This window comes from Vanacampus margaritifer, chromosome 16 (genome assembly GCF_051991255.1).
Source record: "Vanacampus margaritifer isolate UIUO_Vmar chromosome 16, RoL_Vmar_1.0, whole genome shotgun sequence".
Classification (NCBI taxonomy): Eukaryota; Metazoa; Chordata; class Actinopteri; order Syngnathiformes; family Syngnathidae; genus Vanacampus; species Vanacampus margaritifer.
In genome coordinates this window covers 12,653,514-12,797,692 of record NC_135447.1, presented here as the reverse complement: position 1 = coordinate 12,797,692, position 144,179 = coordinate 12,653,514, and the positions used below count along the sequence as shown (strand labels likewise).

The window sequence follows — 144,179 nt, the reverse complement described above, 5'->3', positions numbered from 1 at the left end:
CCTCTTTGGTGGAGATTTTCATGCATGCCAGATCCACCACACCAGCATCTATTGAAACTCAAACACAATCTGCTTCTTCCTCTGGTCGTTGAATCGGTGGAGGCTGGTGTCTGTGGATCTCACTCTGCTTCGTCTTTCTTCCTTTCCTCAGTCTCTCCTTTGGTCTCTTGAGGTCTCCCTAATTGCACATGCATGTGCATGCACATACTCACCCACATACAAAATAAAAATTAATAAAAAAAATAAATAAACGAGAGCAATGATGATGTCATGTCAAATCGGTAAAATTACTGAATGAACAATACTGAGCACTCCAGGACAGCAAAAAATAAATAAATAAATAAATAAATAAAAATAAAATAAAAATAAAATTAAGAAATGTCATTGACGATAAAGATTATTCTTATTCCGAAATAATATAAAATCAGTGAATCACTACTATGAGGGGGGAAATTATGATTAATAATCACTTCAACTCAGAGGACTGGTTGGAGTCTGGTACTTGGAAAGTAACGACTGTTGATTTGACCTCTCATCCCTCATCTTTTGATAGCGGGCCAGAGGAGCTGAAATCGTGTTGGTAAATCAATGGTGGCCTTGCATATAAAGAGGAAAATAATCCCTGACTGTTTGAAGAAGAGCTGACAGAAAGCGCTGACACAACTCCGGTATTGACCGTAACCCCAAAAATTCTTTATGCTTCCATTTCTTGAAGATGCTTAAACAACTACTATTTTTTTATTCACCCATCACATATCTACTTCTAATATAAAATCAAAAACTTCCAAACCATCATTTCTGTTATGATGCATTGCCACTAAAATTGTCCGTATTTTTCTTAAAATCAAACATCCACAAGCATGTACTGGAAGCAGCGGCAGTGCTACAAAACAAAGAAAATTATCTTGTTTAGGAATCAGTTAATTCAATTTCATGCACCAAATATTTGAATTTCAGTTGTAAATGTGGGTCACTGCTTCTGAGAGATGTTTATTTAGAAAGACTTATCTTTAACCTCAAATTTCACATGACAGTAGAGATCTTGTCAGGATATCTAATGATCTGACAGATCTGAGGATGTAGCATTTCCTCGCCATATCATAGTGCTGGAGGAGATCACAGCTATTTTGTTCCGGTTACATCATAACATGAAATATGCTTTAGGGAAGAGAACGGAGAGAAAAAAAATATGCATAAAAAAATATGCATAAAAAGACGAATCCCATCTCTGGTATTTTCTTATCGCGTCATATAGTCGGCGGGTGTAGTGAACCTTTTAGAGACGAGGCGCTGATAGCGCCGGTGAGCTTGTGGAGAAACTTCCTGTGGTTATGTTCTTCCCCTGCAGCGAGCGGCGTCCTCCACCCAAACCATCAGATATCAGCAACCGCAGGGGGATAGAGAGGGGGCCAAACAGCGGACGCTTGGCGGAGTAAGCCGAGCGTGTCCGTGCCCGCGGTGGAAACGCGGAACCGGTGGAATGGTGGAATAAAGAAATGAGACACTTGGCAAATAATGCCTACAGGAAGTAAAGCTGCAATTGAATTATTTCCCACCCCAATCCCAAATTCATCCAAGCATGTCTTTATGAACTTTGAAGGGGCTCTTTGACAGCTTTGAGGATTGGGTACCTTATCCCTGAGGCTGAAGAGGGACTTTGAGGAGTGGACTGTGTCACCAGCGAATCGCTCCAAACTTCATTTAGGAGTGACAAATAAAGACCTTCAAACAACCATGCTTGGTCTCAAAAAAGTTTGCTGGTCTTCTTTTTGTTTTTTTTAAGTAAGGTAGGTATGAAATGTATCCGTGATAAATGAGGGTTCACTGTGCCCCTAAAAAGCTTCATTTCCAGAAGTCATTATTCATTCGAAGGACCCGTTACACTCTCAATACATATACACAGCCCAGCAGCAAAATCCTTTTGCTACTACGTTAATGCTTACTCATTCGTGCTTTTGTTTATCAAAACCCACCTATCCTTTGTTCGCCCTGCCCCCTCCCGTGTTGTACGGTTTTGAGAGAAGAAAATAACACAAAAATGGAAAACAAAACAAAAGAGGCTTTTAACAGGATTAGAACGAGCAGGATTAGAGCAAAATGTTCTGTGTGTTAGTGGCTAAGGAGACATACGGAGAAAGCGATAAGGGGCGGCGGGGGGGGTATACCTGCTCCAAGTAGAAGGGGCTTGAACGGAGGTCCCTTGATATGGAAATGTGCTTCAGCGGGGATGAATGTTTGATGGCTGCCAAGGCCCAACATGCTGCAAGCAGCAACAAAGCATGAAATATACATTACAACCGCAGGCATTGTGATGGCAGCCAGAAGTGTGAGGTACACAAACATGTTCGAGCACTTTTTTTTAAAACTTAAATGGGTGGTGCCATCGCGTCGAGTCTCACTGAGGAATTTTTGCAATGATACCTTGTGTCTGTTTAGCTGTTTGTCACCAAGTGTTCTTTTTTTTTTGTACACTTGTGTCGTCATTCCTCAAGAACGAGTTCTGGTTCAAATCAGGATCTTGCAAAGACTGTTTGGATTCTGGACTCTTTTTCACAAATACTTCCACCACCTCCTGCTGATCCAGAAACAAGTCATAGGGTTAGAAGTCTGAGAAGGAAAGCCTCATACTGGCCCACAACGTTGGCTGTGAGGCAAAAGCGCCTTTCACACTGTCTGGTTCTAGGAAATCAGGACATGAAGTTGACTTGGCAATGTTCTGGCTTTCTGGAAGACCGCTCTTTTCATCCCCTCTCCCTCATTTGTTAGTCTGTTCTTCTTGAATTTAGATATTCTAGTGATCCCAAGTTGTCTCTAGAGTCTGATGACTGTCAAGATCAAGTAAGTCCCCCCAACTGTATAAAACGTTCAAGGCGTTTTAGATACCCCAAGTTGATTTAGAGTCCAAAGTCTGCCAGATTTCAAGTGAGTCTACGCAACTGTATAAAACATCCTACTCTTCTTGAAGACCATCTTTCCATTAAGTTTCATGGTTTTGTGATTCCGTTCCTACAGAACTTGGGTCTTCTAGCTATCCCAAGTTGCCTCCTGGAGTCTGAAGTCTGCAACGTTTCAAGTGGTTTTCAATAAGTCCCCACAACCGTGTCCTGTAATCTACCATTCCCAAAGGCCGTTTGTCCGATCCATTCTCCCATGTGTGTGAGTCTGTCCCTCTCAAACTTGTGTCTTTTAGTTATTACAAAGTTATTTCCTGGACAAGTCTTCCAGGTTTTCAGTATGACCACTGACAACAGTGTATGTTCTCATCATTCTGCCATTTTTTACAGCCGTTGTTCAGGTTTGTGAGCCTGTTTGTCCAGAATCTGGTTGATCGCTGTTCAAGAATGTTTTGTGTACTAGGGTTCCAGTAAGCGTTTTTTTTGTGAGAATGCATCGCTGGTTGTTTGTGGTTCATCGTAACCCTTTGGACTCAAAGACTTTGTCATATTTCTTGTAATCTGATCTGCATTTGTTAAGAATGGTATGTGATCTCCAAGAGTGATTCCATTTGTCATTTGTGTTCTTCCGGTTTTCGTCCGATCATCTGTTCGTCATCCTTGTCCTTAGTGCTTGTTTTTTTTTTTTTTATGATTTATGTTCTGTGCTAAGTCTTAACAAAAGGTGTGAGTTTGCTATCGTTTCCTTGTAAAAGCGCTGAGCGTGACAGTTAATCATCCCTTCTTGTCATTTGATTTACAGCCTGAAAGTCTTTCCAAAATGCCACCACAGCCTCTTATCATCATATCAATCACGGCGCTCTAATCGGCTCTCCCATCTTAATTGCATTTTTCCGTCCCCTACTATCCGACTATTCCTCGTTCGCCGGCACAAAACAATCTGCCGTCTCCTGCCGAGGCGGCTTCCTTGCCGACTACTTGCAAACTTCACGCTCTCGCTGTGACACAGCATGTCGTTTTGAGCTCGCTGCATGGCGGAAATATTGCAGCCGCAGGAAGGCACCTAAGTGTTTCCGTCTTCAAAGTCTGGGCTGCGTTATTGCTTCGCACACTTTTCAATGTCATGCTGTTTTATAGTCATACTTGAGATTACAATTATGGAATTACGCATTTTAATTTTCATTACAAAACATGTCAACTAAAAAACAAACAAGCATTTGACCTGTTTATTTCACTGCTTCTATGCCGAGTGTATTAAAATAAATACATTAAATTACAACTAAAGACAAATTCTAAATAATAATTTGCCCATTAGAACTTTAATTTAGCGTGAACTTTTTTAGTTAAAAAACAATGAGGTTGTGCATTTTTTCTCCCGCTTCCAGATCATAAACAGCAGTTTCTTTGAATAACAGTATAAAACTGAATGTACTATTCATTAATTGAAGTTTGTGAGTTTATTATACTTTCTAGCTTATTAATATTAGGCTTTTTAACTGCCCCCCTTGGCTACTTATTTCTTCTGCAGTGTGTCTCATTGATTTATTATTTTTTTAACTCACTTTTTCCTCAAAAAGAACCAACTGAACTGAACCGGGCTTGAAAAAAATCCGCTATCCAATTCCCCCAACATCCATGCTGCCTCTTGCACTTTGAATCAAGCTCATTAGCCGCGAGTGAAGAAGTGGACCGAGGCGGCGCAGGCGGCTCGCTCTCAACTTTTTCCCTCGTTCGATTCACGTCGGAAGTAAAAGTGGAAGTTGGAAGTTTGGTAGTCGTTTGGTTAGCAAAACAAGCTCATTAAGCTGCATGGAAACACACGCTGCTAATGAGGAGCCTGCTTTGAATATAGAAAGCAGCTCGGAGAGTTATCAAAACACTCCGAAATTTGCTCTCTTAAAGCCACGCCCCCTACATATCGACAACCAATCCCAGCATGGCCCCAAATTTTTGTTTTATTTTCAAAGTCAATTGGCCAGACGTCCGGATTTAGTCCTACTTTTCAGCGACGTGTCACAACTGGTCTGTATTGGCCAAGAGAAGCTTCAGTTAAAAATCTCATATATCATTGGTTCAATTAATGTAAACAAATCTCCATGTGTGGCTATCTGACTATAAGCCTACGTCATTTCCTCGCCGCCTTCTTTGACAGCAGCAAAAAGGCAGCGCTAGCAAAAATGCCAAAATCTTTTAATATTGAATGGACGAAAGAGCACAATTTCCTGGTTAAAAGCAGTCAAGACTGGTTTCACGGTTTCTGCACGCTTTGCTGGTGTGATGTCGACGTGAGCAGTCGGGGCAACACAGTCAGAACATGACGCAGAAACGGAGAAGCTTAAAGCAAAAGGCGAGCAGCAGGTGCGTCATCATTGAAGACATTTTTTCCTTGTTGTTTGTTTTTCTAAATAAGTTATGTTGTGTGGCACACTGCAGTTTTACAGAAGAAGTTTTACAGAATCACTGCTTAGTGTTTTAACCCATTAAGGCTCAAAGCACATGGCAAAACATGCCTCTAAAACCTATGGTCACCCCCAAAAACCTGAAGTTATCCTGGAAATTCAACAATATTAAAAATAACTGAGCTCAGCTCCTGAAACAGATAGAAACGTAATTCCAAAAACATTTCAGAGCTTACACCGGTGGCGTTCACACAAACACAAGTTTATTATTATAAACCATCCTTTTCTTCTTCTTTTTTTAATCAACAAACAAATGTCTAACTCCATATATATTTACCTTCAACACTGGAGTGCAGTTGTAATAACCTCGAGGATCCATTCGTCCATTCCATTACAAGGCCGTCGAAATTTTCAACATCCTCATTGTCTACAAACATATTTCTTAACAGTATGTCACTGTCGTTACACTGATTCGAATTCCTCCCGTGCCGTTGTCATCGCATAATTTATTTCAGAACTCCCGCAAATCTGCATCAACCATAAATGCTTGAATAAAATTCCAGGACATGCTATGAGGCCCACGTCACGCCCCCGTGCATATTCTGATGAATTGATTTGGCTAAGAGACCAAGAATTGGTCAAAACCAAACCAAATGACTTATCCGCTCTCGCGGCTTTAAAGGGAGAAGAGTGCTGGAGCGCTCCCGGCTTTAATGGGTTAAAACATGTTACTATAAACTAAATAAATTGTCAAAAATAAGTTTGACTTTTTATTGATATTTTTTTTTTACCATTTAGTGCACAAACGTAATCTATAAACCATGCAAAACTTTATTGTTGATGAAAATACACCGCAAGTCTGATATACAGTGTTGCCTCTTTTTCTGCTGGGTTCCAAAAAATACTTGCAATAAATGAAATCAGCAAAGTAGTTATCTATATGTTTTTACATTTATTATAAATGTTTTAAGGCTCTAATACCCCTCACCACACAGTTTATACACTTTTCTCATCGAGGCATTTACATTTTCTCACATTTCTCTCGTTTAAACATTCTCAATGTTCAAACCTTTATAAATGTTATAAACACAAAACAGTCACATTACTGTATAAAAAAATGCATGCAAAATTGCACTAAAAAAAGGAAGCAGCGAAACAGCAAGACCGTGAAAAGTGAACTGCGTTATAGCTTGGGAACACTTATTATATGTCCTCTTTTTGACCTTACTGAAGTGGCGACCCTAGCTAGGTTACACTACTAACGTTAGCTACCAACATTTGTGGTCACAGATCGGCTTACATTTAGCATAAATGTGACAGCGACTGCCATGTCAGTCCGAAGACCTTGTATTCGCCTTTTTTCTTCATGAAACCTGTTCACAAAAACACAATCTTTCCCAGTTCATTACAGTCATGATAAAGATATTGCCACAAATGTCATCTGCTCTACAAAAATGGTTAGAAAACAATTGCCCCAACACAAACTTTGCCAGTTTCTGTAAGCTAATCATACTTAGCTACTATATGCTCCTGGATTGTAGCAGCTGCCATGCTAGTTAGAAAACCTTGAACACTACATTGTGCTCTATGCAACCTTGTACAAGACAATTCTTGGTATTTCCTAGAGTCTATTATTCTCACAGTCAGTGTGAAAGTATTGCCACAAGCTTAGCCAGTTAAGAAAATCAAGCTGCCAGTTTGTATCGGCCTTTTTTCTTGTAAATCATCGTAACAGTGATTAGCAAGTGAGCCGGCTTTCGAGCGACAGTGCTGCCGTCCTCTGTCTCGATCATAACATCCTTCTTGTTTTTGCCTGCTTTTGTCTGAAATGTTCCTTTTTGTTTCTGGACTGTACAAGGTTGGTTTCCGAAAAGCTAAACAAATTTACAACACTAACTAAAGGGAGAAAGGTCGATTGAAGTTTGGGATTTTTTGAAAGTAAAAAAAAAAATTTAATCCTCAGGCCCGTCTTCTGTTCTCCATTCTTTTGTCTGTGGTAGGCAGAAAACCAATTAACCCAGCGGCACCACTATGTAGCTGTGACTGGCGTGACAAAAATCCTGCCGTGCCAAACATTGTAGCGCCTCTTATTTCAGCAGTGACAAGGGCATGGAGTCAGTGAGGGGTTAGGATAGAAGCCATTTGTTTTTTTGTTGGCTATGTGACAATTTGACTGTCAAAACATAGCCTTGCTCTCCTAAGAAATGAGGTATGTAAAGCAATATACTAATGTGTAAAGAAAAAAATAAATACATGGACTGGGTTTAAATTAGTCTGTTTTTTCCTAAGCCAGACATTCGCACCCACTTTTTCATGGAAAATCCTCCCAAAAAAATTTAGGGGGAGGGGGACTGATGGGCAGCCCAAAAATGTCAATATAAGCAAAGAATGAAATAATTCTGTTTATCTCTTTGAAGAAGCGTTGTAATCATTCATCATTGTTCATATCTTTCCCATTTGCTGCTCTTCACTCACTCATCCCCACTTGCAATTTTCCGCCGTCTTTAAGAGCCTTTAAGAGCTCCCCCGTTTTTCCTCCGGCCATCTTCTAGTGGGGGTGGAAGGTGTGGAAAAGTGGGCGATATCGATTTGGTGCATTTGAAATGTCAAGTGAAAGTGGAGTTTCAAACAATATAAAAGAGAACTATTATAAATAAATCAGATGAAAACAGCAAGGATCTAAACAGATTGGACAGAACATAAACAACATGGAGACGCACAACATTGTGGAGTGACTACATGTCCATGTCTACTAGAACATCATCTTCATGAGAGACAGGATTGCAACACTCTTTCAACATTCTTTTCCGAAGTCTTGTTTTACCTTGGGCAATTTTTGTGGGATTTTACGATACTCTTATTTTAGCCTGTGCAATTTTTTTTGAGATTTGTCATTTATTTCATCATGCGTACCTTTGGAGAGAATTACAGTAGTCTTATTGTAACCTTTAGTATTTTTGGTAGATTTTATGGCAGTTTTATTTTAACCTGTGCAATTTTGTGGGATTTTTGTTTGTCTCATTTTAAAATGCACAATTTTGGGGGATTTTATGACAGTCTTATTTAAACCGGCACAACTTTTGGCAGCATTGATAGTAGTCTTACTGTAACCTATGCAACTTCTGTGGGATTTTTGTTAGTCTCATTTTAAAATGCACAATTTTGGGGGATTTTCATTAGTTGTCTCATTTTGGCCTATGCAATTTTAGGGGGATTTATGATTTACTAATTTTAACATGCACAACTTTTGAAGGATTTTTTTGGACTCTTACTTTAAAATGCGTACATTTTGGGGACTTTTACCTGTGCAACTCCTGGGTGATTTATGTAAGTCTTATTTTATAATGCGCAATTTGGGGGAATTTTTTATTAGTCCTAATTTTTGCCTGGGTAATTTCGTGTGATTTCTGGTAGTCACATTTTAACTTGTGAAACTTTTTCATCTCGTTTTAGTTTAAAAAAACGTTTTAATTTATGGTAGCCTTGTTTACATTTTGGGTGATTTTTAATCTGACTTTCCAGTGATATCTCTACATAAATTCCAAGAAAGAAGTGTGATGACGACCCATCTTTGTAACAAATGATCACACTACATTTGCTGATAAAACACACAAAACGCCTTTAAGGGAGGGAGTGAAACCGTTTGGACTTTCACTTTCTGACGCAAACAATCGATCGAGGCGAGACGGCTTCGAACAACAATAATAGCGACCATATTTCCCCACATTTGACATTCACTAGTGATCAATAGAGTCATATTATGGACTTCAATACACTGAAATGTCATGTCTATTGGGGTAATAAAACAGATTCTACACCTCAACCTTTTTGTTTACTGCCTTTCATTAAATTTTGAGTTGTATTTAAGGGCCCGTCTTAGCTTTGCGGACAACTTAATTGATGCTAGCGGGAGTATGCGGTTTCGAGAGCCCTTATCACACTGGCGACGTCAGCATATGCATGACAGAGGATTTCATTATTTAAGGGTGGAATCACTGGAGTATTGGAACACTTTGGTTGGAAAACGAGGAATGGACAAAGGATTTGGATGAAGTCTTAAAAAGTAAAGACATCTCTGTATATCATAGGTCCATTGCTACAGTGAAAATGTGTCCCCTAGTGACTTTGGTTATACGAGGATAACATCAATCTTATCATAAGCTAAATTAATTTTAAGATGTGGGTAGTCTCTACACTTTCATTGATCCAAGAGACTGCATGCCACGGTAGATGGTGTTTTGGTTAGCAACAGGGTTGAAATGGGCTCATCTCCAGAAAAAAATAAAATAAAAAATTGCTGTATTTAGTGTATTTTAGCATCCTGAAGATGATTCCAGCATTAATTTCACTGTGCTTATGCTCATTTTGAAGATTTTGACAGTTTCACCTGAAGTTTACAATCAGGGGCTGAAAACGCATTTAGAGCAATAAAAAGTTCATTTTGGCTCTCACACCTAAACTAAACGTTGTAGACTCAAAATTTTTGCTGTATTTAGTGTATTTTAGAAAGAAAGAAAGAAAGAAAGAAAATAAATGGGCTCATCTTAGCAATCTTTAGTGTGCGTGAGTGCACCAGAAAGTCTATTGGAGGGAGGCGTCTATTCATCTAGAACACAAACAAAAACGAAAGAGCACAAATCAATCCGGCAATTCTTCACCTTCGTGATTTATTTATGTCTTCTTTTTAAAAAAAACTGTTCCGAATTTGGATTGTTTTTTGTTATCTACCGAAAATGTATACCTAAATTATTAAATTGAAGGGAAAAATTTGTGTCCAATTTAATGTAATTTGTAATATCATTTGTTTTGTTACTGTTTTGGGATCAAACGTTTGTTTGTTTTTCCGTTTTTTTCTGCCATCTTACATTGGTGATGATTGCTCAAATGTGGTGCTTAAAAGTTAACCCACTTACCACACCGGTTTATAACTATTAACTAATATAAATAGCTATAACTCATTTAAATGTTACTTAAAATTTTCCCGACATCTTTAATACAGGTTTATGATGGCAAAACTTTACTCTAGGAACAGGTTTAATTCTATTTCTACTAATTCTTATGGGGAACCAACACAAATCAGAGGTCTGATTTTTTTCAGGCATTGGTAGCAAATGTAATTAAGTTGAAGCCATTAAAAGAGTCCAAAGAGGAGTAATTAGAGGTTAACTTGTCGCAAGAGCGGGTCATTAGCCCTCAGCTGAGTACAACTAAGAAAAGTACACCATTGCACCTTGAAGTAGTTTGTCACTGAGATGCTAGACTTAAAAGCTACGCTTGATACTTGACCTTTACAGCTTGTACCTCCACCTTTCAGCCCCGGTCCGATGGGATACATTAGCGCAGACTGCAGCCTGGCGGTTTGAAAAAAAGAAGGAGAAAAGCGCCAATCTCCCGTCTTAACGAAGGCTCGCTTCTGATGTCTGGCAGGGCCGTGGCTAATGATGACGCTTTAGTTAGGTGAAGGGAAAAAAAAGAGAGCCAGGCTAAAAGGATCCTGGTGGGGTCGGTGTGAGCTGAGCTTAATAAGACTCGCCTTTTTTTGATGTCGGGCCGGCCACGGCTAACGATGAGCACGGTGAAGGACGGAGGGGAAAAACGGTTTTAGAAAAATAATGGTGAGTTGTGTGGCTGTGTCTCGTCATGTGCCGCTATCCAGTTGGCGTTTCTGAGTACAAACTGGCTAGACAGTTCACCTTAGTTCTCAAAGATCGTCGCTTTTTCCTCCTATTTTTAAAGTCTCTTAGAAAGGAGAAGCAACTAAAAGCTGTAAAACGCACCCAATCTAAGTTGATGGATTTCCCCGCTGTGCCTGAGTGCAGGGAGAATCATTACGGCAAAATTGAAACGCAATAGTGTCAGATTAGAGCGTAAATGGCCTTGTTGGATTTTTTTTTTCTGTCAGACAAATCTGCAGCGCAATCAAGGTTTGTAGTGTCAGTCCTGTGCAAAAACGATTGTCTGATGAATTGGGCTCCCAGAAACGAAATGCAAGTAGAACATCTTCGAGATCAGGAGAAAAGAGTCATAATCTCTTTCCAGGTTTAGACAAGAATATGGTTCCTTCAGCCTTAACTTTTTTGGGCCTTCTGTCTTTGTAGTTTGGTATGAACTAAAGTCGCAAGTGCAAAAGTTGCCTCGGACAGAAACTCAAAAAGTCGCGGTCTTGGCAAAGACTTTAGACCAAGGACACTTTGGTTCAGACCTTTGAACCAATGGTTAGACAGGTGATCTTTTCTTTTCACCTTTGAAATAGAAGAAGGACTGAAATTGGAACTAAATTGAGAACTGAGAACCGCAACTAAAAGTATGATCAGTTTTGAGGCTTAACCACGATTGTGGAGCTACCCCTGTTTGGAACTTCGGTCTTTCTAGATTTGTAAGAACTTAAAGTAGCAGGTGAAAAAGTTGCCTCAGACAAAAATGCTCAGACCAAAATTTGATTCTACCAAAAGAGGTCAGTTTTTGTCGCGATATCATTTGCGATCATTTCAATCATTTTCGATCAATTCCTTACCTTGTTTAGACCTTGTGTCTTTCTAGTTGCATTTACTTAAGTAGCAGGTGCTGACGTGTCCTCTGTTTGGTCCAATTAAAAAAATAATGTCTTGACTGAGATGAGAATATAGGACTTCTAGGAAGAATCTTGTCCACTTAAAAACTCATCTCTTTTTGGACTTGCTCATAATCATTGACAGTTCAGTACCTTGTTCGTACCTTGTACATGACCTCGTTCGGCCTTTCTGTCTTTCTAATTTTATACGAACTAAGTTGCCCCAGATCTAGAACTGCAAACAAACTTTGGTCCTATCAAAAGGGAAACTACAAATGTCTTGTTTTTTTAAGTTTTTTTTTTTTTCTGGAGAGCTCAGCATTGTTCATTCGGTAATTTTAACGATTTGACATGTCATCATCAATGCTCTATTTTTTTTTTTTTGTATGTCGGGTGAGAATGTGTAGGTGCGTGTGTGCGTGCGTGCGAGCTTGTGTGTATTCATTAGTTCACCGAAAACCTATTAAAAAATCCCATACCGTTCACCTAAACCGAACACTTCCAGCCAGAGTCGTGAGGCCGTCAGGAGACCCGAGGAAGGACCAAAGAAAGGAAAGGAAAGTGAAATCCAGCACCGACCAGACACCACCCACCAGGCCACCAACCAGAGTCCTTCACCAATGTTTTTTTTAGGTTGATGAGACTTTGGTTCAGACCCTCGGGCCATTAGGCCAAAAGGAGACTGTCACCCATCAACGCTATTACAAAACCCGGCCATGAAAGACAAGATAACAAAAGCTAGTTACATAAACTTTGGTCCAGTTAAGAGAAACGCTTGAGATGAGAAGTTCTACATGAAACCAGACCAAACTAATGACCACGCATGGGCCAGGCTATAGTGGTCGGTCTTCTCCAGATCTGTAGGGGGCACTAATGTACATTACAAAGTGGATGCTAACTACCAAGAATTCAAGCGGGATAGTGGTTGACACCCCTGCTAAAAGTCTTTATAATTGCCCATATTAATAGTTTAAACCGTAAATATACCACACATAATGTTCCCTAAACTACTTCTGTAAATGTATCTTCTGTTTGGACTGGCAGGGCACAAATGGTTTAGCGCGCACCACATGCTAACGTGTCGCCTTTTGTGCTCCTCGTCTTGATCTGTTTTACAGGCGCCACCGGGTACAAGGTGCCGATTATGTGTGCGTGCGTGCCATTTGTATGCACCGCCAGCAAGCAGCAAATGAGTCAAAATGACTGCTGCGCGCTCCCGCTGTGCACATCCTGTAATTACTCCTCTAGAAAGTGGCCCCATTATGAATGGCGGCCTGGCATTTCTCAAATGATAGACTCACTGAAATGTCAACTTTTGTTTTTGTTTTTACCTCGCAGACACTAGATGTCATTTCTCTTTAATTGGAGTTAATTTTGGAGCTGTCTAATCCGTTTCCGCGCATTATCGTCCACGACAAACTGAAATGTCAACGGAAAACATTAGTGTTGTGATTTAATGTATGAATGAGGGAAAAGGCCCACCTGTAAAAGAAACAATGAGTAACATTAAAGTCGTGATGTTATGAGACTTGAGTTACATTTCCTGGAATAAAGTTGTGTATTTTTGTCTGGTCAGTCCTGACGGAGCCTTGTTGTTACATAAACCGTCGAAGACAAGCAGAGCAGTCCAGTTGCGATCGATTCAATGCCCTGAGAAAGAAATGAACTGGATCAATGAGAATATCCACAAGCGTGTATCTTTCAGATAAACAGCCGTGTATTTCCAAGGTCAGTTTTTGTTGTTATTTTCGAAAACATTTTTTTCTTTTAAATATACAGTGATATAAAACTTTTTTCTTGCAATTCAGACTTTAGTCTTTAAAATAAGCAAATTCTTGACACATTATGAATTTAATCTTGAAATACATATACTGTATACATATATATATATATATATATATATATATATATATATATATATATATATATTATATATGTTTAATGAGGACGGCTTCAAAAAAAAAATTTATCCACTGCACATGCTCATCCTCCTCTTTTCCTAATCAGTTGATTTCTTCCATAATTTAAAATGAAAAAAAAATGACCTCAATAGTTTGACAACAAATATTTTGAATGTCATACACAAACATTTATGCTTTACTTTAATGCATGTAGTTATGTTTATTGCTCAAACACAACCTGTGCTACCTTTAATGTAACCATCCGCTGTCATCTTAAGGATCATCTGTCGTCAAAATCAATAGTGTGATTAATATGTGTTAATACAAGATTAATGCCATACTTTTTGTGATTAATTAATTAACGCTTTAACTTTCACAGCACTAATTGTTTTTTTTAATCTAAAAAGCATGTAAGTTATCAAAAAAATTGCTTATTTTAAAACTAGATGAAACTATGCAGTTTTTTGAAACATATGACTTTTGACCTCAAAAGCATTTTTTTCTTGAAAATTTACAATTTTATTTTAAGCAGTATTTAGTTTTAAACTCGAAAATGCATGACTTTATTCCTGTAAAATAGTCCTCAAAAGTATAATACTTTATTCTTGTAACTTTATTGTAATGGCATGATGATATTTACTTTATGTCTTCAGTCCTGTAGAGTATTTATTTTATTTTATTTTCGGTGTGACACATTCTTCCTAACCAATTCCTAACAATTTCCAAAGTGACTGAGGTGATTTTTCTCAACACCATCATGCAGCAACCATAAAAGAGGGCTGGACAAAGTGCTGGCAGGAGAGATTTTAAGCGGCGAGTAAAGGGATATTATTATACTTTAATAGCTTTTTCCTCGGGGGAGTGAAACGTCCATGTAATGTTCGGCAAATGAAAGGAGCAAAAGAGCGATAACGTTAGTCCATTGTAGCATTGTGCGTTCGCGTCATTTGGCATCGCCCGCGCCCAAGCACGTCTTGTTCAATTAGTACTCGATTAGTTTGTTGGGCCATAAAGGGAAGGGTTATAGAAAAATGCGGTCTGTAAAGCAATTGGACTGAATTACAATCCTTATCGTGTCCTTGATGGGGATTTTCAATTTACGATTCTTGCTGCGTTGCTCAAGGGCAACATGATAGGAATCCCATCACCCTCTCTCTTTGGAATCGGTCCGTCGTTGACATAAGGTCACGTCTTAAAGGAGACATTAATTTTTTTTTTTTCGACAATTTAAAATGTTTCAAAATGTGTGTGACATAAGGTATTTCGATGAAAGGTATGTCTCTTAATATTAAGATTTTAATCTTGAAAACATTTTTTTTTGAAAAATTATGACTCTAAGCCACAAATGACTTTTGTTTTCTCAAAAAGATTCCCCTTCATTCTGTCATTATTACAACTTTAATCATGAAAATATTTTAAAAAAATCTTAAAAGAAATACAACTTCATTCTCATGCATTATTACTTATATATGCTTTGCTTATATATTCTTACTTATACTTTAATTGTAAAAGTGTTTAAATTAAGAATTTACTTTTTTGACTTTTTAAGACTTTGATCGCCAAATAATATAACATTATTTTCTAAAAAATTCACCACATTTATTCTTAATAATATATACGAGGTACACGTTATAAAAATATTACTTTTTTGTAAGGTTTAATGCATTAATCTAGATTCATTAATTCCGCGCAAATTAGTGCGTTAAAAAAATAACGCAATTGATCGCGAGTGGCAAGTCAATGTCCGCCTGAACAGAGCAAACTGTAAAGTAAAGTAAAGTAAGTATAAGTAAAGTAAAAACTTATAGTAATTAAAACATTTTTTTCTAAAGGCTGTTTGATGTGATGGAGTCATGATAATTTTGGCAGTACAAGCCTGATAATCTAAATCAATAAAGGTCCACCACCCGTCTGCCTCAGAAAAGCAAGAGAGGGGTTTTATTAGCTACACTGTAAAAAAAATTGCTGTAAAAATACAGGGAATTTTCAACAGTTGTGCACTGTTTTTCATTAATACAGTTGAATACTGTAAATTCCGACGTCATGGAGGAACAAATATTTACAGCAAGCTTCCTTAAAATAATACGGTACAGAGCCGTTTCTTTACTTCTTTTTTTTTTACAGTAAGGCACTGCAATTGTACGGTATAGTATTTATTTTCTTTTTCATTCCAAATTGAATGATATTAAAGAAAGGCCTTTCACATCAGTATTTCATTTAAGATTGTGGACACCATAACAAGAAAAGGAATCTTTAATCCGGACTTTTAAACTGAACCACCAAATTGGACGGAGCACTTGACAAGGGAGCCCTCCGTCATTCTCTCAACATCACAGCCAGTGCCGTCCTGCCCTCGTGGCTCGTTAAGAAGGTAAATATTATCTTGCAAAAGTCAATATAACGCTCTAATGTGGTTTTGTGTTGGATTAACATTTTTATTGACTGTTTTTTGTATAATATGCAAAAATCCAGCACTTGAGTACTGGATTCGGAGACCCTTGGTGTGCAGCAGGGTTCACCAATTCCGGTCCTTGAGGTCCGGAGTCCTGCAGGTTTTAGATGTTTCTGCCTACCAACACACCTGATACTAAAGATCAAGATCGCTATTAGGCATGCGGATGAGCTGATTAAATGAATCAGGTGTGCTAGTGGGCGGAAACCCTGGTGTACAGCATTGTGCGGTTGTCGTTCATCACGCTGCTCTGACTGATAGGGTTCCATCTTAACTTATTCACTGCCATTGACGGGTATAAACGTCAAAAATTCATTTGAACTATTTCTATTCGTTTAACATTTGTTCCCCACTTTTGTTAACAAGAGTTTGAAAACCTATAATTTTTTATTGTACATTTAGAACAGATATGAAATTTGTAATCAATCGCGAGTTAACTACTGAAGTCATGCGATTAATTACGATTAAAAACTTTAATCGCCTGACGCCCCAAATATTTTACATTTTTTTCTTCTTTTTTTTTTATTGATTCACTGCCGTTGACGGCTATACACGTCAAAAATTCATTTGAACTATTTCTATTAGTTTTACATTTTTTTCCACTTTTGTTTACAAGAGTATGAAAAACTTGAATTTTTTTATTGTACATTTAGAACAGATATAAAATGTGTGATTAATCGTGGGTTTACTAGTGAAGTCATGCGATTAATTACAATTTAAAAAATGTCATTGCCTCTTGCCCCTAATTTTTTACCTTTTTTTTTTTTATGAATTTATGGCAGTGAATGAGTTAAATGCAAATTATATTTACTTACTGCACCTAATCATTCTTTTTCTATGATTTCATTTTAGATGCCTGATCCTAAGAGAAGAAACAAGACCAGCCTGGGGAAGATGGTGTCAGAGAAGACAGGGAAGGCGGCAACAGTGAATCCACATTGGCCACGCTCATTAAAATTCTACCGTGGGTCCACGTTCATTTTTCGGACTCCCCGCTGCTGACAGAAATGCGAACGAGCGTGAAACCAGCCCACCAATCTGGAGCACGCGTACACACAGCAAAATGTGCATATACCAGTTAGCTTACCCACCTGTGTTACGGCCCACAACGTTTTGTGGCCGTTTGTTTGGTTATGTGCCCCGTCTCATGTCCACCCTTTTGCTCAAGTGTTCCATTTTCTCCACCTCACCCGGCGACCACTCCATGTGCGGTACCTGCTCAACTAACGTGCCCCGGCAAGTGACATCCTGGCTCGTGGAAGCAGCCAATCATGAAGGAGCCTTTATTTAATTGGCAATGGTTTTGAGATGTTGCGCATGCATATTCGGCATAATTATTTATTTATTTATTTTTTAATGCCAATGTATGCATTTCTGTTGATTTGTTGTTGTGTTTGAAGTAAAAGGTTTGGCTATAAAAAATTTTTTTTGAAACATGGGTAGCTCACTGTTGTGCTTTTCTAAAAGTAGCTTGGAGTGGAAAAAAGCTTGGAGACCGCTAGGATACAGTATAATACTGTAAGATTTACTTTTTATAATAAATTACTGTGCTGTACACAGTACTTTATTATATAACAGTATGATACTGGCGATTCTAGATGCCAGTAGTTTACCGTAAATTAACGGTCATTTTGTTAGTGTGTAAAAAACAACAACTGTAAAATGCAAACAAAGTGTTGACAGAATAATACTGTAATTTTCATTTTGGAACAGCACAGTACTGTATTATTTTTACGGTAATCAACTGTTTTAGATCACAGTAGTACTCGATGTAAACAAGCTTGTTTGTCTGAGCAACTGGCTCAAGGACACATAGTGTTAAAAAAATGTAGACAAAATTAAAGTTTAGATCATGCTTTAAAATAATGAATGGCCTATTGGTTTGTTGATGTGCTTAAACGTTTTGTTGAATTTCATTTATGAAGCACGCTTCAACAATAAAAATGTGGATTTCAAATCTTCTTTTCTTGGTGTATTCAATTGATTAGTCATGCACTACAATTTTGTGATGTCCTAAAATTCAAATTCTCTATTTGGGGACCTTTAGCAGATATGAGATGAAATAGATTCATTAATTAAAAATACTGTTATTAATTAATAATATTCGCCTCACAGCACTACTTTTTTGTCATAATATTCAAGCTTTAATCTCGAAATGATGCCCATTGGTTTCTAAAAAGATATTTAAAAAAAAAAAATTCAAAATAAGTACATTTATTCTCAAAATATTGACAATTGCAAAAAAACTTTTTTTCTTGGACGTCTTTTTTTGTGAGTTCAGCAAATACAAAAAAAAATCATGAAAATAAGTGAATAAGAATAATTTTTTCCTTAAAAACAGACAACTCTGTTCTCGTAATATAACTATTTTAATCTTGACAGCATACGACTTTTCATCCTGAGTTAGCCTAATCCATTGGAAGCTAGCTAAATCGTTTGAGTGGAGGCCAAATATCAAAGCAGGTAACTGAAATAAACTCAGTAAAATACATTTCCTCACCAAAAAAGTGGCTTTGTGATTCATTTACTCCCACCACGCATGTCGGCACCTTGGCGGCATGCTGCTAAGAGTTTCAGGTCGTCAGTGTGAAAGCCTCCCGGAGGTTATGCGTCATCTCCAGGCTCCGACAAAACAACCTTGGGCGAGTTGCAAAACGAAGCAGCCTTTTATTTGCAGCTTCGCGGCTTGCTCCCTCGCCACCTGCTTTCAGTTTATTTATTAATCTTAGTACTAGTGAAAAGCAAACTGTACGTCGTCCTTGAGCGAAGAAAAATGGTCACCTGGACTTTCTACCAGAGGAAGAGGGAGCTCCCCCGGTACAACTAAATAATATCTGTGAAAAAGCAGTTTCAATTCAGTGTGTTATCACATTTTTTTTTTTTTTACAGCGCCCTCGAGCATTATTGGTGGCCTCGGTGAAGATAAGCTCATTACTTTTCGGGACTCATCTTCAGCAAGGGTGCCAATAACTCTGGAGGGCAAGAAATCGCATTTATATCTTTGTCTTGCCTCGTCTTATCTCGCACGTTTGCAAAAATTCATAACTGTCTTTCCGGTAAGAAATGATCTTTCAAACGGGGCAAAGAGCACAAATTCGATCATCTCGCGGTGATTGAGCTCAGCAGAGCAGCTCCGTTTTGATTGGAATGCATGCATAGACATCGTTTTCAGATTTTTTTTCTTACATATTTCAGTTTTTTAGAGGCCATAATGAGACTACAGATTATAATGAATACAGAACAGGCAGCAATTGAGAGTTAACTGACTGCATAGATTTTGTGATGAAGCTCATCTGAAATTATTCACTGTGGTGTACCACAAGGTTCTGATCTAGATTCTATACTATTTCCTTAATCTGCCTTTAATTTTATGTTACTACCCTCAAACCAAATTGTAAATTGTAGTTTGACTTAAAGATAATTTTAAGATTTTCATGTCATGTGACCACGAAACGTCACCCCGGGTCCATTGTGAATCTTTTTCTGCTGTTTGACATATTGCAAATAATTCAAAGATGTCTGTTGCTCAAGAAAACTTAACGAAGCTATGAAATCTTCTTAAATTACGAAAATGCTCTGTTGGTAAATGTGTTTTTGTGTGAACATTTATAGCCATTGGTTGCATGGTCAACAACTTAGTTGATTCTTATGCTAATTCCACTTCAAATTCACATATTATTTTTTCATGCTGCATAATTTTGAAAACCAACCTTGGCAGAAGATTGTTTTCTGTTTTGATGCAATTGCATTTTAAAGAGCGGCATTTTGTAGTGCTGACTGAATTTTACTCGGTCTTTATGGCCTTGATCCAATTATCTTTGAGAGCATCTGGGGAAATTCCGAGCATCACGGTTGGTTGAAGAACGCCAAGGTTGGGAGTTTCAGACTTAAGACCAGAAAATTTAGCGATAAAAATGACCTGTTGTTTTTCATACACAGCTAGAAGAGAATGAAGCAAAATTTCCAGCACATCCCCCTGGATTTCCCTGGCTTTGCGCAAATGCCTGCTCTAAGAGTTCATTGTTTTCATTAGTGGTAGTAGTAACAGGCCTTCTGCTGTGTGATTTGACAACAACAAATCCTGTTTTGAGAAACCTGAGAACCTCAAATCGCAGAACTGTAATCTCAAATGACCTCAACTGAAGAATCCTACCTGAGATTCAAGCGCACAACTTCAGAACTGTAAAGCATAAGTGCTAACCATTACGTCACTATGCTGCCCACAACAGTGTCATCCGAGAAAAAAAAAATCTTTGTGGATGTATTTGGTTATTTTTTCCTTCAAACCTTCCTTAATATATGCCGGGCAATGTCAGAAGACCTCTCGGGAAAGTCAGCAAAGCCTATTTAGACTTGAAATTATGAAGTCCTGTGAGGCTCCGTGTGAGCCTTCTGGAATTACTGATATGTTTGGAGAAGCATTTTTCAGATGGGGCGATCTCATACACACACAAATATGCACACACACACACACACACACATACGCGTGGACAGATTTACACACACAAATATGCACACACATACACGGACATATTTTCCAAACCACTCTGGAACTGAGCGAAGCCACAACTGCCGCCGGCTGCCGCAGGTACACACCAACAAGCGCATACATAAAGCATAAGATTTCATTTCTGCTGCTCGTCCGCTTGAAGTGCATTATTAAACACCTGGGGAAATGGAAATGCGAACAGGAAATTAGGCGTCGCGCGGCAGGTCAGAGCCGCACTTTATGATCAGTCCCCGCGTCCTCCCACCTCTTAAATCCCGGCGATAATATCGCTTGATTTATTATGCGAGATGCCCGAGTCAGACGTTTGACTTCGGCGGTACAAACTGATTACGCCGCTACTCGGGGAATGCAAATAACGCCGGATGGCTCGTTAGCATTCGTCTCGCTAACGGTCCTGCTGCGACATGTGACGAATGGCAGACAGTTTCCAGTGGATTGGTGTCAAAAACGTGCTTGACAAGTCTCGGGGCTCCGTGAATAAATACATGTAAACGTCGACTAATCCTGATTTTCAATGTCTCTGCGGATTAGACGATGGGCTTTCGTGCTCAAGGATGCAGACGGGCCGAGAAATTGTTAGCATATAGCTGTAGCTTGTAGCTTCATCGAGGCTTCCAGAAAGTCGTATTTTTAAACCGATGCACATTTTAAAATGAAAAGTTCTGATTAAACATGATGTCAAATTGACTTTTTAATAGCTTGTATACAAATCGTTGTCTTGGTTATGCTGCCGTTCATTCAGCATGAAATCAAACAACCAAGTCTTTTTTTTTTTTTATCAACTGCCTATTCCTGAAGATGTTTTTGTACATAAATCCTCCATTATTTTTGCCAAATTGTGATGTAACAATATGCACAATCAATCCCAAATCCACACTGAATTTGTCCAATCATGACTTGGCAGCAAGGTTAGGACAAGAAGACCCAAAGCTATGTCCCGCTTCAAATGGGATCGGATGCAAGTTACCTGCCACCATAATATGGTGGGCAGCCAGGTGGTGTAGAGGATGGATGGATGGACGCATGGATGGATGGACAGATGGAAAAATTGACAAATGGACAGATGAATAATGATGGATGGATGGATGGATGATGGATGGACTGACGCATGGCGGGATGGACAGATGAATGATGATGGATGGATGGACAGACAGATGTACAGATGCATGGATGGATGTACAGATGGATGAAAGATTCATGGATGTTTGATGGACAGACATGGATGGATGGACAGATGCATGGATGGATGTACAGATCGATAGATAGATGAAAGATTCATGGATGGTTTGATGGGACAGACATGGATGGATGGACGGATGGACAGATGCATGCATGGACAGATAGACAGATGAATGATGATGATGGATGACAAATGCATGGATGTACAGATGAATAGATAGATGACAGATTCATGGACGGTTTGATGGATAGACACATGGATGGATGATGGAATGATGGATGGATGAACAGATGCATAGATAGATGAAAGATTCATGAATGGTTTGATGGACAGACATGGATGGATGGACGGATGGGCAAATGTATGCATGGACAGATGGACAGATGAATGATGATGGATGGAAGGATGGACAGATGCATGGATGTATGTACAGATGGATAGATGGATGACAGATTCATGATGGTTTGATGGACAGACACATGGATGGACAGATGGACAAATGGACAGATGAATGATGATGGATGGAAGGATGGACAGATGCGTGGATGGATGTACAGATGAATAGACAGACGACATATTCATGGATGGTTTGATGGATAGACACATGGATGGACAGATGGACAAATGGACAGATGAATGATGATGGATGGAAGGATGAACAGATGTGTGAATGGATGTACAGATGAATAGATAGACGACAGATTCATGGATGGTTTGATGGATAGACACATGGATGGATGATGGAATGATGGCTGGATGAACAAACACATAAATGGATGGATGAACAGATGCATAGATAGATGAAAGATTCATGGATGGTTTGATGGACAGACATGGATGGATGGACGGATGAACAGATGCATGCATGGACAGATGGACAGATGAATGATGATGGATGGAAGGATGGACAGATGTGTGGATGGATGTACAGATGAATAGACAGATGACAGATTCATGGATGGTTTGATGGATAGACACATGGATGGACAAATGGACAGATGAATGATGATGGATGGATGGATGAATAGATAGACGACAGATTCATGGATGGTTTGATGGATAGACACATGGATGGACAGATGGAGAAATGGACAGATGAATGATGATGGATGGAAGGATGGACAGATGTGTGGATGGATGTACAGACGGATAGATGGATGACAGATTCATGATGGTTTGATGGACAGACACATGGATGGACAAATGGACAGATGAATGATGATGGATCGAAGGATGGACAGATGCATAGATAATAATAATAATAATGCATCAGATTTATATAACACTTTTCTAGACACTCAAAGACGGATACATTACATTGGATACATAATTCACGCACTCACAGATTCACACTGTGGTGGCGGTAAACTACTTTAGTAGCCACAGATGCCCTTTGGGCAGGCTGACGGAAGCGTGCGCGCCCTACAGCCCCTCCGATCACCACCAAACATTCACACCTTCCCTACGCCAGTGTGAATACCACTGGAGGCAATGTGTCTTGTTGTAAATGGCAGGATTCTTACCATTTGCGTGTTCATGCCGTTGATTAATAAACATACATGAGATCAGTGGATTCAGGCATTTCTTCACATTTATTCACAACATTGCCGGACAGGAGAAATAGTCGCCAACCCGCGCCATCTCGTATCTCTCAACTGTAAAGTTCCTTTTTCCCGCCTGTGGCTAATATTCCTTTGTCCTTCAAAACGTCACCTCCCAAAGTCACATGACTGCACCCCCATTGGTCACTATGATGTCTCAATACATTTGGAATTTAAAGTGACAGAGAATTGTCTCAATACATTTGGTCAACCATGCTCCCCCCTCTCTGACCCACGATGGAAAAACACAGTTGTCAGCCTCTCAGAACAAAGGGTCTAATTAACACACATTCACCTCCCCCCATCTCATCTGTCCTGTAGGAGACTCACCCTTTAAACATTTGAATTATCACATCAAAACTATACTGAGTAAATCAAAGCAATTTTGTCCAATTCGAAATAGTCATAACTAAATCCAAACAGATAGAATTAAATAGAAAGAAATATTCCGTTTCAGTCTCTACACCTGAGCCATAGCCGCCACAGATGGATGCACAGATGAATGATGATGGATGGATGGATGACAGCTGAATGACAATTAGCAAAGAATGACAATCTGATGGTAACAGTTTGGCCTTTACTTCCAGCTTTAATGTCAATGTCAGTCTACTTAAGGTCATGAAGTGTTTAGTGTAAACAAAAAAGTCCCTTCCAAAGTTTTTCTGCTGAGCATCTCCTCAAAGGAGCACGCAAAAAAAGACGTTTCAAGCACAATGGCTCCCCGAGGTAACCTTCAGATGCACAACGAGCCGTGGAGAGTGCGGCACAAAAACACAACTTGTGTTGCAGCCACGATAGGCCAGTGCAGAAATTCCGCCGTTTCCCCGCTTGCAGCCAGCCACGCGCGTTGACAATTAGAAGAACCTCCCACATCGGAGGACGCAATTAGTGGGAATCCCAGAGATTGAAATCTGCACAAATGTTAATCTCCTTCGGTGAAAATGTCAAAATATAAATGTCAGGAGTGATTATGTTTTGTGCTTTAATTAGCAAATAGGCTGGTGAGTGCGAGATTCAATTAAAACAGATATTACAAGAAACGACAACAAAAGCAGCACGAGGGGAGGTTAATTACAGAATTCAATCAACGGCGTTGCCACTTAGCAAACTGCAGCATTAACAGTGAGTGCTACAAATTCTGTTGATTCTACTCCTGACAGCATGACGGTCAAGGAAAAAATGTTAACCTTTTAGTAGACTAGAGCAGTGGTCCCCAACCACCGGGCCGCGGACCTGTACCGGGCCGTGGGCACCTTTGGACCGGGCCGCGTCGGGCCGCACAGTTGAAAGAATAAAAAAAAAACTTACTGTACTTCCGGTTAATTGATTAGCCGAGGCTTAAAAATATTTTATTTTGAAAAGTGACCAGATTCTCTTTGTTTACGACGGACTCTTGACACATGTCAAGATGCTAATTATCTCAGTCGCGTTTTGTTACCCTTGTTATGGTAGTGGACTTGCGTTTGTTGTCGTAGCCTTTTTATTAATCAGCCGACGAACAGCCAAGCAAACCCCCCCAGCCCCAACCCACTGGGTTGCCTGTCCGCCAAAGTTGTGGACATGTATGAACCGGTCCGTGGTGAAAAAAAGGTTGGGGACCACTGGACTAGACAAGCACTTAAAGAAAAAAATAATAATTTCAGAAACTTGCACACAAGGAGCCAACTCAAATACAAGTTCAGACGTGCTTGCCTTGGTCATAAAAAGTGGAAAAATAGAAAGCCTATTTTGTCAAAGCACAGATTTCTGTTTTCAAATTGAGAGAGTAAAAGTAAAAAAAAGAAGTAATTGTACTTTGTTACTTCCCATCACTGGCATTATGTGATTTATTCCATGTCATATTCTCATTTTCTTTAGTGCCGGTCCTCATTAGAGTGGAGCTGGAGTTTATCCCCAGCAGGTTTTTGTACGCCTTGGACTGTCCAGCTATATCGCTCTCGCTCATTAAGGTTGCTGGTGAGCTGAAGTCCATCGCCGCTGACTTTGGGCCAGAAGAAACCGGGTCCATCATGGACTGGTCGCCAGTCAACAGTTGGGCCCATAAAGACAAACAAATAATTCAACTTATGACTCTAATAACTAGTATATAACATAAAAATAGTGTATACGTTGTTGGGTAACAACACCATTTTAATGAATGAGGAAAATGAGAGTGACATTAGAAATCAGGGGCAGAATTTCCTCCCAATCACACCCATCCAGGTCTCACTGTGATTGCCCACGTGAGCGTTGAAGTCCCCCAGCAGTCAGCACCCGTCCCCCCACCCGAAGGCGGAGAGAGGCTACCCTATCGTTCACCGGGGTAAACCCCGATGTACAGGCGCCTAGCCGGGGGGCAATAAGTATGCCCACACCTGCTCTGCGTCTCCACCGTGGGCAACTCCAGAGTGGAAGAGAGTCCAATCCTTTTCGAGAGGATTGGTACCAGAACCCAAGCTGTGTGTGGAGGCGAGTTCGACTATATCTAGTCGGAACTTCTCAGCCTCGCACACCAGCTCGAGCTGCCCCTACAAGATAGTATAAGAGTAGGAACCATTTTGGAAAGATTAGACCTTCTTCCGCATTTGGCAAAAAAAGAGCTCCTTGGCCATGTCTCAATCTTTCTGGCATTCATAAAACAGTTCAACTGAGAAAATGCACCCTTCTGGTACTCTGCTAGTATAATACTATGAACATGAAAGATAAAAGGTCTGGTAGAAGTTCACTAGAACCTTAATAGGTGTCATGACCCGGATCAGGGTCACTACGGTTTTGGGTAGCTTGTCCACACAATTTTGTTTCAATCGGTAAAACCTCGGTTGAGGTCTGATTTATTTTCAAACATTTCAGTGGACGCTACTGAGTAAGATTTTAGAGGCTTGTGCAAAAATCAGCGACTTTCCAGGTAGGGCTGCTCGATTATGAAGACAATATTAATCACAATTATTTTGGTAATAATTGAAATCATGATTATTTTTGGGAATAAAACAAGAAAATGTTTAAAGATAATAAATATTAAAATAATTATTTGAAACACTATATAATTATGCAAGTTCCTTTTGAATGATTTTTAAAAAAATAATAATTAGTTATTTAAAAAAAAAAGGTGCAAATGCATACATTTAAACAACTCAAACAACTCAAATTAGTATTAATAATCATTTTTTTATGATTATGCTAATTTTGTATTTTTGAAGTGTAATAATTGAAATTGTGATTGTATTTCAATTAATTGCACAGCCCTGTTTCCAGGCATGTTGAGCTTCATAAAAAGGCAAATTTTAAAGCGAAAAAGAAAATAGTCACTTTTAAGTTAAAAAACAAAAAAACAAACTCTTGTATTCTTCTTGGGTGAAAAGCAAAGCAAGATTTCAGTGAGTAGCCTATAATTGGTTGAGTGTCCTTCAACCGGCTGATTATCCATTTGCATGTATTCCTAAATGTTGTTATTGTGAGAAGAATGAATATGACATGCCTTGCAAACAACTCCTGTAATCCATAAATTTGACATTGCGAGTTGGTGAAAGTCCTCATTACTCGCCGACTTCTTTCAATGCGTCCGTGTAATGATCACACGCGCGCACGGCGGTCTTTAATTAAGGCGCTCCTGTCGTCTGTGGAAACTCAAGGTTATTTTGACGTGCTCCAAACACTTTGTCAGAAAAATCAATAGTGTTTTATGCGCTTACATTTTTTTAAAAGCTCATTAAAACGACTTGGACTGCTGCTGTTTTCTCGCCATGAGCGCGTGATTGTGTTGCTTGTTAGTTTTTTGTTTGAAAGTGGGGGCTAATAGGCAATCTATTCGGTCTCGCGCCACCCTCGGCTGACCAAACGGCAGCGATAACAAGACTCTGGGGTGGGTGGAGAGGACTGGACGGACACAAAGACAGACGCGGACGTTTTGGGCCAGATAGTGAAAACACAATTGTTTGTTTGACAAGATGTTCAAAATTCTACAAATCAAACTATGGCTTGTAATGGGAAGTTGGATTCATCTTTCCGCGGGAAGACGATGGAGAGTGGATGATCAGTCACTGCGCCAACTCCGTTCAGCCATTGGATCCCGCTTCTGACACCAAATTTGCACCACAAATAGTTGTTTTTCTCCTATGAGGTCACTCAGAAAAGATCTCATTGGAGTTGGTGTAAACTCCGCATCAAGTTGGACCCCACTGTTAGCATGTAATTAAATGTAGCAATCCTTGTTACTTTTATACAAATACAAAAAATAAATAACCTCTAGAAAAGGATTTATTGATCTGTTTTGTTTTGTTTGTTTGATTCTGAAGAAAGGAAGATGCTTGAGTTCAGTCGTTAAACTAGTCCAAAATTCTTCAGTTAACAAGAAAGAGCTGTGTTTGGCCAAGGGAGCCTGCCTGGGTCAAAAGTGGAAAGTACAATTTTATTTATAAGCCAATGGATCCCGCTTCTACACAAAATTCAACGTTGCAATTCCTCTTACATTTGTTCTTCAAGGACTTTAACATTTATTCGATTGCGATGAGCAAAGTTCGGCATAAAAGCATCTCCGGTATAGACGCGAAGAAGCGCTGGGCAACTACAGGAGGCAGAGTGGCGTACAATATGGATGCAAAAAGTATACACAAACATGGGATTGGTAAGTATCCGTTTTGGAGATTGGTCACGGCAGTGCACCAAAGGGTCGCTATGAAAGAGGCTGCTTTCAATCTTTTATGCCGCAACGTTTGCGCTGTCGATCTACTGAAAAGGCCCAACTTTGAAATGTGGTATTTACTTTTTCTGCATAATTTAAAACCATAACCCTGGTTTCAGACCTTACCACCGGCTTTGAAACACTAAACCAGGTTTAAAACCCTAATTCGGTTTTAAAGGTTTAAATTATGCTTCAAATTATAATTTAAACCCAAACTCGGGTTTAAAAATCTACGTTGAAACCATAACCGTGTAGCTAGCGTGCTAGCTAACTGTATAGCTCGCTATTGTTGACATTTAACTGTTTCAATTTATATTTTAACTGTTTTGAATTTAGTTATACATGTGTAGAAATAGATATTACTATGTTAACTCAATCACCAGATGTATAAGGATGTGATAATGATTTCTTTGAACTCTGTCCTAGGGAGTGGGCTAAAAGGTTTCTGTCGACTCATCTGAAGAGGATGCTTAAAATACTATCAGCGTTTCTGGTCATCAGGTCATCCTGTCGTAAAATCTAATAGGGTTCAGAGGGCAAGAGCCTGTCCACATCAAAACAACTCCAAAGTCGGGAAGTAACTAAGATATGGACTGTACCTGTTTTATGTCACAACTCTGCTAAGGATTCAAAGGAGGGCGGGGGCAGGTCCCAATGTAAGACCTTTTGTATAAAGATGCTAAAGATTCACAATCCAACACACACTTGGAGCTTTTCACCAACTTTAGAGCGAGCTTGATTCTGTGTCTTTTAAAAGCTTTTAAAATAAAAACTTGCAAGGAACTTCTTCATCAATCTCATTTATGATTTATTTGAACATGCAATAGATTACAAAATTCATGTAATCTATCACTATCTAGCTAGGTAGCTTGCTAACTATTGAGATTAGATTCTAGTATAGCTCGCTAGCTAGCTTGCTAACGGACGGACGGACAGACAGACAGACAGATAGATAGAACAGACAGACAGAATTGTTGTACCTAGCAAATAACCTGTTACCGATAGCACAAAAAAGTAATAGAGCTCCCACTACCACCACCACATTAGAACAAGTGATCCTGTTAGCATCAAAAGGCTAATTAATGCTATCATACCAATAGTTATTCAATTCATTCACTTAGTGTGGCTACGGTACAAGGAGCTACACCACGCCGCTTGTTTAATGCAATGCTGCCAAGTTTGTACGCCCAGAGGAATCATAACTCCAGGTGGAGGTCAGTGGATTTATTCCTGGGTGTGATTGTTTTTCCACACACACTAATACACACACTACACACACGCACACACATCCTTGCTTTACGATGCCAAATTTCTGTCTGCCTTTAAAGTGGATAAGAAATATAGGAAGCAATGCCTCCCCTGGAGCTCAACTTCTCATCTCTTTTGACTTTGTGCTGAGGCATTAACTTTTCTTCTTCTTCTTCTGAGACAATTCCTCAGGCTCTTAGACAATGCAAACATCAGTCTGAGCTGATTAATTATGCCCGGCGGGGGAGAAAGGGCTAGTAATAATACTACTACTACTAAAAAAAAGCATAGAGCTTGATGATATAGATCCCCTTGACCCAACTCTCATGTGGTACCTGCTGGTCTTTACAAGAGTGGAGGAAACGTATAAATATTTCACATCCAATAGAAAAGTGTCCACAGATGAGCTTGCATCTTTTATTCATCAAAGCTGTAAGATATAACGTGCATCCTGTGGTCTGTATGTTGCCTGCGGGGCTAAATGTATAATATGTTCCATGCAAGTACATGCTCACAAAGATGAGTCATTAGTAGGTACAAGTTGACAGCGGGCCCTTAATGTAAGTCTTTCATTTTGGTTTTACTCAATCAAATCAAATCCAGAACTGGTTGCTACTTACGATTCCCCCAAACGATCAGAAAACTTTCACTCCATGCTCTGCCCTCATTTGATGACATTGGCGGGAAAAAAACAAAATGGCCGACTTCCTGTTCTGTTTCATTCAAGGCTCATTGAGACTTTTCGATTGTTCAGTTATGAGAGATATGTCAATCAGCCAAACTATTGTCTGGGACAGATTTTTTAAAATCTTTTTTTCCTTTTTTTTTTAGAGAAAAGCAGACTCATTCAGGGCTCATTTTTTGGGTAAATTCCTGAGCAGGATTTCGTCACGTACGAACCCTGGAATTTTTTACTTATTGTTAAATTTCAGGCATGGATCATTGAGACTTCTTTACCATGTCCAAAGGTAAAACGATTGTTGGGGAATAACTTTTTTATATTTTCCAGGGGGCCCTACTGACTTTTGGGACGCCAGGTTCGAGACTCCCTAAATGAATATAATTTTACGAGGATATACACACATTCAAAAATGTGTGCGTTTATGGGCATGTTGAGAAAGGCAAAATCTTTCAGGACTCATTTAGGCAAACTTCTAAGTAGGCATTCATCAAGTATGAGTTCAGGAATTTGGACAAAATGGCTGACTTTCTGTTCGTGTTTCTTGGCCGTGCGTCATGAGTTCCAATGTACAAGCTCTGGAATTCACCCAGAATGTCTACTTCAAATCAAAATGGCTGACTTACTGTTCAATTTCAGACGTGGATCCTTGAGAGTTTTTGTTGCGTCTCGTTGTGGCACCCATGTTCACCCTATATCCTGTCAAATGGGAAAACTGGCGTCTTGAGGCAAATTTGTTTCCACCTTTGTGGTATGTGATACTAAATGACCTCCGGTGTGGTGTTTGGGACCCTTAAATGACATACATTTCCACCACGCTAGAGTCTGGTAACAGTATGTGCCCCCAAAGGTGATTCTTTCACCAGTAGAATAGACCGGCGTCGTATCCCCCCAAAACGGAATCCACTGACTTGCTGCCGGCTGTGACGTTACTTATTCGTAGGTGCTGAAAGTTGACAGGGTTAAGGGTTATTTGTGGAGATGACAGAAGGCAGAATTGGATATTGATCCGGCAAGGGGGGGCGGTGAAGGACGAGGGTAAAATATAAAATGAAAACTCGATTTCTCTCCTGAAACGCTGGCTGAGAGTAGAGCAGGTCAACAGATGGACCAAGATAAGCAGCAGCAGAAGAAGAACAGTGAGAAGGCGTAAAGGCCACAGACTATGTGAACACAGACAACAGATTGAATGTCCCTCTGTACCTAACGTCTCAAAAACAACGTATCTCCAAGAAAATGAAATAGGGTCTTCTCACTCAAGATTACAGCAGACTGATTGGCTCTTTGACTGTTTGTCAGTCAATCTTTAAAATGTGTTCGTGAGAAAGCTGTTCAGAAATTAGCCGTATTGTGACATCACAGTGGCGCTAATTTAAATAATACCGTCTTCACGGAGTGATCCGGACTCTGTATTGGTCCGTTGTGGTGAAGAAAGGTTGTCCGGGCTCTCCGTTAAAAATAGGGTGAGAAGCTCGGTCATCCGGGAGGAACTCAGGGTCGAGCCTCTACTCCTTCACGTTGAGAGGAGCCAGTTGAGGTGGCTCGGGCATCTGGCTCGGATGCCTCCTGGACGCCTCCCTGGAGAGGTGTTCCGGGCATGTCCCACCGGCGGGAGGCCTCTGGGACGACCCAGGACACGCTGGAGAGACTATGTCTCTCAGCTGGCCTGGGAACGCCTTGGGATCCCGTCGGAAGAGCTGGTTGAAGTGGCTGGGGAGAGGGAAGTCTGGGCTTCCCTGCTAAAGCTGCTGCCCCTGCGACCCGACTCCGGATAAGCGGTAGATGATGGATGGATGGAGATCTAAATAAATCAGCTTTTTGGGGACTTAATCATGTAGGAATTCACAAAAAAATTGCAAGTGTATGTTGCTATGTAAAAAATTTATGTATTTTAGCTTTCACTAACACAACCTGCTAAAACTCACTCAGTAGCACCAATTTAAAAGATTCAAGAGAAAAATTTTGCCCCTGATTTCTATGTCACTCTCATTTTCCTCATTCATTAAAATTTGTTGTTACCCAACAACATATACACTATTTTTATTTTATATACTACTTATTAGAGTCATAAGTTGTATTATGTATGTCTCTCGGCTGGCCTTGGAGTGCCCGAATGAGCTAGGTGAAGTGGCTGGGGAGAGGGATGTGTTTCCCTCTTAAAGCTGCTGCCCCCGCGACCCGACCCGGATAAGCGGTAGTAAATGGATGGATTGATTACACATAGTTTCCCAGAAATAAAGTAGCAGTTGTTTCTTTATAATTATAGTAGCATATAGTAGCATATATGCTAATTTCCTTTAGCCCATCTATAATGATTTTCATTAAGCTTTAGCATTAAGATAGTAGACTTGTACAATAACTTTCAACTGGAAGTGACAAACAGCTTGTGGCAAACCCGATACTGTAATCTCAAATTTCTTATTAGCTTGAGAGCGATAACAGCTACTAAGAAGTACTAAGAATATGTCTTAAGTTTAAATATGTTTAACGCATGTGGAATGGGTACAACTAAAAATTATATGGTCCGCTTCTATATACCGGAGATCATAGGTGAGTCTGATCCCCTGTGATAAACGGACATTCACTATACTGCGATCATGACAGGCTCCATGACATCAGTTCATCCTCTGCTCTGCCCGTTTAGTTTTTCTTTAAAAGATGTGAAAATGCTCCAGTGTGGTGGCTCGCGTTTCAGGGCGGCCTGCCCTTTTAGTACTGTTCATCTGCTGCTGCTTCTCCAAATCTCCTGTTTACGGTGAGACTTCCACAAGCCTCTGAGAATAATAATAAGAAGAAAGCACATCCTTGTCTCCTAAAAATTGCAAATCCCTCGGTCAAGTGTTGTTTGTGGGGCTTGTGGGCAGTGGCGTACGTCTACAAAGACACATTGAGTGCATTTCTTTAAAGTTATGCTTGTTATAAAGCGCTGATTGTTTCTGGTCAGAAACAGTTTTATTTCTTGAGTCTATCCTTTGGGATAAAATGTACACTGACCTGATGGTAACTGTTTTTAAATGTCAAGGTTACAAAAGATAATAACACTTCACTGAAAAGTCATTGTACCCATTTTTTTTTTAAAGCATGTTATACCAATCTCTGGAACAGAGCTAGAGGAAAAGGCGCCATGGCAATAGTTTGGACCGCTCCCTGGGCCAACAAGGTAAGCCGTATATTCCCAGGTTTTCAAAATGAAAGGCTAAGGGTAAACAAAGAAGAAAGCTTTGAGGGCTTTAGATTCTACACTGTGAAACGAATCGTTAGACCCCAAAGGACCCAACTCCATGTGTTCCCAGGCCAAAATGGGATAGGTATGTTCCTAAAAGTGAACTACCAGGGGTGTTACCGTACCGCCACAAAAGGTACAATCCACACTAAAATACCCAAACGCCACAGAAACGATTTGTACCATTTGTAGGCCTAGAAAACTACAAAGTATGTTCCCAAACGGTACAAGTCAAGAATTTTTGAGTTTACCAATCCACTGGTAACTATTGTACCTGCACATGAATACTACTTGATGCTGATTGAGTTCATGTTAAAAAAAAACACACACGGTGTTGATATTTTGTTGACTAGCGTAAAGAAATCGAGGCGTTCATGAAAATAACACATGAGAATACTCTGTTAGATTATCCTCGAGTCAAAGATGCTAACTAGCTACTAGCTAGCCCTTGGTGCTGATATCTCGTTGACGAATGTAAAGAAGGCTAAAATTGAGGCGTTTATGAAAATAACGCATTAGAATACTCTGTTAGGTTATCCTCGAGTCAAAGAAGCTAGCTGTTGTTGATATCTTGTTGACAAGCATAAAGAAGGCGAAAATGGAGGTGTTCATGAAAATAACACGAGAATGCTCTGTTAGGTTATCCTCAGGTTTGGGAAGTAACGGAATACCGCTATTATGTAATTAGATTACAATTATTATTTTTTGACTGTATTCTGTTACAGTTACAGGAAAAAACATGTAATAAGATTACAGCTACATTTATTAAAAATGGGGATCATTTCGAGGGATTACAATTTCTACGATGAGAGAGAGTGCAACAAAGAGCGAGGGCGAGAGAGACAAAGAGACAGAGTGAGAGAGAAGCCCGTGCGAGAGGGACCGTTGCTACTGGAGCTAGTGTACATGTTGGAAAGGTGGGGACGAACTGACTAGTCGTGTCCTCCACACGCGGGCAGTTTAAACAAGCTTCACGGTCTGGAGGAGGAAATGGCGACCGGTATTCACGGTTCGGAATTCACTCAGTTTGCTGAAGGAGCGAAAGTTTGAGCTGATAGCCCTGCGGGATGCTACGCGCTGCTGCTTTTTGCTAGCCGGCTAGCCTATAACCATAATGTGAGTTACACCTTCCAAACAAATCTTCCTCCCACCAAATCACTATTTAAACATTATACACAATATATACACGTCTAAACTTGTGACTGGGATAAAAGTTAATTTTGATGACTCTATCTATCTATCTATCTATCTATCTATCTATCTATCTATCTATCTATCTATCTATCTATCTATCTATCTATCTATCTATCTATCTATCTATCTATCTATCTATCTGTCTGTCTGTCTGTCTGCCTGTCTACCTAAATTGTGAGGTGTAATCCAAAGTGATCAAGTTACATTACTTTAATATTATGGTACTTGGATTACATTACTAGCTAAATATTTTAACAGATAACTTGTAACTGTAATGGAATACATTTTAAAAGTAACCCTCCCAACCCTGGTTATTCACGAGTCAAAGAAGCTAGTTATCTAGCGAACTAGATAGCTAGCAAGATATTGATATCTTGTTGACAGGCATCAATGAAGCTAAAATAACGCATATCCTGTTAGGTTATCCTCGAGTCAAAGAAGTTCAAATGCGATACATAACACGCCTGCGGCCTCATTCCTACGACCAAATCACAGCCGTGACATACATGACTCCGTCACATCATGTGATATTGAATAATTAGCTCATTCCGAGCTGACATATTAGCTCGTCTGTTCATACCACAAACTGGAAGATTTCATCCATCGCCCATTCAGAGACAAGTACAGCTTCAAATGCGTATTCAAACCTAAAATGTCAGCTGCAAATTGAACTAGAAAGTCAACGCGAGTTGTTTTGTGTGATCCGCCCACCCTCTCGGCAGCCTTCGGGCCAAACAAGTACAAACTCCGGCTTTAACCTTTTTCTGAAAACACGACGTGTATGTGTGGATTCCCCCCATCCCTCGCCATCTCCTGCAGCGTCGTCAAGCGGAGGGTGAGAAGGAGGTTAACGTTATCCAAACAAAGAGAGGCTGTTGAATATGTAAGGCGTTTCGGCGCAAGCCTGTCAAGCGACTCTCATTAGCCGCAACGGCAACCGACACGCTCCGCGCGCAACCGCACTGCCCAGCAGGGGGCTGCCGCAACGTTACAGCTCAGGAAAAAAAGAAGGCAAAAGAGGGAAACTTTTTTTTTTAAGGGGGGGTGGTTGGTGTGGGCGGAAGTGCGACATGCTTTTTAGTCATCGTCCTTGTCTGTCAGCATTTTTTTTTTTTGCAGCAGCAGGCGTGGGTTCAATGAGTCTTTCGGCAGAGGGAAAAATGACATAAATATCACAGCTTCTCACTCAAAGAGGCTCACCAAGTAGAGGAAAGTTTTTTGTTTTTAGTTCATCTTTTTTTTTTTTTTACTTTCAGCAGCTTCCTTAGACTGTCACCACGGAGGCGGTGAGTGTTTGAGGAGTTTTTTGGGAGGCAAACCTTGCCTTGGGTGTATGAATTAGATATATTTTTTTGCAATTGCAAGTCCTCTTTCCCATGTATTTTCTTTTAACAAACACAAGCAATAAATTAAAGGTGGGCTCTTAAGTTTTCACTCAGAAATAAACACTTAATAAACACCGGATGTATACACATGAAATTCTTCTCAATCAACTCTGGACCTCTTTTAAAGTGTGGTGGTGATTTTGTCATCAACCACTCCCAGCCTGTATTTTGCCATTGTGTTGTATATTGCCATTGGGTTGTATTTTGCCATAAGAGGGACGTTTCTGGCCAGAAAGTCTATGTTCACCCCGCAGCCAATTACAGAGCGCAATGTTGACAAGAAGAATGGGGGTTGAGTCATGTGTTGACCCATGGGAGGAGTCCATTTTGAATTGTTTGTTTACAAACAAAAACGGTCAAAATTTAAGACCACACCTTTAATCTTTATTACAGTAAGTAATGTCAGATTTGTTATACAGGTAGTCCTCAATTTACAAACACAATGGGTTCCGAGAAGTTGTTTGTAAGTGGAATTTCTTTGTAAGTCGAATCACATTAAATTTAAAGTTACATTTGATGAAATTCTTAAAAAAAAAGAAACAAATTATATGCAGTATATACTGTTTATATAAATCAGAAATTAAAAAATACATTTTATTCACAGGACGGTGAGGTAGATAAATTGAGTAGATGGCGCGGTGCTGCTCGGTGGCATTGTGGTAGAGAGGGGAACTACAGTTCAGTACTGTACCATAAGGTATGATGTGGCGCGCACTTAAAAATATTAGCTTGCGAGCGAAATACGGCATTTATGGACATCAGTCAGCCTTTGTTTGTATCTGCGAAACGTTCGGAAGTTGAATATTCGTAACTATGGACCTACCTGTACATGTTACGAATGTTTTGGTCTTATAGGTTTACGCTAAAACAAATTTTCCTTGGCAGAAATGAATGAAAAAGACAACACTTGGTTGTTTCCCAGTGTTCTTTTACTACAGTGTTTGCCAACATTTATCAAATTAAGGTGCATAATTTACATGAGAAAAAAAACAAGATGCAGCAATATGGCTGCGTAGCTCCTTTTTTCTGCATAAAGCACATCAACCCACTTCAACACCGTTTCCTACAAATTTTGTGTAAGGCTACGTTCACACTGCAGGCAAATGCAACCCAGATCTGATTTTTTTGCCCAAATGCGTATCTGACTTTTTTATGTCAGTCTGAACGGCTCAATTCCGATTTTTTCATATCCGACCTGGGTCACTTTCATATGTGCTACTAGATCGGACCGAATTTTTGCCAGGTCGCATATATCCGACCTCGACCTAATTAAAAGTCCAATATGCGCTCCGCGGCGGGCGAGGACAATTAAAGCTTGATTTATGCTTGACGCCCTGACACGCTGGACCATACGTTTTGTTTTTCGTCTTAAAGTTTTATTTATTTATTCATTAATTCCTTCATTCACAAATGAAGCGTTGTGAGTGACGTATCTTCTTATGCGCATGCGGGTCACTTTGGGGACGCATAACGTTGACACAGCAGAGAGACTGGGGTCACAAGACCTGCAGTGTGAATGTAGCCTAAATGAAACACCTCAACTCATTTCAACATAGTTCCTTGCCACCAAGATGCCACAAAATAATATTGCTTAAGAATTACTGTATTCCATTCATTAACACGGTGATATGCGATATTGTGAGTTCTCCTGTGACTATTATCTAAACAGGACTGCTGAGCGAAGAGTAAAAAAAAAACAACAACAAAAAGCTAGCGCTACCTGCTAACTGACACGTCTGTGCCTCTGCGACGTCGGCCAGCGAAATAAATAAATAATCAAATTTTGGCAAACAACAAGTACAGCTGGCAGCATCTCCTCCGTGTTTGTGTTGGCTGTCAGCTTCCTATAGCCACCGCGCTGTAATAAGAAAACTAAATATGTTTAAAATAAATAAATAAAACTAGAAAAAAAAAATCAACAGTCATTTATGCAGCTGTCACTTCCTATCTGGGCGAGTGCAGGTTTCTGCAGGAATGGTAGGGGTGTGTTGGGGGTGGGTGGGGGGTGTACGTCGGCACGTACGCCATTGCCGCCGACGTCTTTTGCAATGAGCCCGATGACAGGAGACTCGCAATGTCGCTCCAATCTTATCCGTGCAAACAGATGCTCTTCAGCCACGGGGTGGGGGAGGGAGTGGGCGGGGTGGGGGTGGCTTTATTTGGAGGCAGCCGGGGAAAGGAAATCAGAGGGCCACAAGATTTATCTTAAATAAATAGCTTGGATGTTTTAGCGCAACGCTATGAATGATAATTGTTAATACATGCGCTGCTGTCCGGATTTGTTGCAGTAGTGTTACAATTGACTTTCTATTCGCACTCTATTAAAAGGAAAACAAAATTAGCGATAATTTTCCTAAAAAGAAGGCAAACCATCAATAGTGATCTGCCTTGAAAAGAAAACTGTTGTTGTTTTTTTGTTGTTTTTTTGAAAGGATGACAAACTATTGATTGCTCTTTACTAAAAAGAAAACAAACTCTCAATGCTGAACGTTCTTCCAAAGAAAAACTATCAATGTTGCATTTGACTAAAAGGAAGACAACAACTTTCTCTTCTTTCTATTATCACTCTATTAAAAATAAATTAAAATTATTATTGACTTTCCTAAAAAAGAAGACAATTAATGTAACTCTTTCCTAAAAAGAAGACCCATTCTTAACTTTATATTCTTTCTATAATCACTCTATTAAAAGGAAAACAAAATTAGGATTGCCTTTCTAAAAAAAAATATTGTAACACTTTTCCAAAAAGAAGACAAATTATGAATGTTTATCTTTGCTAAAAAGAAAATAAGCAATTCATGTGGATTTTCCTATAATGAAGACAAACAATTAATGAAGCACTGCACTAAAAAGAAGACAAACGGTCGCAATTTTTTTCTTTAGTTTTTTTCCTTTAAATTTTGTTGTATACATTAATTTATTTGTGAATCTTTTATTTGTTGGAGAATGCACTGCTAACAGCTTGAAGTTTCATTGTTTATTTACAAGTTTGTAAATTTGTTTCGTAGCTTCTCTTTCATGTCAAATGTCATCATATGAAATCAGATGTGAAAAATGTGCGGCTGGTATACGGCGCCGTAACGTGATAACGCCGAGCGATGTGGACCTTTTCATGCCCCCGCGGATGCGTAAGAAAGCTGACAACACAAAGTGCTCGCATGCCTCTCTCTCTTTTTCGAGAGCGCGTCTCCACGGAAAAGCAGACAGAAGGAATGCGTGATACGTTTTGGCAGTCAGCATGCAGGTACGAATCTGAAAAAAAAAAAAAAAACTGGAATGTTTCCTTCTTGGCATGTTGTTTTTTTGTTTTTTTTTATCAAAAGAAGGGAATCCCGAATGATTTCATGCTGTTTGTTCAACACTAGAAGTAGAAGTATAGAAATAAGGTCATCTATAGGAGGATTTGATATTATTGGATTATGTTGACAAATGCTTAGCATGTGTGCAACTTTTGTGGGATTTACAGCCATTTTTTTTATTACGTGAGTTTTACGTAATTAGATTTCGTACCTACACAAGTGTCAATGTTTGTACCAATTTTGGTGTTTTTGGAATGAATTCTTCGCAACTGTAGGTTTTTACAAGTGTTTTATTTTTAACCAGCACAGCTTTTGGAGGATTTACGGTTGCGTTATTTTAACCAGCAATATTTTATTTTATGGTATTTTCATTTTAGCTTGAAAATACAATTTTTATACACACTATGGAGACAATATAAGGAACATTTATATGAAAATTCTGAATTTATCTGAATTTATAGCGCCTATGATTCTGATGTTCCACATGTCTAACTAGCCCCATGCCTCAACGAAGCGCTCAGTTATTTTTACCTTAGTTTGTAGCGTCTTCTCACGAAGATTTTAGTGTCATATTTGTGTCTAAAGATGATAAAGTATGCTTTTGGTGAGTAATGAGCTATTCTGGCCCATAAATTGAGAGCGAGCCTTTGTGCTTCTTCTTGACTGTGAGTGGAGACGACACCATTGAATTGCTAAGCCACATTCGCTTATGCTAATTTCACAGTCTGGGGATTTGGGCGAGCTTGTTCTATTAGCTCGGGGCAACGTCGGACATGTCGAAGATCTATTGGCCGCCAGCTGCCAGATATTCAATTCTTTTAACCTGCGTCAACCCGCCGAGGATATTAGAGGTGAACTGTGTGCTGGGGCGCTACGCTAATGCTAGGTGCGCTTCCCTGGGGCTGTGGTTCCCGGTGAAATCATTTCATTTTATTTAATTGGTCTGAAATTCATATTTATTTACTACAAATGATATATCTATGTCAATTACATATATTGACAAGCAGAACAATTAAATACTCTTCCGCCAAATGGAATGGAACCCGTTTAGCTAGCAACCTGTTGCCATTCAAACAACAGTGCAAGAGCTTTGTGTTCAAATAAACTAGCGTAAATGAAGCCGTGAGAAAATTGGGATTTTCTAAAGCATCTTACCAGTTGCTCTCAAGAACCCTCTAGTATGCTTCTTGAACCTACTGATCCCGTTATACTCTACTGATACTCCAATGACCATCTAAAACCTAGTAGTCACCTCCTGCAGCTTTCTAGAACCCTCTAATGAGCTTTAATACCAACAAGTCACTAGCTAAAAGACCCTATCTAGCTTCTAGAACACAAGGACCATATTTCTACAACTGTCTCCAGTGAGCTTCTTGAACCAACTAGTAAGATTCTCCAATGCCCAAGTGAGCTTTTAGAACTCACTGGTAACCTTCCACTGCCTCTAGAATCATCTAGGGAGCTTTTAGAACCAAGAGGCCACCTCATAAAACCTTGCATTGAGCTTCGAAAACCAAATAGTTATCCTCCATGGCCAGGAAGCTTCTAGAACCCTCTGGTAACCTTCAATGGCCTCTAGAATCATGTAGGGTGCTTTTAGAACCTAGCAGCCACCTAATAAAACCTTGCATTGAGCTTCGAAAACCAAATAGTTATCCTCCATGGCCTCTTGGAACCTCCAAGTGAGCTTCTAGAACCCTCTGGTAACCTTCACTGGCCTCTAGAATCATGTAGGGTGCTTTTAGAACCTAGCAGCCACATAATAAAACCTTGCATTGAGCTTCGAGAACCAAATTGTTACCCTCCATGGCCTTTTAGAACTTATAAGTGAGCTTCTAGAACCCTCTGGTAACCTTCAATAGCCTCTAGAATCATGTAGGATGCTTTTAGAACCTAGCAGCCATCTAATAAAACCTTGCATTGAGCTTCGAGACCCAAATAAAATCCTCCATGGCCTTTTAGAACCTCCAAGTGAGCTTCTAGAACCCTCTGGTAAGCTAGAACCCACGAGTCCTCTTATAAAAGACTGAGTAGCATCAAGAACCAAGTAGTACCTTCTACAAGCGTCTATAACCACCAGAAAAAGCTCCTAGAACCTACTAGTCACCTGTTACAAGCCCCTAGAACCCTTCAGTCACTTTCTATTGCCTTCTAGAACGTCCCAGTGAGCTTCTAGCACCTAGTAGTGACACTTTCTAGACTCATGCATTGACCTTCTAAAACTAAGTAGTCCCCTTCCACTGCCTTCTAGAACTTGGGAGCTAGACCCTACTCGTCACTCCTACAACGCATTAAAAATCCTGGTGCGCTTCTAGAATCCACTAGTTATCTACAATGACCTTCTAGAACACTAGTAAGCTTCTACAACCTAGGATTAATCTTTTACAAGGGTCTGAAATGTGAGCTTCTATAACCCACAAGTCACCTTCTGGAACCCCGAATGAGCTTTCAGAACCTACATACCAACTCGACATCTTACTAAAGCCCCCTATAGACTTTTTTAGAACAAAACTAGTCACTCCAGTCCTTCTAGAACCCACTTTTTTTTTTAAATACTATTTTGTTTCATTTTTGGAAAATGTTTGTAGTTTGGTTTAGTAAAATTGCTGAGAAAGAAAATTATGCTGAAATTGTTGTGAAAATAATGTCACAATTCTTTTATGACGAGAATAAAGTCATAAATTGGAAAGAACGTTTACATTTTAGCACAACAGTCTGCCTGCTGTCTACAGTAAGAATGGCCTATTAATAACAAACAATAATTAATTTCAGCCAATTAATAACGTGAATAGTCATTTTCCAGAAAAGGCACAATGTCCACATATGAGCTTTTCTCTCATCTTTTCAAAGTACTGCAGTATTGAGCAGCGCGCACACGCCCACACATCACGACTGTCCGATCAATATATCGGATTGCGTGGGGGGCTCCGGGCTAATCGCCCTCGGTTGAGTCGACACGTACAAATCCATCGGACATTTTGACTCAGAGTCCATTCGCGGAGTCGTTATTTCTCCTCACGTGTCTGAGAAAGACAAGCGCTGATTTGTTTTTTGATTTGCTGTGAGACGATTAGTTATGTGAACTTTCTTTACTATTTACTGATAAAATTCCCCAAAAGCTGTGTTAAAATAAAACATATTATATAATTATATAATATATTAATAATAAAAGCTTGTCATGCTCATGCAATTGACTTTCATTCACCTTCAATTTGTGATTCCAGTCAGAGAGGCAAAATCTTTTTGAACAAACTTTTGTTTTTCTTCTCGCGTTATCTTTTTGCGCAACTCTCCGAGGACGCGAGTGAAACTCAGTTCAGAGTTTGCTTTCCAGGGATTTCTTTCTGCTATTTTTTTTTTGGTCTCTCTATTCAGAGGTGTCGGGGGAAGTACAAAGCGGCGGAAAATATGCCGGCGGAATTTAATTTGGATCAAGCAAAGCCGGGAGCTTCCGCAATGGATGTCCGATTTCCCCGTGGTGCGACGGCGGCGTCATGCAAGCGGAATATGGAATGAAATCCCTCATCACCAATTGTTAGCGGGTTAGCTCGGTGGGAGCTCAGGTGGAGGATGACAAGAAATCATCTCACTGGTGTGATTTATTATTAAATGGAATGGAAATGTAGACATTTGGTTAGGCCTAAAAAGTAAAACAAATTGGGCCGCACAGATCAAAGAGATAATGTTTTGGTGAAGCAGCATGCGGCTCGTCAAGCAAAGTTACTCTCGGTCCCATGTTAACAATTGTGGGTGTAATATTATAAAAATGAAAACAATTGAAATACGACAACTTTATTAGGATGAAATGACTTTTTTTGTACACAATTTTGGCAAAATATAGGCATTTTCCCCCTCAATACGTTGTCAATTTTCTCATAAAATTATATTTTTTCCAAGAATATGAAATGTTTCCATTGTAATATTTAGATATTGGTTCCCATAAAACCACATCTTTTTCTTGTAACGATTCAAAATATTTCTTTCTTTTTTTTACCTTAATATTATGTAATTATTCAAATAATCCGTTTTTTTCCCCATCTAAATACTAACAACTTTTTATCATATAATAATTACTCTCTTAATAATGTTGGAAAATGATGACAACTAGTAACATACAATTGCAAATAAATTTTTGTCTTGTGAAATTTTAACTTGTAGATTTTTCTCAAAATATTGCAAATAATTTGGAAAAAATTAGCTTTCTTCTTACAGTATTGCACTTTTATTCTCATAAAATTATCTACAGTATTTTTCTTATAACATTTAACTTAATTTGTTAGTAAAAGTTTGACTTACATCAAATTTTTTCATTCATTACTTCATTCTCATAAAATTACCAATTTGTATTGTAATTTTAAGTAAAATTGTATTATTTATTTATCTTGTTTATTTTCATTAAATTTGAGCTGTTTCTGAAAACTTAAAACTTCATGGACTTTAGTCTCAGAACATATTTTTTGTTATTGTAATATTACAACTTTATTTATTGTCAAGTTACCCATCTTTTTAATGGTCCTATTTTGACTTTATCTCATGAAATTACAAAATAAAATTCTTAATTAATTTTTTTACATATTTTTCCTTGTGCTATAATACATTTGTATATTAACCATTTTATTGTAAAATTATATACAATAAAATCTCATCATATTATAACAACCTTTTTCTTCATAAAATTCGGACCTCACGAGCCAAAGTAGGCACAGAGGAGTTGACTGATCATCTCAGGATAAGCGTCCATACAACTGCACATGCCAGAGTGCCATCTTTAACACACACACACGCTGTCAGTCAACTGCTTGGACGTAGTGCATAAATCTGGCCGTTCCATCTGTGTGACGTGTGCAGAAAAAGTATGTTGCTCTGTGTAGTTAGCGCTAATGATTCATGACGTAAAGAAGCAGATGTTGAAATGATCTACGCACACACTCTGATTTCACAGTCACACACGTCAGGCGTGTCTCAAAGGCAATTACTGTAAAGCCATTTTTGCCTTTATACATATACAGGTGCTTTTCATGTTTTATAACAGCAATTCACCAAACTTTGCCATCATGACTAAAACTTGAACATGATCGGACAATATCGCGAGAAGTTGGTCTCAATTGACCCGCTTGGAACCAAAATGGCTGACTTCCTGTAAAAGAAAAAAAAAATAAAAATAGTGACAGAGAAAAAAGGGTGCTAAAATATTCCTAAAAACATGATTTGCACCATATTTGAAAAAAAAAAGTCATACAAAAAGAGCCATGAGCTGACTTCAAAAACGGCTTTGCGCTAACGTGTCGCGGTTAAAAGTGTTCCCGTGGCGCTGCTTTGAACACAGCGAGGCGTGTTGAAGGATTTGAGTGCATACGTGAAAAGCGGGTTCCGGTGATCTCCCGTCAGGCCGTGACAACGCCGTGGAGAAGCTGCATGCCGCTAATTACTCGGACCGCCACTCGGGGAATCCTTTGGAATTCAAGACCGCTTTCACGCTCCTGCTTTGTTGTGGGTATGTTTTCCAGATTGGTGAAGCAGCATGTGGCTCATGTTGTCATAAGCTGCTCCAAGTGATAGGGAACAATTGTTTATGTTTGTTGTGTGTATGCTGTAATTGCAATTGTATCTTTATGTAAACAACTTTATTTTTTTATTAATTGCTGTCAACAATTGTATGTTTGTGTCTACACTTGGATGCTTGAATAAATAACTTAATATTTTTTGTAAACAACTGTATCTGAGTAAACAATTGTACGTTGGCTTTTCGCCTTCATTTTTCTTTTCCTTGTACATGCGTGAGTACTTTTGACATGAAAGCAGAAACAAGCCGCCTACAAAGCAATCTCTTTATTGGAGACAATATAAAATGTCCTCTCAACACGTCTCCTCGGCGAAATGAGAGTTCAAAGGCGGCGGTCGAAGAAAACACTGAGGAGCGTCCGTTAGAAACCGAGAGTTTTTTCAGAGAGAGTTCTCCAAACATTTGGACCGGCGCTTTAAAAGACAGCAAACTTCTTCGGAGGGTCTTCGGGGAACCAGCCGCCCCGCTCCGGGACCACCTGGGAACAGATGGCGCTGTTAATTCCGGGGATTTTGTCCCGTATGCACTCGCTAGAAAATTTGAACCTCGTGTTACTTTTCACAAGTTTGCTTATAAGGGGTCATGATTTTTGGGTTTCTCAAAGGAGTGACACCGGCGCCTTCTTTCTTGGCGTCAGGATAAGTACTTCTGTTTTAGGTTAGTCCAAATGGACTCAGTTTAGTTTTTTATGTACGTGTGTGGATCACATAATTGCTGTTACTGCCTGTTACCCCCCCCCGATCAAAACAGGGACATTTATTTGAGGTAGGCGTTTATTGTAGGTTAAGTGGATGACACACCCAATAACTAATGCAGACATGATGGCTAAGTAGGTGCAAATTATTTGAGGAACTAAGGTACACATTTGTTGCCATTTTTGTTAAACTGAGGGACAAAATGAGGCATTTATTTGAGGGAGGTGTTTATTTGTTATAAGGTGACAATGCACCCAGGGACAAAAAGTGGATGGATTTTATTTGAGAGAGGCATTTAATTATTTTAGGTAACAGGATGACACACCTGGTTACAAATATGAGACTAGGGGACAGTTGTTTTTACTTTATTTTACTATTATTTGAGTAAGGCCTTTATTTTTGTTACTTTTTAAAATCTTGCGTGCTCTTACCTTCTTCCTGGTCTCAAGCTCTCACGGCGAGATTGGATTCTTGATGTCGTCATCACCTGTCGGACCGAGCGGCCCCCTGGCCGTGCCTTTTCCACGACTGTTCGTCAAACAGCTCGTTATTCGGCTTTTGTTTTTTTCATCTGTGCAAAGACCAGGTAAGATCAGCTCACCGCTTTAACAATTTAAGGCTCGCACGCACACACGCACCCACATACAAAATAAAAAAATGTTTTTAAAAATAAATAAATAAATAAAAAGGGAGAGCAATGATGATGACATGCCAAATCGGTAAAATTACCGAATAAACAATACTGAGCTCTCCAGAAAAAAAAAAATAAAAAATAATAATTTAAGGCATAGCAAACCCCTGTTTATCGCAGGGGATACGTTCCAGACCCAGTTCTGTTTGTTTGTTTATAATTACCATAACATCTACGCTAATTTCCATTAGCCTGTCTATAAGGATTCACATTATAGGTTAGCATTAAGCTACGGGACTTTCATTAGGCCAAATAATTCTCTTTTGTTTATGTGTTAGTTTTATAGTAAACTTGATCTCTGAGTGAAGAAGTGGGTCTGGAACGTACTGTAAATGGGAGTTTACTGTAATTCTGAACACACCATGCGGGGGTGGCGTCAATCGGTGCCGCGGTTGAAGCGCTCCAGCACGGTGGCATTGGTCCTCTCGAAGCGCCACTGCTGACTAAGCGAAGATGCGTCGCACGCGTTCATGAAGACGCGCCGTTCGCCGGGACTGCTGTCCACGCAGCTGTTGCTCACCGGGTGGTACAAGCTCTTATCCTGAGGGTTCATTTTAAAGAAATAAATCACGAGTAATGAGTAAAAAAAAATCCACTGCTAGTATGTCAAACATGAGTGGAAACAGCGCTACTCTCCAAGCGGACCTTTCGGTAGCGCCACAGTTGGTTTCCTTTCATGCCGTGGCAGTCGTAGAGCGTGACGAGGCTTCTGTGCGAGACGGCGTCAAGGCAAACCTTCCTGGTGTGCACCGGGTCGCCCACGCGGATGTCCTCGCGCCAACCCAGCGTTAACACCTGCGCGTCCAAAGCCAATTTAGCCGCAAACGAGGAAGCCAGAATTCGGCTCGTCTGGAGTGTCTCACCTGTCCGTGACTCCAGGCCACGTCGCCGCGGCTTTTAGCGCAGTTTTCCAGGCGCACGGGGCTGCCCGACACAAAATGTTTGACCTCCATGCACATGCCGCTGCCCGCGTTGCGGATCTGCGGAGAAAACAGGAAGACAGTATCATACCAAAAGAGCCATTTTAGGCCAAATAAATGATCACAAATCTGTCTGAAACCATAAAACATTTGAAGATTGTGATAAAGGAAACAGTGTGTTAGTGTTAGTCTAATGTACTGAGGGCCCAAGACAGTGCGAATTTGAGCTACACCATACAGGAAAAATATGCAGCATCCATGAGATTAATTTTCTTCCACCTTTAATCTTCCGTTTTGTTATTTATTTAAAAAAAAAAGTGTAATTTTGTGTGCTTCGTTTTTCATATATATTTTTTTAAACTTTTCTGCCTCTGTTATATTTTTTACATTTTTGACAATTTTATGAATATATGGTAATTAGCTGCCTCTTCCTCCCTCTTTGGACATTTTATGGCAATTTTTTAAAACTTATTTTCTGCCTTTTTTTGCAATCGATTTTTTGGGATAATTTTGTGGCCATTTCATGGTAAGTTTCGGGATTCCTTCTTCTTCTCGTTTTGGGACATTTTATAATATATTAAACATTTTGTTTTCTGTCTTTTAAAAAAGAAATAAATTTCTGACTGTTTTAGGCAATTTCATGGACATTTTATGGTAATTTTCTGCTTTTCCTCTTTTTTTGGGGAAATTTTTAGGTAATTTTAAAAACTTTTTCATCTACTTTTCATCACTCTTTTTCTGACAACTTTAAAATTTGGACAGAATTTTTTAAAATATTTAATTATTCATTTTTTATTGAAATTATTTCTTTATTTAAATAATATTTTATCTAAAAATAAAGATACATATGTATTTAAAACATAATTTATACTAAGTTTTTTTTTTTAGAGCTCCACAGGAAGCCACATGAGAGAGACTAAAGAGCCACATGTGACTCCAGAGCCTCAGGTTGCAGACCCCTGGATAGCGGAATGGAGTTAAGACCACCCTACCTCGCCCCAGGCAGCGGCGGGGGGCTCCACGGGCGGGTAGTGCTGGGGCAGATCCCAGGCCACCTCGCTCATGAACCACTTGAAGTTCTTGCACGCCAGGCGGCTCCTCAGCTCCTTCTGCGCCGTCATGTCGCCCGCCGACAGGTGGCGGTACTCGGGCCGGCGCCGGTACACGTACTCGGCGTACTCGTCCATCCACACCTCGGCCACGCGCTTCAGGTTCTGGAAGGGCGGGAAACGGGCTGGTTACGCGGCACAGTACGTCGAAACCTGCGTGAGGTGTGAAGCGTTCGTTACCTTGGCTAAACTGATCCCGCCGGGGACCTTGTAGGGGACGTACTTCCTGTAGATGTGTCCCACCCTGGAGCACGGGATGTCCTCCATGCGGCCGCCGCACATCCACAACTGTCGGGAGACAGTTTGCGTTTCAAATTCGAGTTTCAAGCTTGGCTAAAGTTTCAAACAGAAGTAGGGGTTCCAAGTAAGGATATTTGGGTTTCAAATTAAAGTTTTAAGTGTGTTTGGGTTTTAAATTAAACTTTAGCCAAAGTTAGGGTTGGGGTTTCAAAAAGAGGTTGGTAGGTTGCCGAGCCGTGGTTTGGATTTTAAATTATTGCTAGGGTTTCAATTTAAGGTTTGGGGTTCAAATGGGAGTTATGCAAGTGTTTGGGTTTCAAAATTAAGTTCCAAGCTTTGGTTATGAATTCGATTGAGGGTTACAAGTTAGGGTTTCAAGACAGGGTTTAGGTTTCAAATTAGGGTATCTAGCCTGGCTCATGATTTCAAGGAAAGGTATTTATTTCGGATTTCAAGCCTGGGTTAGGGTTTCATTTAAGAATTTGGGTTCCAATTAGGTTTTCAAGTGTGGTTTGAAGTTAGGGTTTCTAGCCAGTGTCATGGTTGCAAGTGAGGGTTTCTATGTTGGGTTTAAAGCCTCAATTGTTTTCAAGTTATGTTTTTGGTTTTCAAACTGCAATTTCATGTCAGAATTTGGGTTTCAAATGAGTCTTTCAATCGTATGCTAAGGTTTAAAATGTGGGTTCCAAGCCAGGGTTTGAATTTCAAATGAGCATATCAAGCCTGGGTTATGGTTTCAAGTTAGGGTTTCTATTTGGGGTTTGGAATGAAGGAGTTTCAAGTCGGGATTTGGATTCCAAATGAAGAGTTTTCAAGTCAGGCTGCAAATGGGATTTCAGCATGAGCAGTAACAGCGTGGCTGTGTTAACATTAGCACTGCACTGCACACGCATACACTGGTGCATGAATAAAAGATGTAGCTGCAAGACAAACTCTGGGCTCAGAAAGCGGACTCGGTCTCTAGTCTCTGCTTGTGTTTGAGTCTTTAAATAAAACATAAAGTAAGGGATGTCCAATCACTTCTTGTTCTATTTGAAATTATTATTTTTTAAATAATAATAATAGCATGGCGGCAGGCAGCAGAACATGAACGGCAATCAATCGCTTCTAGTTGACGCCCCCCCACATGCACTCGCCCGCATTGGCGGACACGTTCATTTGTGTCGGAATGGACGGCCAGTCTGACGACGTTACGTCACCCGCTTTTAATTCAGAAACATGTTTAAAAATTTCTGTTTGTGTTTTTGGGGGCACTAAAACAGATTAAGGGCATTTGTTTGCTGAGTATTAATTGGCTAATTGGCCAAGTATTCCGCACGACTTCTCCGGCCGGTTTCAAGTGGTGACGTTATCTGGCGGTGTGAGCGTGTAAGGCTCGTGGTTCTCATCGCCGGCACGCTGGCAAAATCTCTGAATGGAGGCCGTTGCGTTCGGAGCCAGTGACTGCGTCTCGGGGTTTGTCGGGATTAGCGGGAGAGCCCGCTAATCTCCTCACCTCAGGAGAACGTTAGCGAGAAGCCTATCAGCTAATGGGGATCTTCATAAAGATAGCAAGCCAAATTGAATATCGCGGGGCTAAGTAGACTTAAGCGCTACGCAGCTGGCGCTAGCTAAACGTTCGAACTTAATTGGCGACGGCCGGGCAGAAAAATCTAATCAAAAGAGCTTTTAACACAGAGGTCATCAATTGGTCTGATACTTGAAAATGCTCGATTTGTGAATTTTAGGAACAAGTGTGGAAACTGAGCAATTTCTGCGCCACGTTATCTTTTTTCTTTTTCCTGGGTTAGGCTTTCAAAGCAGCGTTTGCGTAATAGGGCCGACCGATTATATCAGCTGTTTTTAGCGCTTTTCAAAATACGGAGTTTTGTCCGATATAATCTTACTTTCTCAAGAAACAGTAAATGCTGTTCAGTGGATGTATTTTTTTAAATTATCATCTGATTCATTAGCTATCAGAATTTTATTCCCTGCAAAATAAAGGAATTAGCATCGGCCTAAAAAAAAGTCTTTTATGTCGGTAGGGCTGGTTTCAAGTCAGGGTTTGATATTTAAATTAGAGTTCCAAGCTTGGGTTAGTGTTTGAAACTGCTGGCTATGGATCAAGCGGCAGGTGGTAATTAGAAAAACTCCTAAATTGAGACTTTTTTTTTTTAATTAATCCACTGCCATTGACGGCTATAGACGTAAAAAATTAATTTGAACTATTTCTATTAATTTTACACTTTTGTTAATAAGAGTATGAAAACCTAAAAAAAAAATATATTTTTAAATTGTTCATTTAGAACAGATATAGAATTTGTGATTAATCGTGAGTTAATTATTGAAGTCATATGATTAATAACAACTGAAAATTGTAATCGCCTGACGCGATTTAAAAAGAAAAAAGAAAAGATTATTAAAAATTAGGGGCGACAGGTGATTATTATTTTTTTTTATTGTAATTAATCGCATTACTTCACTAGTTAACTCACGATTAATCACAAATTTCATCTGTTCTAAATGTACAATAAAAAAAAAAAAAAAAAAAAAAAAAACAATTCTTGTTAACTCTTGTTAACAAAAGTGGGAAAAAAGGTTAAACTAATAGAATTAGTTCAAATGAATTTTTGACCAGGGAATGAGTTAAAGTCAAGGTAGTAGGCCATAGTAGATTTTACCTTAAAAGAGATCTCGTACTGTTCTCCTCCCCAAATCTCCAGGCCAGGGTCGTACCCTCCTAGCTCCCAGAACCACTTCCTGTCCACGGCAAACAGCCCGCCTGCCATTACTGGAGACCTGCAACACAAAAAGGCACACATTACACACACGCAGCCCGATTATTTAATCATTGTGCTCTTTAGTGGGCTCAGCATCTACAAAAACACGCACTCTGGCAAAAGATCTTAAAATTGTGTTTGAGGGCAAGAGTGCGAGTGCTGTGTTTCCTCCGGGGGCGAGCATGAGCGACTGTTGCCTCCAGATAGAAAGCAGCTTTGAAGAGTGTAGGAAGCAATTAACACGCCGCAGCTTTTGCCAGTCGCGACCCACACCTTGTTAGCTAGTTCTTGCGTGCTATTGTTTGTGCCCGCCGCTACACCTGAACGCACAAATGAGCGAAGCAGGTGCTCCCGCAACTTCACTTCAAAGTCCCGCCAACTTCCTCGATTGATTGCTGAAGCTCAACTTGCCACGTTCCACTTGAACCCCGCAGGATGCTAGCTTTAGTATTTAGCAGTGGGGACAAAGTGACAAAGTGAAGGGAAAATGTAAAAGTTTTGGTTTCAAATTAGGTTTAACTAGAGGTTGAGTGTCAAACCAGGAAAATTAGGGTTTCAAGTCAGGTTTAGGGTTTTAAGTCAGGGCTTGGGTTTCGAAATTTAGGGTTTTCGGCTAAGAGCTTGAAACAAGTGCTTGTGTTATAAATGAGGGATTCAAGCATAACTTAAGGTTTGAAACCTGCATTTGGATTTCAAGTTTGTATTACAATCCTGGCTTAGGGTTTGAAACCAGGGGTTAGGTTTCAAATTCAGATTCCAAGCTTGTGTGGATGCAGTTTCCACAAATCTTCACAATTGCTTGTCTCTACGTTTTTCATGGTCGGTTATCGTAAACACACAAAGCAGAGCATCCTTTATATCCTACAGGCAGTTGCCATGGTTACGTGCGTTTCATCAGGCGTCGGCGTCTTCCGGCAGGTACTCCGCTCTGGCCAAAGTGGTCCCTGAGGAGGCTCAATTAAAGGCACGAGCTGGTGCAGACGATCGGCCTGTGGGGTCCCCGCGGCGACGCATGCTCATGACAAAGCGGCGCTCATATCGACTGCACGGTTAGCCTGCTCGTGACGCTCATGCAAGCCGGTGTTAAATGAAACCAGTTGAGTTTCAAATTACGATTTTAAGAGAGTTTTTGCTTTTTAATTTAAGTGTTTCAAGGCAGGGCTGGGGTTTCAATTTATGGTTTCAAACCAGGCTAGTAGCTTGAAAAAGGGTTTGGATTTCAAAGTAAGGTTTTAACATCAGGTTTGGGTTTCAAATTAGAATCTCAAACCAGGATTTGGACTTCATATTAGGGCTTCAAGCCTGTGTTAGAGTTTCAAATTAGCGTTGGGTTTGGGTTCAAATTACGGTTTCAAATCTGAGTAAGGTGGTGAATTACTGTTTCAATCTTAGGCTTAGTTTTCAAATCAGGTCTTTAAACCTGGTTAAACGTTTGGGTTTTAAATTTGTGTTTGAAAATTGGGTTTGACTGGGTTTGTGGTTATTTTTCACACTTGTATGACCGTTAAATGGAAAATATTTAGTGTATTTCTTTTTGCATTTTTCCTCTGCGCACACATTGTGTACAAATCAGAAGTCAATGTTTTCCTGTTTTGAGAACGGCAGCCCCACTGTACGCCTGCTGCAATGTCAGCCATCCTCCCCCTCAAGCCCGCATCCTTGTGTCAGGAGACTTATTTCCCAGACGTCAATAGGACAGAAAAGGCGACATTTTTATCAGAGTGACCTTGTCTCGTTGTCAGCCGGCGTTCCACGTATGCGCCGGGGCGACCACAGCTGTCACGCTGTCCAGATAATCAAAAAAAAGCCCAGAAATGCCTCAAAAGTGCACATTTGAAAGGTTATTGTTGGGATCTGTTTTCCGATTCGATTTCATACGAAATGCATCGCTTACTCAAAGGGCTCGCTGGGGTCGTCCTTCTGCAGCCGGGCGGGGATGGGGATTCGCTTGTAGTACATTTCCCAGTCGAAGGCACCGCGCATGGCGTCGCCCGCCTGCGCGTCGTAGCCGAAGTTGTCGTGGTCGATCACGTCGATCATCGGGCACACCACCGTCTTCCGGTTCTGGGCGATTCGGTCTGAGACAATGACAACACGTGAAAATGTACTTACTAGGTCAGTGACAGGTCAAGTTAAACTAAAGTCCAGGTAAGCGACCATTTTTTCTGGTTTTAATTTTTTTTAAGTATACACAGGCAAGTTTACCTGATGGCTGGCAATTTTTAATTTTGTCTGTCTGCTACACATTCACTCAATATTGGTCAAAATAATCGTGATGGTCATTTTGGCCATAATGGTGCACCCCCTTAGAAGAATCTACTGGAACGCTAGTCACTAAAGATGCCATCTCCACATAACTCTCTATTTTTTTGGCTTTGCTTCTGTGCTGCTGTTTTGGTTAGCAACATAACTGAAATGGTCCCCGCAATCAAAAGTACATTTCGTTCCTCACCGAGTAGCGGAGGCAGCCAGTTGACATTGGCCTCGCAATGCGAGTCCAGGAAGGTGATGACCTGGGCCTTGGCGGCGGTGGCACCCAGCAACCGGGTCCGGATAAGACCCTCCCTCTTCTTGGTCCTCAGGATGCGCACTTTGGGTAGCCGGTCCATGTACTCCTCTAGCGCTGCCTTCAGGTGCTCTGTGGGAAGGAAAAAAGGTTGTTGTACTTGGTTTTATTTGGCTTTGTTAAAGGTTAAATAAATACATTTTCATTAAACATCACAGTGTGACGTCTTATAGTGTTCAACTTGAAACATACGACAGGCCACAACTGACCCCAGGTCAGACTTCGGACACCGGTGTAATGTTCCACGCTATAAAAAGTGACATTGCCGTGAAGGACAGAAGGGCTTAGCACGGTCAAAGCTGTAAAGGGGAAAAAAAGGCTCCTCTAAATCAAGGCGGGGAAAAACTGAGCATTAAAGCCTGAATGGCAAATTAATTCTCTCATGAGACGAGACCCTGGAAAGGCGGGCGTGGGGGGGGGGTGGTAAGAGCAGAGCGTTTAATTGTGATTGGTTCATTTTCCCTCCAAAATAAATTGGAATATGGCTCAAAGTGTTTACCCAACACAAGGAGATGATTAATCACGCTAATGAGCTTGCGAAAAACGGCAGCAAACACATTAGTCTCCATTAGATAGTCGGGCGGCGGATGCGGCGGTCACTGAGCATCTCGGATGGCAGGGAGGGTGGCTGGTAATAAGGTAGACAGGTAGATAAGAATGTATATAGAGGTGGGTAATAGGGTATAGGTGGGTAGACGGGTAGGTGGGCGGAAAGACAGTAGCTAGGCAGCTAAGAAACTACAGTAGGTAGTCAAGTATAGCGTGATATTATATTATTGACACAAGGATAAGCAAGAGTTTAACAGCTGAGATAACCAAAACAGCAGCACCTACCGATGTAGACGTGGACAAAATACAAGCCTAAATGATTTGAATCAGTCATCGCATAGACCATACCAGACCAGACAGCACGTCTGCATAGTTTCTTTCCCCGCCTGCGGACGCATGTGTTTCTTCAGCGGGATTAACACAGGACACCCAGCACGGGAACATTGAGATCAGAATTTATCTTCAGGGGCTGGCGTTACACCAAGAAGAGGGGAGGGGGGGAACACTAAAAGAAATATTTATTCACTCCCTAAAAAAAATGTCTGGGATTTGTGTCTTTACACTGCATTCAACTTTACTGAATGAAACACATTCTCTATTGGGTTGTAGTCAGGTGACAGGCTTACCCAGGCAGCTTCATTGTTTCCACCCCATTTGAAAGAAATCAATACTTTGTCAATGCTGCACAATCAAGAGGAAGCACTTGAAGGTGGAACATGTCGCCACTTTGTGTCTCCTTAATCGTCGCTATTATATCGTCAGAAGCGACCAGGCACGGAGTGGACATGGAGACAAAAAAAATCTTGAAGTCCTACTTTTAGACTTGCCTGGGCTTCATTCACTGATACACTTTATGCTATATAAATATAAATATGCTATAAATATAGATATACAAACATGCAATTTAAAGAAATGAAATGTATTTGTAAAATGCAATTAAGCCAAAAGACACATAAACTGTAGTATCCGTATGTTGACAAGTGCCTCTAAGGGGTGTGGCCTAGTGAGTGACATCTAGAGCTCTGGCTCCAGCTCGGGTTGGCGGTTAACCAAAGAGTATTTTCATCATATAGCATTCAGCTGATCCAAGATCCTTGAGAGTGTTTTCATTCTGTACTTGTGTCTTTTAACTGTCCTATTTAACTCATTCGCTCCCAGCCATTTACACTGAAGCAAACCCCTTTGCTCCCGGCTGTTTTACCGGATTTTGACTGATTTTGCAAGGTCCACAGAATATTGTGTTCTATTGCTATAAAAACATGGAACCTACAAAAAGAAAGATTAGAGTCTCTTCTCTCATCAGGAAATATATATATATTTCTATGTGTTTACGTTTTGCAGCAATTAGCATTAGAATATAGCTAAGTTTCATCATTATTTACAAACCTGTTTAAAACACTGGGGAAAGAGCTTGTTGCAGCATGGCCCTGGCTAATCTCTTACACTCTGTTGCTCCCTGCTGGCCGTTTTTGTAATAACTACCATTGCTTTAAGTGACCTCTTCAGGTCAGAGACTGCATTCAAAGCCTTTTCTATGCGGTCTTGCATAAAAAAAAAACCCGCCTAAATATGTTTTTGGGACCATGGCAATATTTAAAATAGAACATTTTTATATGTTTTTGGGAGCAAATCAATTCATAAAAGTGCATCCGTAACGTCTTCTGAAAAATCAAGCAAGTGATGACTCAGAACTCCTAAGCTGTGACACCCGTGGGTCAAAGTAAAGTAAGTAAAGTACAAATACCTGAAAAACCTACGTAACTACAGTATGTACTTCCCCCTGATTATTTGCAGTAAAACAACACTCATTTTCGGACCAATTGAGTAATTGGATTATTCCCAGAAACACACAGGACAGGAATTACTGCTCCTACGTGATGCCGTAGGCGGGCGATGGTGGCGTCAAGGGCTACGCGGTGGGTGTTGTTTACCATGCGCGTAAACCACCTCGCCCCTACACAAAGACATTAGAATCGATCGGCACCCGCTGACATCGGCTCTGCATCTCTCACAAGCGCTGTAGCTCAATTATCTGCTCATGTCACGTCGCATCACATGCCGCCCTCCCGCCTTCGCCGTCACACTGTGCCGAGCGCCATTACCTCATTATCTAAGCCACACACACACGCACGCGATGTTCTCGCACAGACTGATGAATAAACATGCCCAATGTTAATTTTTTTCGCAGCTGTCTCTCCACTTTCCCGCCTCCTAAAGATCATTTCCCATCGCCGCAGCCGGCGGAGGCCGAGGCCCGGTCCGAGTGTCTCTTGACAGCAGCTTCTCGGCATCGAAGCCCTCACACCCACGACTAATGAAACCATCTTGGAGGTGAAAATCAGTTCATCAAATGCTGATTGGTCATTTACCGCGCTAGAGGGACGACGTGCTTTATACGCTGACTGGGTCATTACCTCTATTAAATAATCATGGTAATTAGCGGTTTCCACTGTCAGTTCAAAGGTTTCAATTGCCTGTAAACAACTCAACACAGGCTCAGTCGTGGCACACCGGAAAAAGCTTTTTGCTGCTCTTGTGAGACTTGAGAGTATAACTTGCCAGACTCCAGCATAGGTTACAGGACTTCTCTGTATTCTGTGACACTTCAGCCTAATTACAATATTTCAAGGGGAAGTCAACCTTAAAAATGTCTTGACAATAATATGTTATAAGTGACCTCACTAGCCTAAATATGACATTCTGATTAATATTACATTTGTGGAATATGAGTTATGAAGCAAGATCTAGCCGTTTTTATCCATCTTAGGGGCAGCCATTTTGCCACTAGCTGTCGACTGGAGATGACATCACAGTTGCTCAGAGCTGAGGCAACGACCAATTACAGCTCACCTGTTTTCTGAAGCCGAGCCGTGATTGGGTGTCACCTGAGACCTGAGCAACTGTGATGTCATTTTCACTCGACAGCAAGTGGCAAAATGGCCGCCTTCTGATATTCATAAAATCTGCTGGATTTTGCTTCATAACTCATATTCCACTAATACAATATTAACCAAAATACCATACTTAGACTATTGGTGCTGTGTATAACATATAATTGTCCAGAATTTTTTCTTGGGTTGACTTCCCCTTGACTGTTTGCTGAGGTCCCCCCCCCCCCCCCCAATCCATACTTTGCTCCCCTTACAGGAGCTGAGTCTGGTGGTGTTTTTTCCCCTTCCCTCCCTTATGTTGTTTTTCTTTTCATCTACAAAAACAGGGAGCAGTAAAAGGTGACCCGTGGGACTCCTGTTCTGTATGTGTTGGTCATTGTTTTTTCTATGTCTCTTGGACGGATTGTGTCTGTCTGTTGCAATTTGTTGCACCCTGTGGTACAACTTATGTATAATCACCGTGGTAGTTTTGGAAGGCCGCTAATAGCTAGCTGCTAATGGCTAGTTGCGATTACAGGCTAAGCGATTAATAAAAATTAAAAAAAGATACATTTATTTTAACTCATTCACTGCCATTGACGGCTATAGACGTCAAAAATTCATTTGAACTATTTCTATTAGTTTATCATTTTTTTCCCCACTTTTGTTAACAAGAGTATGAAAACCTATAATTTTTTTATTGTACATTTAGAACATATACAATTTGATTGATCGTGAGTTAACTAGTGAAGTCATGCCATTAATTACAATTAAAAATGTTAATCGACTTTCGCCCCTAATTTTTAATAATCTTTTTTTTAAATAAATTTATGGCAGTGAATGAGTTAAAAAGTCGCTCATTTACACTTTTACCACATCTTCCAATTTTCAGGGTCTACTTATGTCAAATCACTTCGACATGACCTATTTTGAAGGCTGAACGGCTTGCGCCACGCCACCGTTTGTTACGTTTTTTGACCGTGATTCATCTTTGTTAAGTTCAAACATAATTCTCCTTCTTAAAGTGTTGACTATGAAGGATGGCTGAGGTTGAAGATCAAACAAGTGAGTTGTCAACCTTCAATCTTTTGAAAGCTTCTCCTTAAATTTGTCAGCGCAAGAGTTTTATTGCTTTTTGGATGCTATCTGATCTAAGATAAGCGCGGTAGGTGAAGTCACATTGACGATGTTCACTTATTGACTATCTACTGTACATCTTCTCTCGCGGTTTCTGGGTTCATTTTGGACACCTTCCGTGCGCCGTTCATCACTGCCAGAAGCTAAGTGTGTATTTATTCAGCTGTGGCACGCTGCACACACGAGCTACCCCATGATGGAGGCCTGCCACGGGCAGATTGATGGCCCAATTGCTTCCCCTCGCTGCTCTGGCCCGCCCCGACGGGCTTGCGATGTTTCACGTCCGCTGTCTGGCTTTAATCCCCCCCAACCTTACGAAATAAGCAGTGCCGGATGCATACGAGCGGAACTTTTACAAATTGAACGTCACATGCTTGTCCATGTGTCAAAACGCCCGATGTCGACGCGGAATACTTTGTCGCTTTTCGCCGCGCTCGGCGCGGGAGGAGGATGACACTAATTGAGGCTGAGTGCTGAGATGTGTTTGTCAGACGCCTGGCAGGCCGCCCCATAGCGTGGTTTCTCAAATGCCTCTACTTTTTGAAGACATGCAAAAATTGTTTGCGCAGATTGACGCTATTATTCCGCGATCGATTGTCACAGAAAACTTTTATTTGTTACTTACTGGATACAAGTTACGTAAAATGAGTTTCATTATAGACTCAACACTTGAACATTTTAGTCACTCTTGTGAGGTAAACTAAAGTCTCGCAAGGTATGACGAAGTCTCACAATAAACGCCAATGTATTATAAAATACGCTTGAGTCTCACAAAATATGCTGAAATCTCAAGATAAGCCGAAGTCTTGCGAGGTATTCTGAAATCCCGCAGGATACGCTCAAATCAAGCGAGACGTAATGCTCCAAGTGTATCAAGATGAGATGAAATCTCACGTGAGATTCTGAAATCTCGCGCGATTTGCTGATTTCACTAAATATGCTGAAGTCTTGCGGAATCTGCTGGAGTCTTGCAAGTCATACTAAAGTCTCATGAGGTATGCCAAAGTCTCAGAACTATGGATTTATAAAATTTAACCCTGGAGAACCCAAGAACCCTTTTCTTCTTTGGAAAATTATGAATTATACATTAAATGACTGCTATAAGTTCACTGAACACTAAAATATATGTTTTTTCAATTTTAACCCTTTTTTTTTAACTAGCTCAGAGTTGCTAATTTATCAAAATATATATATAAAACATACTCCTAGGCATTCTGCAACATGATATGAAATAGATTAACAAAAAAAAAACAATTTTACCATCTGGTGGTTTGCTGAGAAGATGGTTTTGTTTGGATTGATTTCCAGCTCAACAAAACAGCATGTTGGCAGCCATCTTGTCACCACCACTCTGGCTCATGTAAGTGCAATATTCATCCACTAGATGGCCCCATGCAGGGGTCAGAAGTGGCACTCTGGACTTTTGAAGTTAAATTTGTAAAAAAAAAAGAAAAAAAAAAGGTCTTTGTTATTTGAGTAGCAGAATTTATAGGGGCCAAATTTGACCCCGTGGGTTCTCCAGGGTTAAGGTTGGCTCTCAACTGGGAACATAAATAGAGTTGAGGATAACATATTTTATTAAAATCCTGACTAAAGATTACAAGTTAGAACCAGTTTCCATGCATGTACAAATATCTACAACTCTCCCAGCGTACACGTTTTTCAAGTTAGGTTGGCTGCTTTATGTCGTACCCCAAATTTGCATTTCGGCGTTGAAAGCATTGCCCATTGAGTTAAGTAAGAAAAAAAAATATTAAGGCAATGCAATTTCCTCACATGTGGGCAAAAAGAGCTGTACATTTATTTTGCATGGAATTCAGTCAAGGACGAAACAAATTGTTTATGCTTGGATATGATATCTTTCCATTAGTGTTAATTTTGACAAGAAATTTTAATTTGGTTTTAGTTATAGTCTTTTGACAAAAATGTATTAAAGTTTTAGTCATAGTCATCTCATCTGGTTGTATTTTAGGTTTAATCCAACTTTAGTCAACAAAATAAAAAGCAATTTTAGTTGACTAAATTGAAAATTCAGTCGATGTTTTTAACTTTTATGCAGAAAAAGAGAACACACCTATTTGTAACTGTAGTTTAACACGCAAGACACATTTAACACAACTGTGTCTTTATTAAACATGTTGAACTAACAATAATATGCAGTCCTAAAACATAGTTTTCACCTAAATTAAAAAAAAAAAAGTGCATAATTGCCTGAGATTAATCTTAAAATGCGCAACAAATTGAAACATGCTTGAACATTAAATAAAATGCCATGAACAGAGTGGTTCTTTTCTCCCACCCGCATTTCATTCCTTCTGATTGGATTTTGTGAATTTTCCTTACTTGTGTTGTTTTCGTTTTAGTCATTGAATAAATTGTCAGTCAATTTAATCGCCATCGTCTCAATGAATTGCTTCTATTTTAGTTTTGGTTTCATTAACGTTTGAAAAAAAATATTCGTGACGGAAAAATATGACGAAATTTTTTCCGTCGACGAAATTAGCACTGGATACCCTCAATTAATTCCTAGTTAAATCCTATGAATTCCCATGGAAAGTTCCCAATTTGTGATATCTCCAAAAGTCCCCAAAAAGACCATTTGTTCATAGAAAAGCGCCACGTTGAGTGATAAGGTTAGTGCAAGTGTTACTCTACCTACTTGACGACTCAATTAAACATGCTTGGTTGCGGGGACATCGCCATGGCAACAGGCGAGAAGCGGAGCCACGCCGCCGTCCACAAAGTTGAAATAGCCGACTAATTTGTACCTTTTGTCTGACAGCTTCGCTCCAAGACGGCCAATTGGCCAATGGTTTCCTTTCATATAACCGCACAAAAGTATGCTGCAAATCAAGGTGGAATCGCAGGGAAAAAGTCGGCGAGCGACACACCTGCTTGTCCTCCTTCCTCCTCCTGGTACGTTCTCTCCTATTAGCTATTTGCAAAGTCATGCAGCACGCCGCAGATTCCTGCTCCGTGATGAAACACTTCTCTCCTCCATAATGCCCCGCCTGCCTATTTATACTGGAAGCCTTTCACGAGAACGGAACATTGATTTGCGTGGCAGTCCGCATAGAAACACTTCACCATTGTAGCACCCGCCCTCCTCCTCCTCCTCCTCCCTTCCCACAACCTTCCTCCATCTACCACTGACGTTCCTCAGGCAGTCTCTCATCCGCGGAGAAGCATCGATTGAATCTCACGTTCTGCTTGGGTGTCTAAGGCTTAATTACAGTTGGAATGAGATCTAATCAAAGGGCAGCGGCCCTGAGAGAGAACATCACAGCCGACGGCCCGCAAGGGTTAGGCCTCAACCATGTAGCTCGGTGATGTTCTCGCTTCCGACCTGGCCTCGTGAATGGCGAGAATGAAAAGCACAAAAAAAAAAATCGCAATACACTAATCAACCTTGTGACGTTGATCAGAACAAAAGAAAAGAAAGATTCCAAATTGGAGATCCTTGCATTTCATTGGACAGTGACAATGTAAATCACAATTGACAGTGGTCCAATAAAAAACATGTTTTTAAAACTAATTTATTTTTTTATTTTTTTTTAACCCTGGAGAACCCACGGGGTCAAATTTGGCCCCTATAAATTCTGCTACTCAAATAACAGACTTTTTTTTTTTTTTTTTTACAAATTTAACTTCAAAAGTCCAGAGTGCCACTTCTGACCCCTGCATGGGGCCATCTAGTGGATGAATATTGCACTTACATGAGCCAGGGTGGTGGTGACAAGATGGCTGCCAACATGCTGTTTTGTTGAGCTGGAAATCAATCCAAACAAAACCATCTTCCCAGCAAACCATCAGATGGTAAAATTTTGTTTTTTTTTTGTTAATCTATTTCATATCATGTTGCAGAATGCCTAGTTGTATGTTTTATATCTATATTTTGATAAATTAGCAACTCTGAGCTAGTTAAAAAAAAAGGGTTAAAATTGAAAAAACATATATTTTGGTGTTCAATGAATTTATAGCAGTCATTTAATGTATAATTCATAATTTTGCAAAGAAGAAAAGGGTTCTTGGGTTCTCCAGGGTTAACTCATAAAATGCGTACATACTTTTCATTGGTGCCTAATGAAAAATATGTATCTTCATTTTTTGCTGCCCCACCCCCTGGGAAAAAATATAATTTGTGGTTTGAATAAAAAGAAATAAGTCACATTTGGAGATGCACGCTTTTCATCGGAAAGCCATGATATGTAATTACCATTTGATGTGGGCCAATTAAGTATATATATATATAAAAATATATATAAATAAATAAAAAATCTTAGGGTTTTAGCTACATCCCCCAAAAAATATTAATCTAAACCATGACCAAATTTGAATTTGTATTTTGGGTAAAAAAAAAAAAGGAATTCACAGATTTCAAGATTGTTATCATTTTTACCAAAACACAAAAAAATAAAATAAAATCACATTTGACTGTCTTTTTTGTGTGTCTGAAATGAAAAATAAAAATCTATTTGGTTTTGTTTCAGTTTTTGTTTTGGCTGTAAGGAAAAAAACAATTTTTTTAAGGAAAAATGTGGGGGTACCTGCTTTTAATTGGACAGATGAAATGTACAGTAAATTCCGGGATAGAAAGACCCTTTTCATTTAAGCTAAAAAGCCAAAAATACTTGGCAATTACATGTTTTTCATTGATATGTAAATGACACTTGTTTAATGACGTGAGAACGAGCCAAGTGTTTCTTGTTTATGAGGCATTGCTTGCATTAGCTTGAGCTTTTCTAATGGACTGTTTTAATGGGATGTTTTCTTTGCCTAAATCAAGCATGCCAAATTATGCGTTGCCAGTTCCGTTACAAAATAGGACTTGAGACAAGTACTGTATCCAACGGCACGGAAGTTGTAGAACTCTTGAGTTGGACCAAAATAGCACCATTTTGTGTGCGCTTACGGCTACGCTACAAAAGCCACCGTGTTGGCATTTCGGCAAAGCGTATAACCCCGCTAATCTCTCGGTGTAGCCTCCGCTGTACACGCTTCGCTCTTTTCCCAGAGCAGCGGGTTCAATTTCAGCCTCTGATTTGCGTTAAATGAGTCTGAGGCAGCGGAACATCTCATTACTGTGGAGACGGAAGGTAAACACATCCATCAACGAGGCATCGTGACAGAAATCGCTAATCGGCGAAGGATGTGATGATGGGATCGAGATCGTGGAGAGAGCGTACCTTTGTCGCTGAAGTCGTCCACCAGGATGATCTCGGCGATGAGCTGCGGTGGCGAGCGGTTGAGGACGCTGTGGACGGTCCTCAGCAATGACGACCATCCCTCGTTGTGGAACGGGATGATGACGCTGGTGTTGGGCAGCTTCTCGGCGTACAGCTTCTCTTTACAGCTACACACACACACGCATGTAAAGCTAATTAGAATTGGAAGATTTCAAGGTCGTGGTTTAGTGGTGTGAATGCGGAAGGGCGCGTCTCCTTTCACATTTCTCAACAGATTTAAACGTCAAAAGGATTTAAAAATTTAGGATACGCATCTCCACACACACACACAAAAATCAAAAAAATGCTTGACACATGGACCTGCTCCTTCCATATTTTTTGACCAATTAATTTGACCATTCAAAATTACAAATTAAAAAAAAAAAAAAAAAAAGATCAATGATGATGACATGTCAAATCAGTAAAATTACCGAATGAACAATACTGAGCTCTCCAGAAAAAAAAAAAAAAAAAAGAAGATATTTTACACATTTGACCTCCTGATTCCACATTTCGTGACCGTATCAAATCAAGTTTCAACGCTCACATACATTTCCAACAATTCAATTAAGTCAGCTTTAGCTTTTCAGCATTCACACGCAATTTCTACATAAAGTGCATTCTCGAGTTTGAGTGCACAGGTGAATACAGAAACACGGCTTAAAAGTATAAATTCTTGGCGCATCTGACATTTGCTCAGCATCTCGCACATTTGAAGAGTTGCGAGAAATATTGTTAATAGCTTTGCAATTTTGAGTCATTTAAAAAGTAAAACTTGACTTAATTTGACAATTTGCAATAGTTAAGACTTCTGGACTGAAGTTGAACAGTTGTGGCTCTACATTGGTCTGTAGATGGTCACCGACACACTTATTACCAGGCTTGGGGACTAACGGAATTCATGTACTGGCGTTACGTATTCAGAAAAACAAAAAATATATAACTGTATTCCGTTACAGTACAGGAAAAAAAACATGTAATCAGATTACAGGTTTTCCTCCCCCCCAAAGAAAGATTACAGGTTGTTAAAAAATGGGGATTATTTCGAGGGGTTACAAATTCTACGATGAGCGAGCGAGAGAGAGAGAGAGAGAGAGAGTGTCTGTCCGTCTGTCGATGAAATGTGGCTGCTTTCAGTAAGAGTTCAAAAACAGCATAGAGCCTTCTCAATCAATCAATCAATCAATCAATCAATCAATACATGCATTTTAATGGATGTCAATCATACAAGGATTTTTGCTATTTGTAGGCTGCCCGCGTCCCTATCCTCCGCAAATAGCAGGGTTGCACTGTATAGAAATATTTATTGTGGTGATATCTATTTTTATTTTGTCTTCATGAGCACACTTGGCATTGGAATTGGGGTAATCGAAAAGTAATCCAAAGTAATCAAGTTACATTACTTTAATGTTATGGTACTTGGATTACATTACTTTTATTTATTATTTTATTTTTTAAATATATTTTGTATGTGGGTGAGTATGTGTATGTGCATGTGCGTGCGTGTGAGTGTGTATTCATTAGTTCACCTAAAACCTATTAAAAAATTCCCATACCGTTCACCTAAACCGAACACTTCAGAACCCAGCCAGAGTCATGAGGCCGTCAGGAGACCCAAGGAAGGACCAAAGAAAAGATATATTATGGTACTTGGATTACATTACTAACTACATTTTTTTTAGCAAGTAACTTGTAACTGTAACGGAATATATTTGATAAGTAACCTTCCCAACCCTGCTTATTACATCCATGCTCATTAAGGTTACATATGAACAATTTAGAGTCTTAAATTAATATACCCATGTTTTTGGAATTGTCTGGAAACTAATCTGGGAAAAAAGTGGACATGTCAATGAATTTTGAGCAGCATTTGGCAATTGTCAACAGTCGGGACACCCTTCCATCATCGTCAGTCCGACAATATTTAGTTTCCATTATTCATCAGAGAAACGGACTGAAAAGGTCCGCTGGTACTGACTAATGATTACATTGACGGACGAAAATTCATTCCCGGCAATGCTTAGTCCATCACTTTTTTTTTTAAGTTTCCCGTCATTCGTTACTATTCAACAAATCAGGCGTCCGTCATTGATTTCAAGTTTAGATGTTAGCAGATAAAGATTGGTTTAGTAGGATTGTAGGTTAGAAAGTTTAGGGATTAGAGGTTTGCCGTTTAGTGTTAGTAGGGTTAAGGTAAGTTTGAAGTAAGATAATATCAGTATTTGAGACAAATCCAGCGACAGTAATAACGGGATGAGAGATTGCTTCCTGCCGGTGGACTCGACGACCGCATTCAAATATGACCGCCAGGAGACAGAACGGCGTTGTGATGGACAGGCGACCGTTGGTCACGGTGAATCCCAACAACAGACCAGACCACAGGGAACACCCGTGTGCATCTGTTGGCATTCGGCAAGTCTACACACTTCAATTAAACCACGGCCAACGTGTCAGTCGCAAGGTTGCATCAACAGCACGCCAATCAAACCGACGCCGTATGGGGGGGGAGTCGGAGGGAGGGCAGAGCACCAACAGAGTCCGACGAGAGTCGTTTAAGGTCAAGGTAGGCCGGCTTTTTATAAGTGACAGTACCATCGCACGGCGGTCCTTTGAGAGAAGATGGCAGCGAGGAAGAATTGGAATCTGTTTTTCAGGAAAGGGTGAAGCGTCCACTGATGGGATTTTGAGATTGAGAGCATGTCGGAATGTTTACGATTGATTTACAAAGATCCAGCGGAGAAACAGTAGCTTTGTCCCGGCATTTACAACAGTGTGAAAAGGGCTAGTAGCACCAGATTCAGCGGTAAAAGGGATAGTGATCCACTGCAAAATAGCTCAAGAGTCTTTGTAATAATTTTTATGTATGGACATTTTCCGTGGGCCGAGAAGAGCATAAAATATGAAACAATTACAGTAAATCATATCAGGGAATTAAAATGATTTGACAGTACAGCTGTCAAAATTAAGCGATTAATCGACAAGTAATCAATTATCAAATTAATCGACGACTATTTTAATAATCAAGTAATCGTTTGGAGCCATTTTTTTTATTTAAAATCGTTCAAATCCTTTGATTTCAGCACATCAACAGTAATTGTCTCCTGATTTCTGTAGTCATTCATGAAAGAAGACTGATTATCTTTTGTGTTTACTCAAAATTAGACATTTGCAAACATCTGTTTTTACTTTGGAAAACAATGATTGAACCGGTAACATAGTACAACATCACCCCCCCCCCCCATTTTTTTTAAAAATCACTATACAAATACGAAGTACAAAATAAACACCAGTCATTAGTTAACTCATCACTGCCAGCCACTTTAGAAAATTTCAAGATTTTCAATACCCACGTGATATTATATCCAATAATTATATATAAACCGAATCTGCCAAATGACAGAATAGACGCTCTTTTCGTTATTTTATAATCAACAGTAGAAAAATGTAGGTTGCACAAAATGCAGCCATTATTCCCATGGACTCTCAAACTGTGTTTATTTCGTATAAAATGGGGCAATGATGTCATCTACCGGTGGTTGTGCATCAGTAACGTTGTTTCCAGGTTTGACATTTATAGTGGAGCTAAATCAGATTCTCACCCATCTAGCCTCGTTAAAAAATATGTAATTGACTAGTATACTTGTCAAAGGCAGTGAATTAATAAGCAGTGATCAGGCGGGAAAATGCTTTTGTAATACACATTAATGCAAAATTAAAATTAGTCGATTAATCGATTGAATAATCGATGGATTAATCGATTCTAAAAATATTCGATAGTGACAGCACTATTTGACAGCATATTAAACAGTATCAAAATTTTGATTCAGTTGATTTTTGTGGGGAAATAAAGACAAAACGAGTTCTTCCACTTATAATGTTGGTTTGCTGTTCAGCAGTTTGTACCATCCTTGAATGGGAGTTTTTATGCAAGGAATCCCTTTGCACTGGAAAAAAAATGTATTTGCTCCAATTTTTGGGGAATGTTCTTAAGGTTACCGACACGACTTACTTGGGGTGGCGGATGTCCGGAAGGGAGCGGTTGAGCGAGATGCGGTCGCTGATGTAGATGTTGAAGCCGTTCTCCCTGTAGGCCAGGTCCACCCGATCCGCCTCCGACATGGGAAAAGGTTTTCCTTGTTCGCCGTTTCCTACGGGAGAACATCAAAAGAATATAAAATTCACAGTATCAAGAAAGGCGCAGGTACAATGACGCTTCTACAAAACAGGCCTAATCGTTCCACAATAGTCCGTCTTTGTGCTCCTTTCAGGCGGCGCGTCAAAATAGAGGTGTTCCATTAGCCTATCGTCAATTTGCTCAAAAGGCGGCGGGGGCACGCACGGCAAGGCCGATCCACTGTCGAAGGAGTTCATCAAATTACACGGAGACGCCGTGTTCCATTAGGCGGGAACGATCTGTCGGCTTTGCCGCGGTAAGCGAAGCGAGCGAGGGCCTCGTCTTAATAGCTCGTTTCAGAGATCAACTCCTCTAATTAACGTTTTGTTTTGCACCGCGTGGACGGATCGCGTTAATGCGATGCCTAAGAAAGAAGAAGCATGAATACACCATATAAAACAATTCGCTTGGCAATTATGCATTGCCCATCTGTCTGAGACAGGGATGTCCAAACTATGGGCTGGGGGCCATTTGTGGCCCGCCAGACATTTTTAAGCGGCCCGCGGCATATACTAAAAAAGACATCTGGCACTTGTTTTATATACCGTAGAACTGATCTAAATATGATCTGTTTAAAAAGTAACAACATTTATCTTCATAACACTGTGATGAATAAAGATAATGCCTCCACCCCATGGCCACTATTTTCTACAGCAGTTGCTCAGCATCACTGCTTATCCATCATCTCGGTCCCTGTGGTGACGTTAGTTTCTCATTTAAAACAACTGCAGGAGCTCTAATTCCACTCTGGCTCACTTGGCAGCTAAATATTTTTCGTCTTATTAACAAATCAACCGTCTGTTTAATTTGGAATAAAGAAGGGAAAAGGTGGGCTCCTCAGACAAGATGAGAAGCAGAATTGATGCCAACGCTATTGACTGTTTTTTTTTTTTTTATCGCCAACTCAGATGGGTGAACGATTCACGCTCTCCTAATAACTTATGAAGCTATTAAATTAAAATGAATGCACTATGTTATTATTCTCAGAAGTAGGCTATATGATAACAATTCTAATGTTTTGGGCAATCTAGTATTGCCCATCTGTCTAGTATTGGTTTATTCACCATCTCCCCACACCCCCACCAAAAAAACAAATCATAAAAAATAACCATGTGAAACGATTAATTGTGAAGATTTCTGCCTATTATTGATCAAACATGCTTCAAACCATTTTGCTCTCTAAAGAAACCCAGCACGATGTTAGCTAAGGCAACAGTAAGGAGTTCAGAACTTTCACTGAGTGATTTTCTCTGTGGGTTTATTCTCACCAACTCGAGCAGCGTCCCTTCGCATGGCGTCGTAGTCGTGCCAGTCCATCCGTCGCACGCCGTCTTGCCCAACCTGGGCGACCTTCCTTATATGGTTCAGTTCCTGTGGATGGGAAGAAGTTGGAAAATATTTAATTAAGGTTTTTTTTTTTTGTAATCAACATTCACAATCAATACCGCTTGGCCTTCTCATTGGGTAATTGTCATCCCCGATGTGGTCGGTTACCTGATTCGTTTGCTGAGGGCAAGCTCGATAATCAAGCCGAGCTGCCAACTTTTTTGTTGCTAAACTTTGCTTTGGTGCGTTTATGCGATGTATGTGTGGGGACAAATTCATCTATGGAGGACATCTGGAAATGGGCAATATGAGCCTTCCCATGATATGCATGTCTACCAAATTTCATGTTGCTAAGTCAAACTGCCGCTGAGGACTGAATTTTTAAATGGTTGGATAATTAGAGTTTTGTGTTTTACAGAGAGGCATTAAACTTAATGCCACCACATTCAGCACTGATACAATGAAAATAACTTGAAAATGTTGCAGTTCAGTGTCTGTTCAAAGCAAGTTAAGTAGTACAACTTAAGTGATTCAAAATGGGTAGCAATGGAACAAAATTGACTTAGAAAGAAAAAATGTCAAAATTGCCCCAAATGGCAGACTTCCTGTGTCTTTTCGGGCATGGATTCTTGAGACTTTTTTGTGGGTCTACTCATGGTAGACATGCCTACCAAATTTCATGTTGCTAAGTGAAACCAGAAAGAGGGCTGAATGTTAAAAAAAAATACTACAGGCGCTACAGATTCAGCAACGGCAAAGTGACCCAAAAATGGTTGTTCCGGAACAAAATGGCATACTTTCTGTGTATTTTCGGGCATGGCTTCTTGAGACTTTTTTTTGGGTCTACTCATGGTAGACATGCCTACCAAATTTCATGTTGCCAAGTGAAACCAGATTCGCGGGCTGAATTTTTAAAAAAGTACTAGGGCACTACTGATCCGTCAATTGCAAAGTGAACCTAAAATGGCTGTTTTGGAACAAAATGGCAGACTTTCTGTGTCTTTTCTGGCATGGCTTCTTGAGGCTTTTTTGTGGGTCTACTCATGGTAGACATGCCTTCCAAATGTCATGTTGCTAAGTGAAACCAGATTCACGGGCTGAATTTTTAAAAAAAGTATTAGGGGCACTACTGATCCGGCAATTGCAAAGTGAACCTAAAATGGCTGTTTTGGAACAAAATGGCAGACTTCCTGTGTCTTTTCAGGCATGCCTTCTTGAGACTATTTTGTGTGTCTACTTTGGGTAGACATGCCTACCAAATTTCATGTTGCTAAGTGAAACCAGATTCGGGGCAAAATTTTCAAAAAAGTACTAGGGGCACTAGTGACCTGGCAATGGCCAAATGACCCTAAAATGAAATTTTGGGGAACAAAATGGCAGACTCACTGTGTGTACTCCTGATAGACATGTTGACAAAATATCATGTTTCAAAGTTAAACGGGTTTTGGGGGCTGAATTTTCGAAACCAGGCTGGACATGCCTGTAATAGATGATTTGGTCTAAGAATAACACCGCCAAAGATACAAAGCAATTTGAAGAAGAGGACCCTAAAAATATTTGCCTGGAAACAGATGGGGATGTGGAATGTGGGGGATGGGGGAAACTGGCAGAGGGGCACATGAGGATATAGAGCATCTATTTTTCTTTTTCTTTTTTTCCCCCACTGGCTCAGTCTGCCACATACACACACACATACAGACAAATGCAGGGAATAATCAAGTCTGTGTAAAAAAGCCAAAGTCACTCAGCACTAATGCACAGCAAATGCAAACGGACACATTAATCCGGCATTCAGCTGACTTCAATTCAATTTGGATTTTCCCTCTCCTTCCGCATCCTATCAGACCCGCAAGAATCCACATGAGTAAAGAGGGAATATGAAAAAGGCCATAAATAGTATGAAAGTTCTTTTTATCAGCTGATACGCTGTCAAAAAACACACACATTTTATCCAGTTTGACTGTGTTTGCTGCAGAGATGCCACAGGTCATTTGTGCAGCCACACTGCAGGTCAGCGGACCAGAATGCATTGCGGCAATAAGAACGACACAACGAATCAAACGCAACACTGGAGTTATGTTCTCGATGTGATTTTGTGTTCTGAAAAGCACAAATCCACGAGATACAAGGCCGTGGTGTTTACTGATTAAATTGTTTGCCCATTGAGTCGTTAATCAAAACCACAAATTGTGATATGGCACATTGCAATGTTCATTATGCTTTATGAAGCAGTATTTGGGCAAAAATGTCAAAATTTAGTAAATTTAACTTTTTTTTCCACAAATGGATGCTCATGGCCAGTCGTAGGTGTGTTATTTTATTTTTTTTAAATACAAATTATTGACCAAACTAAAGTGTTTAAAATGGCTTGCTCGATGCAACGCTAATATCTCAGCAAACAAATCCTTTTTGGCGTCGTAGATTCTGCCAGCGATATATTGCGCTGCCCCCGGTGGCCAAGAAGGAACAGCACAACGTCAATATTATCATAATGCACAAAGAGGTATTTTTTTTGTTTAAAAAAATACTTTTGTTGTTGTTGGTGTTAGCGTTTCGTTTCATTTCAATGAGGACTTTTAATTTGAGAGTGTTTTGAGTCACAAAGCAAGACTTTGTTGACTTTCTTTAAGGAGATTGTTTTCAGTTTCAGCTCATTGAGTCAAAAAATAAAAAACTTTATTGACTCACCTCCCGTGGTCTTATTTTGATTGAGCGGTGATGAGCTTATTCAAAATGATGAGGCGGGTGTCCTCGACAACAAGACAGTGAATCATTTCCAGGGAAAAACCACACACGCATCTTTTCACTCTCACCGGCAGCGGCCTCGCTAAACAACATTGGCAGGATGCGCCTTGCTGACACTTGACAAAAGATACAATGTGGAAGGGGGGCTATGGGGAGGGGAGTGTTTCAAATACACTAACGAGTCTCTGCCGCCGAGTGGAACACATCAGAAAAAAAATAATGCTGTCTTCACGCTGTTGCAATCAAAAGCTCCATTCGAGCTCACGATGCTGCTTTTTTTTTAATACGGTTTTTAATACGAAAACTAAAAACAAAACACAGCCCCGAAGTAGCAAGGCAAAAACATTTTTTTTTTTTTTTAAATTGTCACTTGAAAAAATAAACAGAACTGCATTGAGAAAAGATGGCAAATTTAAAACAGACAACTAAAATTACTCATCTTTATTTCTGGTAAAATAAATTACCTACAACTTTACTTCATAACACTGAGATATGTTTTGTGTCATGTTACAACTTTAACCTTATAATGCTTTGGCTTTTTTCTGGAAATCCTATGACTTTATTGTCAGAAATCGTCATACTAAAAAAACGTGCGTTTCACGTACATAGTGTTGCAGCTTTAATCTGCTAACTACGATTTCATTTTCGTAACGGTAAAATGTTTCGCTTTCGCTAAATGTTTCAATCTGATAATGGTGTGTATTTTTTCTAGAAATACAACTTGATTTTCGTAATACTAAAACAAGTTTCCTGTAGCATTACATCTTTAATCTGATAAAATTGTCTTATTTTTTTCAGGCAGCGTTATGACTTTAATTTACAACATTCATATTTCATATTATTAAGATATTTATATGTATATATATTTATATTTTAATTTTATTATATATATTTTATATTTTTTCTACAGTACGACCATTTTTGTGGTAATATGATTTTATTTAGATTTTTCTTGTAATATTGCGGCTTCAATCACACAACATTATTTTCGTAATTTTATAACTTTTTCATATATCATAATGCCTTTATTTTCATGGTAATGTGTTTTATTCTATTTTTAAATAATTTTATGATATTGTTCCTATTAGTATTATGGTGTTTTCCTGCTGATATTATAGCTTTATGCTGATGACATGATGCCTTAATTTGAGCCAGGAAACAGACTTGCTGTGAATTTCGCGTCTACCTCGCAGCCGCCTCTTGTGAGCAATCTCCTTCGCATCTGTTGCCGCCAACGAAAGAGGCGGCGCAAACAAAGCCATTTGTTCGGGACGCAGCCAAATCCCACGGTAAGAGCGATAAGACCGACGCATCCCGTTCATTCTCTCAACACCCCGCCGGGGTCGATACTTCCCTTTTTCAACTTCCTCTCCGCCACCTACTGAGAGATAGCAGTCGCTCTTTGGTTCCACGCCCCCACTTTCCCACTCGCATTCTCACCGCTTCCTCATCTGCTGCGTTGACCCCCTCCCCCCGAGAGATGCAATTACCTCGCCACCTCCCACCTCTGCTCGCTCGCGGTCGGCCACTTCTCGCACGGGTGAGTCAATCAGCAGTGAAAACTTACTTGGAACGCTTTCAGGGCCATCCACTGCAATGGCTCCAACCACACGTAAAATGGCCAATGTAATACTGCTGAGATTAGATTGGGTTGGGCGAGTACCGATACCAGATATTCGCATCGGGCTTCAAGGTATGAAGTACTCCCAATGGCTGCCGATACTCTTCACTCAATTTGGCGGCATGACCTTGTCCATCACTGTATTTCGCGCATATACTTATTTTGCATATTTACCTGTTTTCATTAAGAATTGTTTTTTATTATTTTACACTTTTTCAACAAAGATCTGTCATTGGTTTAATATAAGTTTTATGTATTAAAGGTGTATTCAAGGATCTTCTCGAAAAGTAGAAGCCAAACGTCCGTTTGTCGCTTTTTTTTTTAAATGCGCATGCGGAATACTATCCTACCAGCTGTCTCGCGCGTCCGGGGGAAACGCTTATCAAATGTCGGGAGCGTGCGTGCTCATCTTCATCATCATCATCATCAGTCTCTGCAGCCAGCCTCACTTCATAGACTGATGTCCTCTTTTGCGACTCTCAGCCATTTTCAAAGTATGCGGCGAGATCGGTGGATCGCCTACAACGATGAATGGCTGAATTAGAAGCTCAGGTGCTACATGCTACATGCTACGAATACTCAAAGCGCGCATGCGCAGCTCGGAACGAGCACGCATGACGTCGTTACGGCTGATTGATTGACGGGATCGAGAACTAATCGTTAAGATGATCCACTCATCCTTGAATACACCTTTAACAGTACTAGTATTGGTAACTTGGTATCGGTATTGCTGAGTACTCATGGACTTACAGTATGTACTTGTACCTAGAAATTTGTATTTTACCAACTATACCATTAATTAATCGGATAAAAATTGCTTTTGATATTATCCACTTGGGGTTGCTTTCCTCACGTTCTCCTGTAGAAGCTGTAGTATATTTTTTGTAACTGAATTAACTGAAGTTATTTGATGAATTGTTGCAACCCTACCATCCGTGTAAACTCACAAATGTAACTGGCATCATTGTGGGAATGCTGGAAACATCATTCATAAGCATTCAACTTAGCATTCAGCTATTAGCATTCCGCTTTCAGGATTCCCACGCAATTTCTGGAGAAATTGCACTTAGTTGGATAAGGAATGGCTTCAAAAGTTGCACAAAAACTTCCAGCCACATGATAAGAACGAGTTGGTTGCTACTATGCTTACTAACTATTTTCAAGGGGACATTTGGCTTAAAAGAGAAACGTTGTGTTTAAATTTAAGTAGAAATGGACTTCCGTGGATTCCCATCGCGACGACTCATTCATCTTTTGTTTTGCTCGACGATTCGTAAACAACGCCAGAGCAGACAAATTAAGAACAAAACGCGCGTCTCTCCGCTTTGTGTTTGGCTGATCTCGCCGGGCTGGTAACGGCTTCAGTGGAGTAGCTAGTAAGAAAAAAAGAAAATATAAAGAAATCAATACGCTAATCCCATTCAGCCTTTTCCCACATAAGTCTTGTTAGAGCCGTTTGTAGCGCACATTTGCTTCCCCTTGTTGGTTTGCGTCTGCTTCGCTCGGAGATGACACGGCGAGCACGGGAAAGCAGCCGAGCGAGATCAGAGCGGATTAAACGCGACGAGACGCGGCCTGATACGCCAGATGAAATAGAATGCCGAGGAACTACATTCATACACTGTGTCGCCCCAGGGGAGAGTGTACGGGGGTTGTGGGGGGGGGGGGGGGTCCCCCCAGCAGCCTTACATCTGAATTTTGATTTTTTTTTTTTTTTGTTTCGTTCCCTCAAAAACACACTGAGGGAGTGTTGTTGTTGGCCAAGCCATAGCCAAATCCAGTCCCATTACTTACAACTATTGGAACGAATAACACAATGGTACATTGACATTTTTGCGATTTGAAATGTTTACAATTTTAAAAGGTGCATCAAAAGTTGCATAAACAAATTTTGAACCCCCAAATAGAACATTAGCATTTTCTGGAACATCCATCAGTGCTTTCCTAACTTTTTGTGTATGTCATGCTGTTACGTTACATTGTTACCTTACCTTGCTATGCTACGTTGTTACGTTACAATGTTACATTACCTTGTGACATTACGTTGTTAACTTGTAACTTTGCGTTGTGCTACGTTGTTATGTTAAATTGTTACATTACACTGTTATGTTGTTACACTACAATTTTACGTTGTGACATTACATTGCTACATTACGTTGTTGCCAATATGCTGTTATGTTACATTTACGTTATGCTGTTCTCTTACGCTATCATATGCTGTTACATTATGCTGTTATGATGTTACATTACAATGGTAGATTGCATTACTACATTGAACTGTTACAGTGTTACGTTAGGATGTTACGTTATGCTGCTGTATTACACTGTTACATTACATTGAGATGTTGTGTTATGCCGTTACGCTGCTACATCGCAATGATACATTATGCAGTTACATTGCACAGTTACGTACAATCACTCCATTAAACTAGCTTGCCCTTGCTTCAAAGATTTAAGTTTTCAATGCTAAGTGTTTTGTTTTCATATTTTTGTGCATTTTCAGTGGTGCTCTGTTATGCTAAATTACACTGTTACTTTACATTGCCTTTGCAACTAAATAGTCCACTCTAGTCCAACATGTAAACGGAGTGTTTCCTTTTGCTCTACAAACTAAGCACCAACTATTGTATGACTTTAAATGACAATAGAAAAGTTTCTGTGGAGTTAAAAAAAAAAAAAAAAAAACTTCTAACTGTCAGATCCAAATTTAAGCAGCCCATGCCATTGTGTAAAAATAATTAAAAAGACCAGATTTAATTTAACTTAGGGAAGCCCTGTGTGAGTCCCTTTTTAAAAAATGAAGCTCATTTATGAATAGCTGCCAATTGATAAATGGATCAATTCTGCTGTGATGGCATATCACGTAATTAGCTATTAAGGCTGTTAAAAATCACCAGGGACCACGAAGCAATCTATGGCTGGAGAAGAAAATGAGGGGAAAAAAAGGTCCTTTTCGGGGAAGTTAATGAAATTGGTTCCACATTTGTCAACTTTCAATAAAAATGAGATGTGTGCCGTTTAAAAGGTTATTAGGGAGAAGGTCATGCGCGACTCTCAGTTGGAAGGACATTAATACTCTGCACTTTTAGGGGGGCATTTTAATTTTCATTATTAGTCATTAAACACATACAGGACTCAATATTACTAAACTGTTAAACAGCAGCCAATAATTGATCAAAGGAAGGACTGCTTTTGTGTATTCAAAAAACATCCTAAAAAATGATCTGCCGCTTTTAACACTTTGTCTTTGGCCTCTAGTGAGAAAAAAAATAATGACATTATTAGAAACTGCACATTGTAGTCCAAGACCACTGCAAATTACAACCACAATATGCATCCATCCATTTTTTACGCTTTCCTCATCCTTTAACCTAACATGCTTGAAAGTCAGTAGGGGCAAGGACTAGTTATCAAAAATGGATGGAAATTATTTGATATCCAACTTCTCCCACCAGATGTCAGCTAGGAAAAGTGCAAGTTGACTTGACAAATGAAGGCACCCCACTTCTTTTGCCTAAAGTCCGTTTGGATTGCTTCTAACTCACAGGCCACCATATAGAAAATAGATGGATGGAACCCACTTCTCTAGTAAGCGTCAAATCACTCTCGTGCCATTTATGGGAAATAAATGGGATTATTTGCTATTCCACTTCTCTTACCCAAAATGCCAGGAAATGTTATATTTATTGAAAATTGATGGAAATTTGATAACCAGCTTCTCCTGTTAAAAGTCAACTGGATAGATTGCTCCAGCTCACCCGTTACCCTAATGTGTACACACCGTAATGGATGGATGGATGGATGATAGTATAGGGTAGATACCACTTCTCTCGCCAAAATTCCACTGTACTACGCTCCAATTATCAAAAATGAATGTAAATTATAAAATCACTATCACCAAAAAAAGACTTGATTTTTATCCAAGGTTCTCGTACTGGCTCACTTTAAGGTGTACCTAATATTTTGACCGGCGTTCCATGGTTCTGAACTTGCCCGAGCAGAGCTCCCATATTGCCCGAGCCTGGATCAGCACCATGGAGAGTTCCCCGGCTTGGCACACAAACCACACAAAATGTCACCCGGCTGTGAGAAAGAACACGAAACACGGGCTCACCTGTGTCTGCTGGCCGCCGCCCGGTCCGTCCGCCGCGGTGGCCGCCGGTCTGTCGAAGACCCGGTCCCGGTACAATGACCACAGGCCGACGTTGGGGAGAAAGAGGAGAGCCGCGATGAGCAGCCCGGCGAACTGCAGCAGCCGCTTCTCCTTCCGCCTCATCTCTCCGGGAGAAGAACAACAAGGGAAGGGAGGGAACGGCGCGGCGGCGGCCGTGCGGAAGTGAGCAAGCCCCGGCTGACTGTCTGGCTGCTATCCCCTCTCTCTTCTCCTCCCTCCCTCCTCCTCCTCCTCCGCGTACAACTTTCACACTAAAGCCAAACGCCAAAGCGCAGCGATTTCAAAGTAATAGGCGCTCGAAAGAACACGTCACTTCTGGTAGTGTTTTCCACAATATTAGCATATTACGAATTTATTTAAAAACGTAAAATAAATAAATAAATAAAACTAGCTTTTTAAAGAATTCACTCAACCGAATGCGAACTTGTTGCTTTTGTTTATTTTGAGCGTTTCACTTGACGCATGAATATGACGTCATCGTTTTTCCTAGTGTTTTTTTTTAATGGTTTAATTAGTTAACGTCATATTATTACAACACTTCAATAACAGTCCACACCTGTTATATTATTTATTTATATTTAATATTACCATGTTAATATTTGAATTTTTCTTAAGTTGAAGTTGAAATAGCTAAAGTGGCCTTAGGGTTAGTACAGCACCACATGAAAGCTCGTAAAAATTCTTCCATCCATCCATTATCTGAGCCACTTTTTTCATTTTTTGTTTTTTTTTAACACTACTGGTTTGGGTATTTTTAAATATGTTTTGAAACGATTAAAAAAAATATATATATTTTAATAAATATTTTTTTTTCATATTTTTAACGTATCTTTATATGTTTGTGGTGACCAAATATATTAAAATGTTGTAAATGTAATTTAATTTCAGCGCTTGACAACTTGTGTTGATTTCCATGAATTCAGGAATTTATATTCCATATATATATATATATATATATATATATATATATATATATATATATATTCCTCCTTTTCTTAACCGCTTGTCCTCACAAGGGTCGCGGGGGGCCAGCCAATCGCAGATATCTATATATATTCTGTTTTAGTGGACTAAGGTCTAAAATGTGCAATGTATAAATCAATATATTTAAAATAAATAGTATTTTTTCCCATGTTGGTGGTGGCCATTAGCTATGTGAACTAAATGAACTGAATTGATTAAAATGTATATAAAAGACAAGTTAAAATAAATAAAGTGTACAGCACCACCTGTTGCTGTGGCATAAACCTGACGGAATTTTGTGAATTTGTGACTCTAAATGTGATTGCTGTGGGTGGAGATTTATTTATTTATTATTTATTTAATATTTATTATATTATATTTATTTTTAGAATTTGTTTATGTTGCTACAATTATTTACAATATATCATATTTAACCACATACTTTATGCATTGTGTATGTAGCAATATTTTACTATGTTGGTGGACGGCCAAAACACTGCACAATAATGTATAAAATAAAGTAGAAATAATAATTACGTAAAAAAACAAAATAAAAATAAGACAGATTTGAATAGGTAGGTTTTTGTGACATTTTATATTTTACAGTCATTAAAAGGAATGCATTCTTTCTCCTGTGTATTGCTCACATTTCCTTGCTTCGTCATGCTTTTTTTATTGCGAAGGATTGCACACAGCTCTTCCGCCGGTTTCCTGTTACTCAGTCATGCTTGATGTCGTTAAATTTAAGTAGAGTGAGTACACTGTGAGGCGTATATGCAAGCCAAAGACAGTCAATCAATCAATAAATCAATTAGTCATTCACCCATCAAGTCAATAATGGCCAGTGTTTCCTCATTTTTTCATGATTTCCTTCCGAAGCCTGCGGTCATAAATCCCAGAGCCCCGTTCCCAGACTCATCCATAATTCATGCCACTGGAGACACCGAACCGATTGAATTGTCACAAACGGGAGGGCCGGTGATAAAGCTTATTTCCCCGCTGGCCGTCCAGAGGTCCAGATTAGGTGGGGTGAGGCGTTCGCCGGCGTGCGTGTTGCGCGTGCGCGGTTGATTGCCTCGGATTTGGAAGGAGCCTCGATTATGAATGGGGATTTGTTAGCGTGTCAGAGGGGGCAAATGGGCTGCCGCTTGAGACAATGATGGATCATCACCGGGCGTTTACTGGGGGCGAGGGGTCAAGTTTTCAGCTTTGCCATACAATGTATAGGGCACAACCCCAATTATTTTATGCCCAGCGAATGCATAAATCTTGGAGTGTTTACATTCCAGAAGTTTAGACTATTCCGCATTTTCTCCCAAGTGTAAGGCATTTATTAGGTAGGAGGCTCGAAGTGTTTATCTACTCAATTACTGACAGTAACAGTCATCTGATAACCACTTCTCCTCTTCAACCAGTTTAGAAAAAAAGTTGACATATATTTGAGGTGAGACATTATTTATTCAAGTGGATGTACTCAGCAATTAAAGGGGTTGTGACGTTTATAAGAGCAGAAGACACTATTGAATCAAGGCCTGATTAGTCTTTAATTGTGTACCAACTTTACACTTCTACTCTTTACTGTGGTAAAGACATCCAGAGCGACACACGGTTGAAAAGGGAAGGGTTTATTTGAAAAGGGAAGTGTTTATTTGAGGTGAGGATTTATTTACACGGACAGTGTACCCAGTGAGGATTTGGGGCTATTAGAGTGGAAGTCACTACTTGAGCAGCATCTAATTAGCCTTTGATTGTCACCTTTGCTCTCCAGGCAGTTTGTGTTGCGGTAAAGATGTCCAGGGTGACACACATTGGAAAAGGAAAGGGTTTATCTGAGGAAGGCGTTGAATTATTCTAGTAAATGTACCCCAGGATTAATTCAGGAGTCTACTTATTAGACCATAGGCTACTATTTTAGAAAGATTAAGTCCCTGATCGCTCTACAGCTTTGCAGATGCCAGCTCTACTCTCCAAGCATCAGTCGCTCATGGAAAAAGGTTTATTTGAGGTAAGGTGTTGAGTTATTCCAGCGTAAAATTAAATGTGTCTGCATGTGTCTCTTTTGTACCAGTTTGGAATTTAAATTCTAGACATCGTTCTGTCTACCTGGAAGCAATGTAACTCACGTAACATCTTTTCAGATGGCGTGTCACACCTCCAAACTAGTGCAGTGGAGAAGAAGGCTAAAATCCTCATTTAATTGGTCAAATGACAGGGAAGTGTTGATTTACTAGTGGAAGAACATGTCGTCATTGTGAACATTGCACATTGAACTGGCTTCCAATACAAACATGGCCCACCGCTGTTTGGGAAACTACTGTGTGTTTTTTAATTGAGCCGAATGACCGTTTGCTGAGCATTACCGCTGGCTCTGTTCCGCTAAAGATAAAGCAAATGAATGGGGCTAATTAAACGTTAGCCACATGACGAGCCGGTGGCTAACAAACCTTCCTGGGAGTGGACACCGTGCTGTACATTTACCTCCAGCTTCCGACTCATTACGTGCTAAATGGCGACCTGAGCAGCAACTGGTACTGAGGCTTTTATTACCATCGTTATTATGATCATCACTTTTAGCTCTAAAGGCGCCAAATAATCCTGTTTTGTGTGTGCGTGTGGCCAGTTTAGTATTAACATGTGGATATTTTCTGTCCGCCCTATGGAATTTAAAATAACCCATGAATAAAATACTGAAACATGCACTTGCTGTGTAATTTATAGTAAAAGTGATTCCAAAATATTATCTAAAATATCAAATAGCACTTGAGCACCCCCTATAATGGCTTTTTTTCTCTTGTCACTGTCTCCTAATGCACAACTCAATGGCTCAGGGTGTAGAGACGGTCATTCAGTAATCAAAAGGTCGGCTGTTCAATCCCCACTCTCCCCAAATCATGTGTTGTTGTGTCCTTGGGCAAGACAGTTCACACACATTGCCTCCAGTGCTACTCACACTGGTGTATGAATGGGACCGGTGGTTGGAGGTGCCATAGGCACACACTGGCAGCCATGCTTCCGTCAGCCTGCCTGCCCCAGGGCAGCTGTGGTTACTAAAGCCACCACCAGCGTGAGAAAGTGTGAGTGCATGATTAACTCATTCCCTGCCATTGATGGCTATAGACGTCAAAAATTCATTTGAACTATTTCTATTAGTTTCAAATTGTTCCTAGAATATAAAAACTTTGATTTTTTTTTAACAGATATAAAATTTGTAATTACGTATGACTTAACTATTGAAGTCATGCGATTAATTACAATTAAAAAATGTAATCGCCTGACGCGGTAAAAAAAGAAAAGATTATTAAAAACCAGGGGCGTCAGGCGCTAATTTTTTTAATTAGAATTAATTGCATGATTTCACTAGTTAACTCACGAATAATCACAAATTTTATATCTGTTCTAAATGTACAATAATTTTGACGTCTATAGCTGTCAATGGCAATGAATGAGTTAATGTCTCCATTCCATTGTAAAGCGTCTTTGAGTGTTTACAAAACTGCAGTATAAATCCATCGGACTTACATATTATTCATCATTATATTATTAAATAACTTTTAAATGGATTTTTGGGTATTATGTTGTTGATATGTCTTGTAATTGTCAAGACATTGCTTTTAGACATATTTACAACATAATCAAACACAAGTAACAGTAATTATCAGCTATGGTTGTCAACATACACACAACCTGTTAGCAAACACCTTTTTAGTCATATAGAGCAGTGGTCCCCAATCTTTTTTCCACCATGGACCGGTTCATACAAGTCTACAACTTTCACAGACTCATTTTGCTAACTTAACGATTAGCATCAGCGCTACGCGACTGAGATAATAAGCATTCGTCGTCCGAGTCCGTCGTAAACAGAGAGAATCCAGTCACTTTTCAAAATAAAATATTTTTAAGCCTCGGCTAATCAATTAACCGCAAGCACAGTAAGTTTTTTTATTCTTTCAAAGTGGTCCAAAGTGGCCCACTGCCCAGGACCGGTCTGCGGTCCGGTGGTTGGGGACCACTTATCTAGAGGAAGAGAAAAAAAGTGAGCTACATGACTCAGCAAGAAATGACATCATCAAACTAAGCTTTTCGTATGTATATCAATAATTAAAGCCATACTGGAATGCATCACTCAACCAATGCAACTGTGTTTGTTCTTGACCTGATAGCATAACTGCTAACACAGCTAGCTTGTATTTGTGAGCAAAAAAACACAAAAACATTAGTACTAATTTTCAACCCCGTATCTGTAATTAGAATAACATTAACATTAAATGTGTACCCAAATACGATATAGATTTCTTATTTTAATGATAAAGGCTTTATTTAGCAAAGCTTTAAAATACATGACAAATAAAATATCTCAAAAATCTTTGATAGCTGAACTAGATGAATCAAATTATGGTTGTTTATCAGTTTGGCCTCAAAACATGAAAAACAAAATCTACGAAAAAGAAATGGTCTGTTTTTCAAATATGTTACTTAAATTGTCCTCCAGTCCTGAAAAGACTCACATACCCGCACAAATGACACCATTAGTCAACAGGTTCCGCGACAATAGTACATTTATTACAGCTTATACGGACTCAAAGGAAACACCAAGGGTGATTCGGCGTCCATTCCGCCAGTGATAAAGCACAGCCTGGCCGCCGTTCCGTGGGAAATTTATGCGTGAAAGTGCCCTTTCGTAATGCCGCGAAAGGTCGACGAGTGGTAATTCACCGGAGGAATTACACTTTCGCACGGCAAATCGGCCATGACTGGTGTGCTGAGTGGAAGGAGAATTTGCTTTATGGCTCCGCGCTCAGCCGACACTTGCTATCACATCTTTTTTCCCTTCTTCCTATCTGGCTGAATATGCAGCATCGTTCACGCAGGGGGACAATGAAGGCGACCAGTGTCATGTTAAAAATTTAGCTAGAATCACATTCAGTAGTGGGCAGAACTCCGTCAAGCCCAAATGGAAAAAATGTGTTACTACGAAAGCACGGGCTGTGCCATTTTGCTTCTGAGTTGGACTGTACCATTGACTCTAATGGCGAATATTGTGAAGGAGTCAGCGCCAAAAACCTCATGATGTGTGCCAGCCTCTACTACGTTTTGAGGAAATCAGTGATGTAGCTTTTGCATAATTCAAATAACTAACAATAATCATAAGTAACTTGTAAAATCACAATAATTGAATTCCTTAATCTTCAGAATTTCTTAGGATTGTGGCTCTTATTGCCCTCACTTTTATTTACAGAAGATGAAAACCTCTTTTAGGTCAGGTGACCAACTTGCACATTGACACTTGAATTCCATTGCCTTCAATGTTTTTTTTGTGTTTTTTTTTTCAATTTGGGGTCCACTAAGGAATATTCCATTTCTTCCTCTTCCTGGGGTGCAAAAATGTATATTATTTCAAAACTATTTGAATCAAAGTCTCAAAATGTCAACAGACAAGTGTATGTACACGAGAACACACTATGACTCTCATCTCTCAGGGGTAAATATCGATGCGGGAGGCATTGAGGGACCAAATCTCTTCTCTGTGAGCATATCATCCCTGAAAATGAAATGCATACAACCGTCATTTTGGTCTATTCACTAGGCCCCCCATCGCTTTTGCATGAAAGCCGCCAAGACGGAGGGGATCCTCCTCCGTCGATCAATATGGAAACGATCGCTTTGCTGGGATTTCGTAGCCAAAAGAAAACCGCTGGGGAAATGAATGCAAAAGGAGGAAGATGAAGTGTGAGTGTGTGGAGGAAAAAAAAAAATCCTCATTCATGAATTCATTTGGACCAGATTGTCCCGTGCCCGAGTGCCTCATATCTCCGCTTAATGGGCTTCCATACAGATGAGCTTCAGTCAAAGTGACGTGAAGGCTGCGGAGGTGTAAGACGCATAAATCATGGCACTCAAGTAAAAATAATACTTTCAAGGGGAGGGAATTGTGCTCCATTATAAATAAAGTACTTGCATAAAAAAAACATTAAAAAGCAGGTGTAAATTGATTTGAAACGTTGTTTGCGTTAAGATATGTCAGGACCCAATTTGTCAGTTTATGAATAACTTTAACCGGCTAAAAACAATAGCTTCAATAAAGATGTATTGATCCAAAAGCCACTTTTCTTTCAAGTGCTTCGCTACGTGAAGAGATACTGTAGAATTATTTTGTCTTGTTGCCTTTCAGAGTCGTGATGAAACTGTTCAGGGCCAAGTAATGGAAGATCCTATGGTGGTCATTTCATCACACAAGCATGCTTTTCACTTACTAAAGACAAAAGTGACAAAAGCAAGGCCGGCCTGTATAAAACGTTTTCAAGGCAAACAGAATGATCTTTAATGGCTAGGCCTTTCATCCCAATAGAGCGTGATTTTCATTTTGTGTAGTGTGGACAAAAGTGAAGGTCGTAAGACCCACAAATTGAACATATTTTTTTAAAACAAACCAATTGAATATGCTTCATAGGGCAAGTCAGTCATCTCTGCTCACCTCAATAGAGCATGCTCTTTACTTTTTAAAAGGATCTCCGACTGTAATGACAAGTTTGCTCTATATTATTTATTTGGTTGTTACTAACATAACTATGAGATGAATTTTTCAAAAATCTTTTCCAGTTTCATAAATTTTGTAGAAACTTACGTTATCTACGTTACGTTCCTAAAGGGATGATCAAAACTCTTGTATGCGTCTGATGAATGACGAGAGCACGACGTGGGGGAGGGTGACTCTCCCGATCGCATGTTGTTTCTTTAGGATCGCTACGAGGCTTACCTTGCTTTCTTTATAGACGTTTCACATTGCTCAGAAGAGAGCCAGCCGCCATTCTACGTCAGTACGCACTTAATGTGTTGCGTACGTCCAAATAAAGTTTCTACAAAACATAATTACACTGTTAATGATTTTTGAAAAATGAATCTCATAGTTATGTTAGCAACAACCAAATAAATAATATAGAGCAAACTTATCGTTACAGTTGGGGTTCCTTTTAAGACAAAAATAAAGGCAGAGGGACCCACAAACTCAAGACTTTCTGAAGGCATTATGGAATATTCTACAATGGCCAATTTGGCCATCTGATTTTAGCCCAAACGAGCATTTATTTTATTTTTAAAGCCAAAAGAGAAGGCATTCAGACCCGCCAACTCAAGACTTTCTGAAGGCATTATGAAATATTCTACAATGGCCAATTTGGTCATCTGATTTTAGCCCAAACGAGCATTTATTTTATTTTTAAAGCCAAAAGTGAAGGCATTCAGACCCGCCAACTCAAGACTTTCTGAAGGCATTATGAAATATTCTACAATGGCCAATTTGGTCATCTGATTTTAGCCCAAACGAGCATTTATTTTATTTTTAAAGCCAAAAGTGAAGGCATTCAGACCCGCCAACTCAAGACTTTCTGAAGGCATTATGAAATATTCTACAATGGCCAATTTGGTCATCTGATTTTAGCCCAAACGAGCATTTATTTTATTTTTAAAGCCAAAAGTGAAGGCATTCAGACCCGCCAACTCAAGACTTTCTGAAGGCATTATGAAATATTCTACAATGGCCAATTTGGTCATCTGATTTTAGCCCAAACGAGCATTTATTTTATTTTTAAAGCCAAAAGTGAAGGCATTCAGACCCGCCAACTCAAGACTTTCTGAAGGCATTATGAAATATTCTACAATGGCCAATTTGGTCATCTGATTTTAGCCCAAACGAGCATTTATTTTATTTTTAAAGCCAAAAGTGAAGGCATTCAGACCCGCCAACTCAAGACTTTCTGAAGGCATTATGAAATATTCTACAATGGCCAATTTGGTCATCTGATTTTAGCCCAAACGAGCATTTATTTTATTTTTAAAGCCAAAAGTGAAGGCATTCAGACCCGCCAACTCAAGACTTTCTGAAGGCATTATGAAATATTCTACAATGGCCAATTTGGTCATCTGATTTTAGCCCAAACGAGCATTTATTTTATTTTTAAAGCCAAAAGTGAAGGCATTCAGACCCGCCAACTCAAGACTTTCTGAAGGCATTATGAAATATTCTACAATGGCCAATTTGGTCATCTGATTTTAGCCCAAACGAGCATTTATTTTATTTTTAAAGCCAAAAGTGAAGGCATTCAGACCCGCCAACTCAAGACTTTCTGATGGCAAATCAATGGAATATTCTTGATTGGCCAAGTCGCTCGCCTAATCTAAACCAATTCAAGTATTTTGCTTAAGACAAAAGTAAAGACAGCAAGACCCAGAAACGCAATACTTTCTGAAGACAAACAGATGGAATATTCACAATCGTCAAGACATTTACCTGACCTCAACCCAATCAAACGTGCTTTTCATTTACTAAGGGCAAAAGTGACGGCAGAATGACCCACCAGCTCAACACTTTTTGAAAGCAAACCGATTGAATATGCTTTCCTGGCCAATTCGGTCACCTGACTTAAACCCAATGGAGAAGCCCAAAGTGAAAGCAGCAAGTTGATATTCGTCAACTGTGGGCATGTGAAGCCCTTTGAGACTCTTGTGTGATTAAGGGCTATATAAATAAATTTGAGTGGACTTGACAAGATGCACATACCCAAGACTTTTTCAAGGCAAACAAATTGAACACCTTTTAACTGCCAAATCACCTGATCTCAAGCCTATTAGGCCCAATCTTACTTAAGACAAAAATAAATACCCACAAACTCAAGAGATCTCGAAGGACAAGATATTAAATATTCTTTCATTAAATTCTCGTCTCGCCTTTAGTCACGATGAAACTGTTCCATCCCCAAACCTGACAATCAAAAATGTTCCTCTTCCTAATAGTATGGGGATTGCGCGAATGAATTCGAGTACCTGCTGTCCAAAAGTGCGCCAACAGATCATTTTGAAGGAAGCCCAAGACGGATTAGACCTCTGTGTTCTTTCGCTTCGGTGGTGTTCATTATGTGGACTCTTGACCGCTTGCCAGGTATGTGCTGTACTGTCCTACATTGCATGTGTGTGTGTGTGTGTCTGTGTGTGTTTCTAACCTGGCCAGCGTTGACATTGTGGTAAAGGACCAGCTGCTCCCTCCTCACGGCCCCACCTAGACCTGAGCCACATGGAGGCGGACCAAGGCTTTGCCTGGATGGAGAGATTAGAGAATAAATGAGTGATAATTGGAAGCCAGAGGGGCACCGGGAGAGTAAAAGGCGAGAAACAAGTGGAAGTGGAAGAGAGGCGAAAACTCCAGACGGCTGGAGTGCTGCATCACCATCACTGCAACAAACACAACAACAAATCATGTCTTAATAATGCATTGATAGGAAAGCTGGGAATAACACGGGCGCGCTCTAACACATCCATGTTTATTTGATGCCTTTAAAACGGCAACATGTGCAACCATCAAAGCAACATTACCTCATTCATTATGTTCATTTAGTAAAAGGGAGGGAGGGATGCAGTGCTTTTACAAATGTTGCCTACAACCCGTTTTTCGGAGTACAATGAAGCCCCCGTTTATTTTGAGATAGAGAGACTGTCTGAACGCTTGAAATGATCATTTGCAACTATAACTGTGGCTTGAAACACTCATTTGAAATCCTATTTCAACACCCTAACACTCAGGTTCAAAATACTAGCTCTCTTGAAACTCTCATTTGAAACCCTGACCCTAGTTTAAAAACTTAACATGGGCTTGAAACCCTACTTTGAAAAGCTAAGACAGCCATAAAGTCCAAAATTTTAACCCCTAATTCAATACCCTTATCCAAGTTTGGAACATTCGTCAGGTTTCCATCCAATTGTTTTGAATTTTTTAAGCAAATTTACTGAAAAGGCGAAAAAACAGACATGCGACTTATGCCCGTTTCCATCTGTTCTTCTTTTGCGAATACTGAGATGGGACTCCGTCACTCTAGGTGGCAGTATACACCATAGAGATGTGATCCGCCAGTAATTTAAAAAAAGAAGACCCGAACGCGACAGCGCCGTGCGATGACGTCGTATCAGTTTTTTTTTGTGTGTAATTCTTGATAAACCGTAGTGTTTCTTTGCTGTTTTCCATCTAAAATAGCATTAATATTCGCTTCTTTAATTCATTCCAAAAAGATTTTTGTTTCGCCCCCCAAACATACTTTTTGGTCCGACGGTGCTTTGTGACTACAAACGTACGTACGTACGTACATAATATCCGGTCAAAATGTGCGACGTGTTTCCAGTCTTGCCAGCGGTTATTCGCAAAACCTGTTTCCATAGCCAAAAATTAGCATTTTCCTTTTTTTGATATGCTTCAAAATCCACCCCCTCTAAGCGTAAAAACGTTTTTGCGAATTTTAGGCCCTTTTTTTTTTATAATTAATTGTAATTAATTATACAGTCGACCCCTGCATACTCAAGGTTCTGTCAGTAAGGTGGGGCTTTAGGACCCAGATGCAGGAAGGCAGGGCAAGGAGGCAGAGGTGCAGTCCAAAAAGACGTTTTAATATCTAATCAAAAAAAAAACTAACTTCAAAATACAAAATAACCTGAACTAACAAAACATGACAAAACAACTAAGGCGAGACTAACAACATGACATGGATCCTGATCAGGAGAAGAGGTCAGCGTGACGTGGCGAAAGACTTACGACAGTTGCAACAGCAAAAATGAACCGACCCAGACAGGGGGGAGACAACCGACTAAATACACCAACACTAATGACATGACAAGACACACCTGGCTGAGGGCACTGATTGGATGACACATGAGGGTAATGGGGAAAGGTGGACACAATCAAGGTTGACACAGACGCCACACGAGGAAGGGCAAGTGACCAGAAACGAGAGGAGTCAGACTTTTCACAATAAAACAGGAAATGACAAGACAAGGGGAAAACATGACAGGGAGTAAACAAGACTGAAAGTAAACATGACAGGTTCAGCACCCGCGGGTTTGCATATTCACAGATTTTTTTTGTTGTTAAAAATATTATTGAAATATTTTTGCGTGGGTAAAAGAAACCTTGCATTTTGCATGGTATCGGAATATTAGGAGAACAAAACCTCGTAATCAGGAATAAAAGTAAAAGATTATGAATTAAAAAACATAATTTTATGGAAATATAGTTATAAAAATATAAAGTGATACAATTATTATTATTATAAGAAATGTTGTGTGTGTGTGTGTGTGTGTGTGTTTGATTTTTATTTTTTACAATGTCGCAAGACTCAGCAGCTGTTGGTCCCGCGCAATTTATCCTGCGTTTTCCCAACAGATATAAAGTGCTGCGGATGGGTCATTAGTGTCCTGGTTATGGGACGGGAAAAATGTTGACTCTTGTTGCCATGGTTACTGCTCGTCTGCCATATTAGACCTTCTCGGCTCATCGTCTCGACGGTGTTCATTTATTTTCACCGTGCAGCAGAGTCTCCACCATTATTTGCTGGCTTTTCAGTCACCGTTGGCGCAATCGTTGGGCGATCTAAATCGTAGGCAGATATTGAGAAATTTGTATGGATGTTGTCAATTTATTGAGCATCAGCACGGCGGTCGGCATGTATTATTCCGCTATACTGCAGTTTGTGTTTTTGATCATCTCTACGGTTATTCGCCAGGTTTTCAGACACAGTTCATGCAATCACTGTCCAATCTGCATGGAAATCTAGATAAGATATTGACACCTTACTAAAATCTCTACTGTTATTTGCCGACGTTTCAGTCCAATCGTTGGTGAGCTTCGTGTCAATGACATGTATATGTTGTTGTTAATCAACTGACTGTCTACCTCAATAGTCAGCGTGTATTCTTCCGTATACCGTGGCGGCAATCTTTTTTATTTTATTTTTTATTTTTTCGTGATGGATCTCTTTTTTTTTTTTTTCTGGAGAGCTCAGTATTGTTCATTCGGTAATTTTACAGATTTGACATGTCATCATCATTGCTCTCTTTTTTTTTTGGGATGTGGGTGAGTATGTGCATGTGTGCGAGTGTGTGTGGATTCATTAGTTCACCTAAAACCTATTAAAAAATCCCATACCGTTCACCTAAACCGAACACTTCCAGCCAGAGTCGTGAGGCCGTCAGGAGACCCGAGGAAGGACCAAAGAAAAGAAAGGAAAGTGAAATCCAGCACCGACCAGACACCACCCACCAGGCCACCAACCAGAGTCCTTCACCAACCCCAGAGACATCTAAATTCCAACAAATCAGGGAGACCAAAGGAGAGACTAAGGAAAGGAAGGAAGGACAGACGAAGTGAGATCCACAGACAGCAGCCTCCACTGATTCAATGATCTGAGGAAGAAGCAGATTGTGTCTGAGTTTCGAAACATGCTGGTGTGGTGGATCTGGCATGCATGAAAATCTCCACCAAAGAGGGGAGCCGTCGACCCCTGCCAGGACAGAGCAAGCGCAACACCGTGGCGGCAATCTTGACCGGTTTACATGGTAACCAACCAGCATACTCTCTAGTTATCAGACGTCTTGAGAAGACATAACCCCTAGTCGACCCCCGACAATCGCAGGATAAACAAACTGTCAGAAATTATTACTGAAGTGTAAACACAAAATGTAATGTTCTGCTTTGATATTAAAAAAAAAAAACTACAGAGAATCTGCAAGCTTATTTATCTCCTCTTTATCTCAACCACCAAGTCTTTTTTCCTGTGTATTAGCATATTGATGTGCGCGCGTTTTAATGCTTCAATTTCCACGTAGGAAATATTGGAAACGGAAAACAGCAAGCTCGGCATCTCGGTCCAAATCTAATCCCGGTGATTATTTTTGAAAGCCTGTCGACACAACGCCGTTATTTACCCAATAAATAGACCGTGGCGCCGACAAGAGGGAGGAAAGTGTCCACGTAACGCCTTTATAATGCGCGTGTAGCACAGCGTGAAATGTGCATTCACTTGATTTCTGCTTTCAGGGCCAAGGTCATCTCGTATTGACGCTGTTCAATGTACACCAACTGAACGTAGATGTATCATCGTACACACTGTGAGGCTATTCTGTCATTTTCAAAGAGACTGTTAAATGGAAGTGACTGTGAAATTATGGCGGACCCGTGGCTCTGTAATAAAGCATAATAGAAATGAAAGTGGAATCCGCTTGACGCCTGCATTTAAACTCGGTTATTTATGACAGAAATATGACACGCCATGCCCCTAATCATTCTTTGGGCGTGTCAGTGACTCGAATCAATGAATGCCGCGTCTCATTTAGGCTGGATGTGTCACTAGGCGGCTGCGATTACTTTCACTGGGGATATTCTATCATGCGAAACATGGCGTCTGTAAAGCTGACGTTTTTAACGGTAGGAAGTGAAGATCAAGGGAGGCCATAATGAAGAATAAATGTTTTAATGTAATTAATTGAATTAATTTGCTTCCAAAAACGCAAAAAAAGGTTCTATTTTAAATATTGCCATGGTCCCAAAAACATATTTTGACGTTCTTTTATGCTAGAGCATACAGAAGGCATTGATGCAGCCTCTGACCTGAAGAGGTCGCTTAAAGCAATGGTAGTTATTACAAAAAGCGGCCAGCAGGTAGCAACAGAGTTTAAGAGATCAGCCAGGGCCATGTTGCAAAAAGCTCTTTTCCCCAGTGTTTTAAACAGATTTGTGAATAATGATGAAATTTAGCTAATGCTAATTGCCGCAAAACGGAAACAGATACAAATATCCTTTTTTTTTCTCCCGATGATAGAAGAGACTTGAATCTTTCTTTTGGTAGCTTCCATGTTTTTATAGCAATAGAACACAACATTCTGTAGGTTTTGCAAAATCTGTCAAAATCCTGTAAAACAACCGGGAGCGAAGGGGGTTGCTTCAGTGAAAATAGTTGGTAGTGAATGAGTTAAGTAACATAGTTTTTCCTTCAAATGATACATTTTCTCAGTTGAAACTTTTGACCTGTTCTCTATGTACTATTCTGAATAAAATATTAAAATTTGGCACTTCCACATAATTGCATTCAGTTTTTATTCACAATTTATATAGTGTCCCAAATTTTTGGGAATTGGGTTTGTATTATTAATATGAACCATTATTATTTTAATATCAGTTGATGAATATTTTTCCCAGGTCAAATTTTGTTTCCAGTCCGTCCCTAAGTAAGTATCCTGATTATTTAATAATATTGGTGTAAATTCATGAATGCCTTATCCCTAATGAGTGCCTACCCTCATTTAAAGCAAACAATTAGCCACTCTTTGCAAAAAGGCAACATTTGTTACAATACACATTAATTCCTCCCCAGATGCCTGGTCCTCTGCAGTTGAGTAAATACATTTGACACCGTCATTATTCAAACGATATTGTGGGTTCTAATTTGCAAAAAGAGAAGAATTTCAGATGGGGCTCACGTACTTAATGTTTTGGCATCGTGGCCATATGATAACAACCAGAGCATCATACAAATCTCATCAATAAAGCGTTTTACATGGCAGCAAACAACAGCGTCCGCTTGCACGCACGAATGCTACACCCTTTCCATTATGACACGCGCACACACACTCACACACACTCACACACACACACGCACATCTGGCCGTGACGGCCCAATTAAAGTAATGCTCGCTGGCGCACACTCGCTGGGAAGAATGAAACAATAAAAGAGGAATAATGTCCGTCACAGCCAGACAAATCTTGAAGTTGGCTCGCAGCTCGGTCAACAGTTATTTATTATTATTTATTTATTTACTGCTTCAGCCGCGAGGCCAAACAGAACATACTGAAGAAAAAATTAAATGTCTCGCTCAAATAAATGACTATTAGGAGAAATAAAAGAGACTCTAATGACAAGTGAGTACATCCTTCAGTGTTACATTAATTGCCAAACAAACCCTCGTTTGAAATGTTGACCCAAGCTTGACACCATTGTTTCAAACTCGAACCTTTGCTTCAAATCCTAATTTGAAACCCTTAACCTAGTTAGCGAGCTGCTATGTTTGCACCTGTGATATTTCCCTGCTACAATCTAACAATATGACTTCATTGCGCTCCAGCACCCAGCTAGGCGGGCTTTGTACCTTCGGAATATTTGATGAAGAAAAAGCAAAAGGAGGAAGCACGCGGAACATGGAAACAGATGAATAAAAAGTCGACGGCGCGGCAGGAAATGCAAGTGGTGGAAGGGTTTGAGAGTACAAAAGACGATAGAAACTTCCTGAAAGGAACGAGACTGCTCAGCTGCTGCATTTTTCATCGCGTTACAATCACGTTTGCTAGCGCGTGTCAATCATTTTCCCATTTTTAGCTCTAATGCCATTTTTTTTTTTATTACTATTATATCCGAAAATAATGAATTGCTATCAGCACCACCTTTTCCGCCCGTGTGCGTTGTTTTTCTGCATTCGAGCGGCAGAGTTCAACAGGTTTGATATGACTTTTTCTCCCACGCTGATAATTGTGTTTGTGCACCCGCGTACGTCACGCTGCCTTTCACCGGCAAACGGCTAAATTATTCAAGTGAATTTGGCTTGATTAGCTTGCCTGGATTATTCACTCACATTTCCAGTTCCGCATGACACGCTGAGTTAAATGCTTATGTGTGTACTGATCTACCTTTTGTCCGTACTCTATTAGGTGAATAGTGTAAAGCAGCGGTGTTTAACGAATAGCAACTGAATAATATAAAAGCCTTTGAAACACCCTCGGAAAATATACCTAAAATGGCTGCTTCAAACTAAAATGGCAGCCTTCATGTATTTTTTTTTTCAGGAATGGCTTCTTGAGACTTTTTTTGTGGGGCCCAATCATGGTTTACATGTAAATTCCATGTTGCTATGTGAAACTGGCCTAACGGACTGAATTCTAAAAAAAAAAAAAATCAGCGGAGACGACCGACCTGAAGATGGCTTAAAAAGATCCAAAAATGGTCACTTCAAATCAAAATGGCAGACTTCACGTATCGTGTCAGGGATGGGTTTTCGAGACTTTTTTGTGGCTCTACTCGTGCTAGATATATCCTCCAATTTTCCCAATGCTAATAAAACTGACTCAAGAGGCAATTTTTTTCTGCAAAAATTTAAAGTTGTGCACATTTGAGTGTGAAATGAACTCAATCACTGCCATAGACGGCAAAAGGCATCAAAGATACATTTTACTCGTCAGGCAAGCCTGGCAGTGAATAAGTTAAGGGAAAAATTACCAAAAGAGGAAAGTTTGGGCATTTTCTTGAAGAACTTTTCCAAGTGTGCTTTTTCCTTGAATTTAGTTAAATGACATTTTTTTCTCGTGTATATAATGAAAACAGAGAGAAGACTGGAGACTCTCCAGTGGTTTGAGTCTGGCGCAGAGATGCTAATTGGTCCCTTTTCCCTTTTTATCTTCAGATGCGCTTGTTTGAATAAGACGACAGGAACTTCTATCGTAGCAGATTGGGAGGATGGTTGAGAATATGATGATGAGGATGATGATTTTAGGGAGACAGACATTGGGACACGTAAACAGAAAAAGTTGTACGAGCAGGAGAAGGAAAGTGAAGTAAAAAGTTGTTGTGTAAATGAGTTGCATACAATTCCAATATTGTGTCCTTCTCATTTAAAACTTTTGTTATTGGACTGTTATAACATTTTTCGCATAAAATTACAAGTTAATTTTCATAATATCCAACTTTTTTATTTGTGTTAAAAAAAAATTATTCTCTAAATATTATGACATTTTTCTTGTGAAATGACATGCTTATTCTCTGAATATTATGACTTTTCTGATAAAATTATACATTTATTCACAGAATGTTGAGGGTTTTTTCTCATAAAACTACAACTTTATTATTGGAATGTTATGATACTTTTATTCTTCAACTGTCCTTTTACTATTTTGTTAATTTGCGACTTTTTTCTTGCAACTTTTTTTTATAACTTTATCTTTGTAATATTCCACCTTTTGTAAAATTACAACTTCACTCTATTAATGGCATTTTTTTCTTCTAAAATAAGTTTATTCTCAAACACTATAGTTCCCCCCCGCCCATAAAATATTAACTTTATTTTTTTGCGTAGCTACTAGGAGTGTGCCCAATAAATTAAAATAATAAACTAATTAGCATTAGTACTGGAGTAGATCATTACAATTCCTTACACATCTATAGATTGAAGCCAAAATCATTGTCAATCAAATCATTTTGAATCAAAAAGCGTTCTTAATCGAAAATCGATTCTGAATTGAATCGCAGACCCAAAAATCGGAATCGAATTGTGAGACATTCAAAGATTCCCACCCTTAGTAGCTACTACTACTTTTTTTCTTGAAATATTGAAACCTCTATTCCTGTAACATTACCGGTACACTTTTTTTCTTGTTACAACTATTGTAATAATATTTTGTTTTTTTATATAAAATTATTTTCCAACTATTACGAAATTTTTCTTATGATATTACATCAGGATTGTTTTTCTTGTAAAACTACAACTGTAGTGTCAGAATGTTGCTATTTTTTCAGTGTCACAATATTTTTTGTTTTGTAAAATTGCTATTTTTTTCCTACATTACAACTTTTTTTCTTTTAGAATGACAACTTTGTTCTCTTTTTGTAAAATTGTACAAAGAGTAAAACTTTTTGGGGCATTAAATATCAACTTTATTGAATGAACATTACGACATTTCCCTTGTGAACTTACACAGTTATCCTTGGACTATGATGATTTATTTTTTTCTCACAAACTTGCAAGTTTATTATCAGACTATGAATACCTTTTTATTTAGCTGCATACCAATTGTGACTTTACTCTCTTAATATGTATGTCTTTTCTTGTAACAATAAATAGTCAATGAGTGAATAAAAGTATTGAAATTATTTTAACTATAATTTCACCTGTGAATCGATAAAGGATGTCTTATCTTACTTGGAACATAGTGTACAAAAACAAAACATTGGGCAATGAGCCACATGCTGCTTCATCAAGACATTATTATCTGATCCCATGTAGCAGCACACTCTAGTAAATTTCCATTTTTCCACAGGTCACATGACTCTGCTTTTTTCCCCACATTTGCATATCAGCAGTCTAGAAAGCGCCGCCAAGTCTAATAAAAGGCAGATGGTGAGCGCAGTCGATAATTTTGATGAAAAAGCGGCGGAATTAGCTTTCTATCTCACAGGTTATTGATTCGACCAAATAAAAGAAGGAGGGCTCAATTTAATATCAACCAATTCCCCTGCCGCGCATGAGGAATGAAGTACAAGACATATATTTGTGCTGAGTTATTAAGTTTTATACGCACATACGTTTTGAAATTGAAAATAATGCTCTTTTACCAGAATGATATTTGGCCATGCGCTTTTTGAGGCTACAAAGAAAACAAGACATTTGCAGGGAGAGGCAAAATTGTTGACAAATCACACAAATAAATGGGATGCAATTACATGTTGGGTACGAATAATAATGTTGTCAGGCTGGCTGTGTTGCTGAATGGTTTTGCCATAATTGCTGTGACAGACGAGGTATGCCAATGTTTTGTGGTTAAATATTCATATCTATATGCTATGTATAACATGTAGCAGTGCCTTGAATTTTTTTTTTTTACACATTTTTTAGATATGAGCCATTTTTCCACATTGGAGTCCCACAGGGCTCTGTTTTAGGTCCACAAAACATATGTATATATATATATATATATATATATATATATATATATATATATATATATATATATATACACACTCAAATATACAGTAAAAACATATGTATAAAATAAAGACACTGTTTTCCCATTTATATCAGTTATTCACACCCTTGCCTTAAAAACTACACTGTTGACATTCTGAGGTTTATTTTTCAACCGTTTGGACAGAATAAGAGAGTATAGAGATGTACAACTGAACAGTTTTGAGTAGGGCATTTTGCTTTTTCATTGATTGATGTGACATTTGAAAAAAAGGGCTGCTTGACATTTTATCAAAAATGATTATAAAAAGTATTCTAGCTCGGCCGTAAATGAATTTCTTGAAGGACACTGCAAAAATGTGTTCTCCTGCCAACGCGACTGCTTTGATGCTAACTATTAATTCCAAGGACATAAAAGTGAAATTCCTGTTGGCATGCAAGTTTGTTTTCCAGGGAATTGTTTACCTCGAGGTAGCTGCGGCAACTACAAAGCAGCAGGCAGGTCCGATTAGGCAGGTGATAATTCGATCAAGCAGCTGTTCTGCATGATGACTTCCCCCCCACCCCCGATGGCAAAACTGCAGAAAAAGAAAAATCTCAGAGAGCACATCAAACACACGTAGAGATGATGTGTTTGTGGATGTTTGCATCTTATGTTACGAAAAATACAAGAGAGTGTAGTTTGAAATACGTGGGAAAAATAAATTCTGTCCTAAGCGAACAATGATTTAGAACTGTTTAAATAAAATGTTCTGTAATTAATATTTTTTTCAATTGTATTTTTTAATTAGAAAAGTAATGGCGTTATTAAATAATTTTGAAAAGGTCATTAAATCACACAAAAAAATCACATACAATTTAGGTTGATATACATAGCCTACAACAAATGTAGTCCTATGCATATACATATATATATATACATATATATAAAATGTAGTAATTTTGTCAAAAAATGCCCTGTAATTAGTTGAAATCATGCCTTTTTTTTTTACTTTTGTATTCTTGAAACGACTGCAAAATGTTGCATTTTCTTGGCACAGATGTATTATTAAACCAAAAATTTAATGAAATCACTTACTAGAGAGATAAAGGAAAAATTTATTTACAACATTCTGTTCAATGATTTAGCATCATTCTAGAAAATGTCATCAATTTTTTTTTTTTTGGACACTGTGGCTAAATATAGCATTTCCGTGGCAAGTTTGACATAATTGGAAAACTCAACTATCTGCACAATTTCGTTGGGATTGATACATTTTGTTAGCATATCAGTCTGGTATGCTAGCTAATGCTAGTGATGAACAAAATTGTGAAAATGGTTTGTTTATGTTGACCAAGTCAACAACTAAAAACAGTCGTTTATGTAACATGGGTTTGGTGTTGATGATGGTCGGATTATGGTGTATTTAATTGTTTGTAGATTTTTGCTAATCTCAGCAAAGCTCGGTATCTTATTTTATCCCGGGAATTTACTTAATTTGTACTTTATTACTTCACACCACTGAAGCGCATGCACTGTAGGGTCAATACCCCGTATTTGCTCAGTTTTGCGTAAAAGTCAAAGTGTCAAAAGCCGCTACAAAAAGCTAGCGCCGCTGTCAAGTTCCTCAGAAAATACCTCGCTTGCGTTTGAAACGAAGGAATAAGCGCGTCACTTTTTTTCAGGCATTGTGACGTGAAAAGCATCCCGCCGCATCTGCTTTACTTTTACTGCCACCTGCCATCCGGAAACAAGTGAGGCCTGCCGCGATGCCGCGCCCGGCGTGCCGCGTCGCTCATGTGATTAATGTTCAAATCATGGCCGCCGGCATCTCTCGGCATGTGTCTGGCGAGCACCTGGAAGAGAAACAAACAGCGAGGAAACCCCCCCAAACCTGAAACGACGTCGTTGTCGATCTCCGGAGTCTTTCCGCTGCGTAGTCTCGACGCGCCTTACCGCCATCCATCACGTCGCTTCTTCTTTTACTTGTTGTTTTCTTTCGCTGCTGATGGGGAAAAAATGTTGATGTTTTTGTAATTGAGAGAGAATGCGTGAAGCGATGCGTGTGATTGCTGCTCATTGTTAATGTATTTATTTTTGTATTACGCTCAAACACAAAACTGCGAAAGCAGCTAAACGTAGCACAAACCAACAGGGGCCATTTGAGTTTTTACACATCCTTCAAGGGGACATACAAAATAGTTGACAGCTGCATCTCAATTAATTACATTATGATGGTAATTCATTTCAGTGCTGTACACTGTTTAATTTTAAAAGTGAAACTCATTTAGAGTCACTAGACACAGAGTGAGCTATTCAATGATTATATTTTTTAGTGTTGTTCCGATACCGATACTGGTATCGGCAGAGGCCCCGATACTGCATTAAAACAGTGGTATCGGTATCTGTGAGTACTTACAAGTAACACACCGATACCATTAATTCTGATGCTAATATAGGACTTTGGATGCAGCATCTTGCGTCTTTCTCATGCTCGACATTCACCGATGTGTGACGTGTTTACTGCATGCCGAGCTAAGATATCCTATTGGCCCTTAAATGCTCTGAACCAATGACAGGACAGCTTTTTCATGTTGAGAAAAAAAACAACGTAGGTATCGGTATGGTATCGGCATCGGTCGATACTGCAAAGCTGGGTATCGGAATCGGTATTGGGAGCCAAAAAACAACACTAATATTTTTATGGGCAGTGTTTTGCTTCTGTATTTGGGTAAGTGAAAAACACAGTTACAAAATAGCAGTAAATAGAAGCTTGAATTTCACCATGTCAATGCTCTGCCAAAAAAGCAAATTACAAGAAAAGATTGTCCTGCACTCTGTTTAAAGCCGAATCCACACGCTCTTGATTAAGTCTCAGCCGAACAATAAGTCGTGCCTGCAGTTCTTTTACAGAGGTACAGACAGCATTTTTTTTTTTTAGCTCAGTCCTTGGTTAAAAAAGAAGCGCGTCAATTGGAAAATGTGCGATTACACAGACTGTGACCCATGTTCTGAATGCCATTGCTATAATTATGCAATCATTTTCACATCTGGTGCAACAGTATGAATTTTAGATTAAAGTTATGTCTTATGTTTACTTTGCTTTTAAATGTCTAACTCTTTAGTGAGTACCGATATGAGGTATCGAGCCAATAACTGCCTGATTTTTAGGCATCAAGTACTCATGGAGACTGCTAACAATACCAGCCACCAATATTTAAGGCAAGGAAAATCTCACATCGAGTGAGTCCTCCTGGGCAGTAGTTGGCGCTATACTTTGGCAGTTTGACACATCTGTGAATCATCATCTGGATCAGAATGAAAAGTTTTGTTCACAATGTTTGGCCATTGTGTTAAATTACATTTTCTCTATCAAATGTACTAGAGGTATCAGTTCTCTGTGTGGGTGAGTACTCGTTCTATTGGTCAGAATTGGTATTGGTCAGAAAGAAAAAGCACTGATAATTGACTGCAAATTCTACAAACAAGAAGAGTCCAGTTGGATGAAGTAAACACAATTTTTTTAGCAAGCACGTTATTTTTTCTATCATGACAGTAAGTTAAATATGATATGCATTTATGCTATTTTACGGAAGCATATTGCATTCACTTGAAAAAAAAAAAAGTCCTGTTTTTCTGAATAATTTTTGGGGGGAGCGTTGGTTTTTTGAATATTTTTTTTCCCTGTTTTTCTGAATTATTTTTTCTCCTGTTTTTTCAGAATATTTTTTTCAGCCTGTTTTTCTGAATATTTTTTGACAGAAAAAAAAATCCTGTAAAACTGAAAAAAATATTCAGAAAAACAGAAAGAAAAAAAAAATACTCAAAAAAACAAAGCAACCCCAAAAAATTTGTCAGAAAAACAGGAGGGTTTTTTTTCCAAGTGAATGCAATACGCTTCCGTACTATATAGCTAACAATATGTAAATTAAAATTATTTATTTGTTTAGTATTTTTTTATATACATTTATAATAATTGACAATACTGTTTCTAATATTCTAAATCGTTTTCAGAATTCAGAATATTAATTTAATTAGCACAATTGCCTCTGGAAGATTTGACTCTGTTGGCAACTCACTTTAACTGCTAATGGCATCTAAGCTTCACGAGAGTGCGCGTTGAGTGAGTGCCTAATAAAGAAAATAGCTTTTGGTTCAATCAGTTATTGGAACGCGGTTTCCATCGGGCAAATTTGCGTACCATTGTGTTTGCGCAAGCTGTTGCTCCTGCGCGCCTGCCATCTCGCCCATCTATAAAAGCTCCCCAGTCAATCTGTTGAGTTTGCTGCCAAATGAGCAAACGCACATTGATGCTGTTTGCCGTCGACTGCTCCAAACGACTAAAACAAAGGCGGCGAGGCAGATGAGACGGTCCTTTCATCCTCGCCAGGGTACATTTGGATTTCGAGGGGGTGGTGTTTTCCTATCATTCAGATGGTTCTCGTAAAGCATTGAATTTTTTATAATAGCACGCTGGATTCGGGCTACTAGTGGAGTTTACACGACACCCAATGTTGTCGTATCTGCACTTTACAACGACAGTAAAGGATTTCTATTTGATTCGATTCGATTTTTCCCCTCCTGTCTCAGCTTGAAAATGGCTTGCTTTCCCCCCTGAGACAGCTCTCTGGTCTTCATGTTTTCATAACAGCAAATGCAGTTTTCACAGGTAAAACCCAAAGCCCCAAAACAAGCATGATCTAAAGTTTCAGCAATCAATCTAAAAGGCAACACATCTCAATACATTTGCTCACTTAAGTCTTCAGAATACAACAAAACCAAAGAAATTGACCTTGCCGTTCCAATACTTTTGGAGGGGACTGTATATTACATTCATACATGTCCTAGTTGGGAAATTACAGTCTCATCGTTCCGTCAGCCCTTTGGTAAATAAATTCATCAAACATGCTTGCAGTTCACACACTCGGAACTCGTTCACTGGCCAGTTGCCGTGACCCAAATATGACCGAATGTTACAGCTCATTCTGGGCCTTGGCAAACCCGAACATACTGAGACTGGCTCTCTGACAGTGAATTATGTAAATACAAGCAGATCTGCCAGCCCCATTTGCATGGAGGCTTGAATAGTAACAGTTATTACATTGGTGTCATCCAAGTGTTATTCTCACCTGTGTTAGAAAACACACAGTGGGAGGAGGAAGCGGAGGAGGAGGAGGAGGAAGAGGAAGCAGGTCAATGAATATTTCATGAGTTTCATTACTGCATATTTATCATGCGTTCTACCATTCAGTCAATCCGTCTGAGTCTTTGCCACCGGGCGATCTTTAACCCCGCCGCCAAGAAAAAGCAAGGCATCTCATTTGACGGTCCCGCCAAGGAAAGGAATCTCATTGGCTGATCTACTGTCATCTTGACAATAAGGACAGGACGTCAACGGGGGATTTGGCAGAAATCTACGGCGGGAGTGGGCGGCGGCTGTAGCCAACGATGCAGTTGCACATGTATATTAAAGCAATATGTGGCATAACAACCATACACTTGTGAACAATGACTCAAAAAGCTATGTGGCATAGCAATCACAAACCGGTGGAACCAAAACTAATCACTCAAATAGCTACTGTATGTGTGGGATAACAATCACACTGACTCATGGGCTCAAAAAAATCATTTCAAACATATGAATGGCATAACAATCTCACACTGACGGCGTCAAAATCTTCTCTCTTAGTCTTAAATATATGTGTGGTCTAATGATTACACACTCGTAAAGTCGAGGCAATTACTCGCAAAGCTGTGTGACGTGACATAACACAATTGTGAATTTAAAACAGTCTCAAAGCAATCACATGGAGTCAAACCAATCACTTGTGAAGCTATGTCTAACGACACTCTGATTCAGTCAAATGAAATCACTGGCATAACAATCAAACACTAGATTAGTCAAAATAAATTACAAAGCTATGTTCTACTTCCCAATCTTATGTCTGTACATGTGAGACATATTAGGTTACATGAGGCAATAAAGATTTGTGGCAGAACAATCATATGATCAAAAAATTATGTGTTGTATAACAACCACACACTTTTGTATCGGGCTTAATTACTAACATTTGAAACATCAGAAAGGGAAAACTAGTGCTATGAATAAAATAATGAGCGAAGCTGATTTAAATAAATCCATCACAGAAGTATTGTTATATTTGTGATATAGTAATATTTATTTCATTTTATTTAGATTTGATTTCAAATTATTGGGACATAAACAAGTGCTGTTTTATTTAGTCTTTTTTTTTTTATTGTATCAATGTATCCCTAATAATTATTAAAAAGTCTTCTTCAACAAGCTGTATTTGGGAGTATTTGGGAGTCATCAACTAGTTTGTAAAGTACATGACCTCTACCTACAGGACTGGAGTGGAACTGCAACTCAAATAACCCACTGCAACTCTCTGTTGCTCTTGTACACCTGAAATTATACATTTCATAGCCTTGTGAACAGAATGTTTTGTGCATGTGCACTATTAAAATATGTTTGCAGAAGCAAATTACCATTCTTTTGTAAACCTGGAATGAAAAGAAAACAATTTTTTCTCTTATAGTGCACAAGACCTTGTGTCTTGAAGGAAAGAGGACCATATATGGAATCAAGCCAACAAATTAGGAGAACACACACACCCACACAAAAACATGCACACACACAAGTGACTGAGATACTCACAGCTGCTCAGCTAATGAAGGAAAATGTCATCAAACACATCGTCTGTCGTCCTTTTGGCTCTCGTTCGCGAGCTCTTTCCTTTTAGCGTTGACTACACAGCAAACAGAACAGAACAAACAACGAGTTCATATAAATGTCATTTCAAGTAATGAGTAGCTCATTTGCATACATTGTTTCCTTTCTCTCCACGCACACAGACATGCTAAAAGCTATTTCCAATCCAATCGATGTGCGTAGCTCACCTTCGTGACATCTGCTGGAAAAATTCAAATCCTTCAAATCTCGCCTTCCCTTCTGTCTTGCAGGGCCTGGCGTGATGAATGATCTCTGGGGCCGATCAATTCTATTTAGATAAGCTCGCCTCCGGAGACGACAGGTCTGGGAAAGGAGGATGGATTTTCTTTTATTTATTTATTTATCTATTTATTGTTGGAGTGAGTCCACAACAGGGAGGCCCAAGGTTATTGTGGTTTTGGGGGGCTGCTCTCCAACCTGATGCTCAACGCCCGCGGTAGGCTTTGAACTTCAGGATAGAAGGATGTATTTTGCAGTAACATTAGTCCATGAGGAAAAATCTAATTAAAAAAATACGAATAAATATGTAAGTAAAGCATAGAACTGAAAAATATACTTAAAGTGTCTATTTGTAAAAAATATTTTTTACATCCAAAAATCCCCTACATTGCTTATATTTAATGTTTTACTTATACTTCAAAGGTACTTTTTTGTCAATTGTTGCTACCTAACTTTTCCTTTCACAAGAGAGGTTTGTGGGTCAGTGCCTACATTTCCCATGCTGCTTTGCCCTTTCTTACCTGCCCTTATCTAAAGAAAAAAGGTTGGAAAAAAAAATTCATTTTTAACGTATGTGAGTCCCTTTTCGCCATTGTTTTCTTTCTTTGTCTTGCCTATTTTAGCCGCATCCTGCGATGAATTAGCCGTTAATGTCACCATTTTCCTTAACTGGCTAGCTTGGTTAGCTTTGCACTTCACCTGAGTCGGCTTGATAACTTTACTTAATACTTACTACAGCAATGACTTGAGACGGAAGAGAGAGAGTGTTTATAGTGACATTACTTACCGTTATACCGTATGCTCCACCAATGGATAAAATACATCAACGAGCATATAAAATGAAAAGGGCAAAGACATGAGTTGTCCATTCCATTCAAGTGCCTACATTCCCCATGATGCTTTGCGCCAATGACGTCATACATCGCCACTTGAAGTAGAATCGCGAACGCCCTAAGGGGGTCACCACACACGTTTCTTAATTTGCTCAAATTACCTTTTATCTGTTATTAGTAATATAATGATATTAATTTATGAGAAGACACTGATAATGTTCATGATTTCTCACAATAAGTAGGAACGAGACAATATCGATTGACAACACTTTATTCTATCCATATATTTTTTTTTAAATATAAATGTCTACCAGTGTTCACATTTTCAAATGACTTATACAACATTCCTAGAAAAATCCAAACGTTCAATCACTAGTGAGCTACTTTATAGAACAGGCCGTGGGCTACTTTATGTGGTCCTTGAAGTCCACAAATACACACCAAGCATGTAGAAATCAGGTAAAACTACATGACGTCCTTTGATAGCAACACAAATTATTCGTAATAACACAGTTGGAACTTGGAAATGTGAGATTGATTTTACAATACAGTAATTGGTTTTACTTTTACAACACATCCAAAAGAACAACAGGGGACCCTCGAGGGGTGCCGTGTTCGGTGTTTAATGTTCACTTAAAAAAGTATTTTTATTTGATTTTTGTATATACTTGGCAGGAGTTAATAAGATGGACCCGAAATGGCATTTTGCATGGAGAATAACCAGAAAAAGTGCAAAGTAGAATGAATGTGAATTACAGCATGTGTGAACCAAAAGGGTTTGTACTTTTAGATACAACAGAGCCGTCTACAGCTCTGAGATACAAAACGCCACAGCGCCACTCTGTGGTCGATTATTTTCACAACACAAACACCCTGTAATATTTTCATTAATGTACACTTCTATGAATATATTTTATGTTTACTTGATTATTTAAACATAATTTTAAGGAATTATATTCAATTGTATCCTTTCACCCACCAGATATACCATGTTTTAATATAATGAGGAAAATAATTGAAATTGTTTTTTGTTGTTGTACTTGATAGTCCAAAACATATTATATAAATATTTAGATATGGCGCCTTTCAAGGGCTCAACATTAAGTATTGAGGATAGGGAAAGTCAAAAATGTTCTTTACAATAAAATGTTCATTGAGAATGGCATCACGGGGCCTATCGACTCAGCTTGTGAGCGTCACATGACCAAACCCAAAAAAAACAGGTGACCCGTGACGTCGTCACCTGAGGTCAGAGCAACTGTGACGTCAATTTCAGTCGACAGCTAGAGGCAAAATGGCCGCCCCCTGGGATGAATAAAAATGGCTGTATTGTGCTTATTCATTCATATTCCACAAACACAACATTTAATCAGAATGCCGTATTTAGACGAGAGGGGGCACACAGAACATTGTGAAGAACATTTTTGACTTGATGCATTATTAAGGATATTTTTGTATATTATGTATCCTTCTGAGGCGACATATATAGCCATATATTTTCAAGTACGTATACAGATTACATCCAGTATTCTCAAGGAATTTTGTTGTGTTTTTGAGAAAGCAAATTTTTCCCAAAGTATGTTACAAACATTTGAGGAGGCCGCCTTCACCATCACGCCGAGTGAACTGACACCTCCACGTGGGTTGTCTCAGTTCCTCGCTCCTCCCCCGCCATTAGCCCCACTGCTGCCCTGTCACCGGCCACCCCCCTTTCGCCAGCCGCCTCCCTCCCGCTCTCCGGGGGCTCGGCGTTGCCCGCTTCGTCGGCACCGGTGCGGCAGTTGAGTAAGAGTGGCGGCAAGGGGACGCTGCGGGCCAGCTCCTCCATGTGCCGTGCAAACTCCTTGGTCTTATACTGCGTGACCTTAGCCAGCTCCAACGTCTTGGCCGACGTGAGGATGGGGATGTGGCGGGCGATCTCAATGGCCTTCTGGAGCTTCTCGGCGCCGTCGGTGCGGAAAAACTCGTTGATGGCCCGCTCGGTCTTCTTCAGGTGGCTGCGGACCATGCTCAGCAGGGCCACATTGAGGACCATAGTCACGGAGAAGGCGAACAGGCACACGCCAACGTAGTACACGCCCAGGCCGCTGTGGGTGTAGGCCACGCGGACGGTCACGCTATAGTTGCCGCCGCCCGACATGCACGTGTAACGGCCGCGGTCCTCGAAGGAGATGGCGGTGATGTTGAGTTGCCCATTTTCCTCGATAAGCCACTTCCCGTCTGCGGGCACAAAACAAAGGGTATTAAATGGCCATGTTTCCTCGTTAAGCCACTTGCCACCTGCAGTAACAAAGCAATTTTCCTGATAAGCCTTTTCCACATAGGCTTGACAAAACAACGGAGAACATTTTTTGTGGTCTTGTTTCCTTGATAAGTCACTTCTTACCTGCAGTAACAAAACAATTTCCCTGATAAGTCTTTTCTTCATAGGATTGACAAAACAACGGAGAACATTTTTTGTGGTCTTGTTTCCTTGATAAGCCACTTCCCACCTGCAGTAACAAAGCTATTTCTGTGGTAAGCCTTTCCCCCAATAGGATTGACAAAACAACGGAGAAAGCTTTTTGTGGTTCTGTTTCCTCATTAAGCCACTTCCTGCCTGCAGTAACAAAGCAATTTCCCTGATAAGCCTTTTCACCAATAGGATTGACAAAACAACGGAGAAAGCTTTTTGTGGTTCTGTTTCCTTGATAAGCCACTTCCCAGCTGCAGGAACGAAGAACGTTTTTTGTGGTCCTGTTTCCTTGATAAGCCACCTCCCACCAGAAAGTGACAAAACCCTGCGTCCTCGATAACCCACCTGCCGTCAGCAGACACGGATGTTAATTTGCTGATTCCTTGATAAGCCAGTTCCCGTCTTGCAGGGACAAAACTACAAAGATCTAGGGTGTTAAGTTGCCTTGTTTCCTTTATAAGCCACTTCCCACCTGCAATAACAAATCTGTTTCCCCGATGTCGTTTCCCAAAAGCAGTGGCTTTTAGTTTCCTTGATAAGCCAATTCCTGCCTATAGGGACAAAACAGGGACAAAAGAGTGGGCATTAAGTTATCCTGTCTCTTTGATAAACCACTTCCTACAAAACAGTGACAAAACTACGGCGGTGACTGTGATGTTAAGTTGCCATGATTCCTCAGCAAGCCACTTCCCTGCAGGGACAAAATAACAGATGTTACGTTATCCTGTTTCCTTGATAAGCCACTTCTTACCCAGGCAAGAATCTGCCATTTTCTCAACAAATCACAATCCAACCGCAGCCAAAACAATAGGTGTTATGTGGCCATTTCCTTTACATGCCAATTCCTACCCACAGCGACAAAACAATAGATGACTACATATTTCCCATTTCCCCAATAAGCCACTTCCCCAATAACAGTGACATAGCAATGGAGATTGCTGTAAAGTGGCCCTGTTTCCTCAATAAGCCACTTCTCACCTGCAGTGACAAAAACCTGTTTCCTCGATAAGTCACTTCGCGGTGGCAAATCATATTTCCTCAATAAGCCACTTCCCACCTATAGTGATAGAACAACATAGACTACTGTGACGTCACGTAAACTTGCCATTTTTCCGCAATAAACCACAATGTAGGCCTTCCTCCTACCTGGGTCCTCGAGCAGGAGACGACCGCCGGGACCGTACCACTTGATATCGCTCCGGACCCCCGTCACGTTGCACTCGATTAGTGCATCGGTTCCCTCTTTGATCACGACAACGGCGAACACGGTCTCCGCCTCCGAGCGGTTCTCAGCACCATCTACCACGCAGATGCAGAGAAGCAGCAGCACATTGATGTTCTCAGCCGTCAGCATGTCGACATAGAGCAGACCTGTAGAAACGGGTCAGGCGACATTTTTATACCCCTCATTATCGGCCATTGTGGTTGGATGTGCAATGCAACCTCCAACCAGTGTATAGTAAAATTAAGTAAAACTACTCAAATTTAAACACAAACATTAAATGGAGCGCACGCGCTAGTGAATCAGTTCTTACTTGTACTCAAGCGAACTCTGCAGAACAAACAAACAAAAAAAAATCCTCAACCGACACAAACTACTTCCAATATTAAACGCTTAATAATTTCGTAGACGTGTAAAATAACTCGGATTTTCACGCATAAGCTCTCTTCACGTCAAAACTGCATCAAAAGTTGAAAAAGTTCGATTCTGTTGTGTCGTCTACTTCCGCGTTAAGGTAGAAAACAGTGGCGTAAACCGAGTAGGCGTGGTTTGCTGTCAGGTAAAGCCACGGACAGACTACGCCGTTTTTTTTAAATTATACAATAACTTGTAATTATATTTACACGGCTATGTGCAGTATATCTAATGTATTTATAATATATTTAAAATTATTTAAATGCTGTTCTCATTGGCAAATCTGGACATACACACGGAAGTCGTTGTCTACTTCCGCGTTGAACTAGCCAATAGTAATTGAGCAAGTAGGCGCGGCTAACTGGCAGGTAAATCCCAAATGAGCAAGCTTCGTCATCTTTTTCGAAATTATATAAAGCGTTTGACTTGTACTACATGTATTTGATCTCTACAATGTTAATATTTACGTATGTGTTATACTCATTAGCAACTCGCGAGACAACTAACGCACGGTGTTTACTACCTCAGGTATCGCTCACGAACATCGCTGTTTTTTCAAAATTAAAAAACAATACATTGTAGTTATATTTATATGTATTGATACGGTGGATATATAATGTATTTAGAAATGGCTATTTGCTGTACGTACTAGCTGCTTGCAAGGTAATGATCAAGATGTCATTGATAACGTTTTCTCTCAGCTTTAGGATGGTTCCAATTTTATTTTATTTTGAAACATTTAACCGGATCTTCGTTGGTTTCCTATGCGTTAGAAGAATAGACGTGGTTGTGACGTGGCTATGGGCTAATCCATCTGGAAGACAAAAAGACAAGCAACGTTTTTGAAAATTTAGACAGGTTATCTCCTCTGTGAACACAATATTGACATCGAATCATTAACTAATTCCGTGGACATATGCATTTTTGTTAATTTTTGTTAAGAAGGAAACTTTGCAGGGAGGCTAGTGTACCTGCTAGCATCCACACTTTTGACAGCTGCAAAGAAGAGGTGAGTTGTTTACGAAATTATGTCTCCTAAAAACATAAAATGGTATCGAAATGCATGACAAGCCATCCGATTAACGTTTTTTTTTTGGGACACAATCGCTAGTTTGCCAAAGCTATGCCATAGTATCTCTGGTCGAAACTTGGACGAATTCATGTCAAATACTGTGAACAAAACAACCGTTTTCCTAATTCACTTGGCTGACAAATTACGTCACTTCAGTAGTTCCAATCACATGATAAGGTTCAGCAAACGTCCAAAATCAAGGGACTTTGTACCTCCGCGTAGCCTATAGATGTGTCCGTTTATGGTCCAAAAGACACATATTTCCGTGAGTGTTATCAATCACTATAAATCAGGGGTAAGGCATTTATTTGTGAATAAAGACGCATTATTGACCTAATTTACCATGTGGGCCAAAACGTCAACATTTTAAATTCGCTTATTTAGGAAAAAGAGAGGATAGGTGGTATAAAAGGAAGGAAGAGTAGAAGGAAGGTTAGTATGAAGATAGGAAAGAAGAAATAAAGCTATGAATGATGAAGGCAGAAAGAAAAACGATAGTAAGGGAATAAAAGGAAATAACGAAGGGAAGGATGATGGATAAAGGTAGCAAATGATGGAAGGAAAAAAGGGAGTGAGGTTAGAAGGATGGATAGACCTACCGTATCAGCTTTACAGATGCAACATCTTTTCCCGGCAGGCATGCGCTAGGAGTCGACCATGTCGAACAGCGAAACCACTGCGCCCGAAGTTCAGGATGCCGAGACGTCCAACGGCTCCCCGCCATCCTCTCCTGACGTGTCGACTGATGTGGCGCCCACTAGGAAAGCCAGGCGGAGGGCAGAGGCCAAAGCGCAAGTGGAGGAGACGTCCAAAGTGGACGAGCAGCCTGCCAAGGTAGCTATCAATCACATAATATAAAGGGCGTTGTTTACAAAAAGAACCATCTCATTTGCTCACGAAACTCAAACATTTTGTAAGTTATTTTTAGTTTAACAAAGAGATATAAACTAAGTAAAGTCTTGTTTATAAGGAAAATCAGTCATTTGATCACTAAAATTGAAAAGTCATTTTGATCACATTTCTTTGACAAAGAGACCCAAATGGAGTCATTTTATCCACAAAAGAAAAAAAGAAGCTCATCTTAAATCTAATCTTTTATTCACCAAAGGTTGACAAAAATCCAAATATAGTTTTTGATTTAACAAAATGATACAAATAAATGTTCAGATGAATGTTAAAGTTAAAAAAGATACATCTATCAAAATTTACTCCATGTTTACAAAATATATATATTTTTATTCTTTTGGTTACAGTTTTTATTTCATTTTAAAAGCGATTTAGAAACAATATAAATTATTTAACTTTAAAATTAAAATTATTTAGTAGATCAATAGAAGTCCTATTGTTTGCTGTTCAAATAAATGACAAAAAAAGATTCAAAGATTCATCAATAAAGTTTGCTCAGTACGGACGCCGTCTTTCTCCATTTGATTGTACGACTCTGCTCCTCCTTTTAGGCGCCACCGAGTCAGACCACAGTTGCCCAGGGAGGTTGGGGTTATTGGGGCGACTGGGGCAAATCCATTCTGTCCACCGCCACCGCTACCGTGGCCACTGTGGGTGAGTAAAAGTCCACCAACCTTCGCGCACTGTGACATCACATTTGTGACATCATCATTGCCATTGCCCTCCAGGCCAGGGGCTGACGCAAGTCATTGAGAAGGCCGAGACATCGCTGGGCATCCCCAGCCCCGTTGAGCTGTCCGCTCAAGCGCCAGATGACGAGAAGGCGGACGAACGGCGAGAAGGAGGCGAAACAGAACGGGTGGGCGGCGACGGCGCCGCGACGGTGGGCGCCGCCATGGGGATGCTCACGTCGCTCACCAGCGTTGTTCAGAACACGGTAAGTCCAACGGGAGCCCTTTTAGCAGCAGATCATATTAGGATTCTATTTTTTTTAGAACAAAATATATAATTTGGTTATTTAAAAAAAAAGACGCTTTTGTGAGCATAGTACTGTATTTTGGAGCACATTTTTTCTTATGAAAAAAATAGGACAAAAGTATTATTTGATATTTAATTCAAGCTTTCTCAACTTTGATTTACATCAGACTCCACCTTTTTTGTGTAAACAAAATAACAAAAAAAGATGGCTTACTTATTGAACAATCATGTTTGTTTGTTTTTTACTTTTTGAACAAAACTTTTCTAAAGCCAAAAGTGCATTGATGTAGTCAATAGGTGGCGCCAGATCCTCTCTCTTAACAGTTGGTCCGGTGCATGCAGGGTAAGACGGTGATCAGCGGTGGCCTGGACGCTCTTGAGTTCATCGGGAAGAAGACGATGGACGTGATCGCGGAGGGCGACCCCGGCTTTAAGAAAACCAAAGGCCTCATGATCAGGAACTCCACTCTCTCTCAGGTGAATTAATAAATTGAGCAGCAAATAGAATATAAATGTGTAAAATGTAGTTTGTTTGTTTGTTTTCCCCCCAAAAAAAAGTTTTATTTTATTAAATAATTTTGTTTATTTATTTTTATTTATTCATTTTTATTTATTTATTTTTATTTAATTAATTTTTTTAGTTCTAGTATAGTTATCGTTGTCGGAAAGAACGCAGAGAGCCCAAGAACTGACCCTTGCGTCTTTTGGTCAGGTGCTGAGGGAGGCCAAGGAGCGAGAGGAGCTTCAAACAGAGGAGTCGTCGGACTCAGAGAAGAAACCGGTGGCTCACTACGGGGTTCTCTTTGACCAATACCAGGGCCTGGCCCATCTCGAGGCGCTGGAGATGCTTTCTCGGCAAAGCGAGTCAAAGGTAGGATTGAAGGGACAGCGAGGAGTGGACTTTTTGCTGATTTTTATTATTTTTTTCCCTGCCAGGTGAAGTCGGTGTTGACGACGCTGTCGGGAGATGAACTGAGTAAACTGAGAGAAGAGCTGGAGCTCATCAAAGATGCCTTCTCCATGATGGAGTTTGACGACGAGGACGTGGACGAGAAGAAAGGTACAAAATCCAACACAAGTTCTCATTTCAAAATTTCCCAACAAGAAATCAGGTCATTTCCATGAATGTGTCCCAAGTAAAAGTTGCATTTCCTGTCCTGTGATGATCATCTCTGGTACTATTGAGTGTGATTTTAGACCAAGATGGCTCTGAGTTTGAGGCGGAACTTGTCCAGGCCCTGGAGGGTCTCAGTGTTTCCACCACGGCAGAAAAACTCAGCAAGGTGTGGGTTTATATCAATTTGGGATTTTTTTTTTTATTATAGTTAGCTTTTATTTTGTTATTAGAGCAAATTTGTTATTTTGTATTAAGTATTTTTTTTTAATACTTTGTTTTCATTTCATTTTTTTTAAATTTTAGAATTAGTTTTTGTTGCTTTTTTTTTTATATATATACTGTATGGAGTATTGGTTGACTACAAGATAAAAAAAGACAGTATGGTGTAATAAGTAAACTACAGTTGTCAAACAACTGTTTGACCTTCTTTGTAGCTATGGATGTGAAATACTGAAATTTTTTTTTTTTTAAATGAACCCTGAAAGCTCATGTATGATATAATAATCCATATATGCATTTATGCCATATACTCATAGAATATCAAATAAATGCAAGAACGGGATTCCATCAATTTGACTACCTAACAGGCCTGCAAAGACGCCTGCGGTGTGGTTGTGGACCTAAACAAACCGATGGAGGACGATGAGGACGAAAAGACCAAGCTCAAAGTGGAGGTATGGACACATTGGATGTAACAGCACCACCTTGTGGCCTGAGTACAAACTGCTTCATTTGATTTTAGAAAATCAGATGAAACGGTTATGATGTTTGATGCCAGAGCACTCAAATCACTTGTTTGGCTTTTTGCAACATTTTTTTAAACTTTATTTGAATCTGCGTCAGAGTACTACTTTTCTTAATGACTTTTTCTCACCAGGAGGTGAACGCCGCCGCCATCAGGAGTCTGGCCGAGCTGACGGCACGCTCCATTGAGCTTTTCCACAAGCTGGGTGAGAGCTTCCTGCTCTCCAACGGCGACGTGGAGGCGGACGTCCTGTCACAGTAAGATGGATGTTGTCTTTAAAAGCAGGACTTTTTTTTTTTTAACCCTCAGGCCTCATCCTAGTTTAGCTTGTACGGGGCGATTTATTAGTTAACAGTAATAAGCAGCAAAAATATCATGATTTGTTCATTGAATCAGTTACTTGGCTCAACCAACGCAAATAGCAGCTAGCGGAGGCTAGTTAAGGAGCTAAGGTGCTAACTAGCCAAAACATCAGCATCATTGGCAAAAACTAGAAAGAAAAATACCCCAAATAAAAAAGCCAGTTAACAATAAGGATTCAGAATACAGGTACAATTAAATATAAGCATTATATTATTGAAATAACTAAATTTGGAAATGACAAAGTCAGCCAAAAATCCACACCTTCTGGAAATGTCATTACGTTTCCATTAACACCACTGAAAGTTCCTCCTTCCTTTTTCCTTCAGGCTGACGGTTGTGCTGTGTAAAGAAGTTTCGTTGCTTTCCAAGAAGTTCACCGCCTGTCTAACAGCAGCCGGGGTGAATAGAACAAGAGATATTGAAAAACAGAATAAGAGTCAGGGATTTATTTGTCTATTTTTTTTCTCTCCACCAGTCAAACGAGAAGGGAGAAGTCCTCAACCCACTTATAACGGGAGTCTTCTTAGAGGTTTGTGTCTGAATTTAAGCGTTCGGGGTGTGTCGCTCATGATCGCTAAAACGCCTTCCCCCTCTTGCAGGCGTCCAACAGCGCGTCGTACATTCAGGATGCCTTCCAACTCCTGATGCCCATCCTGGAGATCTGCCACATCCAGAGGAGAGCCAACGCGCCTGACCTCTGAGAGGAGACCTGTTTTTTTTTCTTTGTTTTTTAAATTTCCATTTCAACCAGTGTTAACTCTACTTTTTTGTATGCATCCAACTTGCCACTACAGATCTCTTACCACTGCTTCTTTGGAAGTAGCGTACATTCAGGTTGTGAACTCCCCAAAATATCTCTCCCTCAAAGTCAAAGCTCAGGTGGTCAGTTAGGAAGCCTTGTGGTCAAGTCATGTGCAGACCAGTATGACAAACATATGAAGTGCTTTAAAATAAAACATTTTAAAGGTAAAAGTGTGTTGTGTATTTTTCTTTCCGCCACTGAGCTGAAATACAATCAATTGATTGTGTTATTGTGCTAATAAAATAAAAGTGAAAAAAAAAAAATTAAAAAAATTATATATATATATATATATATATATATATATATATATAGTGTATGTGTGTGTGTGTGTCTCAAAAGTACATCACAAAACTTAGTAATTTAATTTATTCAAAAAACTGTAATTTGCTTTCTAAAGTTGCTCAATGCACTCTCCGGACGACAGGTGGCGATAATCGCATGAACCGGAAGTCCCAACTACCACAAAATAGGAAGCACCCCGAGTCGCGGCGGAAACTACGAAGAAGTCCAGTGCGGCACTTGCTAGCTCGCCTGTGGGTACGTCGAGGAAATTGTCAGGTACAAGCCTTTTCTTTAGTTTTCATTTGTACGGCAGTTGTCGCTATGCGCTGTTTTTTTCGCAGACGAGACAAAAACGGAGCCGTTGAGCGACCACTGTGTTCGCGCTGTCGTTAGCCAGAGGATGCGCTGGCTAGTAAACGTTAGCATCGGTGCTAAACTCGGCGTCGGCGCCGTTACTTGTGCCATTATGAATTCACTACTATCTTCAGTTTTATGCTTACACGGTTGTTTAAAGTCGTAGAATTACTGCTGGCTTCCCAAGTGTCTCCAATGCAACGACAGCAACGTTTTCGCGCGTCCTTTTATAGTAAACAACTCCGACCACCGTACCCAGCATGCAACGCGCACTACTAAAATGAATGTAAAAAAAAATATATATAATAATAAAAAAAACACACAATGAAAATAAGAAGCGTAGGGTACTGGAGCCCATTGTACGTGGTCTTTCCTGAAATGTTCAAAGATGTTAGGAGATGGCGATGAAAATGTATTTCATCTCAAATGTGTGTTTTCTCCTCCTCAGATATTATTTTCCCCCTCCCCGGAGCAGCTCCTTACCCCCAGAGCGCTGCACACTTGCCGGTGGGGATCATCGAAAGGTCTCGTGAGCCGCCGCCAACATGCCGGCCGCACTCACGGACGCCAGCCAGATCATCTGTGAGGTCTGGGCCAGCAACGTGGATGACGAGATGAAGAAAATCCGACAGATCATCCAGAGCTACAACTTTATTGCCATGGTAACTCATTAAATTTTTTCCCCCCTTCAAAGTGAAACAGCATTTGACCAAAAAGCAGTCAGTGTTGGTCATACCGTTAAAAGGTTAAATGTGAGTGACTTAGAAACGGACACATTTTTGTCTTGCCAGGACACGGAATTTCCCGGCGTGGTGGTGCGGCCAATCGGCGAGTTTCGCAGCACGGTGGACTACCAGTACCAGCTCCTGCGGTGCAACGTGGACCTGCTAAAGATCATCCAGCTTGGTCTCACATTCATGAACCAGGATGGCGACTACCCGCATGGCACCACCACCTGGCAGTTCAACTTCAAGTTCAACCTCACGTACGCACGCCCGGCGCCGCCATATTTCATTATTTGCTCCAGCTTGCCTTTTCTCCCTCATTTGTCCTTTCTTTCTTCAACATCTATTGCTTGATATACATACATGCATGTCATCTGCATAGACATGATTACAAACAATTTTCGAAGAATTTGAGCCAAGGGTAGCATATACAAGCTGAACAAAAGGGGTTCAAGAATTGACCCTTGAGGGACCCCATATGATATCACGGCCATTTGATCCAATTCTAAACTTCCAATTACCTCTCTTTCTCTCATGTTCCAGCGAAGACATGTACTCTCAGGATTCGATCGACCTTCTGCAGAACTCGGGCCTGCAGTTCAAGAAGCACGAAGAGGAAGGCATCGACACGCTGTACTTTGCCGAGTTGCTCATGACGTCAGGCCTGGTGCTGTGCGACAACGTCAAGTGGCTCTCCTTCCACAGGTGGGTGTCTGCTTTATTATTCTACCGCCGGCCGAGGTGGTCATGACGACGACAACGTTCGCTTTGTGATTCTCCAGCGGGTACGACTTTGGTTACCTGGTGAAGCTGCTGACGGATGCCAGGCTGCCCGAGGAAGAGCACGACTTCTTCCAGATTCTCAACCTCTTCTTCCCCGCCATCTATGACGTCAAATATCTGATGAAGAGCTGCAAGAACCTCAAGGTACAAAACAAACACGCCACAAAGTTACATTTTAACCTTACATCTCATTAAAAAATCAATTTCAGTAGCCTGAACACAAATATTTTTGAAAACTTGTAATGCTAATATTAGCATCTGCTATCATTTGCATCCTGGGAGTACAGGACAACGGTCTAAACAGAAATATTTTTTTAAATGTGCGACGCTAACATTGGCACATGCTAAACATTAGCATCCTGGTAGTGCGTAGGACACACTGATCTGTATATCTGTATATATTACTGGATAGCCGATAGGCCAAGATTTTTAAAGCCGCAAGGCCGCCATATTGCTCCTCCCAAGAAAGGTTTCTCGGCATTAGATCCTATACATTTAACAGTATTGAAATTGGAGAACATTTTAGACAGTAATTAGTAGAAACAGCATGATTTATGTTTTAAATTTGTTAAACATAAACCAGAGGACTTCAGACATTTTACAACTTGCCTTGAATACATTTATAAATGATATGCTTAATGATGTTAATAGGAGGAAACTTGTATATTTAAAATAAAGAATAATAACTGTAATTCAACAAAAGATGCCTTTGCCAAATCTAATATTGGGGTCTAAGGAACTGTGCGATAAAAGAAAAAGGGGGTCTTCAAAGCAGCACATACTAGCCACTTTTTTTTTTAACTTGTTAAAAAATAGTGACCACCCTGCCACAAAGCCCCCTGGCCCTATACTAAGAGCCTATGAGCTGTATATGTCTAATCGGTACGTATGCCAACAGTAGCATATGTTAACATTTGCATTTGATAAAAGCTATGAGTTCATTTTGGTTTACTTTATTGGTCTAAACAAAAATACGCTAACATTAGCATGTGCTAATATTGGCATATGCATTTCTTAAACATAAGTTTAAGGGTAAAATAGATCCTCTTGAAAATAGCGGCAATTTTGTCCACTTCACTGGTCCAAACTTATTTTACCTAAAAGGTGATATGCCAACATTAGCGTACATTCATGGTAAGATGGACCCTGTTAGGAGTAACAGGAAGCCATTTTAGGTTCATCTCACTAGTCCAAACCGTTTTATTAAAAGGTGCAGTGATAGCATTAGTATATGCTAACATTTTCATATGGATTGTAGGGATGCTATTTTAGGGTTGTTCACCAATCTAAACAAACCTCCCCTAATAAAGGTGCTATGCTATCATTAGCGACTTGTGTTTTCATCTCTCAGGGCGGCTTACAAGAAGTAGCGGACCAGCTGGAGCTGAAGCGTATCGGACGGCAGCATCAGGCGGGTTCTGACTCGCTGCTCACGGGCATGGCCTTCTTCAGGATGAAAGAGGTAAGCACGCACTCCTCCAAGCAGGGGACGCTTACTTTGCCCACCACTGACCAGCCTGTCTTGGGTTTCCCCGCCAGCTGTTCTTCGAAGACAACATCGATGACGCCAAGTATTGCGGCCGCTTGTACGGCCTGGGCTCGGGTTCCACGCAGCCCCAGAACGGCATCTCCAGCTCGGGCCAGGAGGAGAGCAACAACAAGCACTGACTCCCGGCCTCGGTTTCCTTGCACTTGTTTTAAGAACCTTTTAAACCTTTTTTTGTTTTGGGTTCGCTTGTTGTCGTTAGCGAGCGTGGGACCACAACACCAGCGGCGGTTTTTCTTACCAGGTTGCGCTCACTCAGTTTTAAAGTGAACGCCGGTAGGGCCCTCCACCCATTGTAAATTCTAATGTATCATTTTTTTGAAAGAGAAATAAAAATGTTTTAGAATTTTTCTCCAGATGTCAAGCGAGAACGTTTTAAACGCATGCGTCCGTTTTTTGTCCGGGCCAAACTACTGTCGGCGTGAAGATGTTACCGTTGCTTTTACGTTCTGACTCGTTTTAAATTGTTGTACATTAAATGGTTTTGTATTTTCAATGTACACTCGCTTCGTTTTGATTTCTTAAGTGTGCAAAAAGGAAGCTCTGAGTTTTTCCTTTTAATTCAACAAAATGGCTGTACAGTACAGTGGTTCCATGATTTAGCTCAAGAATCGTTGAGAGGCCTTGCTTAGCATCGGGTGTGTTCCGTATTTGCGCAGCAGGTCTTTGGCGTCCCTCTGCAGGGGCTCGGGGATGGAGGAGTCAAGATGGAGGAGAACCAGGCAACACTCCGCCACATCAGGACGAGGATACAACTAGACAGTGGTAGCAAGAAGAAGGATAAGATTGGTTAAAACAGGCCTGTTTACTAAGAAGGAGCTGTGAAATAGAATGATTATACTCATCCCAGGGGTAACATGTACAGGCTGAACAAAAGGGGTCAAAGAACAGAGCCTTGAGAGACCCCATGCGATTCCATTCAAAAGTAGGATTTGAACCATTTCAGGACTTTTCTATTTAATTCGACCAAATAAGTAATCCATTTGTGAGAAAAATATGAAATTTGGACCTAAGAGGATTCACTATGATGCAGATGACCTTTTAAAATGCTTCAATGTAGTCATTTCTTTTGTTACACTCGTCCCATGTTGGTACCTTGATGGTTTCAGGAATGTCGGTCAGCTGCGTTTGGTGTTTTGCCATCTTTGTGGTCAAGGACAGAAAAGTCTCCTCTACAGGCCTGAAACAGAAAAGTAGTCTCAAGATGGCAACAAAAGTGCAGTGGAATAGGCCTTCAGCTATTTTTAGAACCGCATTCTACCGATTATCCCAAAGTACTCACTGTTGTCCAGCTTCGGGTTGCTCTCCATTGTCGGCCATGTCGCGTCTGTGTTGCACCACCATGGCAGCCAGGCGCTCCCGCAGCTCCTCCACCGCCCGACGCTCCGCCTGGCACGCGCCGTGCTCGTCGGACAGAAGCGAGGACACATTAAACTCCAGCTGACCAATCGTTTTGGTTTCTTCTTCCGGTGATCCTTCGGCATGGAGTCCATTGCTAATGACATCATCACCCGGGCGTCTCCACCACAAATCGTACATACTATAGTAGGCAGCCCACGCCCGTAGGCTTTCGGCAGCGGCTTGGGCTTCTTCACCCAGATTGCACTGGACCTCCGCCAAGGCAGCTGCCAGGATCTGAAAGAGGGCAGCTGAGATTTGAAAGTCAGTTGAGGCGTCCAGGAGCCACCTTCCTGCCAGCCACAGCTCCTTGGCCAGCACGCCGCTGTCGTCGAGTAACCAGGATAGGACGGCTCGAGCCACGTGACGGGATAAACACAGCAGCACCTAAAATACATTTTTTTTTCCAAACTCAAAAAAATTCTTCCCAAAACACTACCATAAACATTCAAAATCCTTTCAAGCACAACCTGCGTGACGGGGAGGCTGGCGGTGGGCGCGGGGCACTCCACGTTCTGGAACTCCACAAGCAGAGCACAGAGGTCGCTGCGTCCGGCGTCCGCGTCCACTTGAGACACGCCAAAGTGTTGTGCCCAGATGTCGCGTGCCCGCTTCAGGATGCCGCCCTCGTACTCGCCCTCGCCCTCACTTGGCGACGCCCAAGCGTGGCCGACGCCGCGCGTCTCGGGGAGGACGTTCACGAGGGAGGCGCACAGCAGCTCGGCCACGCTGAGGTGAAGACTGTGAACCTGCGCAACAACGTGGATTGTTAGCATGGTGAGCTTCACTTGTAAGTTATTATACCGGTCGAAAACATGCTCAAATATGGACCATGTACACAAATTGGACCAAAAAACTAATGCAAAAAATAACAACATAAATAAATAAAATCATGAAAACATTTTAACAATCTGGGATTGGAAACTTGAATGTACTTTTTAATATGTTAAAAAAATATATTTTAATTATGCTCTCTGTACTTAAAAAAAGAAATATATATATATATATATATATATCAATTTTTTTTCTTCCCAATTATTACAATAATCAGTCAATTTATGTGAATATTCAAATTTATTCTGCTCTGTATTTGTCATCTCCTAAAAATTATATTTTCAACAATTATTCATAAATCTGATTTATTGAATCAGAAGTGGAAGAACCATTTATGTGCTATAGAGATTTAAAAAGTTATAAATACATTTGCTTATATATATTTTTTATACTTATGTAAAGCACATTATGAAACATAATTTTTGTGTAGTTAAAAAAAAAGATTTTTTAAAAATTGTTTTATTAATTCCTATTTTGTTAAAGTGATATTTAGATTTATGATTCATATTATAGATTATATTGTAGATTAAAAAACATTTTATATATATTTTTTAAATAATAAAAAACGACATGATGTACTATGTGTACGTTTAGAATCTGTTTTTTCCCCTTTTCATGTTAAATATTTTTATTACATCATCAAATCAAATATCCTTTCCAATTTATCAGCTCTAGGTGAAGCTACTACAGTCTTTTCACCCACAAAATTAAATTACGTAATGGATATCCCTTATTTCACTACTTCTTGTTTTGGCCGTGACGTTATGAAGAAAAAAAGAAGTGTGCTGGCACTGACCAGCAGGCCCTGGTGGGAAGCGAGGACCTCCTGCGCGGCCATCCAATCCAGCGCCGCCGCCGAATCCTTGGCGCAGCGCAGCGCCAGCGATTGGGCCAGAGCGACCTCGCCCGCCACGCTGGCCAAACGCGCCGCCGTCTTCAGCGAGGTCACGTCGTTTTTGCGGGCGATCACCTTGGCGGCGTCGAAGCTGGCGCCGGCCGCAATGTAACTGGGGGTCAAATTAGAGGTAAAATTAACTAAATAAAAATGATAAGGTAACGACTTTGATCATATAGTCAAGCTACCATTTTGCCGCCGCAGAGAAATGTCCGTCTTTTTCCAACGTGACGGCCCAGTTGGTATAGAGCTCCTTCAAGACGGGATCTTCAGCCGGCAGTCGCGCTTTGGCCAGAGCGATCGCCTCCCTAAAAACACCGCACGTTTTATGTGATATAAAATTGTCATTTATTTCACTCATTCGCTGCCATTGACAGCTACAGATGTCAAGGATCCATTTATACAGGGCTGGCAGAGAATGAGTTAACTTTATAAATGATTTATTCTTGCAATTCTACAGATTTCTGAGTGATAATCAATCCAATTGATTGATTGAAGTTTATTTCAAACATGCAGAATGAAACAAAAATAAATCAGTAAGAAAATCTAATTATATTTTTTTAAAACATGTAAAAACAATCATAATAAAGTATTTTATAATAAACAAAGCAAATGTCAAAATCTTTCACATTTTTTAAATTAGTCAGATATTAATTACAAAAAATGCTAAATAATAATAATATTTTTATAAAACCAGAGGGAAAATCAAATTATATATATTTTTAAAAAATCTGTAAAAACAATCACAATAAAATCTGTAATAATAAAGAAAGCAAATGTAAAAATAGTATATATTTTTTATTAGTCAGTTACTAATTTAAGAAAAAAAACTGCGCATAAATAATAATATTAACTAGAAAAATTCCCGCGGAAATTTTGAATGGGACTGCTGACTCTTGTAAATAAGCTGAACAGTTTAAAATTCAAACGACTGGAATCGGTCAAGAAATGTGGAAGTTAACCATAATCAACATAAACTAAATGTATCTCACTGTCCATAAAAAAATGTAAATGAGCTGAACAGTTTAAAATTTTAACGAAATGGAATCGGTCAAGAAATGTGGAAGTTAACCATAATCAACGTCAACTAAAAGTATCTCACTGTCCCTGAAAATGTATTTAAAAAAATGTAAATGAGCTGAACAGTTTAAAATTTAAACGACTGGAATCGGTCAAGAAATGTGGAAGTTAACCATAATCAACATCAACTAAAAGTATCTCACTGTCCCTTTAAGAAAAATGCACTTTCACGCACACACATTTGACATGGAGACTTCTCGCACCCAACATTCCATTGATATTGTATGAGAGACGCACACCTGGAACAAAAACCTCTCACGACTTAACGGTTGAAGATACAGATTCAAGAAATGGCTCGTTAGAACGGCAAGGGTTTGGGGAACACGAGCATGTTCTCATTTTTTTTTAATCGGATGAAAAATGACCAAATGAGAGCAGGTTGAAAACATGATTTATCAGAAATGAAGAGCGAAAGGCGCCTGAATTTAACATGGAAGAGATAGGCGAGTTAGTCCGACTTCTCCACGCTTAAAGTGAAAATAAAGATACTTAATGACACCTTAGCCAAATAAAAGTTAGTTTGTCTAAAAGAAGAGACTTGTCACTACAAAATGTGAGAATTTGATGTCTAGTGAGCAAAGATTGTGGCGATGGTGACGAGTTGAAGTGAAACTTTTGGAAATATATTTTTTTGGTTCCCGTCACTCTAAGGTTAATTGCTTCACTCTGGCACTTGCAATAGACACCAATGTAAGAAGGCTATTTCACTCACTGTCTTTGAACCCGCACAGGGGGGAAAGCTTTCATTCCTTAAAATAAGTTTCGACACTGAGCTAAAGATGGGAAAAATTGTTACAAAATGAGCTAAAATTCATATCGGTCGGTTAACGTATGCGCGCGCAGCGTGTCTTGGAAAAAGGTGCTTTATCTGTAATTTGTTCCCCCTTTATCCATTCATTTCCTATGGGAGTTTTTTGGGAATTGCGTCGCCATGGTAACTCGGAATTCCTAGAAAAGTAATGCCGCACCGAGTCAGATAGAGCCGCATCGTTTGATACCTCAATCGTCTCGGTGCGATCTACGGTACGGGCCGCATTTTTGCGGAAAAATCTGGGGATTTTCTAGGGTGGAGAGTAATATGTGCTGCTTTCAGCAGTCCCATAATAATAAATATTTTTATGGGTCATTTTATGTTTAAAAAAAATATTTTAAAAAATTGCCTTTTTGCTTACTTTTCTCGACAAAATATTGTAAAACAGTCAAATGCTCTTTAAAAGAGAAGTTACTGTATTAATTACACAATTTTGAAATGAAGCATTCGATTCATCGAAATTGTCTCCAAATAGTAGAACAGCCATTAAAAAAAAAAAAAATCAGTCGGACACTGTCATTTCAACAATGTACCTGTAGAGTTTGTACGAGCGCAGCAGCTGCACGGCCTCGTACACTTTGTTGATGGACAGCAAATGAGCGGCCGCCTTCACGTGCTGCTCCTGCAGACACAGTTGCTTGACGTAGCGCTCCACGGCGCCGTGCCACACCGTGTAGCCCGCTGCAAGGCCCGCATCCCGCCCAAAAAGTTACACGCTGCCTCGACATCGTGACGTTTAACAAGTCGACGGCCGGAGCGCTCACCCATGGGTGCCATGGCCACCAGTTGGTCGCTCAGCTCTCCTCTCTCCGCCGCCAGCTGCAGCGCCCCCTCCAGGTCGCCGCTCCACAGACGGAGGTAGACGGCCGACTCCATGTGGCCGCCCTCCACGTGAGCCTCCTCTGAAAAACAAAAAAACTCATTCAAAGTCGTTTTTTTTTTTTCGTTTTAGGGGCCGAGAGGAAGTGAAAATCAAACGCACCTTCTACGCAGATCATTCGCTGCAGAGCGGCTCTGTCGGAGAAGAGGCCCAGGTGGACGTGATCGCCTTCGCCGGCGATGCAACCTGCGGGGGGCACTAATGAGCCAAAACAGGGGTCAACATTTGGCCAATTAGGGATCAAACGAACACATGACGTCATGAGATGTCACCGGCGGCGTGCGTGATGGAGGCCAGGGTGAGGCAATCCTGCAGTAGATCCTCTTTGGCCCGATGGTCCATGGACGTGCTGAGCGGCAGGATGGAGCGAGCCTTCTTCTTCTTCACAGCAGTCCACTCTGCAAGCACGACATTACACACTACACACACACGAACAAGATGATGTTTACGTACTGGAACATACCTTGTTTGTCGTTGCTCTTGATTGCGGTTTTCCTTTGCGTTGCTGTTGAACATTCCACACAAATGTTGACGTTCAAGTTCATCCAATAGAAGCGGAGAAAGAAGGTTCTCTTTTCACCTGGTGGAGGCAGAGGACTGCTTATAGAGCGGACCTCCTCCTCAGCTTCATCCGAGGCGTCCTGTCCGTTGGTCGCCATGGTTACCTCCGTCACATGCTCGCCATTGACTTCTGGAGCCGCTGCTTCCGTTGCCTTTTTGCTCTTCTTCTTCTGCTTGGCCTTCTCCTTCAGGTCCACCATCTTCTTGCCTGAGAGGAAGAATTGAGGATCGTCGGCTTGCGTGGTTCAGGGGTTGGGTCGGTGGTGGGGCGGAGCATCACCTTTGGGTGGCTTTGTGAACTCCTGCTTGGAGACGCGCCACTCCTGAATGCTGAAGTCCTTCCCTCCCGTCCAGATGACGTCCGGGTCCACGGGCGACCATTCCACGCTCAGCATGTAGCCCACATGACCACGGTAGTTGGAAAGCGCCGCTTCCTCCTGCACGTCCCACACCTTAATGCCACACAATTAAATTCATTAATACAACTTTGCGCACAATAATCCACCTGTTTTCTTATTCACTTATTTCAATAATGATAATAATATATATATATACAGTATATATATATATATATATATATATATATATATTATAACATATAATATTATATATAATAATATTAACTCTTTCACTGCCACTGACGTTAAAAGACGTCAAGTAAAAACCTACGGAGGGCCGCCAATGACGTTAAAAGACGTCATCCAATTTTTTAATTTTTTTTGAAACGGGTGCAGGCAAGCCTTCCGCAGCTGTGGTGAAAGTTTCAAGCAGGTCTATTGCGCCTATTGACTATTTTTGGCCCCTAGAGGGCAGCGATGACTCTCTTTTGACAAGATTGGGTGGGCGTCAGTAGAAGACGTGAGGCGGGGCTAGAGTGTTGAGGGGACAATGGCTGAAGAAGCCATAATGGCGGCCGCTTGCAAGCAGCTCACGGTCGAGCCGTTTTTTTCAAAGACATCGACCAACGATAAAGAGCACATTGATGACGACGATGATCATCATCGATGATGATGATGATGGTGACTCCGAGGTTGACGCCGAAGTTGGAAGCGCTGACGCGGCGGCTATGACGACGTTATAAAGGTTCACGGGCTAGCGATGCTGACACCGGAAAACACGGAGCACAACGCTCAGGTGGACGTTTAATCGGACGACGAAGAGTGCCCCGAGTCCAATGCATATTCATCGGAGGAGTGTGTACAGTCTGCTACTTGCTATTTATTCCCCGGAAAAAAAGGCCGTCAAGAAAGTGTAACGTCTGCACGCGAAACGGACAAATGCGAAAGTGAAAGTAAACTGTTGTGCGAGTCCAGCGGTGTCTCCTTGCACGCAGGAGAGCGTTACAAAAAGAAAAACTGTATTTGAAACATCCACATAATTGTAAGTAGTACCACAGTTGCACACATTTGTAAATAGTTTGCGAAATTGTTTTGTCAAATTGTTACACTGTTGAATGGAAATAAACGTATTTTGCAAACTAAAAACACTTTTTCATTGTTGGTGAAAGCATTTTACAGAAGTAAAGCACTATTTAGGTGTTTGTGGCATCATTCATGGACAAAAAGAAGTGTACAATTCACTAGAGTGCATGAAATAATATCGTTTCACAAAAAGCTCTTTTTCTCCGCTTTTTGTTTCAAAACAGATTTGGTAGTATGTGTGTTTCCATAGTCCAAACACAACATTTTCTGTGGACCTTGAAAGATCAGTCAAAATGCTTAAATCGGCTGGCACTGGCGACAACCCGTTTCTGAAAACGTCTGGCAGTGAAAGAGTTAATATGCTAATGACAAAAACAATTTAAAAATACTTAAGCTGTCAGAGGAAAAATATTTTGAATATTTTCCGAAACGAAAATGTGGGAACGAGAACTGGACGGCAAAGGCAAATCTGGGCGCCACTGACCTGGGCGGTTCCGTCATACGAGGCGCTGGCCAGTCTGGCGCTGTGGTGCGGACTCCAAGCCAGTCCGGTGATTTTGGCCGTGTGGCCGCACAATCGACGATAGGGCTCCGTCAACACCAACGGGCTCTCCGGAGGGTTCTCTGCATGCAACATACATTCTCCTAACATTACAACTTTTACTACATAATGCTATTTTTGTTTTAGTCATCATAACATATAAATGCGCTGGATGACTAATTGAAATTTAAAACTTATAATAATCAAACCAAAATTCTCAAAGTGCAGAATGGCGCGGTACGTTTACAAGTTCCCTACGTTGCTCGCAAACTCGGAGCTAATCCAATTCTAATCTACTGTCCCTAGGCGTCCTTTAAACAGTTTAATAACAACAATAATTACACACATTGTATATTTAAATACAAAACTTGCTTCGGTTTTAAAACATCGCTAGCGCTAAGGCTAACCGGAAATTAGCATCAACTTCGGGAGTGACATTGCTTCAAATAAATGTTCAATTCAAATAAATTGCTTCAAATGTATTCAGACAAATGTTGTGAAAACACATACACATAGGTAGGATAACACTACTTAAAGGCACATTTTCACCCCAATTTATATATATCTATATATAAAACAGTTATATTAATAGAGCTCGATTACACTTTTTTCTATCTCATTGATAATGTGTACTCCATGCTTGCATAGATTGGTACCACACTGCCCCCAAGAGGCCAACACGCGCAACAACAACCGGTATTTTTTTCCCCATTTTACTTTCTTACTAATATAATTTTGCGTCTGTTAAAGTGACAATTAAAGCTGAGTTTTCAAGGATTCAAAGAATTATACAAAGATCCATATCAACATATATTTCGTCTTGCTTGTTATATCAAATACAAAGTTATCAACCAGCTCTACATATAACACTTGATTGTTGTCATTTTGGGACTTTTTCTCACATACAGTCAACATTTTTTTTGTTTTTGTTTTTTTAGTGCTGTCCTAATATTCATTTAACTTCCCTGATAGAGTCATCTGAATTATTTTGTATACATTTCCAATTACCGATGACCTGTCGCAGGTCGTGCACGTAGACGATGGCGTTGCAGGAGCCCGAGGCCAGCAGGCCGTGCAGCTCCGGGGGCGCGTTTTCTTCGGGGTGCCATCGCAGCACGTTGATGACTTTGTGGTGCTGCTGGACGCTGCACAGCAGTTTCAGCGACGGAGCCTTGTAGACGTCGATGCACCTGCGGGAAGACGAGGAGACGGAGGACGTGATCCGCCGTATTGGAAGCAGTTTAAGTCGGCAGCCGGGCCTCGTTACCCGTCCTCGTTGCCGATAGCCACCACTTTGCCGTCCGGCTTCCAGCTGAGGTCGGTGTGAGGGGACAGTTTGTGCTGGTCACAAAACACAAGTCATAGTTTACCACTTATAATCATAAATATTGTAATTTTACAGGTCTGTCACACTTCAGAAAACAATTTAAAAAATGTACCTTGATGTTGTTGGTCTGCCGGATGAGTTTGTCGATGTCGCACGCGTCGCCGCTCAGCTTGCTCGGGTCGTGCTGCAGGATGACGCCTTCGCCGGCACAGCTGTACAGACTGTGGGACGCCTTGTCCTCCGATGCGCCTGCAACACACGTACGCCAATATCAGTGGTGGGCACTTGACTTATGAGGTTAATGTGTTCTTTGACCACAACTAACTCAAAACATTTGTATCTCAAATTATCTTTCCCCATTGAAATGAAAGGAAATACCACTAATCCATCCCACCGTGTCCAAAAAAAACACCTACAGTTTTTTTTTTTTTAATATCCGTTGCTGAAAGGGTTTTAATAACTATTGTAACACTGATGGTAGTTTAGTTAGCCTGTCGTTGGGGTTTTACATCATGTGTTAGCATTAAGCTAACATACCTCTGAGAGTTGTGTTCGGTTATCTCTATTTTTTATAGATTGAAAACATTTCAGACTCCACTTGTACCTGTTTTGAATATTTTTATGTCAATTTATATTGTGTTTAAATTGTGTTGGCACTGTAACTTCTTATTGACATGTATGTAATTTTAATTTTGCTGCAACTGTAATTTCTGCCACCTCTTGGCCAGGACTCCCTTGGAAAAGAGGTTTTTAATCTCAATGGGACATGGTTAAATCAAGATTAGATTAAAAAAAATTGTAAAGCTCAATTTGGAGTGACATTAAAAAAGCTTGAAGCCTGTTTTTGAAGAATTGTTTGTAAAAAGTTGGAAGTCAAGTCACTAGTGTAACTAAATCCCAGTGCAAGTTTAAATGTGATGTGAAGAGCAGATGTTTTGTAGTGTCCACTCAGCATTCAGGTGTTTAAATGTGAAAAAACTAACACTCTTAATAAGACAAATGACCTGTGCTGACATTAAAGTCTTCTTTTTGTCCTATTAAAGGCCATGGGCAGATGGTCGGCATGGCAACAATCAGGGCCTGCGAGCCAGGGTTTGACGGATGGACTCATTAAAACGCCATCTGGCCCAAGTTGCTTAAATGAACTGGGCTCGTTCAATTACACAGTCAATTACAAGAAAGAGGGCTAGAGAGGGAGATGTGTGGAGATTTTTTTTTTTTTTGCTGACTGGCTTTCTAATTGTGTTGTTGTTGGGACAAAGCGGGGAAGGTGCTCATACCAAATGACATCGGGGGGAGCAGCGGTCCCCAGGACAGAGAGTACACCGTCTTTTTGTGGTAGGAGCTCGAGATCTGAGGTGGCCTGCGAGGAGATGACAAAGACACGAACAAGGGTACGTAATGTGTTAAAACAAAATACAAAATATATATTTTTAAGACTTACTTGTTGGAGAAGACTTCATAGATTCCCACTTTTCCGTCATCTGTTCCAAACGATAAGGTTCCCTCTCGTTTAGGATGCCAAGCCAGCTGCAATCAACAAACAAAATGACGGAACGTAAGAAATAAGGTAGGATAAATTCTGAAAAAATACATCTGAAAATATCAAATCGCGAATATGCAAGGGACAATGTATAAGGGCCCAAAGGACATTTAAAAAAAAAAACAATTTATAGTAAGATAAAGATAATGACATTCAAACAAAATTGCCTCTTTTTTTTCTCTGTGTTGCAAAGTTAAACAAAGCATTGAAAAACGGTCAAATGTTCATCCTTAATTCACATCATAATTGTTGTAAGCATTAAGAGAGACATTTTTTTTTAGTTAATCGGCCGATTGCCGAATATTGAAATCACCCCCCCTCCCAACCCCAAAACATATAAATACGTTTTCTAATACTTTGTCCTTCACTCCCAAAACCGTATTTATATATTTTTTTATGTTTTTTTTTTTATGCTATGATATAGCATCTGAATCTGACATGAAGAGGTGGCTTAAAGCAAGCAGAGTAGAGTATAAGAGATCAGGCAGGGCCATGTTGCAACAAGCTCTTTTTGTCAGTGTTTTCAACAGGTTTGTGAATAATGATGAAGCTTAGCTATAGTCTAATGCCAATTGCTGCAAAACGGAAACAGATACAAATATACTTTTTTTCCTGATGAAAGAACAGACTCTAATTTATGTTTTGGTAGGTTCCATGTTTTTATAAAAATAGAACAGAATATTCTGTGGACCTTGCAAAATCAGTCAAAATCCAGTAAAACAACCGGGAGTAAAGGGTGTTGCTTCAGTGAAAATGGCTGGGAGTGAATGAGTTAATGAAATAAATTTGAATATGTATTTAAACTAATCAAAACGAATTACATTTGTGAGGACAAAAAAGGGCTTCTTACCGCTGTGACTTTGGACTTGATGCCCTGCCAGAAGCAGCGGACGTCGTACTGGTTCTGGGCGGACAGCGTGTTCCACACCCGGATCATGTTGTCTCCTACGCCCAGCGCCAGGCAGCCGGTGGCCACGGGTGAGACAGCCAGACTGTACACGAAGCCGCCCAGTGTGGGCAGAGTCCAGCGGCAGTTCAGGTCAACCAGGTCCCAGCATTTCACCTGTACGGTGCATCAAATCACACTTTTATAAACTGCAAGATTTATGCTAGTTTTGTTAGCCCGTCCATCGCATTTACATGTTAGGGCGGCCAGTCGATTTTTAATTGTAAATAATCACGATTTCCATAATTAACCTGCGATTAATCGTAAACGAATCGCACGTTACAGCTATTCTAAGAGAACAATAAAGTTAATGTAAATGAATAGAGGTCCACCTCTCTGTCCAAGGACGTGCTGATGAGCAGCTCGCGGCCGTCGGGCAGCGTGAAGGTGGCGGTGTTGAAGACGATCCTGCTGTGGTTCTGCCCCTCGGACGACGAGCCGAACAGGGTCCACTTCTGCTTGCCCGTCCGGGTCAGGTCCCACATCACCAGCTCGCCGCTACAAATAAAACACATGCGTGACCCACATTGTCTACGGAAGACGTGGACGGGCGTATGGACGGACCTGAAGCAGCTGGAAACGAGCTGCCTCGGTCGTCCTTCAGGCCAGTGGACATTGAGCCAGAGTCTCTCTTTGAGCGTGGGGTCGACGGCAGAGCCTCGTCTCTTCAGGAAGGGCAGCTTCATGGTTGTCACGCCTGCACACGCGCGCAATTCCCTTGCTCATCAAGAAAGTTTTTATTTCAGGTTTTTCAATTAATATTGCTAAATTGGAAAACTCCACAAGCCCCATGCTTCAAGAGATGGCTAAATTAAATGACACATTACGTAAGGCTGAAGTGGATTTGTTTTGATAAAAAAAAAAAAAAAAAAATTCAAGAGTTAATTTTGCAAAAGTGTGGGAAAACTCTTTGACACTACTTGATCACTAATTATGAATCGTTAACTATATGATTAACAAGTTTTACTTCTTTCTGTCCCCTTTCATTCAATTAAATATTTTTTTTAAATTGAATTCAATGGGGTATAGGCCACAGGAGGCGGGACTAACGACTTCCTAATTTCACACATCAGCTTTGTTTCGGTTTCCTGTTTGGGACGTGTGGGCCGCGTCCCAGTTCTTGCCCTTCCGCCTTAGTGCCCCTCGGTTGCGCGTTCCCGTCGATGGGTGCGAGTGTGTAGTGTGTCTTTCTCAGTTATCCGAAGCATTTCAGAGAGTTGAGACGCTCGGGGTGAGAGTGTTGGAACGCGGTGATCAGTGACCGGAAACGACGCTGATGTGTGAAACCCGGAGGTCGGAAATCCGTGGCATCTGCCCCATTAAATAGTGTTATAAGCTCTGCCGCTGTCCGTATATTTGTACAGTATTTACTTTTACAGTTTTTTCTCTCTGTGTGCAAATTTTTGGACATGATGACAATCCACTTATTGTGTTTAAAAAAAAAAATATATATATATATATATATATATATATATATATATATATATATATATATATAACATTTAACCATTTTTTCCCCAAGCTTTTTTTGCGTTCAAGGTTTGGATTTTTGAAATGGACAAATGAGCCAAGTCATTCGTAGATGAGAAGATAAAATAACTGTTTTTTACTTTTTGTATTAGTTGTGTGATTAACGCATTAGCAATTATTTAATAAAATGCAAAAAATGTCAAATGTACAGTATATATAACATTGACAAATACTTTATTTACAAAAAACTCAATTTTTCTGTTTCCAGTAATGATTTTTAACACCCATTTTCATTCTTTGGCATTTAACTCAGCTTGAGACTGCAGATTTACTAGTGATTTATTGTTTTTATTGCCTTTTAGCCTTTTTATTGTATTATATATTACGACAATATGAAAAAAAGATGAGTGCCCAGACAAAGACAATCAAAAGTTATCATCCATCCATTTTCCGAACCGCTTATTCCTCACAAGGGTCGCGGGTGTGTTTGCATCGATTGCATTTTCACTCACGGAGGTAGCACTTCATTACTTAGCACCGTACTACATTGTCCACATCAATGCTTGTTAAAGGAGGAAACATCTCACCTTTTCCTGTGGCTGTGCTCCAGATTCTCACAGTCTGATCTTTGCTTCCTGACGCCAGGTAGCAGACCTTCTCCTCTCCTGCACTCACCCCGTTAGAAGCTGGAACATGCACACAAAAAAAAGTATATTTCACTATACATTTAGAGTAAAAATGAAATGAAAAACAATATGAATGGCTGAGCCTGGAGCTCCCCGTTACCATCAGCGCTCTCCGCTCTCCATGGAAAGGTGTCCTCGTTGACGAGCGGCGACCACGCCAGAGAGTGAATGTCGTCGTCATGGCCGCGCAGGCGATGCGTCACCTCACCCTTTTTGCTCACGTCGATCAGCACAATCATGCCATCTTTGTATCTGCATGAGAGGACAAAAAATAAGGCATGAGACAAACAAATGGGGCATCATGTCATAAAGGCAGTACAATAACTAAATACTTGAACATTGTAGTGACCATTTCAACCAATCAGAAACCTGAACATGGAACCTAAAAAAATACTAATTAATATATCAAGTAAAGAAAAAGTCACAGCGAGGTATACTGTTCTGTTTGTGCATTCAAATTTAATTAAAACATATTGGGTGAAATAAATAAAATGCAAAAAGTTAAAGTGCAAAAAAATAGGAAGTACAATATAAAAAAAAAAATACTATAAAGTCCCCTGCGCTATATTTTAAAATATATAAGAATAAAAGGTGCCAGGACAGGGAAAGTAAAATAAAATGTTAGATCAATTAAAAATAAATGTAATGGTTAAAGTGCAAAAATATGGCGTGTAATCCAAAAACACAGTGAGGTATACACTACTGTATAAACGCATAAACATAAATACTATAATACATGTAAACAAAAGGGGAAAAAAAGGTCCATTAAAATAAACAATTAAATCTAAAAATGGTCACTCAAAACTGTAAAAAAAAAACAAAATAGGAAAAAATAGCATGAACACCAAAATTAATAAATTAATAAAACGCAATTTTGTACTTTTTTTAGAATTTTATTTTTAAAGGCTCTAGAAATTAGCACCTGTGCTTGTGGATTGTGACAGTTTGGTCAAAGGTGAAGCAGAGGTGCTCAATGTCAGTGATTAATTTCATGTTTTTAAAGAAGATATTATATCTTTTTAATTGAAAAGAAAGATGCTATTTTCTACTACCATTGTTATTCTTTTCATTACCATTTTATCATTTGCACTTTATGTTCCATTTATGTTTCATTTGGTTTCCGTACAGCATTTTGTTTCAGCTACAGTTTTTTTTCTTAAAAAGTGCTCTACGAATAAAGTTGAGTTAAGCGTGTGTCCTCATCTTACCCGACCGCCACAGTGCTCCAGCTGTGCGGGGAGCAGGTGAGGCAGATGATGCTTCTTGCTTCGGGGAAGAAGCTTGCCGTGTCTCCCGTGTTGTACCAGTGACACTCAACGATGCCTTTCTCGTCGCCCGACACCACCAGGTTCTTGTCCAGCGGGGACCAGTGCAAGGCTGAGATGGCGTTCTGAGAATGTAACGGCGCTCATCATCTGGTACACGGATCAGACCTGGAGCAATCAAACTGACCTGATGAGCTGCATGCTCCCGTAAGAGAGATCGAGTGTTGGTGTCCCAGAAGAAGATGGCACCATCGCCGGAGGAACTGGCACAGATGTGACTCTGAGTCGCATCCTGGCAGAAGGAAACGCCCGACACCAAACCTCTGTGGCCCACGAGAACACCTAAAACATGCAACAAATATACAAACAGTTACACAATTTTTATAGAGAAACCAATGAGATCTCAGAGTCAAAACAGAATAGCGACTGAATCAAATGATTACAAGAACAATGTCAAATTACAGTTGTGCCTTAAAGCTTGTCATTCCCAACACCCAGATCAACGCCCACGATGCTTTTTGGCGAAAATGGCAAATCGAACATCAAAAAGACATATTCAACCACACTCGGAATTGATCAAGTATCAGCATAATATTCAGTTTTTCTTGACATCCACTCACCTTGAGTACTACAGGTAGATGCAGACACGTCAATCAAATAGATGAGGTTTTTGGCTCCGAAGCCCAGCAAACCGCCGCTGCTGACGTCACAGCATCGGGAGCAGTACCAATTGGGAGAAGCCGGAAGGAGCCGTTCGTGCATGATGATGGTAAGCGTTTAAATTATTTACGAATAAAACAAAGTAACACAAACTAAGCACATCTCACATGTTTCCCATGTACTGGAGAAGCGTCACAGCAACGACCGTATGTTAGCGTGGTGTCGTAAAACCTCGATGTACGGAAGCCAGCTTCGTCCAAAAAGACTCCTGCTAAAACAAATATGGATCTAAACCAACAGTTGTGGTTTGTGTATATCGTTCTTCATCTTATCTTCATTAATAATGTGTTTGTTATATTGTATTTTATTCGTTTACATACTCAGTATATGTACTTCTTATTGATTGTAAATAAAGTTACGGGAAAATATAATGCCGTAAAACAATTCATTGACGGTAGTCAAAATGGCCGCAACCGTGGCAAGATGCGGTAAGGAAAATGACATATTATCACTTGAAGTAGCCAGACATTTCTTTCTTTTTTACATGTTTGCGGTTCATTTACAGGTATTGCGTCAATAAGGAGTATTTTTGGAAATTTTCATCCGAGGTATGTGTATGTGGCGAATCTAGCGATGTTGCATGCAGAGCTATCAGAAGGACGAATCGTCATTACGATATTAAATCAAATTGATGGAAAGACGCACTGAAGTCTTTATTTGAACTCAATTATATTCATCATATATTTTCATGTGTCCAGGTTAGCGACAGTAGCCGTTGGTCCCCAGCAGATGTCTTGCCTCCACACCAGCACTACACTAGAATCAAAGTACTGGGAGAGAAAAAACAAGATCGTTTATCCGCCTCAGCTGCCCGGCGAACCCCGCAGACCAGCCGTATGTCCTTTTTTGGGAATCACATAGTGTTATAAATTTCAAATATATGAGACACGCTCACCCCCTCCCAACACAGGAGATCCATCATGCAAGGAGACAGATTAAATACAGCAAAGACAAGATGTGGTACCTGGCTAAAATGGTGAGTAATGACATTTTGCGGGGAAAGTTTTGACACAGTCACAATATTTTCTGATCACAAAATCATGGCATTTGAACTGGTGTGTGTAGACTTTTTATACCCACTGTAAATGATCTTGTGATGTTCCCCATGCAGATTAAGGGGATGAGCATCGACGAGGCCATGGCACAGTTGGAGTTCAACGATAAAAAAGGGGCCAAGATCATGAAAGAAGTTCGTTGCTCAGCTCCATGCGTCGTCTATTAATTCTAAAGTCCGAATTGTCATTGAAATTCCGATGTTATGTTCAAGGTGCTCCTGGAAGCTCAGGAGATGGCGGTGAAGAATCACAATGTGGAGTACAAGTCCAACCTGTATGTAGGTGAGTGAATCCAGTGTGGAAACGTGGATATACAATAAGGACACAAGCACTGGGACAGAATTAGACCTGTATTAATAAGGCAGTGAAGTTGTAATTTTCCCGGGTGGTAAGATTACATCAATAAAGTTGTAATTTTTTACAAGAACGAAGTTGCAGTTTTATCAGATAAAAAACACTTGTGACAAAAAATATGGCAAAAATACGAGAGTGAACTAATATTACAAGAGGAAACTTCTTAATTTATAAGAAAAATAAAACCACAGGAATATGTTAAATAAGAATAAAGTTGTTGTCTAACAGGGTAAAAACTTTTTTTTTTTTTAAATACTCGTACTACAAAAAAGATTCCACACAAAATAAAACGGTAATATTACAAAAAAAAATCATAATTACTAAAAAAAATGTATACTTACTATAACAAGCCAACATTGCAATATCATTTCAGTGCACTAGAGGGCATTGTAACATCACCAGCTAATATACTGTAAATACAGATTCCCACCCCCTTCTTCTCATATTTGCATGTCAGCCATCATTGAGGTAGTTTTTACGTTTACAAGCCCACGAGGCATCATAAAGTTGCATCTATGTACCATTAGGTGAGTTAAATGTTACTCTTCACCTCCTCTCCATTTATGCTTGTCCTCTTTCTCTCTTTTGCTTTCCGCAGCCGAGTCTCACACGGGAAAAGGCATGTACCTGAAGCGCATCCGCTATCACGGCAGAGGCATGTTTGGCATCATGGACAAAGTCAACTGCCATTACTTTGTCAAGCTGGTGGAGGGCTCGCCGCCCACCATCAAGGAGAAGACCAGCCTGGATCAGGCCAATGACTACGTGGAGAGCCTCAAGAGGAGGACCATCATACACAGCCTGTAGAGTACACGTCCATCATTAGTGTGAGTGTGGCAATATTTTTTGTAAATAAACCTCTAAAGAGACACTCTTAGAGCTTCTCTTTTTCTCTGCAGTACAAAATAAGATTTTTTTTTTTTTTACGACAAAATTAAAAAACAAAGTAAGGTTGTTATTTAATGGGGGGGGGGGGGGGGGTCATTTTTTTGACAGAATAAAGTTGTACATTTAAAGGAGAAAAAATTGTATAACAAGAAACCAGTCCTAATATTTAGCCTCTAAAAAAAATATGGAAAAAATCCTACATGTAACATGACCTATAAAAACATTACTGTTCCAATATTTTTACTTTAATCCTTTGAATCTCTGTCGGATCATCAACGCCCATTTCAAATAAGCACTGCTCCCGTTAGCTGTGAGCGCTAACACTTTCACATTCAATACCATCCGCTTGCTCCAAATTTCATCGAGCGAGCGCCCTCCGTCTCGAGCTGGAAGGTCGGGTCGGTCCCGCGCGGCAACAAAACGGCAACCTTTTTTTTTTTTCAAAAGGGTGCGAAAGGATTTTTTCCTCCTTCAAAATTCATGACGCTGCTGCTGCCCTTGATGATCCACTTCTCCATGTGCTAATACATACAGCTGCCATTAGACGGAATGTTAATTTGTACTTACAAGGCCACGCTTGATGTTTGAGGCTCAGTTTAAACATATTGGATCATTTGGTAGACAGAAGTTTATTCAAGTAAGGTGTCTATTTTCCAAGTCCCTTTTTACACTTCAGTACCTGACATTTTCCAGGATGTAGACATTTCCTTGTATCCTCATATGGTGGATTTTATTTACCCTAAGTGTACCCAGGCTAGACGTTATGTCGATTATCTGTTGGTTTTTATTTGAAGAAATATCATATTAGCAAAAGTATGACCGCAATGTACAACTTGCAAAATTGTTTCCTGTTTGAGGTTCAGTTGAAACTTATTTGGTCATTTCGATGGCAATTTGAACAGATGTTTAATTTAAAAATTCAACAATTTAGACTTCTACATTGGATAATTTATGTGGCATATAGATGTGTACCAATTTTCCTTGTATAGTAGATTGTATTGACTCAACTCCAGACAATACCGGCCATCTATTTTGCGGTACAGTATGTATGCATTGGGGTGTTATTTGAGGAAACACAATGTTTATAAAAAGCATGAATACAATGTGGGTGATTTAACAGAGCTCTAATAAAATATTAAAAATATTTATGGTAGAGACTCAAATTCAACATTGGGTATTGTGGTTTATTAGAGTAAGGCAATTATTTGTATTTTTTTATTTGTAGTATTTTTTTTTTGGGGGGGGGGGGGGGGTTATTTTACATGCCATTTGAATGTGTAACCATATTACTGTATACAGTCTAGTGTTCTTTTTTTCTTCAACTGCAGAGACTACCAGGCCTCTATGTTTTCGGGGATTATTTGAGGAAATACTGTGTCTTTTATAAAAAAATAAAAAAATGACCACAAAAGGGCGACTTAACAGCTACAACAAAATGGTCAGGTTTAGCCTCAGTTTAAACATAATAGACGTTTAGTCAGACACTTACCAAGTTTATTCAAATAGGGCATTAAATTTTTTCCCAGGTTCTCTATTTTACACATTTGAACCTTAAAGAGCATATACAGTACTGTAGATGTTTACTGATGTGATGTAACGTGAATTCAACTTCAGTGAGTTAACATTTTTATAGCTAAAATAAAATGAAAATGTTGTATTTGAAGCTCAGTAAAAACATGCTACATCTTTTGGTTGACAATTTGCGAAGTTTATTCAAGTAAGGTGTTTCTTTTTCAAATTCTATGTTATTAGTCCGCATGCACTTGCCTTTTTACATGGCATGCAGATGTGTCCCGTATTTCCCTGTAGAGTGGATTTTTGACTCAACTGCAGTGTACCAGGCAAATATTAGTGGTGTGGTGAGTATATAATGGGGCATGATTTGAGGAAATACTTGACCGCAATGTGGGTAACTTTTTGTTTTTTAACTGCACACCAGCTCTGTTACTGTCACTGTTAAATATTACAGGGACCAACCAACTTTTTTTTTAATTTCCTTTGACAGAAGTTGCTGGTGGTGCTGGTGAAACATTTATGCCTGTCCACTGTGGTTTTCATGAGAACACAGGCACAAACACAAGCACACAGGCATGCACACACAAATATGAATTATTAAGCAGAGACAAGCTTCTCTGCAACACCCCCAGGAAGCATGTTGTTCCTCGTCTCCTGTCTTACGGCGGGACAAGAAAACATGCTGCAAATGTCAGAAATCGATAGGACGACAGATCCAAATAAGCTTGCGCTTTATTTTTATTCATGAGCCGTTGAAAATACTCCAAAATGTACTACACACACACACACACACACCTGGACGAACGTCTGCTGTTTTGGCTAGCGGCAACATTCAATTGGTATTTATGTTTGTATGTAAACACTGTCTGAGGTAAGTTGCAGGCACCTTTACTTTCCTATTATGACTGGAAAGAGTTGCATGTACTAGTTGCTGGAGTTCAGTGACATGGTTTCAGAAGTGGGATGACACTTGAGACAGTTGAGCCCTGCGCTCACTAGAATGACTGGAAAATTTTAAGGATGCAACTTGTTGTATCACCGTGACACATGGTACCAGAAGTGTGAGGACACTTGGGACAGGTGACACCTGCGCAAAGCCTTGAATATGGGTGAAACTCTAGAATGATTGCAATGGGTTGGTGGTCCTGCTTCAAATAATTCCACAAGTTAACTTGTCAGAAGTGGGATGTCATTTGGGACAGGTGAACCCTGTGCAACAGATTCTAGAGATTGTTGAGGTTCTTGAAAAACTGCAATGAGTTGAGGGGACAACTTCTTGGGAGTTCTGTGATGCATGGTGTCAGAAGCGGGACGACACTTGGGATAGATCACCACTATGTGACAGACCCTGGACTTGGGTGAAGCATTAAAATGACTAGAATGGTTTCAGGGTACTACTTCGGATAGTTTTATGACACGTGGTATCAGAAGTGGGATGACACTTAACAGGTGGCCACTGCGCAAATGGATTCTCGAGATTGTTGAGGTGCTAGAATGACTGGAATGAATTGGGGGGACCATTTTTGGGAGTTCCGTGACATGTGGTGTCAGAAGTTGGACACAACTTATTACAAGTGACCTCCTATGCATCAGATTCCTGGAATTTTTGAAGCATAAGAATGACCGGAATTTGTTTTGAGTGACTACTTTTTTGGAGTTCCATGACACATTGTATCATAAGTGGGATGACACTGGGGATGATGTTGCATCATCCACCTAAATTGACGTTCTTCTCCTGGAATTTTTGAGCCCTTTCGAGCATGTTTTTAGCACCAAGTGTCGCTGTTGCATCGCCGGCATTTAAGCCCGCCGCTCTCGTATCACTCGTCCACAGCACGTCTTTTAGCGCGGCGTGTTGCCAGCGATATTAGAAAGCCACGCGGCGGGGTCCTGCCGGGTACCTGCACGGCTCTTCATTCATCAAGCATCATTTCAATATTCAAATGTGTCACGCGCGGCGGCAAGCCAGCGGCGCGGAGACAATGTGCGGCATGTGGGGAAAGTCATGTAGTGTTACAGTTCACTTGGCTTCCCTCTGATTCGATCCGTCGCATTTGCATTTCAGGTCCTGTGGAAGCTCCAGCTATTTGTAATAACAGAAGGCAAACACAAGGGAGGAAGAGAACAGCTCCTTAGATGCTTTCAAGCTGAAGTTCAACCAAGGTTATTATAGTTCACGAAAAGAACCAAAATAATACAAAATAAAATGATTTGATGCACGCGGTTGTCAAATCCATCAAAACCAACTCCGCCTGCGCCACAACTTAGACCGGCTTTTAGCTGAAGTGTGATGACACTGTCCAAGTGGTCAGCATTTAGCTGTTTCAAGCCTATCGTCAAAGCTTTACTTTTATTTATTTTGAGGGTCCAGCTCCTCAGAGTTCCATTCGTGTGTCAGTCCAAACTTTATTTCCAATGTATTTACAGCCTTGCAAGCCACTTTTCATTCTGTCCAATGATGGCCCAATCAGAGCTCCTATTGACATTTTGGTCAAATGCTGGAGATCGCCTCTCTTGTAAACCCGGGCCCGTAAACACAGAACCAATCAAAAGGCCGAAGCGACGCGAGCGTCCGAGAGCAGGCAAGTCGGAAAAGTCTCTCTGTTAACAAGCCTTGCTGTTCGCTTAATGAAGTATTGACTTGCAGATTGTATTGTAAGAGCGCAGAAAGCTTTCAAAGCACTTTGTCAGCACCCACGTCTGCATTTTTTTTGATGCCGTTATTTGAAAAGCGTAGTGTGAGCCACGTCCATGATTATCATGACGTTTCTCCATCAAAAACAGTTAAAAGAAGAAAAAAAACAATTTAATTGCATTCAGACTCATCAGCCAAATTCAATAAATGTATTTGTCCCTTAACCCCAAACTGGGCCCAACAATCTGCATGTAATCTCCACGTGAACAGCGCAGATAAGGAAATAATCCCAACTAACACACAGCGCCAGGATTTGGTTATTTTAGTTATTTTGGTTATCGCCGTTGAACAGTCGACTTTTGCCCCAACTTAGACTGACGCTGCCAAACAACCCTCAAAAGTTATTGTGTAGCAAAAGTGCCTGAAAACAAACATGCCAAAAATCAATCAATCACAGTCACCTCGGGTCCGGCCTGAAACAGCTCATACATCATTTTCCATCATTTTCCGTTAGAAGCGTCATAAACTGCGGGACACAAGACCCTCTTTGTTGGCGATTTTCAACCCAATAAAATCGGGGATAAGAGTACTTTTTGTCAAAAAGGACGGAGGAAACAAGGGTGCCGCCCCAATGTTGACGCTGGTCACCACATTGCTAACCCTTCTGACCATCTGCTGCCACTCGCAGTGATCTTGGTAACGCGTTACTCTAATACAGTAAATCAATTGTTTATAGTAACTAATGATGGTTAAATATGTTTATGGTAGAAAGACTATTCTTATAAAAACAACTAGCCATGTGAAGTGAAATCCATAGACTCTTTTCAAATTAAAATATTTTATGTTTAATTGAAAAATAAATTGTATTCTTAAACATCGCTGTTAAAACTGCACTTCCAATTAAGTATTGGCAAAATTTGTCTTTTTTTATGTGAAGTGGGGTTTCGGTATCTGTTAAATGTAACTAGTGAAGTAACTTGTAATCTAACTTATTTTTAAAATCAAGTAATCATTAAAGTAACTTACTTTCTCTAGGTAACTGTGGCAACACACGACTGACAAATGGTGGAATTGGGATGATCATCTACACGATCCAATGACCCCCTCTAGTTCCGACTTCCTAAAGAGTTTTTTCCCATTTCCTCCAAAGACGAACAGATTGTTCGTAAGTGATCACTTAAAAGTGGCGCTTTTGTCGGAGTCGTCCTGAATGATGAGGAAGGGCGAAGAACTTAACTTTCTCCAACTCGGTGGGCTCGGATCCTGAGTACGTTGGAGCAGATGTTGTTGTGTTACCTGGCAAAGTCACCCGCGTGCTCGTTAATCACGCCCCGAAAAACGCCCGTCCGTGCGCCGCCATTTCATCAAGGTCCCACGCGACGATGAAACCCGCCGTCTGCGATCTCCCTCCAATTTAATGATAAGCATCACCTGTTGCTGGAGTGCTTTGTGAGTAATTGGTCTGTGCCTTTTGCTTGATTAATCTAATTGCTGCATTTTTCACTCCCCACCCACCCCCACCACTCCCGGCCCCCCTTGCCCGATGATTGCGCCTGTGCTACAGGTGCCCAGGTTCATTAATTAGCTTCCTAATTACTTTGGAAATATGCTGTGCACATGTTTGTTTTATTGGTGAGTTGCCATAATTTTGACTAAAGAAACTCTTTGTTTTTGTTCATATTTGAGATTCTTCCTCAGAGAAAAAAAAAAACGTCCGCCTGTTGTGTGTGTGTGTGTGTGTGAGCGAGCATTCACAAGACAAAAATAATACAGTAATCATGTAGCAGCTTGCTAATGAAGTCATTATAAATGCTTTATAAACTGGTTATTAAGGTGTAATAACAGATTAGTAACAGTACTGCAAATTAGTGAGCCCAGCTTTGTTGATTAGGTTAAGTGGTTAAGGTACGTTGTTAGGGGCTCAGACTCACGTCATGTTTCCTAGTACAAATTTGATCCGCAAATGCTCAATACTTTTTTCCGCAAATGCTCATAATACTTTTTTAAGGTTAGGGTTAGTATGGCATTATTGGTGGCAGCAGGATCCGTCATCAGACAAGTGCTAACTCAATGCAATGTATCATGTAAGCAGTGATGAATCCATGTTACTTCAATTCCTTTACTCAGTTGTTAAATTATTCAACATTAATAACCCCCTTCACATGAGGATGATCAATACTGTTAGCTACTGAAGTATCATCAAACATAGGCAAACAAATACATAATGCATTTTCGGAAATACTGCACACCAAATCAGTCAATCAATAATTAAACTTAACACCAAGATTCCACCAGAAGGCGCCAAAGTAGTCATCGTTTTTTAAAACACATCTGCCATAACCATTGATGTCATGTCAACAAATATTCAACTAATGGAAGTGTTCAGGCAGTCGAAACCACGCGAGCAACGGAAGCAACCATTCGACGTGAGCTGAAGGTCGGGAAAAAACGGGGATGGACGGTAGTGATTCACATTTCCTGCTAATTAAGGGGAAACTCCCTTTAAGTAATTACTTGAAATGGAACGTTAAAGCACTCCATCTTTTAACGGCGGCGTGAGTAAAAGCGCGGAGGTGACGCCAGCGGCGGTCGAGATCCATTTTCAGCTCGCCGTCGTAAAAAGGCGCCAATGAGCACTGATGGCCGACTTTTAGAGGGCTCGGATTGAGATTGATTTTTTTTACTGATGCGTTCTCGATGGTGATTCACGTTCCGACACGGGGCATTGACAAGCTCGTAAACACAGAGCATTGCTTATATTGGCACAAGAG

The 144,179-nt window shown here is 40.0% G+C and overlaps 6 protein-coding genes and 1 long non-coding RNA gene across 12 annotated transcripts; 3 read left to right on the top strand and 4 right to left on the bottom strand.

Annotated features, from left to right (window-relative positions):
- Positions 1 to 44,986: 44,986 nt before the first annotated feature.
- On the bottom strand, positions 44,987 to 77,782 carry LOC144036613 (polypeptide N-acetylgalactosaminyltransferase 10-like). Of its 3 annotated transcripts, none has more exons than XM_077547387.1 (14): positions 77,477 to 77,781; positions 68,939 to 69,041; positions 67,506 to 67,644; positions 63,458 to 63,624; positions 53,602 to 53,787; positions 53,044 to 53,227; positions 51,051 to 51,168; positions 48,331 to 48,483; positions 48,034 to 48,255; positions 46,985 to 47,101; positions 46,767 to 46,916; positions 46,483 to 46,662; positions 45,862 to 46,001; positions 44,987 to 45,213 (listed from the first exon to the last, which is right to left on the bottom strand). In XM_077547387.1, the coding sequence occupies exons 1-12, from the start codon at positions 77,636 to 77,638 to the stop codon at positions 46,498 to 46,500; spliced, it is 1,866 nt and encodes a 621-aa protein (XP_077403513.1). In that variant the 5' UTR covers positions 77,639 to 77,781; the 3' UTR covers positions 44,987 to 45,213; positions 45,862 to 46,001; positions 46,483 to 46,497. The 3 variants fall into 3 exon arrangements, with proteins under 3 accessions (XP_077403513.1, XP_077403516.1, XP_077403514.1); XM_077547390.1 differs by having other exon boundaries at positions 48,331 to 48,438; positions 77,477 to 77,780; XM_077547388.1 differs by lacking the exons at positions 44,987 to 45,213; positions 45,862 to 46,001 and having other exon boundaries at positions 46,480 to 46,662; positions 77,477 to 77,782.
- A 9,449-nt stretch (positions 77,783 to 87,231) lies between these two features.
- On the bottom strand, positions 87,232 to 104,865 carry LOC144035777 (uncharacterized). 2 transcript variants are annotated; one of them, XR_013288506.1, is made up of 4 exons: positions 104,774 to 104,865; positions 103,935 to 104,070; positions 103,693 to 103,783; positions 87,232 to 87,586 (listed from the first exon to the last, which is right to left on the bottom strand). It is a non-coding gene; the product is annotated as an uncharacterized LOC144035777 (long non-coding RNA). The 2 variants fall into 2 exon arrangements; XR_013288505.1 differs by lacking the exon at positions 87,232 to 87,586 and adding an exon at positions 98,985 to 99,018.
- A 209-nt stretch (positions 104,866 to 105,074) lies between these two features.
- LOC144036390 (microfibrillar-associated protein 3-like) lies at positions 105,075 to 109,151 on the bottom strand. The gene is made up of 3 exons (XM_077546992.1): positions 108,810 to 109,151; positions 108,421 to 108,645; positions 105,075 to 107,039 (listed from the first exon to the last, which is right to left on the bottom strand). Exons 2-3 carry the CDS (start codon positions 108,626 to 108,628, stop codon positions 106,432 to 106,434), a joined length of 816 nt encoding a protein of 271 aa, XP_077403118.1. The 5' UTR covers positions 108,629 to 108,645; positions 108,810 to 109,151; the 3' UTR covers positions 105,075 to 106,431.
- On the top strand, positions 108,517 to 115,063 carry fam114a2 (family with sequence similarity 114 member A2). 2 transcript variants are annotated; one of them, XM_077546991.1, is made up of 13 exons: positions 108,517 to 108,657; positions 110,620 to 110,816; positions 111,440 to 111,542; positions 111,617 to 111,825; positions 112,209 to 112,343; positions 112,579 to 112,737; positions 112,803 to 112,926; positions 113,064 to 113,149; positions 113,571 to 113,657; positions 113,861 to 113,985; positions 114,418 to 114,490; positions 114,567 to 114,620; positions 114,691 to 115,063. In XM_077546991.1, exons 2-13 carry the CDS (start codon positions 110,640 to 110,642, stop codon positions 114,790 to 114,792), a joined length of 1,434 nt encoding a protein of 477 aa, XP_077403117.1. In that variant the 5' UTR covers positions 108,517 to 108,657; positions 110,620 to 110,639; the 3' UTR covers positions 114,793 to 115,063. The 2 variants fall into 2 exon arrangements, with proteins under 2 accessions (XP_077403117.1, XP_077403115.1); XM_077546989.1 differs by lacking the exon at positions 108,517 to 108,657 and adding an exon at positions 109,275 to 109,919.
- Positions 115,064 to 115,328: 265 nt separating this feature from the next.
- cnot8 (CCR4-NOT transcription complex, subunit 8) lies at positions 115,329 to 119,083 on the top strand. Its single transcript, XM_077546697.1, has 7 exons — positions 115,329 to 115,451; positions 115,978 to 116,191; positions 116,321 to 116,514; positions 116,798 to 116,959; positions 117,037 to 117,181; positions 118,389 to 118,499; positions 118,577 to 119,083. The coding sequence occupies exons 2-7, from the start codon at positions 116,075 to 116,077 to the stop codon at positions 118,703 to 118,705; spliced, it is 858 nt and encodes a 285-aa protein (XP_077402823.1). The 5' UTR covers positions 115,329 to 115,451; positions 115,978 to 116,074; the 3' UTR covers positions 118,706 to 119,083.
- Positions 119,084 to 119,127: 44 nt separating this feature from the next.
- Positions 119,128 to 135,143, bottom strand: gemin5 (gem (nuclear organelle) associated protein 5). Of its 2 annotated transcripts, XM_077546696.1 has the most exons (28): positions 134,862 to 135,143; positions 134,429 to 134,583; positions 134,185 to 134,366; positions 133,077 to 133,228; positions 132,878 to 132,976; positions 131,385 to 131,517; positions 131,153 to 131,318; positions 130,725 to 130,937; positions 129,776 to 129,861; positions 129,612 to 129,694; positions 128,444 to 128,580; positions 128,272 to 128,345; positions 128,013 to 128,194; positions 126,948 to 127,087; positions 125,323 to 125,494; positions 125,062 to 125,250; positions 124,945 to 124,986; positions 124,754 to 124,879; positions 124,584 to 124,679; positions 124,366 to 124,503; positions 124,135 to 124,282; positions 121,899 to 122,018; positions 121,612 to 121,822; positions 120,452 to 120,730; positions 120,125 to 120,368; positions 119,866 to 120,058; positions 119,679 to 119,763; positions 119,128 to 119,338 (listed from the first exon to the last, which is right to left on the bottom strand). In XM_077546696.1, exons 1-28 carry the CDS (start codon positions 135,001 to 135,003, stop codon positions 119,183 to 119,185), a joined length of 4,143 nt encoding a protein of 1,380 aa, XP_077402822.1. In that variant the 5' UTR covers positions 135,004 to 135,143; the 3' UTR covers positions 119,128 to 119,182. The 2 variants fall into 2 exon arrangements, with proteins under 2 accessions (XP_077402822.1, XP_077402821.1); XM_077546695.1 differs by having other exon boundaries at positions 119,866 to 120,368; positions 134,862 to 135,142.
- A 166-nt stretch (positions 135,144 to 135,309) lies between these two features.
- On the top strand, positions 135,310 to 138,421 carry mrpl22 (mitochondrial ribosomal protein L22). Its single transcript, XM_077546698.1, has 7 exons — positions 135,310 to 135,389; positions 135,467 to 135,509; positions 135,660 to 135,795; positions 135,872 to 135,937; positions 136,073 to 136,150; positions 136,229 to 136,298; positions 136,969 to 138,421. Exons 1-7 carry the CDS (start codon positions 135,365 to 135,367, stop codon positions 137,175 to 137,177), a joined length of 627 nt encoding a protein of 208 aa, XP_077402824.1. The 5' UTR covers positions 135,310 to 135,364; the 3' UTR covers positions 137,178 to 138,421.
- The last annotated feature ends 5,758 nt before the right edge of the window (positions 138,422 to 144,179 follow it).

Bases quoted from the DNA above. Each gene is read 5' to 3' on its own strand.
- cnot8 (XM_077546697.1), top strand. From the start codon at position 116,075: ATGCCGGCCGCACTCACGGACGCCAGCCAGATCATCTGTGAGGTCTGG. The intron at 116,192-116,320 runs GTAACTCATTAA...TTGTCTTGCCAG, and splicing joins GCTACAACTTTATTGCCATG to GACACGGAATTTCCCGGCGT. The intron at 116,960-117,036 runs GTGGGTGTCTGC...GTGATTCTCCAG, and splicing joins AAGTGGCTCTCCTTCCACAG to CGGGTACGACTTTGGTTACC.
- mrpl22 (XM_077546698.1), top strand. From the start codon at position 135,365: ATGGCCGCAACCGTGGCAAGATGCG. The intron at 135,510-135,659 runs GTATGTGTATGT...TCATGTGTCCAG, and splicing joins TTTGGAAATTTTCATCCGAG to GTTAGCGACAGTAGCCGTTG. The intron at 135,938-136,072 runs GTGAGTAATGAC...TTCCCCATGCAG, and splicing joins TGTGGTACCTGGCTAAAATG to ATTAAGGGGATGAGCATCGA.
- LOC144036613 (XM_077547388.1), bottom strand. From the start codon at position 77,638: ATGAGGCGGAAGGAGAAGCGGCTGCTGCAGTTCGCCGGGCTGCTCATC. The intron at 51,169-53,043 runs GTAAGCGATGCA...TTTGTGTTGCAG, and splicing joins GACCCCAGCGAGCCCTTTGA to GTCTCCAGTAATGGCAGGCG. The intron at 46,917-46,984 runs GTGAGACACTCC...TTGGACGCGCAG, and splicing joins TGGCCTGGAGTCACGGACAG to GTGTTAACGCTGGGTTGGCG.
- LOC144036390 (XM_077546992.1), bottom strand. From the start codon at position 108,628: ATGCTGACGGCTGAGAACATCAATGTGCTGCTGCTTCTCTGCATCTGC. The intron at 107,040-108,420 runs GTAGGAGGAAGG...TTGTGCCCGCAG, and splicing joins TCTCCTGCTCGAGGACCCAG to ACGGGAAGTGGCTTATCGAG.
- fam114a2 (XM_077546991.1), top strand. From the start codon at position 110,640: ATGTCGAACAGCGAAACCACTGCGCCCGAAGTTCAGGATGCCGAGACG. The intron at 112,927-113,063 runs GTACAAAATCCA...GTGTGATTTTAG, and splicing joins GGACGTGGACGAGAAGAAAG to ACCAAGATGGCTCTGAGTTT. The intron at 113,986-114,417 runs GTAAGATGGATG...TTTTTCCTTCAG, and splicing joins GAGGCGGACGTCCTGTCACA to GCTGACGGTTGTGCTGTGTA.
- gemin5 (XM_077546695.1), bottom strand. From the start codon at position 135,003: ATGCACGAACGGCTCCTTCCGGCTTCTCCCAATTGGTACTGCTCCCGA. The intron at 134,584-134,861 runs GTGAGTGGATGT...TGCATGTTTTAG, and splicing joins ATCTACCTGTAGTACTCAAG to GTGTTCTCGTGGGCCACAGA. The intron at 119,339-119,678 runs GTACCAACATGG...ACCACTGTCTAG, and splicing joins ACATTCCTGAAACCATCAAG to TTGTATCCTCGTCCTGATGT.